Raw genomic sequence first — 144179 nt, 5'->3', positions numbered from 1 at the left:
CCACGTTAATGACTGCTGTAGATATTCTGTACACAGATATGGAGTGCTGTGAGTGTCAGTGAGGAAAACAAATGCTCAGAGCCTTGGCCTCATTTCAGATTTTGCTACAAGCATGAAGCACAGACCTACTTCACTCAAAGGTGGACAGAAGATTAGTATGTCAAGAGAATTTGTTCCAATTTTTAAATAAAATGAAGGTGTAATAATAGCTTTGCAGCAAACCATTTTCTCACAGATAAAACCAGGTGAAACCCAGATTTTTTTTTCCTGAGCTGTCACGTTCATTTTTGGAAACAATCTGTTCAAAAATAGAGGACAAACCTAGATAACAAAGAGCTGCAACTCAGAAACATCCCTGCCTGGATTACCTTTAAGCTGTCAGAGGTGCCCTTTCAGCACATAAACCCCTGGAGCAGCTCACACACACACACATTGCAGCTACTGCAGTCAGAACCCTGAGCACAGCCCTGCCCAGCCAGCCTCACCAGGAGCTGCCCCCACACAGCCCAGGTGTACCTGCTCCCCCAAGGGGCTGCTGCTGCTGCTGAGATTTCTCATCCTAACCAGCTGCAGCTTTATTGCACTGACCATGGCCAGACTGCTGCTGTCATTCCTCTGCTCTGCTCCTCCAGCTCAGAGCAACAATGCAGGTCCCAATTTGAGCTCAGAAGCCTCATGGATGCCCAAGGGAGGGCTGGAGGTCTCAGGCTACCCTGGTCTGGAGAATTAAGGCTGATTGGTACACTCAGGACATATAAAAACCTGTAAAGGCTTAGAGGGGAAAATAAAAACCAAAACACAAACAAACAAAATACGGCCAAACAAACAACAACGTGACAGATATCACTCGTAGTCTTTCAAAAGAAGGTATTCCAAAATTCCAACCTCTAGTCCAGTGAAAACAGAAAACAGCAAACAGACACTGTGTGGGGACCAGGAATTTACTATTCCTTCTGAAAAAAAGGTTTTCATTTCCAACAACAGTCAGGTGAGACATGCTAGCACAATGCTTCTGACTCAGCAACAGGTAGACAACCTGATACATCCAAAGGATGTGCAATGATGGAGTTATATTTTCTCTGCAAAGGTGGAGTTATATTTTCAACTCACAGGTAATATCAAAACAGACACTATTTCATCCCAAAGTGGGAGGTGTGTGGAGGCCGTCCCATCCTGGCTGGACATGGCATCTCCAATAGATCTATCACATAGAAGAAACAAATGAAATTTAGGTTGACAGCTATGCTTTGTGGGATGAAAGTAATTCTGAAGGACAACAATTGGTCACACCAAGGTCTGGCATTCGGGATTAGTAAATGAAGAGATATCATTTGAATAAAATACCAGATGGGAAACACACTTGTCATGAAGGTCCCCTTAATTGGCTCCAGCTTGAGGCTGATCTGAAAAAATGGGTTTGGACACAGCAGCAACCTGAGCAACAAGAATAAATATCAGAGACTCAGATAACAGCCCAGGAAACAGCTAAATTAATGTGATGCAGGATTATAAGGGTGTCTGATGTCATAAAATTATAATGGAGAAATTATTGACCTTGTATAATTTCTGCCTGAAGTGCTCATAAAATTCTTATCATTTGTCACAGCACAGGAGCAAAATTAAAACAATGTGAGAATACAAACTGTCTGAGAAGATTTGTGTTACTATGAAAGTGCATTGCCTTGCTATTAAAGACATCTACCTCCCACTGTAAATATTTTTATAGAATCATGCTCTCCTTTGTCAAGATACAAACTAGGAATGTGTCTTACCTCATTTTCAATATCCTTACACTGATGTCAACATTTTAATGTCAGTGTAAATACTTCTCATTCACTGCTTAACCAGAAGAAAATCTGGTGCTTTAACTCTCCAGGAATGATAGCTAAACATTTCCAACATGGGCAAATAGGCAAGTTGTTTCCACCATTACATGAACAAATAACCAATTTTATGTTCTTCTTCCAGCTGCCACAACTTGCTCCCAAAAGACTGATGGACAAACTTCTTACACACTACCTGAAATTCTCTTGAGAGAACCACTTTTTTCAATCCTAGCATCACATCACTGTGTTTCAAAGAGAACATTGTTCATAGAACACTCTTTTTCTGTTAAAAAAAAATCTCAAGAACCTGAAACCCCACCTTCTGCCTGAAATATTCCCCCAAATATTTATAGTCCCTCCTGCATAATAGGTTTTCTATAAGAGACCCATGTTATGCACAAAAAACCCTACACTAATTGGTTTTTATTATCTTAATAATCTTAACATTTCCTCATCTAATAATGGTTAATTTAATGTGCTCCTATAATGTACTCCTAAATTACTAGTTTATAAAACAAACAAACAAAAAACCAGTGCTGATTTCAGGTTTCCACACATTGCATTAATTACCTGAAAATGTCTCCAGGACTTCCTAGAGCAGATTTTCACAATCTCCCCATTATCCCTGTACAGACATTTTAAATTTACTGTAGCTACTCTGAGTTCATCATGCTTGTAATTTACACAAACCTTGTAATTGATATTTGGAAGCAGAGCAAATCTGGAAGTGAAAATATTAGATGGCCTCCTGCTTTTAGCTCACAGGTCTTCCACATGAACAAATGTACTGAGAAGTGGTGCTATAAAGAGATGCAGACCTGCTCTAGCTTGAATCAGGAGAAGGAAATAAGTAATCCAAATAATTTTCTTCTTTGTGCACAGGTTACCTTCAGGTTCTTGTTTGCTGGTTTGGCCAGCAGCAAGCAAAAAAAAAAAGGAAAAAATAAATAAGATGGGAGAATAAAAAATCCTAAAAATGCCTTCCTATCAGAGCAGAAAGATTATTGTAATCATTAGCAAGAGAGTATGGAAAGAAAAGAGTAAAACCACAACCCAAAAGGTATAACTAGAAAGTTCAGATGTTATAAATGCATTCTTTCCTCTCTGTCCCAATACTAGGGAGATAGAAGAAGGCTAGAATCCTAATCTTGAGTTTTCTAAATAAAAGCACACAGAAAATCACACAGCTCAATCTAGTCTGGACATGGACACTACCTATTAGGAAGCATAATACAATGGGCAGGGTAATTGCAATATATCACAGTGTAGCAGAGGGCTGAGGCCCTTCCACATCCCATTTCTCTGGTGGGGCCAGAGTCCAGCATGCTCTGACCTGGTTCTTTTAGCTACTCCATACTTAGAGGGTGGAACATTTCATATCAAATTTCCTTATTTAAGGATAGCTGATGTAGCAGAGGATTTCTTATTTAGCACACTGGTCTGGCTAATTCAGGGAGTCATTTTTTTAAAGAACTTAGGGTGTTTAGCTAAAACAGAGACACCCTCTGGACTCTTGGTGCTGAGGTAAACTCAGCTCATTACAGCAGCTGGGGTCAATCACGTCCTGTGTTATTCCTGAGTTTCACATCACCCTGGCCACTCTCCTCTGAGCTTTCTTTCATTTCCAGGGTGTACCAGCAGCCCCACCAGGTACACACGCTGTACCACTGCCTTCTGGGCAAGTCAAAAAGGGAACAGAGGCTGGACAGCTTCCACCCTCTCTCTCATGAAAGGAACTAAATTCTCTTGCTTGAAAAGCCACCTCTGTCTGCTTCACTAAAGGCAGGTCCACAATTTCCAACACTGCTGAGAGTTTATCACCCATTACAGTGAATAGTTCATACAACCAAAACTCGGTGAGTGCCTATTGTATTTGCTGGGAATGTCCCGACGACAGCAGGAATGATAAAATCTGACTCCATGTTCTCAGAAAGCTAATTTATTATTTTATGATACTATATTATGTTAAAGAATACTAAACTATACTAAAGAATACCAAAAGGATACTTACAGAAGGTTAAAAAGATAATAATGAAAACTCGTGACTCTCTCCAGAATCCCGACACAGCTTGGCACTGATTGGCCAATGAGTGAAAACAACTCACAGCAGAATCCAATGAAGCAATTACCTGTGGGTAAACAATGTCCAAACACATTCCACATGTGAGCACAACACAGGAGAAGTAAATGAGATAAGAATTGTTTTCCTTTTCTCTGAGGCTCCTCAGCTTCCCAGGAGAAAAATCCTGGGCAAAGGGATTTTTTCAGAGAATGTGAATGACACAAGCGCCCACTGCAGACCCAGAAAGATGCTCCTGGACATCAGGTATCCTTCAGTCATACTGTGCCTTGGGTCAGAAATATTTTTTCACAACCATGAAGAATCAGCCTTGGTGAAGTAACTTTTTCAGGGCTATGGCTAATAGTTTGAGTCTTAATCTAGCAGTGTTACCTACAAAGATGTGGATTTAAGAGCAGCAGAAATAGACTGCTGAATGAACAAGTTATGCACCACCAGAGAATATGAAGAATATGACCTGCAGTGGCCAAAGCTTTTGTGCATGCCTGACTGTCACCAGCAAAACCCTTCCAGGTAAAAGCACCTCTGTGCAAGAGCAGAAAGCTGCAGGGGCTTTCTCTACCACACCTTTCCCGGTGTCATTCCTGCTTGTCTCCAGCTGCCCCCAGAGGTTGCTGACAGCCACTCACTCTGTTCCAAGGTGAAAACACATTGATGAAGGCAGGCAAGGCTGCCAGATACCCCAGAATTCGAACGGGGAATGTGATTCATGACCCTAGGAGCATTAATGCAGGTGTTCTCTGAGGGGCGCTCCTGCAGACAACAGGTCTGCTCAACAGAGTAAGAGACTCAGCTGCAAATTTCAACAAATATCTATTTACACTTGAAAGTCAGTAACAGAACAGTTAGGAGAAAGTTCAGTAAACAATTTATTTTGTATCTCAAGCTAAAACACTCAGCAGGTCGGGTTTACCAATGTCAGAGGCAGGGTCTGCCCTGTAGCAGCTCCAATTCAGGTGGGAATGCTCTAATTGTCTTCACCCAGGTCTTGAGCAGTGCCAGACTCTAAAAAACGCTTCTCTTTGTCATTAGCAGTTCCTTGGACTATGACCCCAGAAGAATCCTGACAAAGCTTAAATTGTACCACTTACAAGGTAGAATGCAAGACGTAGCTCCTTGTTTCCCCTAATTTTATAAGCTAGAATAATGTCATAGTCTCTTGGTTTGATGACCTCTCAGAACAAGCCTGATTTAGGAAACTGTACTAATCTGCATAAAGGAAAAGAGACTATGTTTCTTCTTAGAAAATGTGCAGGGATGACAGGAAGAAAAAAAAACAATAAAGACAAAATAGATCCATTTAGAGCAGAATGAAATAAATGTGTGCACATTAACAAGGCCTGAACATTCTTGATCAGCAGTATACAAACACTTGAGCACAGGGATGCTATATTGATAAAAATAAATACTGAAATGAAGTTAATTTCTATTTCTAGTATATTCCAATTCTTCAATCAACCACCGGTTTGAGGCTCTTTACCCCAGAATGCAAGAAAAAAATGAAGAAATTACTGAATCACAGGAGTCTTAGAAAGCAGCAACTGCACACTGGTGATTCTGTGCCAGCTAAGGCACATAAATACTAGCAGTTGTTCTTTTCCCACCTGCTGGATTGGTTTCCACACGCTGGATTTCCTTCTCATTCCCTCCCTCCTTCATATTTCTTTATGCTATTGTTATTATTCTCTTAACTATTGAGGCCTTTGTCCAACTTCTTTGAAAAAGCCACCTCTCTGTATCTCCTACCTTTGTGTGTGTCTCACTTTAACTCTTCCTACCTTTGTGACTTGCATGTACTTGGGTTAAGTCCCCTTTTTTCAGAAAATTTGATTCCACAATCACCCTTTTCTGTGGAAAAGCTTCCTAGAGTTTATCAGCCATGATATTGCATGAAACCAGTTATCTGTAGGACCACAGAATTTAATAAGAGAAACTGAGTTCTGCTTTTTATGTGGTTGGATTATTTTGGTATGATCCTGTTGTTTTGTTGAGTTTTTTTAATTACAGCCTCATGAGGACACAGCAGCCTATTAAATGCTACAGAATGACCTGGAAAACCTGTTAAACCATTCGCACTGTCTACTAAATCATATAAAGCTGCTTACAGCACCTCCTTTCCTATAATATTTGTGCATCTTATAATCAATATTATGGCTGTACTTGCAGCATGGCATAGAGCAAGCAAATATCCCTGCTTACACCTGGAGAGATACAGCTCTCCATGCATTAAAGAGGATGCAGCTGCTCTTAAGAATGCAGGGCAGGCTCTTTCTTGCTCTGGGGTTTGTGGCAGTGGATCAGTGACCCTAATTCCAGGTCTGGGTCCCCCTGGCAGTCAGCCTCTCTTCTCCTTGGGCTCCCAGGGCACTGGGACAGGCCCTTGCAGAGCAGCATCCAGGGAAGCTGCCCCCTGAGCAGCCCTCACCTGGTTTGGTGGGGAGAAAAAAGTTACAGCTGGGAACAGAATAGAGCCAGCAAGTTCCTGTAGCCCTTATAAACATCTCATTTCAACTATATTTGTTATCACAGAAACATAACCCCAAAGAGCATTTCCTTCAGGTTTTGATAGAGTTGAGAAAAGAAGGATGTCATGAGACCTGATTCTGAGAAGGGCTACATCATGGTATCTCCTTATTAGAATACATTCTGTGTTTGCACAGGACCTTTATAAATGCCCAGCTATAAGATGGATTCACACCTCTCAGACATCACAACATATTTGTGCAGGAAAATGTTGGATCATACTCCCTATGGAATGAGGCTTTACTGATGTCAGTAGTCAAATAATTGCATGATTGCTATTGCTGCCTGAACAAGCAAAGCCTAAAAAATATTAATTCAAAATAATTCAAAATTAAAATTCTAGCTAAAGAGAATCTCATAAAATAAAAAGTTTTGTTTAGGGTCAAAGTATTTTGTGTCAAGCTGAAAATAAATTTTCTTTATTTTAACACATTTAAGAGAGCACACTTTCTTGTTCATATTTAAATTCACAACAAAAGTGGCATTTTGAAATTGCCTGAAACCATTTGCCTATTTTGACCTCAACTCAGTAACTATTCTCCTTGAACTCCCTTTATCAGCAAAATCCCACTGGTCCTTATTTTTCATACAGCTCTATTTCACAGCATTTGAAAAACATCAGTTCTGAAAAGTGCATTCTCTTGCACCTCACTGGTCATTGTATCCTATAGACGGAGACAAAAAATATTCCCAGAACAAAGTATGTGGGGAGAAAAATTTCCCAGTTCAACCTTCTCAATTACCAAACAGGAAAACAGAATGATATCTTAGGATGAGCTTTTCAGTGTGCATTCTTCATCTACTGCTACCAGTGAGGCTTTTGATCACACAGAGGCAGGCTTTAAAGCCTGCAAAATCTCTCATCTTTATCTCCTGCCTTGTTTTTCTTCCCTCTGTTCACAATAGCAGCCTCCCCAGCGTGGGATAATTCCTCATAAAGATCTGTCCTGCTCTCTGGGTCCTAGGTTGTTTCTCTCTCTTTTCACACCACAAGCATCCCTTGAGTGGAATAATGTCCTGTAAAAGCTTAATAGTGCAGGGGCTACATGTTGTCTATTTGTGTTTTAAATGCCTCCCCTAGTGTGGTAAAATAGCCAGTAAAAATCTGTCCTGACTTTATGTTCCGCGTTGTTTTCTGAAACCAGTGGATTCTGCCACTGAGTAGTATCAGATCCTTGTAAATGTCAGTGTCAGACAAACAGCTACTGATACCATGAAAACAAATTCCATTCTGAAATGTTTCTCCTTTATTTTTAGGATAAGAATAGATGGTATTCTGCATAAACCAGAATCACCATATTAGTGATAAATACCTGAACTGGTAGGGGATTAAGAGACAGGTGCACAGATACTTTGGGGATGTACTTTGAAACAGTGTACATATCCAAAGCTCACACCTACTCTCATCTCAGTTTCTGAGAATAATGATAAGCAAAAATTAAACACCCAGTTGTGCTCAGTCCACCCAGGGAGCAGGGGACAAAGGCAGAGGGTTTGATCTGTGATTTCCATTGCTATCTCCCCCAGCCTGCTGTTCAGGGAACAGGAGCAGTGAGTGGTAGGTCTGTACACAGATGGCTCTCCCTAATCCAGGGCAGCAGGGAGCCTGGGAAAGGTAGATAATGCCAAAGCATGAGCAATATTGGTGCTGCATTCTGCAGAACGTGGTACTGAGACCCCACACAAGCCAGGGTCCACCAAAGCTGCTTAGCCCCTGCTCAGCCACCTCTCCTATCATGTCCGTTCTGCTTTGCCTTTGCCCATTCTCTCTATCAGCACTATGCATGCTTATTTTCTTTTTAGCTAAAAACCTTTCATCACCCACAAGCATAAAAAACAAGTCCCAACAACACTGGAGCTTGAGGATCATTTTCAGTTACACATTACTGCTTTATGTATTTTCTGTGGCAAATCAGCATTTATTCAGAAGTAATTTTCTGGTCTAAACTAACAAGCAATGAGTGTGACAAATACTGCTGCTAGTGATTGTGCATTTTAAGGTAATTTTAGAGTGCATGATCTCTGTGGGAATTGCCAACCACATTTTGCTTCTCACATATATATAACTTCAAGTCTCAGTGATAAAGTCCCATTAAAGATATCCTACCCTCTTGACTGGGGTTTTTATCTTTGCTAATGTATTGCTAGTGGCTCTGATGCAACGTGGATGTCCTTGGATGGATTTAATTGGGCAGAAACCTTTGAAATATGCCATAGGCTAATTCACTTTGAGGGTTAAAACAATGAATCTGTGCAGAAAATAACATATCAGTGGGTAAAAAGATGAATTAATGGCAATATTGGAATAACATCTCTACAGCAACCAGAATGGCTGAATTAATGACATACTGGGTTTTTTATAGCTTAAGAATTACAGCTGTGATGACACCATGAGCAACTCGGCCTCCCCCTTTATTGTACCTTTGCAGACACAGTAATCCTTTGGCCCCTGGAGAATTTGTTCTCTTGTGATGATCCGGCAAGGTTATTCCATTTCCATGATCATCTCCTCCCTTAACCCTTTCTCTCCCTCCTTCCTGTCTGTCTCTCAGGTTCACACACAGGTCATTCACCAAAGTTATACCTAGACACATGCAAGTCAGCAATCAAGGGGGAAAAAGCTCTCATTCTTACAAAAAAAAAATTCTTCCAATAAATATATTGGCATAAAAAATTCTTTCTAAGAAACGAGGAACAGAACTCTCCTGTCATGAGCTTGGTAAAAAGCTGGAATTGCTCTCTTTGCAACCAAGTGAAGAATATCAGAATTACGCTGGAGTAACAGTGGAAAGACAGCACCATGTGTTTTTATTTCTTTTATCTACTGACATTGTTCAACAAAAAGGGCTCCTTGTGTGCATCTGACACTGGGATATTTATCTTAATGTACTTTTTTTCTGCAGCAAGAATTGCAGGGAAAAAATCCTTCAGCTACAACATTATCTTCAGTTTCCTAAGTGCTTCCTTGATTGATACAAGTGCCATCCTATATCACAGAACCAGGGAGACATTTCTACCAATATGTCTAGTTCTTGAAAGTGTAGGATGAGGCTGTTGAAGACTAGAGACATCTGCTAATGTTATCTGCCATTTCAGTGAGGAACTTTAGATTGTTTGTTCTATGAATATTGGTTCAAATGCTGCAAAAAGCCCAAACAAAGCTCAGAATCTAAAAGGATGAGACTACCTTGAGGGATCAAATGGGTAAATGTTCATTTACCATACTTTTTAAATCTATTTTTTCAGTCTGTTGGAGAAGGCAAGGGCTTTGCATGAGAGCAACAGGACATGAGATTCTAAGCTAGTTTTGTTCTGGGGGGTATTTTTCCAATTAGAAAAGGAAATCCATAACGTACTCAGAAATTTGTACAACTACTTTTGACCAGCGCAGGATCACAATCTGAGCTGAACAGAGATTCAGACAGAATCACCATTCAGCTGCCAGTCCCTGGAAGAAGCTAACAAGGAGGAAAAAGACATGAAAAAGGTAGCAGAGGTAATGGTGAAACGAAATGAAAAGAGAGGTACCTTCACCTTTAAAGCTAAATTAGTTTCTACTACATTCAAACCCTTTCTACCACACATATAATGATGACTTGGCTGTGGATATTTCTATTTCATACACATTTCCTGTAAATGAGAATTAGGCCATTGCAATCATAATCTGCTCACATAACAACTACTCAGGCAAAAGAGCTATTAAAATCAATGGGAGATTTTGGACCACTTAGAGAATGCAGAACAAAATCTATTATTGTTAGCATTTTCCTAAACTTATGCTGTTACCAGTACTGAAAGGAGTCTTTTACACTGCAGGGTTTCACAGGGGATAATCTCACCTGTAAAGGGCTGCTATGTTTGGAACAGAGCAAAATGAGAGGCAAAAGAAATAAATACCCAGAGCTGTCAGGGTGGGAGCACAGAGCTTGGTCTGGCTGCAGGGTTTTTCAGGTACATTTGTGCCATTACCAACCTCTCTGCACCTGGATCCTCCTCTGCTTTAGGCTGGGTTTGCCTTCTTCAGAGTGGAAACAGTATTTGTCTACCCTACAAACAGACATGAGTTTGGAGCAGGCACAGACATACCTGAGGCAGCACCTACAGGAAAAGAAGATCTAGTGCTAATAACAGCAAAAGAGCCATAGAGAAATGCAACATCTAGACACTAGTAATTCAGTCACTTCAAATTAGAACTAAAACACCTATTTTTTAAATAGAGAAGGTAATTAAGTCATTGCAAGACATTACCAGAGGCATGGTTTTGTTTCTCAGTCACTCAGGTCTTTGTTTCCAGGACTAATCATCATGTACAAATCTTTTCAGATGCAATATCACTCAGACTCAAGCGGCAATCTTGATGCCAAAATTCCAAGTTCTGGTATCCTGACTTACGTGTCACATTACTGGGTCCATATTAAAGAAAATTTTCTCATACTGCAGAAACTAGGAATTTCCTAATTAATTCCTGAGTGAAGTTTCAGAAACTAAGTAAATCAACGTTGTGGGTTGATGGTGCCTGATGTTTTGTATAACTGTTTGAACTCAGGGTGTTTACACTGAAAACCACCTTAGTAAATCCTCTCATCAGTTGCCTACATCCATACAAGGAAATTTCTCATTTACCTTTGCAAATAGATATATGCAAGATTGCAAATCACATTAGAATTGAGAGCAACAAGGCTCAACAGAAAGAGAATATGAGAATTGTCACTCATTTGAGATAGGGGGAAAAAACACCATTCCCTGCTATTATAAATCCTGCCTGTGTCAAAGCAATGAAATTATATACCCTGAGCAGAAATGTGAGTTGTGCCCCAGGTCAGCAGGCCATGAACAGCTCATTGTGAGGGCTGGGAGTGGGGCAGTAGCTGGTAATGTGCAGAGATTGCAGGTGGGGAGCAGCCCTGGCACCGCCAGCTCACACAGTGTGTGAGGGACAGCCCTTGCACCGCCAGCTCACAGGGCCTGTGAGGGGCAGCCCTGGCACCCTCAGCTCATACAGTGCTGTGAGGGGCAGGCCTGGCACCCCCAGCTCATACAGTGTGTGAGGGGCAGGCCTGGCACCCCCAGCTCATACAGTGTGTGAGGGGCAGCCCTGGCACCTCCAGCTCACAGGGCCCGTGTGAGGGGCAGCCCTGGCACCCCCAGCTCACAGGGCCTGTGAGGGGCAGCCCTGGCACCCTCAGTTCACAGGGCCTGTGAGGGGCAGCCCTGGCAGGCCCAGCAACTCCAGCTCACACAGTGTGTGAGGGGCAGCCCTGGCACCTCCAGCTCACAGGGGCTGTGTGAGGGGCAGCCCTGGCACCCTCAGCTCACACAGTGTGTGAGGGGCAGCCCTGGCACCCCCAGCTCACAGGGGCTGTGAGGGGCAGCCCTGGCACCCCCAGCTCACAGGGGCTGTGTGAAGGGGCAGCCCTGGCAGGCCCAGCAACTCCAGCTCATACAGTGTGTGAGGGGCAGGCCTGGCACCCCCAGCTCACAGCAGCTGTGAGGGGCAGCCCTGGCACCCCCAGCTCACACAGTGTGTGAGGGGCAGCCCTGGCACCCCCAGCTCACAGGGGCTGTGAGGGGCAGGCCTGGCACCCCCAGCTCACAAGGGCTGTGAGGGGCAGCCCTGGCACCCTCAGCTCACACAGTGTGTGAGGGGCAGGCCTGGCACCCCCAGCTCACAGCAGCTGTGAGGGGCAGCCCTGGCACCCTCAGCTCACACAGTGTGTGAGGGGCAGCCCTGGCACCCCCAGCTCACAGGGGCTGTGTGAGGGGCAGGCCTGGCACCCCCAGCTCACAGAGGCTGTGTGAGGGGCAGCCCTGGCACCCCCAGCTCACAGGGGCTGTGTGAGGGGCAGCCCTGGCACCCCCAGCTCACCAGGCCTGTGCTGCTTTGGCTCCCAGCTCCTCACAAACGCTGCCCCGCATTCATTCTCGAGCCGTCGGAAATTGGACCCTCCAAACTAGGTTTTCTCTGAGGTCTAAAAGTTGAGTTATTGGCACTCCTTGGGGAACAGGCTGCTAAGTTTTTGCATCAGAGTAATCCAGAACATTTTGCATGCTGCTTTCAGAGCAGCTAGTTTGTCTAATGAATGAGATGTGACGTGAGTTCCTAGGGCTCGGGAGAAAGCTGAGGGAGGATTTCTCCATCTCTCTGAAGACTTGACCCTGCCCAGGCTATTGCACATCAGTGTGTAACAAACACCCAGACACACCAATCCATCACCAAACCTTCTGCAAAGCATTAGGAGCCAAAAGCAAGGCAAAGGGTGGGATGACTCGATTTTGAATTCCAAGAATTTTTAAAGAAAATAAAGGTTGACACTCAAAGCTTTTTGCCAGCATAACAGTGTCTGCTGGGGTTCCAAGTGTCTGTGCTGAGAAAAGCCCCCATGCAAACACAATGCAAGATGTCCCCAGGGCTATGGCTTGTTTCAATTTCAGAACTATACACAAAATAAACTGGCAAATGCACTTTTTTGCTGGTATAAGAAATGGCCAGACTATGTCTGTTTGCCTGTGCAGGCATGCCAGTATTACTAAAAACCATTGAAGGTGTTTGAAATTATTTTCAAATACCACAGTGTGAACCTTTGCCACAGCCAGGTCATTGCAGGGACTGAATGAGGACTCAGATTAAAGAAAAAAAAATACATTCTCAGTTGCAAACTGCTAATGCTTTGTCACTTATTTGCATACATAAACGTAGAGCAGAACATGTGGGTGCCATCCTAATATAAATGTTTCTTATGAGCTATAATAACATCATAATTTCCATATGTAATGCCCTATGCATAAGTACTGAAGAATTTCTCCACAATTTCCCAGGCCTGCCCCTGCCAGCTAAGCAGGGATCTGTGCTTCTCATGCAAATTCTGTACAGAAAGGGTGTGAGCAGAGCAGGGAGCTGCAGGAGAGAGATTCCCCAGGCCAAACTGGAGCTTCAGGAACATCTGTGACAAGGCTGGCTTGATGCCTGCAGAGTCATCCTCTCTGCTATTCAGCTGGAGACATGCACCGTGCAAGAGAATGCAGGACCTGCTGTTGGTGCTCTCTCTGGAGCAATTACAATTGACAAGGATGAAGAGTTCAGAGGATTCATGGATAACTCAAATGAGGGAAGTCATCAGATGTGGGAAAAGGCTTATTTTTCTAGTAGTACAGAGAGAAAGCAGGCTGTTAAAATCAGAGTGGTGTAAGCTTTTTGAAGAGAAAGGAGGGAGCCAAAGCTGGCATTGCTGCTGCCTCAGGTATTGCACTTCTCTCTAATTACCAGAGAAATTGTTGTAATCAAATGCCATCAGTCACATTTATGCATTAGTTATTTCTAGAGGAGCGAGATGCCCCCCTTTCCAAACAGTATAAAATCAGATTGTATCTTCATTATAAGAGAAATGTCTAAGATCTCTCCCAAACAGCAGATGGACAACTAAAAACTAAGAAAATCATTTATTAAAACAAAGCTCCATCAAAAGCATAGTGTTCAGAGCCAAGAGTGATCAGCGCTTTAAAAAACCATAAGCAACATTGACTGCATGTGCTCAGAAAGTTCCCAGTACCTCAGATTCACCCAAGTTTCATGTTAGAGATTTTACTGTGGCTAATAGTTTTAGGATTTAGCAAGCTGCATTCTGGTACAGAGCTCAAAAAGTAACAAATCACATCACTGTGTGAACTACTGAAACTAAATCCTTTGAGTATTGACCATCATTTGAACTCATTCACCACACAGTTCTTCAGTGAGTAGCCTTTGTTACTAAAGTCACAGTTAAATATTGTTCCTATTTGTCATCTACACTTCATAGATACAGATGAATATAGATAAAAATCTTTTAGTACTGTATGGCACCCAACCACCCTTCCCTGGCAGTAATTAAATCCTTCTGTAAAAGTGCTACAAATGTTTCCCAAAAGCAGGAACAGATGTTTTTTTGCAACCAAGCATGGACGAAAATCTAACAAGCTCCATAAACCAAAGGCATGGGCACTTCAGAGAAATCCTCTTCTATGATTTTGCTACCATGCTGTCTCAATTTGCCAGCAATATTACAGAGATAAAACATGACCATTTTCTAGTATTATTATTCTTGTCTTTTAGTAACACAATAAGTGTCAAGGGAACTGTGGATTAAAAAAAATAATAATCATAATAATGAGGCACAATGCTTACAAATTTAAAGTTCTATTTCCAAAGCATAATAAATTAGCACAATCCCTGAGCCTTAGTTACGATTCACAAATCACATCCTCATGTGGCTTTTATAAACTATGATTGTCTAATTAATATTGCTACTTATAAACATCTCCTGGTTAGTCAGGACCCTTTTTTTTTGTAGGTATTGAAATTCAATTACAGCACAAGTTTCTCTAAGCAGGGCCCAAGATGTGAGATAACCTATTTGAGAGGCAACATTTTGCATTTTCCTGGATTGGGCCTGCTGCAAAGACAACCTTAACTTTTCCTTCAAAATGCCTCACTCAGCCACCCTGAAGAGCTGCTTTGCAATGAAGCAAACTTCCTCTCCAGTTCCAGAGTGTGTATATCCACACAGTTGTCATGACAAGCTGTCAGTGGGGTGGGATGAAGAGAGCTGTTTGATCTGCAAGGACATAAATTGATGGCAGAGATGCTGGGCTCTATCAAGAGTCACTGCAGCAACTGGAGAGCCAGATCCTCAATGGAGCTGGCTTTAATCCAGTGAAATGCAGTTTAAGCAAAAAGAGAGAATACACAGACTGGATTTCTAAGAAAGCTCAGTCCCCCACCCCCAACTGGGACAATATTTTTAAAGAACAGCTCAGATCAGAGATAGACACCTGTAAAAACAAAGGGTTCTGCTTGGTGTCAAGAATTTATGAAAACTGGGCCACTTGGACTAAATGTCTTAACAGCAACTAGGCTGCCTACAAAACCTGGCACATAAATTACCCAGAAAATATAGTGCCTGCATAGGTTCTTTACTGAAAAGCATGATGACACCAGTTACCACTTATTTAAACTAGTGAATTTCATTATGTCAGGGCAATTGCCACCCTGGTACATATCTTATTAGTGCTTATTTATTATCAGTGTTAAAGAGGTTAACTGCACTGTTATTTCCTCTGCTACTGGGCTTTATTGCATGTCTGAGGCACAGGGTTCTCACTGAGCTCAGGCAGCAAAAGGAAATAACAGAGGCTGTGGCTTAAAAACAAATATCCTCTAAAGACTATAGCAATCAGGTAGGGAAAAACAAAGCAAATTTCTTCTGAGGAGTATCAAGACAAGAAACCTAGAGCACCCACTCTGATGAGATCTAGATTAATAACCAACAAGGCCATTAATCTGAGAACTTGAACCTTCTTTTTTTCTGTTGCAGGGTATCAGTGATTTTTACTTGCTTGGCAAATTGCCAGTATTCTTTGATTTAACATTATGGGTTGATTTCTATCAGCTGCCATGGAAAGTCATTTCTCATGGCACAAGTAACATTAATTAGTTGCTGCCTGGTCAGAAAAGTTACCTTGTACTAGAGCTGATCTGTCATTGCATGACCTCAAAAGCACTTCCACTACTGATACTCACAGGCAATTGGAGCACACACATGTTTAAAAGCTTTCCCATCACACCTTCAAACAATTGCCAATGTGATTACAAGGGAAAGTGATATCCATAGAAGAAAATTAGACAGAAAAAAAGTGTTGCACTACTGTTAGCATTTTTCATTACCTACCTACTTAACAGGAGTTCTGTTACAAGAAATCAGCATAACAATTAAGTTACCTACACACAAGTAAAGATACATTAAATAGACCAAAAACATTTGGAAAATAAGGAGAACAACTACAATGTTAACCAAGCAGCAAACCAACAGCTGCAGTTTTCTTTGCATTTCCAAATAGTTAATGACAAGTGCTACATTTTTTAATTCCTCTTTATGTTGGTGAAATTAGATTAAATCACATAGATTTTTGCAAAAATGCAATCTTGACCAGATAGCACAGTCTCAGCCTTCCACAAAATAAACCACGTGTTAGAGTGGTTGCTCTTTATGATGCTTTACCCTCTCACACTCTCAAACTAATCACCTGAGCAGGCTCATGTGCACACAAAACCAAGCAGAAATCCCTTCCCCGGGAGCTAGAGTTCCCACAATGTGTGAGAGAACTCAAACCTGGTGTTTCTTAAGGAAGAGAAAAAATCCCAGTTCTAGACAGGAAAAAATTTTGCTGCCTGTTATGAGACAGAGACCTTCCAGATTTCTGTGTTTGCTGAGACATGAGACACTCAAAGAGGGAGCAGCCAGGCTGCTTGTGGCTCCTGGCTACACAAATAATTTCCTCTACAGTGAGACTGGGAAGCCCAAGGTGCAGAACAGCCAGCAGCTGATACAATGACTACTTCAGCTGTTGACTTTCACCTAACACATTTGGGAATATATTATTGGATTTACTGCTACACACTCAGAAAACACTTTTTAGCTTCACCCCTCTCAGCTTGATTCCCTCAAATACATGAAAACATATACCCATGGATACATGTTGTATGCCTGTCTGTAAAATAGCTCTTCACTTTCAACAGTGCTCTCATCAAATCCTGGGAGGGATAAAATCTGGATCAGGTCTCCCCAGGCTGAGGGAGAGGGTACACTGCTGGGACAGACCCAGAGAGGGGAGGGAGCTCCAGAGGTGTCAGGGGGTCCAGTGTTCCTCCATAGCCGTCCATGGACCCACTCAGCAAAAAGAGCTAAAACCAGGGAAGGAAAGCACCCCCTTGACCTTCAGGCAGCACCCTAGCACTTTGCTGAACCATTTGACCCTGAGCACTGAGTGTTGTTTTGCTGCAGAGCTGCCATTGCATCTCTGGGTTCAGCCATAGGAGCACACATTTGTCCTCCAAGAAGAATTTTGTTCCTTTCCTCTCTGAAGGCCCTGTTGCACTTTGCTTTCCCCTGCCTTGATGCAACTCTCAGCAGGGTACTGCATTTGTGCCTGCTGCTCATCCCCCTCCAGGTGCCTCCTTTCTTTGCCCTTTTCCATTTGGCATTGCAGGCTTGGTGGACTCAATGTTCCATCAACAGCCAGATCACCACCTGTGCTGAAGACACCACTACAGCTTTTCTCTTTCATCTGCATAAGCCAGAGGAGACGCAGACAAAAAATATTTCACAGATCATCTGGGCAATCCCTCCAGGAGAAATAAGATTGCTCTCGATTGCAGGTTTATTGGCTCTTTAATTAATACCTATAGGATCAATTTTCAAGAATCCCCCACAGCCTCACTTGGGATGTTATTTGAAAGGCTAAAGGCAGTACAGAATATTTTTCTTAATATTCAAATTACTTTTTTTCCTTTTTATGTTCATTCTACTGCTCCTAATTATATCGTAGCTTCTGTGGTGTGACTGAATCCTTGTTTTCCTTCTATATATATCAATTACATTATTTTGCATTAATTTGCAACTTAGCTGCTTTCCTGCTAAGCATATAATTTTACCAGAACACCTTATGTTTACCTCTATACAGCAGTCCTTCCAGACCAATTTATTTCTCTGCAATCAGTATTTTTGGGCCACTGATATCTTTACAAGACATCCCAAACACAAGAACACGAGGATGGACGCAGAGTAACCGAGGCCCCAGGGCAGCACTGAGAAAGACTGAGGGCTGCTAGTCTAGGAAAAATCCACAGCATTAAAACCCCAAGGAGTTAAAACAAGACCCAGTCTCTGGTTTATTTGCTCCACGACATGTTCCAATCAATGCAGCCCCAAACTGTGCTAGCCTTTCTTCCGGTTATATCACGTTGCAGATCAAAGCTAATTTTATGGAAGCAATCAATCCCAAGTCTTTTTACTACATCATTTCTTGCTCTATCCCTGCCAATTTGGAGCATGCTGTAGAAAGGTTTTGTTCTCATATGTCTTAGTTTGCATTTTCCCATAGTATGTTACATTTTATTTTCAGCTCAAGAGTTACATCTACCTGTGGAAATAATAGCTTTATCTTGATAAATCAGATTTTGACCATAGACAAAAGTGAAGTGGCTGAATTACATAAAACCACTCAAGAAATAAAGAAATCTCATAATAATATGAGACAAACACAAAGATGCTCCATGGATATGAGTATCTGCGATACCTTTGCTTTCTACAATTACTATGGAAATTGAGTTTTATAACATTTTCTCTCAATGCATGGGAAAGCAAATCTTCACTTTCTATACATGAAATATCCCATAGGAATGTGATTAGGAGGGTTATGCTCATCTAGTTAAAAAGCAAAAATAATGCCATACACTCTCTGGCAAACTGTGCCACAGAGCCTTGCACAGCAGTTGGAAGTCAATTCCTTTGAATGCAGGACTGAATTTGAAGTTAATAAACAACCTAAGAGAGACTGCTAGGTATAGCAATAGTTAACTAAAGTGTAAGCAAAATTGTTGAAACATTTAATCAAATAATTTTAAAATATGAATGACATTTAAAAATCATCAGAGGCTCTGTATAAACACTGTGAAAAGCAAGAAAATACATAGGAAATACACTTTTCCTGTAGTTTTACATATTTGATTTTGTGGGAGGTTTAGTTGGGTTTCACAAAGTTAAACAACAATCAAGTGAGAAGACTTGTGAGGAGTGAAAGGATAAGACTAGGGGATAATAATTTGATCTACTTGATTTGGATGAGAAGAACAAGGTGAAACAGATGAAGGGAAAATCCTGCTGAAAAGCCTGGACAGCCCCAGAAGGATATTTCTAAGCACAGGGAATGCCCAGCCTGGTGCTCTCATGCCGAGGAGCACAGGGATGCTCAGCAGCTGGTGTCACATCCCTGACATTGCAGGGAGCTTTCAACTCTCTCCCTTTGACTTTGCCTCCTACCTGGGATAGAGGAGCAGGGCTGGACCCACCCTGGGTGAAGGAGCTCAAACTTGTGTCACAGTTGAGAGGGCCACCATACACAGAGCTTCACCACACGATTTCAGAAAGCTTCAACCCATCCAGAGTAACACCATACCTCATCAGAAGGCTTCAGGCCTCTGCCCATACACAGCAACACCATGTCATTTCAGAAGGCTGCAAGCATCTGCCCTTCTTGTTTAGCCCAACCTTTTATCCCCTCCTGTTGATGCACTGCACCTGTGTGCCCTCTGTTCCCTTTGGTGGTTGGTCAGTGCCCCTGGGCATTCCATGGCTCATTGCTGTCAATGCTGCTCACCTGCTGCTCACAGCTGTGCCCATTAGGGATCAGACTGAGCCCAGCCCCACTCCCAATTACCACAAACTGTGTGCCTACAAACTTATATCTAAATACAAGGCCCGGGTTCCAGACTTTTTCCTTTCAGAGTGCCTGTGCTCTGCTCACTGAACAAGCTGGTGGACTTCATTGGTTGCTTGCTGCAGACATCTGCTCTGCAGCAGCTGAAATCCTCTTTCATACCATAAACCACTCCCCCAACCCCCCTCCCCAACAAATCTGGAATAATGCAATAGAAAAACAGATTTGGAAGTAAATTGTTCTGCTGTATTCAAGCCTTTTTTTCAGCAGAAGCAACCCAGCTGTATCCCAAATCCCAGGCTATGGACAGTGTGATCATGTTACCATTTTTCTCCTTCCCTGTTCAAAATGGACACTGGATACAATGAATGTATCACTCAAGCCATTATGGATACTATATGCTGTAATGGAATACTATTCCTGTAACATCTCAAAGGGAACATGAGATACTCCCTTGCTTGCCATTCCTAGGTGACCACTGTTAAATAATGTATGTACAAATGGGTGGGTTACCACACAACAGGGAAAATATCCTTTTCTAGGACTTCCAGTGTTACCTCAGTGAAATGCTCATAGACTTTGTTTATTCAGGTGCCTTTAGAAGGTGTCTGAACTCTCCTGTCTAGAAAAGAATGCACCAGTATCCTCTGGAATAGAAGCTCCCAAACTGGGGTAATCTAGTCCTTAAAGGACTGGTGCCTATGTTCAGGACGTACCCTGCAGGTTTGTGTCCTGCCAGCCTCATAGGAGCACTTTGCATTGCCATACTGGTGATTCCAGGCTTGATTTTCATTTCCCCTTCCCCATGTGAGATGAAGGTGCCAAATCTGCTCAGAGATAAGAATCAAAACCACATTCTCAGCTCATTCAGCCTTCAAAGACAAGTGTACCCCACTGTGAGGCCAAATTGGCAGGGGCTGTAGGAAAAGGCCTGGCAGGATGAGAAACACCCTGCTCATAACAATCCAGGCTCTGCCTGCTGCTGCAGCACAAAGAACAGCCCAGGAAAACCGAAGCAGCTCGCTCTCATTTCATGCCGTGCCTGGCTCTGTGCAATCCAGAGCTGAGGAAATCATTGTTTGGGAGAGCAGCTGATAGCACACAGATTAATCACATGGGTGTGCAAGAAAATAAATAGGTGCATAAATACTTCAGCTATGCTGTGCATTTCCCAATGAGGACTTCCCTCACTTTAATGCTGACAAGCTCCTGATTTTTTTATTTTTAATTACGAACTGAAATCCCTTTTGCTATCAGTTATAAATATAACAAACAGTCTGCTGTTTAACTTCAAATTCCATATCACTCATGCAAGTTGTAACTTCAGTCAGCTTAGTATCTCTGAAATGAAATATTTGCCGGCAGGAAAATGAAAGGTTATATCATATTAAATAAACACATAGTGATATGACTTGTTAGGGAAAATTCCAGCCAGATGACTACTGTTAATCTTGTAATACCATTAAACAAATCTACAGTCAGGAAGAGCTTCTCAGCCTATTCCAAACACTAAAAATGCAGAAGGAAAATATCCTTGCCATTGAAGAACAGGTTTGTTGTCCTGAAGATCTGATTTCTGTTCCTGCCTTTGTCACATACTTGTCTGGGTGACCTTTAATAAAATAACTCCCTCTCAGTGAGTCACAATTCCTACTTTGTAAACTGGAAGTAACAAAACATTTCCTTTTTTTTCTAAATCGATGAGGGTTTCTTTGGTAGACAAACTGTAACTGACATGTTAAATAACACAAGGGGAGCCTCAAAGACTGAGATCTTCCAACATCTTATCAGAACTAAGCTATAAAATAGTAAGAAAATTATCACTGTTTCCATCTGGGGTGGAGGGGTTGTTAATTGTGGAAGTTAGTAAGCTGCTAAATGACCCTTTTCTCATTTGGTGCACTCCCAAATGTCAGTGTCCCAGACAGACCCATCCATTCAGCTGCTGGGGTGTTTACTTCTGCCCTGCTCTGAGAACCAGCCTTCCTCCTCCTCCTCCCTTCCCTGCCCTCAGGTCCTTTACCTCTGTCTCCTTCACTCTATTCTCAAATTGTCAAGGCTACAACAGATTCACCTTTGAGAACCTCTGACACACTCAAGCTATGAAAAGAGGATGTCTGCCTTCTGCAGAGAAGCAGATAATCTATCATTTTTCTTAGGACAGCAGTTTTATAAGAACTTGCTTTAACACACCTTGTCAGCTACTGGGATCAACAAATCTGTGTGAGGGAAATTCTGTTACCAAAAATATCTTAGAAAATCTGACTGGCATCATTTTTTTTTTTTAATAAATTTAAGGAGGGGGAACAGAAAACCTAGCCAAACCCTTTGCTTACTTGACAGACATACTGAAGGAAAGAAAAAATGTCTCCAAAAATGAAGTTCTGTTGAAAGGCAGTACAACACCTCACAGCCACAGAGAGTGGCAATAGGCAGCGTGCAGGAAAACAAGCTTGTCTTGAATTCATGAATTGACAAACTGGTTTCTTATAATAATTATGAATCATCATAAACTTTAAACTTCTAACTCATTATATGTTATTAACTGCTTATTCAGCTCTTTCTCTTTCTTGTCTTTTGTCTCTTGGGAGAAATGGGAAGGTGTTTCAGAGTTTCCTTGGAATCTCTGCCTTATGGTTGATTACTCCAGTGCTATTCCCAGGAGCATCTAGTTACCATCTTAAACAGAGCTATTACTCTAATTTAGAAGAGTATTAACAATTCTGGTAATCTGTCTATGCTGAAAAAAAAAGTGTCCAGATAGCAACTGCACACACTGATAAGGAAGTTTTTATAGCAGAAATCTGCTTTCATATCTGTTATTCTATTCTGAGCTTTTGAGGGCAGGGCAAACCATGGCTTCCTTATAGTCTTGAAATAGGAAATATAATATTTACTAAGCAAAGGTAAGCCTTCCTGGGACTACATATTGTTAATCATCAAACCTCACCCTTATTCCAGAGAACCAATGTCACAGAGCAGTTTAGGCTCTGTTTTAGTGACCGCAAGGCATGGTCAGGGTCAGGAAGCTTCCCAGGGCCTCAGCCACATCCACGATCTAAGCCCCACCTAAGCCAGTAAAGTGCACAAACACAAGAAACAAAAGCTATTATTTTTACTACAAGTGAATGTATTTTCTTATAACTACTTATAAGATGAAGGTTAGAGAATAACTGCTTACAAGCTGAAGTTAGAGTCTGTAATTTTTGCATTTTAAAGAAACTTGTCACAACAGGTACGCTCACAAAAGAACATTTCCTGCCAGTGAAGTCAAGCAAGTAAAGAAATATTTTTCAGTAATTTCAGAGAAGACAAGCTAGTCCTAAGACCCTGATGTTACATAAGTTTAGGCATCTAGCTCCAAAAGGGTTGAAATTTGAGTGAGGATCCTAAAAAACACAGAGGCACCCAATGGAAAGGGTTGACAGATCTAGAGAAAGATGGTTGTGACGAAAGAAACCAGTCCGGTTTTTTCACTACCAATATTGTCTTGTCATGTGTCAATAGCATTAATTTACCTTGCTGCAAACCTGGTTGGAAGTCCCTTGGAGGATCTGGAAAGAAGTTCATCAACTTGATTTCTTTGGATCCTGATTGAAGGAATACAACTCTTGCAAACTGCCTGTTTTTAAAAAGTTACAAAACCTGATTACAAGTGCTTGTCCTGTTCTGTTAAAATGACCAGCTGCATTAAGTGCTCAATCTACCAACCAAAAAACAAAATCAAAAAAAGCCACAAAACCTCTTTAGTTCCTGAGGGCCATTTTTCAAAATAGCACATGAAAATGTAAAGATTTATTTGGAGTAGAGAAAATAATAAACGTTTAAATTACAATTGGGGCAGTGTTGTCTGGGCCAATGGCATGAGCATGACCACCTACCTACAGATCAAGGAAGGAAAAGGTGTTTTAAAGGCCCCATGACAGGTAATCTCTATTACACCAAGATGAAGATCAATCTCTTTCATACTGTGTCCATTAGTCTCTTCAAATTATCCATAACATGAAAAAGATTAGCTTCAAGAAAGCATTACTTGTTTGAAAGTGTTAACACAATTAGTCAAACACTTTTATTTCAAGACCTGTAAGTATTTATCTCAATCTAAATATATCCCTGAGACAAGGCAGCTCCAATGGCATGCAATGACATGTGAAAGCCAGGTGAAACAGAGTGGGCATGAAGCTGCTTTATCTCATTATCAGCCTGTGCTTCAGCTGTATCCTGCCACAGCCTTGCCCACCTGTACCAACACTTCTGCAAGTGATTCCTAAAAGTCCTCCTGGGCTATGGCTTCCCCTTCCTTTTAAATGCAGATGTGAACTAATGGAGGGGCTGCACATTTCTGAACCAAACTCAGGGAACATATTACTTGCCTATTCAGTGATTTGAATGCTTTTATTCTTTTCCTTAACAGCCTTTATTTTGTTGTGTGTATTTTTTTTTTTAATTTAAACAACATGGGCTTTTTCCACACTCTGTTAAAAGAGGAAGGGGGAAAAGAGCTAATTATATCTGAAGTGTAACCATGGCCCTATTAAATAGGTAGCAGTTATGGGCTATTGATTGTAGTTCACAGGAAAAGCTTGTCATGTAGTGTCAAGAGGTTAATGTAATTACAAGAGTGGGCAGCAGGATCAGCTGTGTCCTCCAATAGGCGAATAACTAAAAGCTGCTTTAGAGACACATAATATTGTCAAAGCATAAATAATTCATCCCAGCATTCGAGAAGAAATTACTGCTCTGTTCCAGCATATTATTCAGCCATTAAAATCCTGCCCTTGTAAAGTCTTTTGATGTAGTCATATTTTCAGTTCTAAGAGCAGTTTTGGAGCATTCAGCTTTTATTAAGCTTTATATTGTGCAGTTTTCAAAGTAGTAAAAAGGATATGAAATAGACTTACAATTTGTTTAATAACTGCATTGCGATTCAGATAAGAGCGAGAGAACCGTGTGGATTTATGGAGTGCCTGTGCAGCACGAAGAGGAAGCTGTGGTGTGATGTGATGGAATTTTTAAGTCTCCTAAGCTGGGCAGAATTAAAGGGCTTTAGCTATTTACCAGCATTGATAGCTGCAGCAGTGTCCAGGGTTTGGTGATCCATTTCTCCAGAGCCAGCTCAGTAGGAGCCAGGCTAATCTTGACTCCAGCTCTCTGCTTGTCCTTGGTAAAGTTGTGGCAATTGGATGGTGAGTAGCTTCCAGTTTACACCTGCATTCTGAACTTTTTGCTGGATTGAAGCTGCTCAGGTTGACTGTTAGGGCTATGGTGCTGACCCGTGCTGAATTACAAGACTGTTCCACCAGGCTCTAGCAGCCCCAAGCACAGGAGTAGCTGGTGAAACAACAGAAGAGACACAGGAAGGACAGGGTGTCACAAGGGGCCTCTGCTCTCCTCAACTCTCCTGTCCTCATACAAGGTAATCTGATGCCTGGACAGTGTTGGTATGCAGGCAAATCCCCCAAAGTGCCCTTCGCTAATAACTCCCAAATGAAATCTCTAGATACAATTTGCAAGTAAAACACCTTTGGGGTCTCAGCCCATCTATTCACAAACTCAGGCTTGTTGTGACCATGCATGCAAAGGAAAAAAAAAAGTGGAATCTAAATATATAATTATATATAATTCTGATCTCTCTGATTATTTTTTATTTCCTCTTCCTATTCTTCCCCTGCCCACAAAGGTGTCTAGAGCTGGAAAGCTACAGCTTGGAGGCAGAGCCTTACCCTCACCTCTGCTTACAGCACTTCTGCAAGAATGCTGCCAATATCAGGAAGTCTACAGTGAGCTCCCAGGTAATGATGGCTGTGCACCACTCTTCACTCCTCATCAAACACAACAGCAGCCTGTATTTGGTACACAATTACAGAAAACAATCGTGGGATGAAATACTGCAGCTCACAGACACTACAGGGATCAGCGGCAATCTGAGCAAGGGAGGAATTGAAAATCTAGCTACAAAGTGAGTACAGGAACAAAGGGGAAATATAAACTAAAGGTAATGCTGAGAAGACCACAACTGCATGGAGTAAAAGCTGAGAAACTATTTCAGGGAAATGGTTCACCAAAGAAAAAAAAGAAAATACAAAGAAAACACCAAGAGGACAAAAAATAATCTCTTATCTTTTGCCTTAAGAAAGTCCGTAGAACACCACTATTCTGGCATAGCATTTACTACTCTGGCTTATTTTCAACACATAAAAACCAAGTGAATTCCTGCCAAAAACTTGAATCTACTTTTGAATCTACTTTTACCAGAACATCCCCAAACAGTAGATATTTTGTCAATGCCACCTTAAGAGACCGTATTTCTATGACAAAGGAGAGTTTGCTCTTTATCCAGTAATTTCTTTTCAACAACAAAAAAAGAAACAAATTTTCAGGAAAAAGACTCAGAGCAAGCAAGCCAGTCCTCCCCAGGAGTATCCTCATCTCTGAGCCATGTATAAACTGCTTTTCTGTGCCTGTTTCCCATGCAGTCGTGTGCGGATGTGTGCTGGGCTCTGAGGGGAGTTTGTCTTGGCTTTGTGTGGATCTCTGTGGTGTTGACAGTGGGATTTTGATGTTCCTTGCACTGTTTCAGCCAGAGCCTGAGGAACAGAGCCAAGTTTAATCCTAGGGGAAGTTGAATTTAGTATCTTAAATTCCTCATACATGAGTAAGATAATTAGGAATGTGTCAATATTCTGCATACACAGGTTGCAACTCCACGTAGTTAATTAGGAGGCTAAGCTTGAAACTGCCAAACCAAGTCTGAATAGCAACCTAAAAGCAGCTTTCTGATGGTTCAGTAGTTACAAGGCATGGGAAAAAACCCACAAAATATGCAAAATAGGAGCTTTATGCTGGTTTTCTGTCCCTTAGGGTTTGTGTGGCCTCTGGCACCTCTGAAATCTCAGCAGTGGTGCTTAGAGACAGCCAAAGGCCAATCCCACATTAAGTCCATCAGGTAGATTTTACCAAGCCAAGGACTGTACTTTTTGTCATTAAATCTCTTCATTCCCCATCACCTGGCCTGGTTTACACTTTAGAGTTTGTATTCCTTGAATTTAGCCTCTGATAAGCCAGGATCAACAACTGCTTCCCATGCACACCACGTAGTGCAAATGAGCTCTGTGCCTTGCTCCTGTGTCTGTGAGCAGGAGCTCAGCTGTCTGCCATGGCCCTGTGCAAACGCAGCATCCATTGCTGGAGGTTGGACACAGACCCAAACTCGTCTCAGGAAACGAGCCAAGAGCTGAAGTTTTCACCTGGCTTGGATTAGAAAATTTTGCAGTTCAGCAGTTTTGAATGGTAGCTGTGAAAAAGCATCAACTACTAAGATGAGACAAAGGCTTGTTTGGAAGGTTTTTTACAATTTTTGCAGAGAGCTAGTTCCACATTTCTAGTTCCTAAAGCACTCTGACCCCCACTCCTCCCCCAGGGAAGAGCTGGCTGAGCCCAGTTCTTTTTGCTGTGAGGAGATTCACTGGCTAAATGAATAAAATAACACACAGGTTACAATCTTTCTTCTTTTGAAGACAATGATAAAACTCCCAGTGGGGCTGGGATTTAACTCGAGGATTACAACTGCTGTGAATCAATCCTCTACCAACTTTAGAGGAGTTGGACCAATTAACACCAGCCAAGGGCTCAGTCCTTTCATTCTACCCATATCCATTATTGTTTTCCCCAGCCAGACTCTGTCATTCTTTTTCATCACAATTTTCCCTCTATCTCCCTCCTTTTCTCATTTCAAGTTCTGACACTTGACTTGCAGAGCCCTATGAATTCTTAAAAATATTTGTTCTCTAAAAAGCAACAGAAAGAAAAATGTTTGGATTTTTGCTTTGTCAGGAATCTGCTTTACTTGTATCCAATTAAAACAAATATAAAAAAATAATCTCCTCATCTTCAGTGAGGAAGGAGCTGGGGCTTTTAAAATATACAAATCAAGTGAAATAACAGCCCAGACTGCCAGCCCCAGATCAGATGTGCATGGAGGGACATATGCAATGCATTACAAACATGCACTCCTCAGGCCATATCCAGAGATGTCTTGGGTTTATTGTCTGTGTTCTGAAATCTTTAACACACAACAAACTTTATGTTCTTAGAGTATCTTTTCTTTTGGCACTTAGTAAACATAGTTATATGATTTTAATTCATCAGAGAAAAGAGAATACTGTTCATTTGTGACTCAATTTTTCATTGCGACAGCTCTAAAAATGAGCAAATTCTCCACTTTGAAAAAGTCTGTAACATGGTTTTTTTTCATGTTTTTGTGTTAGAAGTTTTTCCTCTGCCTTTTTTCTCCTCCTCTTTCTTGGCCTCCCTTTTGTTTCTCAGCCTGGCTGCAGCCCTGTCCCGGCTGCCTCCTCATTTCAGACCAACTTTTCACAGCCTGGAGACCAGACTGAAGCAGAGACAACCTCCTCACTCATCAGGGCTGCTCAGATTTATACCTGCTTACAATGCTGGGACTGAACTAAAGTGATGTAAGACAAACTGCACTAACTCTGTGCTATTTCATGCCAGGAAAACTCCAGCTGACTTCTTAAGTCTTCTTTAATGCTCTTTGCACTCTTAAAAATCCAGGCCTTAGAATATAAATAGGGTTTTTCAGTTTTGTGTGTTTTTCTTTTAAATTACAGTTTCTCACTGAGAAAGTTTGATTGATTCAGGCAACATAAAGAAAAAAAATTCTATGCAACCCAGTTGATCAGTCACACACTGAATTTCAAATAGCAATGAATCAAAGAGGACAGTTCATGAGCTGAATGCTTGGCGGTGCTCTTCAGCAAATCCATTAAAACAATACCTTTTAGTTTACAAAACGATACATAAACAGCAAGAGCAGCACCATCGATATCAGATATCATCTACGAGGCAGCACACAGCTGAAAGGCAGCTGCTTTAGCTGCGTTCCACTTGAACCAAAGCCCCAGGACACAGCACTGACTCCAAAGAGGAGAGAAAAAGCTGCAAAATGAAACAAATGAAGCAGGGCAGCTCCAATCCCACCAGTCTGACATTGCCCTTGGTAAACACTGCACTGCAAGCCATTGCATCTGCAGGATGAATGCAGTTCATGCAGTTACCTATGCGAGAGGCACAGGGGATCTTCTGCACAGATTCAGACCTTACAATGAACACAATTTGTTCACAACCAAGACCTTCAGTTGCTCAATTTAAGATTCCATATGCTGTTCCTGCTGGTAATGAGATATTAAAGATTATGAGATAAACCAACATGGCGTTCTGATTCAAAAAGGCAAGCTTATAAGCCCATGGAAATCCCTTTTTTAATACAAGCAGAAAGGGCTTAGGATTAGTACAAGTTTGTTCAACAATCAATAAAATTAGACCCAATAAGGAAAAGGATGAGTGAACAAAAAGATTTCTATTCCAGCAAGAAAATAAGAGTTAGAATTACAAAAATCATCGGGTGTCCTTTCTTGTGCTGGGGAGCAGTTTGGGTTATGTGAGCACTTGGAAGTGCCTGGGCAGCCCTGTGTGTGTTGACAATACCACATAATGCTCCTCAGTCACATATGGGGGGCAAATTCCTCCTCAGGACATGAACCACACACAGCAGAACGTGCTGGGTTTGACAAATGCTTTGTTAGAGAGCAAAGGGAGGAAGCATTCCAGTGCCCAGCAGCACATTGTCCTTATTTCCTCAGCAATTTAAGGAGAGCTGCTTTCCTTTTTTCCTTGAAATGTGTCTGTATGTGCAGGAGGTGCTGTAGTGATGCCACTGCACGTGTCATTGTGACAAGCACAAACCTCTCCAGCCCTGAGACTGCTGTGGTGGGGCCAGCCAGGAACTCACAGTGCTTTGGGAATAGGGAAACTCCTCACCAGTGGGGATTCAAGAGTGGGGGATGAAGGAGGTTTAATGATGGAAAAGAAAAAAAAAACAACCAGACATAAATGGCAGCTGAAGAACAGGGAGTATGATTAATTTGGGATGAATGAAGCAATGAAAAAATCAGCAAACCAATAAACCAGGACTTCATCAGACAGAGCTTGACTTGAGGCTGTCTGCATGGAGGGAATGGAGACCCAAGCACTGGTGCAGAAACCCAGCACTGGCACTGCTGGTAACAGTGTGGGGAGCAATGAACAGTTAATGCAATGAAAACATGCAGGTTTCTGGAGAGAGGAGAATGTCAGGTAAAACCTGCCAAGGGCATCTCCTGCCTCTGCTGCCAGCCCAGCCCAGGCCCTGCTTTGTCTGCTGCTCTATCTGGTGTCTTTGATCAAGGCAACACAAACCAGAGCTCAGGCCCAGAACTGGCTGTGTGTGCTTTCAGAACATAAACAGATCCTGCTCAGCTTTTCTTCTCCACTGTGAGAAACAAAAGCTTATTTCAGTTGGCTCAGGGTTTGACAACAATTAACTTTGCAAGGAGGGAATGGAGACCATGTAATTTTTCAACAAACTGCAAAAGTCTAAGCCAAGAAAAAATTTGCCCCCACTTTCATTTAAAACACACACACAAACCCTGCATAATTTTGCAGGTGTTTCTGATTTAAGCCACACTTGTTTGTTGCTTGTTGCTTGCTGCTTTCCTCAAGCAAATGCCAAACTAGAGATTTGCTATGATACAAAACATATCTACCACAAAAGCACCAGGACTGCTGTTCCCCAGCATCTGAGCTCAGGAACATCATCCCTTGGGATGTCCCAGGACACAGAGGGCTCAGGTGCATCCCTGGCTGAGCCTGGGAGCACAGTGAGGCCAGCAGGGACTTGAGTCAGTTCAGCTATTTAATTCTCATGGAAACAGCATTTGCATGTCCTGATACCATAACAGCTCCCAGACCTGCTACCCAGCCCAAAAAGGGGAAAATCACCTTTTATCCTCAGGGAACTGCTCCTTGTGAGTTCTTTCTCCCCTTCCAAGCAGCTGCTGGCTGGGGAACCAAGAGCAGGGGAGCAGTGTAATTGTGGCTTGCAATTAAAAGATGCCCAGCAGCTGTGATACAACTTGGATAATTTCCACAGCTGGCAAAGGCTAGATAGACATTGACCACTGCTGATTTTATACACCTTGAAAAGGGAATGTTGAAGAAAACCTGTTGTATTATCCACAGATGGAAGAAAAATAATGCAGCTGAAAGTCAGGGTAGCAAAAAGATGCAATGTCAGGACTGTATTTGTCTTTTTCCTGAACCAAAGTACCCCTATTCACAGGTAAAAAGTGGCCCCAGAGAAAGAATTTTGCCAACTGAATTTCTTTCATTTTAATACATCAACAGTCCCACCCCAACTCTCATGCCAAGGTCAGGAACAGATTGATGTGACTTGTTTGTTTTATGACAAGAAGACTTTTAAAATTTGTATTAAAATACTCCCAAGGAATTTCTTCCTGTTATTAGTAAAATGAGGCTGACCCAGGAATAAATCTGTGCTTTACAGGGAAGGTGATTGCTCCCAGGGATTCTGATTGTTAAACTACAGAATTCCCAGGTTCAAAAGCGTTTTTAAAAAAGTTCTCAATCAGCCCACAAGAGCTTTGGTCCCAAGCCATCAGCAGACAGGTCTGAGACTGAGGGTGATGACTGAGCCCTGTTCAATGAAGGCTGGTACCTTTATTTGGGTCTGAGTCACCTTCTGACAGGCTGCTCTGTAGCATACCAAAGGCATCCCTGTGTATTATGCACATTCATTGCCAGCTGGAGTTGTCTCACTGTGTTGAAAACAAAAGAATAATGACATTAATGATTTGCCCTAGAACACATTGCTGGGAAAGTCACACTTCAGGACTTGACAGGTTCCTTCTCAGTTCTGTGAGTACAAGTAGCTGTCAGTGAGGTAAAATACCAGGAAAAATCTGACACTGGTGTTACAAAGCCTGCCTGAATTGTGTCCTAAGGGCAGCCCTGGGACAGATAAGCCCATGCACAGTGAGCTCAGGCCCCATCCTCCAGAGCAGTGCCCACTCTGTGTGTCAGTGCAGAGTCCAGCCTGTCCTCAGCAGGGCAGCTCTGCCCCAGGGACACCGAGGAGCTGAGCAGCAGTGCTCAGAGCTGCACCACCCCAGCCAGCCTGAACACAGCTCTTCTCCTGCACATGTGTGTGTAAAAGGCAATTTCACTTACACACTGACAGATGCAGGTAGATTTTGTGCTTCTTTGCTGTGGTGAAAGGAGCCTCTGTTTGAAAATCCCATTGCTAGATGCTACTAGGCATCTCCTAGGAGCTTTAACTGGGAAAAACTCCTCAAACCTTTTTCAAAGAATCCATAAACCTATGCCTTCCACCATTTAACTTGTTACTAAGCAAGAGGAAAAACCAACCCATTATTCCAGCAGAGCTCTTGCACAACCATCTGTATATTTGGCTCATAACACACAGTGCTGTTGAAGACAAACACAGGTTTAACACATCACTTACAAGTTATTCCAAGAATTGAAACACTTGTGTGGATTTCCTTGGGTTTCAGAATAGCTCCTTCTTAGAACTGCCACAGTCAATCAATTAAGAAAGCTAAAAGTAATCAGTCACCCACGGTTGATTGGATTTAGTACTTGGTGAATGCTTTTTTGTTCTTGGATCAACTACACCCACTTTCAAAGCTGATTAAAAATTGTTGATGATCTCTTCCACCTGTTCAGGGTGATAAACTGGCTCCAAAACCAATAATTTCCAAAACTCTGCCTAAGTCAAAAGTGGCTCCTAACAGGGTGCAGCCTGGTATGAAGACAAAGGCAGGTGAAATGTGAAGCAGCATCTGTGGAAGCAAAGCTGACAGACATCACTTTTTGAACCCACACTAAAGAGAGCAGTGTCTCTGGGCACAGGAAAAGTGGAGTTGCTGCCTGCAAATGCTCAGCAGCTGCCACTGCTCGGGCTCTCCTACCTGCCTTCCCCAGAGCCACCCTGCAGGGATACGGTGTGGGACAGCATCAGCGTGGGTGAACCTCCAACACTTGAACCAGCCCTGCCCTGCTGGTGCTGCTGAGAACACAACAGGCAGCTTATTGAGGGCTGCTAATCCTGGCTCTGCCATTCCCAGGGCTCCTGCAGGCACATGGATGTCCTGCCTCTTCAGCAGCCACAGTGGAACACTGGGATAGTCTGCAAAAATGACAAAAATGGTCTCTGAGGATGTCATGCTGCAATGCAAACCATTTGGGCAAATAAAACCTTCTGCCATCGAACCTGAAAACAGACGCTGACAAAGCCAGGAGCTGCAGGACTCCACGGAAACCCTCCTGTCTGTTGTTGGATACCATTATTTTGTATTGTTCAACAAGTACTTCAAATATTTGTATGAGTAATGGCAACATAAAAAAAATCAACAGACAAAAAGACCAGCTTAAATGTGCTATCACTGCTCGAGTCATTGCCAAACCACAATTGAAAATATATTTTCTGGTGAAATATACAAACAGAATTACCCAAGTTTCATGTGGCATGTAGATAAGGACTAGATCTTTAAGATGATGCAAGTCAGGGCACTCCCAGTGAAATCAGTTCATACCACCTGCAGGCTCAGATCAACTCATTTATCCTTATTTCCTTAATTGTCAGTGTCACCTTTCCTAGGCCATTCATTTCTGCTGCTTCAATCAACCCAGCAGCCTCTGTAATTGTGAAAGAATATCAACATTCAATTTTAACCCTTTTTATAGAAGCATTTTTTTTCAAACAGAATTTTAACAATTTTCCAAAAAGGTGGAAGTAAATGGTCATTTATGCTTGTTACCCATTGTGAATGGGCTGGCTGGGTAAGGTCTCAGACACAGGTTAATGCGCTCAGCAGATGAACCAGGCACTCCCCGGGGACTCCTGTGCTGAATTCTCACATGTTCAGTTTGCAGGAGGCTCCACTGGCACATGGCATCAAGAGGGCACAGGCCTCCACAGCACTGAAAACTTGAGGCCAGAATCCTTAAAGGGCTTTTGGATTTAAACCTGCTGAAAACTGGCCCCTCCAATGCCCACTCCCCTCCTGCTATCTGCATTTCCAGAGCATGAGAGATTAGTCCAGCCTCAGGTGCTGAGCAGCCCAACCTCTGATGATGTTCCTGAGTGAGGGATCTCATCCCAGCCCTGCAGTGAGCTCAGAGCCACCTCCTGGGGTCCCTGTGGCACGTTGGACCTGCTCAGGCCCTGTCAGACCTTGGTGCCTGGGGAGAGGAGGCAGGACACAGCTTCATCATCCCAGGGACATTGTCATGTGGGGAAGGGCTGACTCAGAGCAGGGGAGGCAGGAGGGAAGAGGCAGCTCTCTTCAAGGCTAACCCAAAGCATGGATTGCAGCAGGCTCCAGGGCATGAGAGGCACCAGGGCAGCTCAGCAGGCTCCCCCCACAGCTCTCCAGCCCCTCTGAACTCATGTGGCTTCTTGTTGTGATGGTTGGCTTCTGAAAAGTCTCTCCCCAAGGTGATTAGAGCGCAGTTTAGGTAATTTCACCAGCAGGATGCTTAGTGCAAGGCTGAAAATCCAAGTGGGAAGTAGGAGTTCATTACCTGAGCTGCTGCACCCCTCTGCCAAGCAGCATCATTAAAAATTGGCAGTAGGCACCTACCCACACCTATAAATGCTTATTGACCTTGGGGGAGGCTGGTTACCTCGTCAGAAACTGGAGGGGAGCTGGGTTCCTCATGATGGCTTTGTTCTGCTGATCAGTGGGGTTTTTTCATTTCAAAAATAGTCTTCAAAAAGTGAATGTCTCAAAATGCCTCAGCCCATTTCATTAATTACAAGATTTTATAGAAGAGAGTAATGAGTAAGTTCAAGAGAACTATAAAAACAAGGATTTATATCATTTTTTCTTGGTCTGGTTAAAGGCTAGTAATCCACAGCAGATTACTGGGATATAATTGACCCATATATATATAAATACATGTATATGTATGAAAGCAAGTTAATGTAGCTTATTCCTGTGGCTACTCTCTCCATCCACCCATGGAGAATACATTTTACTAAACTGGTTGGAATGAAATGCTTTAGGTTTTAATTTTACTTCTAAAAGTCTACATATTCATATAACTTTCTTGGAGGCTCCTATAAACAAAGAATTATGTTCAGGGCCACTGCCAGAAATAAGGTATGTCAGGGGTCTGTAACCCATTCAATAGAGGATCAGCCAATGGCCCAAGGGTACTTCCCTTCAAGGGAAAGGGTAAAATAACTGAGGTCAAGGCCTCAAACCCAGCTCTAGTTTTAATCATGTTGCTGATTTAGAGCATAAAAAGCCTTTTTTTTTTTGCTTTGCAATTGTCAGAAAACATTTTGTTTTTCCTGACATGTCTGCAGTGGCCCCCACATCTGTTTTTTGCACTAGTCCATGCTCAGCTCAAGGACAGGGACGTTCACCATGAATGAAATGCAAATATATAGGCTTTATGTGGAAATAGATTCACTTGCCTCATGCTACTGTATAAATATGTGGAAAGAATGAGTGACAGGGAGAGAAAAAATGTCTTTTTGGCAAGGAAATCTTTCAGTAAAATCCATATACTTGGAAGTAAATTAAACAATGGAGTAAAAAGTTTCTAGAGGATGATTTCTTAGATTTGGGAACTAAAAGGGGAAAAGAGCAGAGAATCAGCAACAGGAGGGTAAGGACCCAAGTGTTCAACCCTCAATGGACATTTTGAAACAGTTGTTTCTTAAAAAAGACTTAAAGGTTCTTCTTTCATTTCACAATGAAGCTAAACAATTTGTAAAACACCTTTGTGTGTGTGAACTGGAATCTGTTTCTCCAGCCATGACACATCTCCCTCAGTACTCAATTGCTGAATCCTCAGAGGCACCTCAGAGACACCCAGCTGGCTGCCCTCCTCACCCAGCTACTGGAGGTGAACTTGCTTTTAAATCACAACCACCCACTGCTGGCAGCAGGGCTTTTGGGCACCAGCACTGCACAATGCTGTTCTGCTGATATCACTGGATTTTGATTAACAAATCATTTGGTTTGTTAATTATTCATTAACAAACAAAAGGAATTCCCAATTCGTTTGGTTCAAAATCTCCTTCAAATAGCTCAAAATCTTAAGGAAAATTCTACAAGAGCCACCATTGTTTCTTTGCCTGCCAGGAATGGTGTACATGTGCAATTTGGGTAGTTAAAGGCCTGTGCATCCCAAACTAAGCAGCAGTCCTGCTGTTGAGGTGGTGGCTGAGGCCACTGCACCCTTGGCACCCACAGCCATGAGCCATCACACAGCAACATCCTTTGCACAGCATCCATGCTCTCAGTTCCTGGCTTGGAGGGAAACTCCTCAGGGAAGCTGTCCCTCTGCATTTTCTGCTGCTCCTGACACCTTTCCATGAGTGCCCAACACAAGCCCACTGGCACAGGCAAAGGCAGCCCCTGAGCAGAGCACTGCGGGCAGTAACTCAGCAGCAAGGCCATGGCTGCACAGGAGGGATGACAGCCTGGCCCAAAGGACACGGGGATAACTGCAGGAGTTCTACCAAGGACACCTGACCTTAGGCAAGGTCCAGCTGGGGAGCACGGGGGGGACACAATCCCTAGCCAATCCCAGTCGTGAACAGGAAAAATTATGGCCCTGTAGGTTTTTCTCAGGCACAGTACCCATGGATTGCACCTGGTCTCCAAGGAAGGATCACTGATATTATTTCCAAGCAGCCTGGCTGCAGCACCCCTCCCACATCACAAACACCACAGCTCAGGACAGCAGCAAGGAAATCTGAAATCTGCTGAAGAGAATATAAATCCCTTTGGGGTAAACATCAGGATTGTTACTCTGAATTCTCCATCTGTATCTGTTGTGGATAAAACTCTAAATTAAATGCAACATGCAATAATTAGAAATAGTCCATTTCAGGTTTGTACAGCAACTACTTTATTATTTTCAAATGCAAATGTTTGCATTGTTTGCTATTTTACAATTTTACAAACTAGGTATAAAAGACCATAAATAAATGACATAAGTTATGTGTACCTAAAATTCACGGAGGGAGAAAAAAATTACAAATTAAAACAAAATAGAAAAATCTATATATCTAACCCAGAGATCGTTCAAATGCACGAACCAAGAAATGCTGTTAGATTTTTTCAGTATGAACTAAATTATAATATGCCTCATACATTCTAATTTACACAGTCCTTGCATATTCCAACATACTTGCAGTGATACAAAAAAATAAATGCACTCTCTTTTTATTTGTCTGATTAGTATTTCAGATTTTTTTTTCTGGTTATGAAAATGTCACATAAAAGAAAAATACTGCTTTTTAAGTCCTGTTTACTGGTTACTTACCAGCTTTTTTTTTTTTTTTGTATTTTATACATATATATTTTTAATACATAAGATCCATCACAAAATTAGCACAGCAAGAAACCCGGACAAACATCAACCATTGGTGTGTGAGCAGGACAATTGAACACACTCGTCGTGGGGGACAAGCTGGCTTGTCCCCGAGGGCAGCAGTGTCTGGAGCAGCCTGTGGTGGCCCGGCCTCTCTGTGGTGGCCACCTCTGCCAGGCACAGCTGGCACGTCCTGGTGCCCACCATGCCCAGCTGCCCTCACTCCCCTGCCAGCCCTGCTCTTCCTCCTCCTCCAGAGCAGGAATACCATGGAGGGTCAGCGAGGGGGGAAAGAGGGAACAGGAGCAGCCTTGGGCATCAGGTCACAGCTCTGGGCAGGGCTGCGTGTCCACACTGCCCCATATGTGCCCGAGAGCCCCTGGCCCAGGTGGGCAGCACGGCCACCTGTCCCCTGCCTGCTGCTGGTGGCCTTGTGTCCCTGGGTGCAGGCACTCAGCTCCTCTCCAGCTGCCCCACAGCACAGCAGGGTGAACTCCCCAAACACAGCAAGCTCTCCTAGGCAGTGCCAGCACGCTGCAGCACTGCTCCCTGGGCCATGGAGTGGCTTCTGCTGCCCTTCAACTGCCCTTCAACTGCACGAGGAACAGGACACACTGAACAACTCTTGCTGTTAACTTTACAGGTCTTGTTGCATTTTTGTTCCTTATCTGTGCTGGAAACCAGGGAAGTGTTCTGATTATTACGTTGCACACAGAGCAAGGTGCTTCTGTGAATGGAAGAACTGCATATATTTGCTAGCATTCAACAAGTCTTTAAAATCCTATTTTTGCAGTTAAAAAAGGCTACGTAAGAATTCAGTTCAGGATTACCAGTGGATGGAGATGCAGGTGCTGCCTCCACCACCTTGCCACTGAGAAACTGGCTGTTCTTGGTCATGAGCAGGGCACTAGTACAAATAAACAACACTTGAGATCCTGCATCCATTACTCCAAAACTAACTTGAAATTGCCCCTGTTTCAGGCTGCTGAACTACTCAACAACGTTAGTGTGGCAGCTAAAAAATACAATTACAGATACAGAAATTTCAACACTTTCTTAATGTGTGTGTTCTTGCTATCATTTCAGACATGAGCTATCAGCCTGGTCTCACAGGACAGAGGTGTTTGGGGCATGTTCACAGGCAGTTCTACACAGGAGGTGACTTGCACGCCGACACACGCACACAAGCACACGTACGCACCTTTCGGAGGAGATAATAATCCATTATCCATTCAAGGAAAAAATACATTTATATCACTGCAATGGCACCTTTAGTGTAAAATGTCACTTCAGCAATGTACACAGGCAGCTCACAGGAACTGGGTTCTTTGCTGTGGCACCTGGCCTGGCGTCCATGGTAAGATGTGGAGTGCTCTGTCACCTTCATTCGTCCGGGATGTAGCGGTGACAGCCAGGGGAATGAGGAGAGACAACAAAATATATAAATAAAACCAAAGGTAAGCAGAGAAAGCAGAAGAGGAGGAAAAACAAAATCCAGAAGTCTGCAGGGCTTTGACACAGTACATTCCTCAAGTGACAACTGGGTGCTGAGTCTTAACGAGTTAGTTATCGCTCAGTGGAGAAAAACAACGGAGTGGGTGGCCCAGGAAAAAAAAAAATAGAAAGTAAAAGTCACACTCTCTTCAGGGACTGATGACTGTTCAGCATGTGTTTTCCAGAATCAGTGCTATGGAAGACGCATCTGTGGGTCCAGAAGGCTTCATGTCTGCTCTGTGTTCCTCCTTGGTCAATGTGATCAACAGGACGGGCTACGAGGCTGTGAAAGCAAAATCCATTTCCCTGCATGAAAAGAGAACCCAAATTAAATGTATTAAACCACGTGCTCCAAGACAGACACCCAAACCTGCCCAAATGGCAATGCTCAAAGGGTGGGAACCCTTTGCCTTCCCTGTCCTTCTTCCTTCCCTCACACTATTCCAAGGTCATGCTTCCATGGCATACCTTACATTCAGATATGTAATCAACCAATCTATTTTTCTATCTATATTTACAATGGCCACCTTTTTTCCCCTCCATCTGCTCTCTTAAAGCTAAAATCACATTCCAGTGGACGCCCCTCCTTGGCCATATTTTATCTCACAGGAAACACAACCACCAGTGGCAGTGCTGAAAACCCAGCATCTGAGCTGCCTTCACAGTTTTCATTCTATAGGGACACAGTTTTCCATTTTGTGTGGAAAATATTGCACTGTTTTGAATTACCACTACTAGACTCCAAGACAGCAATTTAACAAACTGGCCAGAAAATTGGGTGTATTTTGGTTTTAGATAAAAAAGATGATCTCAACAGAACGCAACAGATTTACAGCAAGGAAACTTCAAGTATCTCTGCACTTGAGAGGCAGAAGAATTTTTCCTGCTGAAAGTACAAATGTCAGGTCTTTAAGATGAGTAACTACTTCTTATGTTGCCTGGCAAAGTGACATTAAAACATGCTGATTTAAATAGATTTTTTGAAAGAAATCTTAAATTTCTTGAAATGGAAAAGCTTTTAAAAGTAATACTGCAGAACAGTTTATACTGAGCTGTCATGACTTGACAGGATCCAAATTTAGCATCTCATATTCAGAACAAGTTGTTCTCTGAGAGAGTTGGGAGTGAGGGAGAGTTAGTGGTTAAAATCAGCAAGTTATTGTTAAAAGTGACAAAAAAAAGTGATGTGAGTGACAACACAGTATGTGTGATTTGTCCAACTGAGTGAACTGTTTTGGATTTAGGATAAACTCAATTATTAAGAAAGTTTGACCTATAAAGCCACTAAATCATTTTTGAATTTGCTGTCAGGTATGGAATAGGACCAAAATATTATAGACTAAAGAACCAGTCTTAGTGCCATTAAACGATAAATCTCACCTTTCTGACATTGTGCCTGGCACAGCTGAAATGCAATGTCAGTTCTAAAGGACATGTCATGAAAATCCTCCTCCATGAAAATTCTCCTCAGCACAGAATAAGTGGCCTGTCTTTTTTCTAAGGTCATCTCATCACTTTGGTCCTCAGAAGGACTTTAAAGAATCTAACTTACATACTCTGTTCAAAAAGAGTAATAAAAGCTTCATGACAAATAAATTCAAGCCTCAGTGTGTCCAGAGCTTTACTGGATAAAGCTTTATTCTGTGTGACCTGCTGAGGACAGCCATATTGCCATAGCAGTCTCCTCCACCCAGCAAGCCAGCACATGCTTTCAGTCACCCAACTTCCATCTATTCCCTGAAGGAGGCAGAGGGCAGCTTTTCCACACTCCCTCTTGCTGGCCATACCTGCAGAGGGGTGTCAGGCCCCAGCTGTGCAGTCTGCACCTGGCATTCACACACCCACAGCTGCCCTGATAATCCCAGATACCCACCCTACAGGGCTGGTTTTCAAAGTGGAGTTTGGTTCCCACAACTGATCCAACAGGATCATGGTGCACGAGCTGTTACCCTGCCTGACACCCAAACTGCACAAAACCTGCAAGGCTGCATGTTCTATCCCATTTTTATCTGCTCCCTTCCCCATAAAACCACTGACACCACAACTGAAACACATCTTTCTAAAACCCAAATACTGCTTTTACTGCTGTTCATGAGAATGCAGGAAAAGTCTTTGTTTCTTCTCAGTGCCTTTATGAGTACTTGTACTTTACACTGTGGCATCCATTCATGTTGAGCTTTTCCAACCACAGCATAAGGGCTCTCAGTGTGAATTGAGGTCAAACTTTCAGCACTGAGCTGAGCCCCAAGACACGCCTACACCTTGTCTGCACACCCTACCAGGCAACAGCTTGAGAGCAATTTGAGATAGTGCAATTTTCACTGCCATCAAATAGAGCAAACAATGGGAAGGGCTCAGCAATTAGTCTGGGAAACCAGCACAGATTCTTACAAACCAGTTAGGAACCCCAAACAACACATACCACAGCAGTTTTTATTTTCCCCCAACAGTGATGAAATCCTAGCACAGCTTACAAAATAAAGCATCAGGGATATGTTGGACACAGTACTTCCACTGACCTTCTGTGAGGCAAAGGGAGTAAGTTTCTTGAAAGAGAAAAGAAGTCTGAAAGCTCCACAGCCACGATTGTCACAGCTGACTACTGGCAAGATGGTCACAAAAGTCTTTCAATGGCAGGCTTCAGTATGGCACAATAGCCAAGAACCTCCCCAGAAGTCCAGTTTGGCCCAGTAATCCACAAGGTGGGTCACTTCACGTCTGAAGCCCATAAACGGGTAGATCACTAATTGGCAGGCACTGATTAGCCGCATGATATTCTCACTGAGGTTTTTGCAAGGTGTTAGTGATGCCTCAAGTCTGCAAAGAATATCCTAGGGCAGATTCTTCATTCCAGTGAAAGATACACAACGGTGGTTTCACCCACAAATAAAACACTATGGTTGTAATCCTACAGGTCACAGGGAGAAGTAATGCTGTTGTTTTTTAAGCACAGTATCTGGCAGCAAACATAGCATCAAAACTTGAATGTGACTTTATATTTATATAGATACATGTATTTTACATATCATTGATCAACAGAGAAGTATGTTCCAAGAAACCATTTGTTCCAGGTCTGGTTTCAAACGACGGCTCGTCATTTCTGGAGGCCCTCTCCCAACACACACGCTTGGCTTCCACAATCTGTACATCAAGCAACGCTGCAGATCTTGATTTCAACGGGCGAGGAGACGAAGTAAAAAAAGTGCAGTTCTTCAATTAAAGTGCATGGATGAGGTAAACTAATTTCAAGAGTTTTGAGTTTATTCAGTGCTGGCTCAGACGGGAACCATCCTGCCGTGCATCTGTTGCATTTGGGTGCGCATCGCTTGGACGCTGCTCAGGATCTTGTTTTGGTGCGCCAGAGCCGTGATCCCGATCCTGGCCAGGTCCCTGTGGAAGGCAAGAGAACAGCAAGGGGCTCAGAGTGGTGGATCAGATGCTGAGACGTAGAGAAAAATATTAAGAGTCAACCACAAGCAGCATTAGCAAAAGCAGATGTACAGAAATGTTTAATTAAATAAGTGGAGGCATTATGGAGGCATTTTAAAGTTATCCTCCATCCAAATGAAAGGCATTCCATTCCTTTAATGAGTGTAATGATATGCAGCACAAAGCAAGAGAGGCTGATTAAATCCAGATTTACCAGTTTTTTTGTTATATCTCTGAGTACTTACTCCTGGTTCATATGCACCACAGCCTCTAGGGTGGTATAGCCAGCAGCTGTGAAGTTATCCTTGTATCGCTCCATTTTCATGGCTTGGAGCCAGTCACTGACAGAAACAACCGCCGAGAACTCGGGGGAGCTGGGATCCAGCAAGGCTGTGCTAGGTCTGGATGCCAAACAGTGAAAGGACAGAGAAATGGTGTCAGCTGGATCACAAACCACAAACCCAAGTTTGGTCTCTGCAACAATTAACCTCAATGATGAGGGAAAGCAAGTGCAAGAGGCTGTGCCCAAAGAAACTCTGCAAATCAACTCAGATCAAAACTGAACAAGATGCAAAAGAATGGGCCAACTTTTGCTAAGAATGAATTTCACCTGAAGTTTCTATTTTTGGTTTGAGATCTAATTTGAACCACAATGCAGCTTATGATTTCCATCCCAGATATAACCAAGTTCACAGAAAATGCTTTTACTCCCCAAAACAAAGAAGAGGCAATGCTGGAAGGCATTTGGCTTGCTGGGTCTGTATCTCATGGGCAGCAATGCCAGACCTTGCCAGCCCTGCATGTGTCAGACTTCAGCTCAGCAGCTATAGAAACACTGCTGAAGTATATGCAAAGAACTGGGAGCTCACACCCTGCCAGACTGGTTTGGAGGGTAAAACTCTGGGCAGGTTCAGATAACTCCTGTTTCTAGCCAGGTCTGCTCAGTGCATTCAATCAAACTCAGGACAGCAGGAGTTAATCCCCTCTTTAATCAATCCATTCCTGACCAAGTGTGTGCCAGGAGTGGCGGGAATCACACCAGCTTTGATCTTTCTTTGCACTGTGGAATGTGCTTCTCATTTTGCCTTGCACACTTTTGCCAATAATTATTTTTACAACATTTTCTTCTCTTATTAATATTGCATTTACTATTTCATGTATATCATAAGTCACAGTTTCATTAAAGCACTATAAATTAGTGTTATCTATCTCATCAAAACAATTATCATTTAGCAATTTATTTGAAAATGCACATCATCAAAGACTAGGTGTGCAATAGCATGGTTAGGTCTTGCCTGAGGCATTGAGTACACTCTGGCAATACTTGGTTCAACTCTTTACTGCATTATCTAACACAAGACCAATGATGATAACCTATTTATATATAATTATACTTTATGTATGAAGTCATATATTAATAATGTTATACGCATATTTGAAATTCCTACTCTGAAGACAAAAAAATATTTATAAACAGCCATGAATGTGAAATGACCTTGAACAGGCTGTTAACTTACATACACAGAGAATGACCTTGAACAGGTTATTAACTATTGGAAAACCTATATATTTTCAAAGACCACCTGTAAATTGAAAAGAAAGCAAAAATGGAGGAGCTCATACTGTGATTCCTCAACCAAATTATCACAGCAGATCATACTGTGATTCTCACCACGTAAATTATTTAAACCTCGAGGGAAGATACATTTTTGCCAGGCTCCCAGTGCGATTAGGGCAATCTGGAAGAGGTGGTGATAGTGGCCTCACAGTGTTAATGATCCTTCTTCTGGTGACATACATTGTAAGCAAGACTCACAAAGGGACATACAAGCTTAAAAAAGGATGTTGTTCTGTTGGAGGCTGTGACAGAATCTCTGTTACTCCCCCACTGATTCAAGAAACTTAATTTTGCATTGGCTAATGCATATTTTTGGACCTTTTCTCCTACTAAAAAACATTTTCCTAGTATCTTCCTTGTTTCTTTTAAACTTTTTTCCCATATTTGCTGTAAACAAATCTACCTGACAAAGCAGAGACATTTGGAAAAAATGGACCAAAGCTGGTAGAGATCAGTAAAGCTTCTATTACTTCAGCAGTGTTTCACCAGCTTACACAAACTGCTGATCTGTCCCAACAAAGCTATTTTGGTTTTACCCTACAACTCTGGGAGTTTTCCTTCCTGCTGCACTTCTCTTGCACATACCAGGTACACCATGCTCAGCAAACAAAACAAATGTAATGCGGGATCGGTGGAGACATGAAACCGGCTTTCCACAAAATTAAATTCAAATTCACATAAAAATTAATCCACACCTTCCCAATGCCCGCGAGGCGTTGGCTGTAATGCTGCAACGCTCATTTGCAAATCCTACACAAATCTTAGGGTTTATAAAACTTGATGATGTGCTTTTCCTGCAGAAAACCACATCACTCCTGTTAGCTGCACTGATTGAGGTGACCCTACCCACTCAAGCCCTTTCACCGGGGGGAGAAGGGGAAAGAGAAGCAGCAAACTTTGCTTTTCAGCAGAGCTTGCCTGCATCAAGACGTGCTTAAGGCTGTGCTGGGAACTCAGCCTTGGTGTGATCCACCACAGCTCTGCTCACTCCCCTTTCCTGCTGGCAGGGCTGAGCCTGAGTGCCCTGGAGGCCACACGGAGCCAGCAGAGCCCTGTGCTCACCCACGCAGAGCAGCAGCTGCTGTGCAGGCTGGCCCTGGGAGCTGTGTGCCACCTGCACCCCGTGTGTGCCACCTGCACCCCGTGTGTGCCACTCTGTGTCACCTGCACTGTGTGTGCCACCTGCACTCTGTGTGTGCCACCTGCACCCCGTGTGTGCCACTCTGTGTCACCTGCACTCCGTGTGTCACCTGCACTCCGTGTGTGTCACCTGCACTCCGTGTGTCACTTACACTCTGCCTGTCACCCGCACTCCGCGTGTCACCTGCACTCCCTGTGCCACCTGCACTCCGTGTGTGCCACTCTGTGTCACCTGCACTCCGTGTGTGTCACCTGTACCCCGTGTGTGTCACCTGCGCCCCGTGTGTGTCACCTGCGCCCCGTGTGTGTCACCTGCGCCCCGTGTGTGCCACCTGCACTCTGCCTGTCACCTGCACTCCCTGTGCCACCTGCACTCCGTGTGTGTCCCCTGCACTCCGTGTGTGTCCCCTGCACTCCCTGTGCCACCTGCACTCCCTGTGCCACCTGCACTCCGTGTGTGTCCCCTCCCCTGTGCTCGCTGGTCCGTCCCAGAGCAGGGCTGACCTGGAGCTCTCGCTGCCTGTCCTCTTGAGGCTGTTGGGGTTGCGGATGAGCTTGTCCAGCATGTTGACGATCTGCCCGAACTTGGGCCGGTCGCTGCGCTCCTTCTGCCAGCAGTCCAGCATCAGCTGGTGCAGCGCGATGGGGCAGTCCATGGGCGGGGGCAGCCGGTACCCTTCCTCGATGGCCTTGATCACCTGCAAACAGCACAATTAGGGAGACACTGGACAACATCACACCCTGCTCAGTCCACCAGCCGAGTAGGTTTATGCTAGGGCTGTCCAGACTACAGTGACAAATCCCCAGTTAAGTGATACAATGTGGAAAATTGCACTCGGACTCAGACAGCTGGTGGTCTCAGAACTGTCATTTCTCCTCAGCAACTCGAAACTGAAAGTGTACCCAGAGCAGACATCAGATACAGCAGGGCAATTTGTCACAAAAAAGCACATGGGATACAGGGATGACAGAAGAGCCCTGGTTAGAAATAAGCAACCAGCCTCATTGGACAGAAGGCTGGAGAAGCAACAGCTCTACAGTAAGTCTTAATTATCAGCCAGTTTCGGGTGCAGTATGTTGAGACTGTATTTTCCCCATCATTTTTAAGGCACAGCAGATCACTCCCTCCCCCTGTCCTCCCGGCTAGCTCATTTCTGTCAGTAAGAGAGGCCTTGCAGAGAACCTGCTCCCTCACTGCTGTATGCTCTGAGCCAAGAAATGCAGAGATGGGAACCCTTTTGTGCAGCTTTACAAAAGTCCAACACATCTTAAGTATGTATTTCATATTTAACAGAACCCAGAGAAAGTCAGACTAAAATCACTTCAAACCCTCTAAAAAGCACTCCAGAGGCTCTAATGGCTTCTTAGCTCTCTGAGGAGAATGGGACACAACCAGAACTCAATTCTGACATGACAGGGACATGACCCAGGAGCCTTCAGATCTGAATTAATCAATATGACACTGCTGGCAGGACTCACCATGAGACTAGAGACCAGGAGTGCTCAGAGACTGAGTTGCACTAAATTCTCTCCTTCTGGACTTGTCCAATTAGTGGCTAAAATCCACTGGGAGGACAAGGTGAGGGATATGCTGCATTATTAGCAGCTATTCAGTGACCACAAATAAAGTGGCTCTCACTCCTCCAGGAAGTATGAAGATCATTTTGATTTCTCTTGATTCAACACCCATGGAGTATCATTTGAAATCCCCTTCTGCTTTGTTGTGAGAGGAACTGCTCTTGCCATCATTAAGGAAGAAAAAAGGAAGAAAAAAGGCATCTATGCTATGGACTGTAAAGAGTGTGCACAGACATTAATATTGGCTTTCCCTGTCTTGTTCAAGCCAGCTTTTCAACGTGGTCTAGCAGTGCACAGTCTCAGTGAACACCAGCCTAACATAAACAGCTCTAATAAAAGCAGCTGTTTGTTGCAGGGAGCTCCACTGTGCTGTGCAGACATGCCTGATATAACTGAGACACATCTGGTGTTTTATTTTCTTGCTAAGTCTTGATGACTTCCTGTTAGCAAAAGGAAGGCAAGATTGGGTGCCAGAAGAGACATTTCACATCAGAAGGAAATTAAAATTATATCTCCCATTTAGATTAAATGCCATCCACATCTAGACACTCTTTGAAAACGTTCAGTTCTACAGAAGAAAGCAGATGACTTGTAAAATGCCTTAACCACTCCCATGGCTGTATATTCAGATTACCATTTTCTTCTTTCCTTACTTGCTTGTAAATCCCTTGGGAAAAGATTTATGGATAATCTAGGCCTCATTTTCAGTGGGATTTTTTTTCCATTTAATAAAAATTCTATTAGCAAAAGCTCTTATTAGCATTATTATTAAATACTCTACTGGAACAGCAGCCATTGTGCACAGTCCCTCTTGGACCACACTGAAGTAGTCCAGATGGTATGGTTAAACAGGACATGCATAATTTAAGAATGGTCATTTACAAAAGCTGCTTTTTAATGCCCTCAGGGGACAGCTATGCCATTGTCACAAAGATGCTCTGACTGATAATCAGAACTGGATTTCCTATGTGTTGATTTAGATATCCTACAAGAAATAAAATCACCTGGAAGAGTTATAAGCATAGTGGAACTTCAAGAATTAACTACCAATAGGAAGCCAAATCAAATTCAAGTGTTTTTCTCTTAAAAACATTCCGTAAACTCAAGATATAATATGAACATTCAAATCTTCCTTCTCTTGACAGTATTATGATTTGACAGTTTAAATATATTAGTTTCCTTTTCTTTATTCAAGAAAATTATTCCAATTTTTCTTTAATTGCTATTTTTTTTTACATTTAAAAGATCAAACCAAATAAACCTTTGTGTATAGACCCTAACTTGAGAATCGTCTATTCTGTGAGCTTAGACAAAGCTTGAAATACTCAAGGAACTTTAGTTCCAGAGAGGTTCCCTGAGAAAACAGGAGTCTACCACCCATGATGCCCTTTTAAAAACCTGGAATAACCATCTTATAGCTACATAGCAACTGCCACAGAAACACATCAGCAGACACCTAAGGACAAAGATGAAGGCACGATGAGGGGAAAGGCAAGGGCAGCTCAGCAGGACACTCACATCTTGGTTGGACATGTCCCAGTAGGGCCTCTCCCCGTAGGACATCACCTCCCACATGACGATGCCGTAGCTCCAGACGTCGCTGGCCGAGGTGAACTTGCGGTAGGCGATGGCCTCGGGAGCTGTCCACCTGATGGGGATCTTGCCCCCCTGCCACCAGGGAAAGAACCACAGGCTGGTGAGTCAATGCAGTGCTGTGTGTGGCTGACACTGTTCTGTGTATTCCGAGTACAAAATGGTTTTTTGTGCACAGCTCCAGAGCCCTTCTGAAAAACGCAGCCACTTTGTCTCGTGCTCGCCATAAAGCTGTCAGATCCAACCAGGAGGCAAGGCTGCCCATCTGCTTGCTTCAGTCACCAGGAGGAGAACCGGTAAATTGTTAAATGTATTTTTATCAGCCCTCCAAGAGATCTCTGCTCAGGGCTATGCTGAAGCCTGAGAACAAGCCAGGGGTTTTACAGAGTACATATTAGAGATTTAGTTGACAAAACAAATAACTACACGCTGTTAATTACTATTTCCTTGCTTGCCTGTCTGACCTGTTTGGCCTGTTTCAGAAAAATGGGATTATAAACATTTTGCTTTTTAAAAAGGTAAAATAAAGAGAGGATAAACTGGGAAGATTTATGAATACAGTGGTGTTTCCCATGGGCAATATCCCAACTCCAACCAGAGATGTGAGAAGGCAAGCAAGCCTCTGGGCTCTCCCAGACCCTGGAGTACAAGTTCAACACCAAACCAGGGTACAAGGCTGCTTTTAATACCTGTTGGAGAAATCTGCCTCTTCTTACAACACTTTTCTTTTAAACAACACTTGGCCATTTGATTTGGGCCACTGAGGTCCTACACTGTTTAAAAAGGAACTCACTCCATCCTGTTTATCTGATTTTGCCTTAGCTGAGTGATCCCAGGCCAGAGATTTCTCCTTTTGTTTATGCTAATATGCAAGGTGTTTTTAATTGAGCTTTTGGTTTCCTGCAGTTCCATCTGGGGAATGACTTAAGCTGAACAAAGGTTTTTGGATTTTTTTTCATTTGCTTTTATGCTTCTTTGATTAAGTTTATTTTGGTCGGGTTTTTTTCCCAGCCATCTCCTAGATAGCTTTTATCCATAACCGAGTGCAGTGTGTGCATACTTATGAGTATATTGTTCTACTATATCTCTCAAGTGTTTAATATGGACTGGTTCCAAGCCAAGGCAAATCAAAAGGGGTCCTTCCCCTGGCTGCTTCAGCCTTTGCATCAGGCCCTTTGTGAATCAGGTTGTGGCAATATGTGCCTTGGTGACTACAAGATGCTCTCACTTTAATGAGTTACTAACAGGAGCAGAACACATCATTTTCTTCAAAAATGTTGCTTTAAAAAATTGCATTCTATCACAGCCTCTCTGGTTATGCAAAAGCTTTATTCCTCCTTTCAGACACAGATGCACTGACATTGTTTATACATGGTTGTCACTCTAAAAATTGTCAATAAGCTCTTTATATTTAGCTGCTTGAGCACAGTGGAGTTAATCCAAATATCCCTGATCCTTCATTACTGATACCAAATGAAGACAATGACTGTAAAGCAAATGTCATTGACTCTCTCTAGTTTACTCCTGAGAGCCAACAATACCATATCTTCAATTGCTAAATTCAAAGAGAAGCTTTTCAGTCATTTCTGTCTTGCCCTTGTGTGCTTATCTAAACTCTGATTTCCCTGAACACAGCTTTTCAGACCTCTGCTTCTGCTTCTTCCACTTGCCACCCTTATGAGTGAGAGAGACCAAGGCTGGCCAGCATTTAATACTACAGGAGTCTATCCTTCCCTGTAATGAGCTGAGAATCCATTAAAGGATGAGTGTTGGGATTAAACAGCAAGATCTGAGCGCTGCAAACAAACTCAGCACTAGGGAGAACAGATGGAGAATGGCAGATATTTAAAAACGAAGAAAAGAAGCAATAAAAAAAGGAGACTTTATAAACCAAATTTTTCTCTTTAGGTGCATGTTGATATCAGAGGTATTGGTACAAAGGCTGGTAATGGCTGGGATGTTGTTTTGTGGCCAGAATACCTGCATTAGCCCTATTCTTTGTGTAGCATATTAAAATGGCTTTAGCAAAATTACCTAACAGTGGGATGCTGAAATATAGATAAAATGGAAAAGAAACAAAAAATGGGAATCCAGACCTAATACTTTTCCAGGTCCAAATAATTTAGGTCAAATTTATGACTGGCTTTGTGATTGGCAAAAGTGGATGCATATTTTTAATTTTTTTGTGGCATGTCTACACCTTCTATATCAAACATGAGTATGAGCAGCCATGTGGAAACCCTGTTTGTAGATATGAGAAGGAACAGAAGTCCAGGCTCTAATTTCTGGCACCAGATTCCTGTCACATGCTGTGTCATGATGAAGGAACAAGAGGAATACAAGGGTCACATCCTCAGAAAAGAAATACTGCTGTGGCCACTGCTGTAGCAGCAACACCACATCAATTTATAGGAGCTGTGGAGCCTAGGCCAATGTTTACTTTTAGGCTTGATTTAGGTTTTCACTTGTGACTGAGACTATTTTAAAACAAACCACTGACACCTCCCACACAGTCAGACAAAACCAACATGCAGGCACGGCAACATGGCCATTTTCCTTCCCTCCTTACCCGCGTGGTGTAAGCTGCCTCAGGGTCATCCTCCAGCACGCGGGACATGCCGAAGTCAGAGACTTTGCAGACCAGGTTGCTGTTGACCAGGATGTTGCGAGCGGCGAGATCGCGGTGCACGTAGCTCATGTCAGACAGGTACTTCATCCCTGAGCCAATGCCACGCAGCATCCCCACCAACTGGATGACTGTGAATCTGCCATCATTCTTCTGCATATGGGGAAAGGAGCAAAATCACAGAGCATTAAGCTAAAAGCTACATTATTGCCACCTCTGAAATTGGCAAAGAGCAGAGCTGCGGATTCCCATCTTCTCTCCAATAAAATGCAATGTTATTTCCTCGCTCTCCTCACCAGGGTCTATAATTCACCAGTAAAGCAAAAACCCAGAGGTTCTGTCACAGCTTTCAGTGATGCAGTATCCTGTTTGCAATGAATCTGATTTTAATGAGTCTACAGCACTGCAATGCCTTCAAAAATGGAGCAAGTCAGAACTGTTCACATTAAACATGGATTATTTAAAATCCTGCTATTCTAAAAATTAATTTATTTTATATTCTTCCACTTTATATTAATTCTGGTTTTCAATAAAAGCAACACCAGAAAACAGAATTTCCCAAGTACAAACATAATTTCTTTAAAACTGCGCAAATTTCAGTATGAAAAAGAAAAAGAAAAAGAAAAAAAAAAAAAGAAAAAGAAAAAAAAAAGAAAAAGGAAAAGGAAAAGGAAAAGGAAAAGGAAAAGGAAAAGGAAAAGGAAAAGGAAAAGGAAAAGGAAAAGGAAAAGGAAAAGGAAAAGGAAAAGGAAAAGGAAAAGGAAAAGGAAAAGGAAAAGGAAAAGGAAAAGGAAAAGGAAAAGGAAAAGGAAAAGGAAAAAGAAAAAGAAAAAGAAAAAGAAAAAGAAAAAGAAAAAGTTTCCCCATATAAAATCTCCTTAGCTTTTGAAGAAATCACCTACCCTGAGGAAGGCATCCAAGGAGCCATTCTCCATGTACTCAGTGATGATCATTACTGGCTTACCTAGAGTGTGCAGAAAGAAAAACACAATTCCTTGATGAACACCAATGTTAATGGGATAAAAATGGCTTGCACATGATTTTACTGCCAAGACACCTGGCTTACACAATCTAATTTAATTTGAAACGCACCAAGCTTATGCCTCAGCTGTGGGAAGCAAGAGATGAAATATTACAGGACAGAAACATTTAATGGGCCCATTTGGAAGGTTAACCCTTTGGTTGACTCTTTGACAAGGTCTTTAACTAAAGTGGCTCCTGTTCCCTAAGGAATATGTGAATTGATAATTGAGAACAAGAAACAGATTTGTCCAAACCTGACAAAAATCTTTAGTATTATATATTGTTCACAGAGCAGAAAATGGAATTCGTGAATGCTTTGGTCTTTCTGTCTTTTTTGAAAGATCAATGCTTTAGGCAAGTTGGAAACTGCCAGAAGCTACAAGGTATTCCAAGACAACTGGATTCAAGAATGAAAAATGTAGGCTGTTCCTTTCAACCTTCATGGTCCTGAATTTGTATTCTGTGTTTCTCTCGTTATTTATAAATGAGCCAAAGCCATTTGCCTCCTGAAGTCAGCCAGGGGCAAAATGATTCAGAGCCCTGTGTCACACAGGGGGCACAGAGCTCAGCAGCACCCAGCTCCTCATGCTGCAACAAGGGCCAAGCTGGGTAACCTGAGGAGAAATGCAATGCTACTGACAGGGGGATGCTTTCTAGGCACTCTCCTGCCTAAAACAACAGCATACACACCAATAATGCTTGATGTTGCTTTTCAGAGTTTTATAAAGATCACACAGTGCTGAAACTGAGAACACTTAGGTGCATGCAAGGAACATTAAATATTTCGTGGAGTTAGATCCTACTGCATATTTGACATACAGACTTTTGTAGAAATTGGTCTGATAAGGTCTCAAAAGAGCTATGGCAGAAGTACAGAAGTAACTCATCAAAGGTTGAATGGCAAAAGCCCAGTCACAAGATGAGCACTTTTAAGGTGAGCACCTGACAATCAGTGCTGTCTGGCATGGCAAACTTTCCTCTCTCTTATGCTTTACCTACAGGAACTATAGTTTTCTTCCTAAATAAAAGATGGTGTCCCAGAGAAACTCAGCTTTTACTTCCTGGAGCAGGTCTGAATAAGGGAACATCATAGGGAAAGAAGGCTTCAAAGGCCAGGTCATCCAGACTGTAGATAGCTTAACTGCATCTTGGCATGGGAGGTATCAGAACTACTTAATTTTTCCTTGCTTCTGTCACCGGCAAGGATCTGCTCCAGAACAACCATCTCCAAAAATTACCCTACCGTGAAATGTTGCAGCATTTAACATTCCCCTAATAGTTTCTACCTCAGTGCATCTTTCACCAAGATTCTTTTCTCTTCATTTGTCAGGGATTTCTGGTTCTGAAGTAACCTTTTTTTAATTAGAAAACCATATACTATAGGGACTAACTGTAGGAACATTTTACCACATTTCACTTAGGCCAACATGCACGTGCGATATGTAACTTATTTCACTCATCATTACTTATTTCACCTTTCCGGTCCCAACCTACCCTTTACAGGCCTTTTACTACTCCTGCTTTTACTTCCCTTCCCTGCTGGTATCCAAATTATCACTGGTTTGGTCCCAAGCAAGCTAGCATGACTGGGAAATGCCATTACTGAATGTTGCAGAGAAGCAATGGTATTGCATAAAGCAAACTGCTCTGGATGAAGGGCTGAGCGACCTTGGCTGAGCACATCCTTAAGTAAAAGGATGTGATTAAACATCATCCTCCCTGCAATTCACCTTTGAAAGCATTCTTTGGTAGAAAGAGGAAAAACTTCAACCAAATCTGCATATGGCAGTGTTTCATTTATGCTTTGCAACAGCGACGGCCACCCTTCCACTGAACAAATACAGCTAAATGAGTATTAATTAACCTTCTTCAATCAAAAGATACTATGTCAACGTAGAAGGGAAAAAAGGAAGACTCTTTCAGTGCATTAACATGTAATTTCATTACTCAGACACTTCTTTAGCAGGGGAGGGGGGATAGAGAGAGGAGGGAGAAGTTACCATCAGCGAGTCAATTATTAAAGTACTTGACTAGCAGCCAATAATTTATTCATGGTTTTTTGCTGCCTCTCTCAACCCCCATCTATACTACTATTTATCTCACATTTTAATTTTCAGTTTATTAAATGCATCCATTTATCACAGCATTCAGCAAACCTATGGAGAAATGGAGATAAATGTGCTCTTAAGTGGCCCTGTTTCCCCAGGAGTGCAGCTGGCAGTAACGGAGCCGTGTTACTGCTGGAGCATCACTTACTGGGAGCCAGGAACGGGGCACTGCCAGGTCACACTGCCACCTCCTCCCTGGGTGAAAATTCCCAATCATTTGAATTCACTGACAACTGCATTATGCAAATGCCTACGGCCATTTATAAGTGCTGGAGCTGTAGCAGCTCAGGGGCTTCCAGCCTCAGTGGGATTGCAACACAAAGATTCCCCTGTTGTCTTTCTTTTACTGAGGTGCTAAAACAATCACTGTCTGAGGCAAACACTGTGGCCTGATCACAGCCCCTTTGTTATAACAATCACACAGAGAGACACTCAGACCTTCCAAATTTAAACAGAGTACTGTATTTTAATTTTAGTTTTGAGCGAGGCTCTCAGTAAAGGATGGCCAAAATTAGTCCAAACTGCTCTTTGCCTTTAAAAGCAAACTGCCACACGCTGTATGAGCCATTTTCTACTGTTGAGAGAAGGCAGACCAGGAGACAGCAACAGAAATGAGCAGGGGTAAGATTTCCAGAAACTAAAGTGGCAGAGTAAGTATCAGCTCTCACTGACATTCAAGAGGGACAGAGTTTTACAGTGGAACGGATGGTTTTGATAACCTTTTATGGGAGGTACTTTGTTCATCTAGTGATTATTTTACTTTTCACCTTTTCATCCATCTCAAATTTTAATTGCTCCCACTATTAATACCCTGCATTCATGTTCCTCATGCTGCAGAAGGTGAGCTTCACAAAGTCCACTCTGACAGCAGCTCACAACATCACTGCCTGCTTTCTATGCCACCCTGAGCATGAGCCCCAGGACCCAGAGAGTCTTTTAGGATTAGCAATGAGAGCCAGGCTTTGCCACCATGCTCCCCAGGGCAGCTGGGCAGAGACAATATCTGCACCATGGCAGTGGCACCTTTTCAGCTGAGCCCTAAGCACTGGTGTCTCACAGGTGCATTTTCAGCTCTAGCCTACAGACAGCACCCAGCAAGCACTGTCACTCTCTAAAGCACTGTCAGACTTAAAAAACCCCAAACAAAGCAAACAAAAAGATCATCCAGGTAAATTCTGCACAGTGAAATTAGCACACCTGTAAATCAGAGAAAACAAATAAGCAAATTTCACACTAAAATCATTTGCTTCATTTCAAAGGCTTGCTCCTTACATCTGTGCTTTGTACTTCAAACATATGACTGTGTAGTTTTGTTTTGGTATTTTTCCCCCATCATTTTGAATTCTTCGCTCACCATCTGCTTTTGCCTATCCTGTAACAATCATCTCAGTCTAGCAAAGATGTGAAAGATGCCTGCTTGGCATAGCAAGAAGGGATAAAAAAAAAAAGCCAACCCCTGCAGTATTAATTCCCTCTACAAAATCTTGTACAAGCTGCCTACAGATAGAATATCAGTCGAAACCGTAAACCCATTTATAGCTGACAACAAGATTAATGACTTGTCCTGCACTGATTTCCTCCTATTAGCTATCAGTGAATCTGCTCCATCTGTCATTTTACAGGAAAGAGGGTAAGAAGGGAAAAAAAAAAGCCAGCACACACCATACAGACTTAATTTCTCAGTGACTTCTAAATTGGACTTGTCATGAAAATGACCTACTTACATTTAGTAACTACACCTTCCAAGTGGATGATATTGGGGTGGTCAAATTGTCCCATGATACTGGCCTCACTCAGAAAGTCTCTCCTTTGTTTATCAGTGTAACCAGCTTTTAGAGTCTTGATAGCAACACAGATCTCTCTTTTTCCTGGCACTTTGAGACGTCCACTGCACACTTCACCAAACTCCCCTTGAAGAAAAAGGCACAAGAATCCATGGTCAGGAGCCTGAAGCATGCACTTGTGTTGTCAAACTGTTATGTCAGTACATTTGGGAGAACTGTCATACAAAAATCATAGGATCACACATTCCCTAAAAGCAAATTTAAAAGTGTATTTATGGAAAAAAAATGCAAAAGTTCTGGCACTTACCCACACCAATAACTTTTTCAATCTTTATGCAGGAGGCATCAATTTCTTTGGCAAATTCCCTCACAGCTTGGTTTGGATCCTCATATGTAAAAGGATCCACATATGTTCTAACACCTGCAAGGCAGAAATGTTTTATTTGAAGTCACTGATCTACATGCTGCTGAACACAGAACATATGAGACTGAAGCCTTAATGATATACAACAGCAAAGAGAGTGTACAATAAAAATGTACTGTAAGCCAGGAATGACTGATAAGGAAGAAAGGACTTAAGTATTTTTCCCCCCAGTACAATATTTTTAAGTGTAAACATTTAGTATTTCCCATTATTGATGTAAGGAATCAGGCTTTTGCCAATTAATGAGCTTCACAAATCACTGCCATCACTAGCATAACCTGTCAGGGACCTGTGAGACTAAAACACCAAATCCCTTTTTCCTATAGGAGCCAGGAAACTCTGAGCCCAGGTCCTGGGTTTGGTACATGGAAGTAACAACAGGATTCAGTGCTGGAAAAAGGCAGCCAAGTTCACACCCCCTCTCCTGCAGGATTGCCTCTGGCCCATTCAGAAACTGCTTTAGCAGTGTGTTGTGGGGAAAAACCTTGCCTAGAAATCAAGTGGCTAAGAACAGGTATCTTTCAATGGCAAGGAACAATGGAAAAACATGATAAACCCTTCTCCTCTCTGTACCCTCAAAACATTTTACCCAGACACTTCTATTTTCCCTGTTACTAGAGTAAATAAATTTTGAAGCAGGAGGAGAAAACAGAAACGTGTTCTCCTCAAGAGGAATGCAATCCCTTATTTCCTGAGCACCAGAACATGAGCCATGTTTCACAACCCAAACCAAAACCCCCAAGCACCAGGGCCTTTTACCTTGGTTCAAGTGTTTCTCCTCGTCTGCCTCTTGCTTGGCCTTGCTGTACTTGCTGCGCCTGTCAGAACAAAGCACAGCAAGTGAGTGCAAAGGAGGATCCCGCTCTGCAAGCAGCTCAGCTGTCCTGACCTGCAGAGACTCGAGCTGCTGGCACCTGCCACAGCCATGACACAACACACAACCAGGGCAGGAGGATCCTCACACTCCCCTAAGTGTTACTGGCATCAACAGAGCATCCAAGGAAGCACAAATCTATTTGTATCTCAGCGTTTAAAGAAAGAAAAAAAAAAGTTTGTGCTTCAGTCACTTTTTCTTCAAACTTACTTTTGCAACTGAGGGCCCAAATTGCTTTTTATCCCTACCACGCAGGGATGGAAATGCTACAAGGAGGTGTTTTGGTAGATTGACTTTCAAACATCATTAGGCAAATGCCAACATCAATACACTTATTTAACTGCAAATTTAAAACTGGAAACATGTCTCTTAACACAGAAATTGGGATCTCAGCAGAAAAAAAGGAAGAACCACCAACCCTGACCATCAAAAATTAAGATCCCAAGGATTTTGCTTATTCTTTTAATCACTGCTTAATTGAAGGGGCTGAAGAACTCCTGATGGCAGAACTCCTCTACTGACTCTCTGAGCAGGAGGCAATAGCATAGCAGAGTATGTTAATTCTATAGATTACTACTTCTACACCTACACCTGTGATACTGTAATCTACTTATGCATTTAATTAGTTCAGCTTTCAGCTCCAATGGACAAGGAGCATTACAAAAAGCTAATACAAGAAGTTAGTCCATTAGGGAGGATATTTAGGAGTCTGTTCAGCCAAATGTGTAGGAATTTGAAGTTGCCCAGCATCCAGTGGTATGTAGGATGCAGAGAAATGATTTGGGCTTTTACCCACCCATCCTTGAGTGCTCAGAACCAAGCACAGAGCAGATCCTGATGGAGAGAAGGGTTTACTGTTGCTTACTCTCAGTTTGCCTGTTCCCAGGAAATCCAAATTTCCCAGGCAGACCCAGGAGAGCTGACTGGCAAGAGGCTGGGGTGGAGAGAAGAGGGAAGGCAGAAGGAGAAACCAAGCCTGGAGAACAGGAGGGGAGAGTGGCACTGCCAGCAATGTCCAGCTGCTGCCTGGAGTGGGGCAGGGGACAACCAGGCCTGCCAGGGACACCAGAGTGACACTGGGTTAATTAACAGGCTGAAAATGGTGAATAAGGAGAAGAGGAAATTGGGAGCAGATACAACAAAAACCTGTAAGATGTGACTTAAAAAGGGGTCAAAAAACTCACAGGTAACAGGAAGAAAAGACATAACTGAGAGCCCCTCACTTGCAGCAAATCTCCCTGAGTCTTACCATACCTCTCCTGTCAGCAAAACCCCTCTGCCCCTTAGCAAAAAGCATCTCACTTCCCACTCTGCAGCTGCCCTGTGGGGAATGGCAGCTTCCCACTGCTGTCAGCTGGGAGCCCATTCCCAGTCTTTCCCTTTGCAGTCCTCGGGCTGGGTCATACAACACACTGTGCCAAGAATAAAAAAATACAAATGAACCATTAAACAGAAGGAAAAAAGTCCTGTTTGACATGTGAAGACAACCTGATCTGAACCAAGGGTCACAGTTCCCAACATTGACAGGACTTGTGTTCAGACAGAAAAAGTAGGTACACATCCAACCACAAACCAGTGGGAGCTTCTTCTCTTGAAACACAAATGGCTCCAATCACAAGAAGAGCATTATTAAAACCCACACTGGATCCAAACATCTACTTAAACAGTTTATTTACCCCACAACTTACAGCACTGGTATAACAGAGCTGAGTGAAATAATGGGAGGATGTTCTGCCCCCAGCTACTGAACTGAGTAAGAAGGAAGGGGCAGCACAAATCTCACCCAAGGCCACAAAAGACCAGGCCAGCTAAGGGGACTGCAGAGATGGTTTTAGGTACTGTACAACTTCTCTCAGAAGAAAGGAAAAAAAAGGGAAAAAGAAGATTCTGCATTTTAATCAGGATCCTTCAAATTAATTTTATTAATGTTCAGGCACAGATGGGAAATACAAAATGCAAACAGACTTTGTGCATGAAAGCATTTTAAGTATGAAAAAATTCTCTTTATCTTATTTTTAAAAAGTACAAGCACCCTCACAACAGATTAAAAAATAACCTTCCCCCACTAAAACTCGAAGGCAGCAAAAAGCAAAGGAAACAAAGGGATTACTATTCAAGCAATGTAATTGTAGCTTATTAAGTTTAAATAATATCTTCTAAACTAACTACCTACTTCCACCTCTCGCCGTGTCACCTGTTGACCTCTCCTGCCTGGCTTTGGGCAGGACACTGCTGTGTGCCATTGTCCTGAGAGCAGCCCAGGAGCCCCACACCTCTGGGGCAGCTCACCTGAGTGGCAGAAGGGAGCCTTTGTCACAGAGCTGAACCCCCTAATTACGGGGATTTGGGCAGTGCTGATTAAGTCGCCGGCATTCAGGAAAAGAACATAGGAGCTTTCAGGAACTGCAGGGGTCAGAGACAGGCAGAGCTACAGGTGGGGCTGGTGATGAAGAGGAGTTAACAGCGGGGGGGAATTAGCAGGCACTGAGGTGAAACAGCAGGACCTGGTTGCCATGACCCTGCTCCCACCTCCTTCTTCCCACACAAAGAGGGGAGGGGGGGTTCAGGCACCAGGCTGGCAGAGCACCTGCTCCAACACCACCGGGAAAAGGTGGGCAAATGTGTCAGCAGAGCAAAGATAAATCCATCTATCAGTTGGAAGAATTTCAGACAGAAACTTCCAGATGACCAGAGGATTTGGTCAGACCATCTTACTACACACAAGCCCTTTTAGAAGGTGTCTCTCTCTGTTTTACACTTCCCCAAATCCTTTACAACTCATTTTGAGATGCTGCAATTTCCCTCAGCATTCCTTCAGAGCGGGGTTTAGGACCACCCACACCATGTCCTGCTGGTGCTCCATGGCTGTCCCCATCCAAACCTCGGGAAGTTTACAGGAACATTAGGCAGATTGCTTCTCGCATAGCAGGACAGAGCCAAACAGCCTGAGCTGCCTGAAGGCAAAGTCCTTGGACTAATTCTGCTGGAAAGATGAATTTTGGGATTTGAACAATGTCTTGAAAAAAGCATGAGGCTAAATTATCAGTAATAACCCAGTGTTCAAAAGTGGGCACCCACAGCATATGCCCTGTTCCCACACTGGCTCGTGGATGCACACAGGCCATGTCTGCAGGCCAAAGCCAAGCAGGCTTGATTGTACAAATATGACTTCTAGGTCATGGTTAGATTACAAAACCTTCTCATGGGGACTCTCTGGACAGAAAAGCTTATTCTCATCTGAAGTAATTTTGTAACAAAGTATAATTATTTTGCTATTAACTTCTGCTGGCGTAGGAACATCATGAAATATCCCCAAAGTCCACACCTCTAAATGACATTGTGATGGTGGTTAAAATCATTAGAGTAACAGTGAAAGTTAAAGTAGTTTCTGTTTATTGAGAGCTACTTCCAGCTACTGGAGAGCTCTGTATTAAGGGCTATTAACTAGCAAGGCACCATTATTATGCACAGAGTAGTTTCACTGCCCTAGTATTTCATTCATCTTGCTCTGTCTTTCCCCTTCCATGGCCCCTCTGAGAGGGACCAGTGCAGAGCCAGGGGACATCCCCGAGCCCATGGCCACCAGGATGTTTTATCTCCATTGCCACCAGTGCCTGGACCAGGCAGAGCCAGGGGACATCCCCGAGCCCATGGCCACCAGGATGTTTTATCTCCATTGCCACCAGTGCCTGGACTGGCTGTTGTCCCTGCTGCCACCTGCTCTGAGGTGCCTTTGTGCGACTGCACACTCTGGGCAGAGATAAGTGAGCAGACAGCCCTGGGCAGAGCTGTCTGAGCCCAGCAGGTCTGTCAGCACCTGGCTCCAGGCAGCCTCTCCTCTGACAGCTTTATGGCCGATCCTAACGAGAATCAATACCAGGGCAAGGGGTTGACAGTTCATTTTCTAAAGAGTGATCCATTGAGGGCCAATCACCAAGCAGTGTTTATCAGCCTTGGGAAGAGACATTTTTTTATAGGGGGAGAAGGGGAAGGAATCATCTCAAAGCAGCTCGACAGGCTCAATTCTCCAAGGTGGCGACTCATAATTAGAAATCCAATGTATCCTGCTATCAATCCTACCTTAAATAATAAAGTGATCAATAAAAGCAAGAGGAGATTAAGTCATCAAGCTCAGTGATGCTATTTTCTGTTGCAATGGCTTTTAATAAACCTGTCTCTCCACACCACATTTTCATGTTCTGCTCTTCTTTCCTCTTGCCAGCATGGAGGCTCTGAGCTGAACACCCACAGAAAGCGATCACAATGCATGTCTACTTTCCAGATATTACAATCATAGTCACTTAACTGCTCCCCAGGACAATTTAAAGAGAGCAAATGAAGGGGAGTTTGAGTGCATTTACAGCTGCTGCCATTAAACTGACCAACAGAGATTGACAAAATGTGCATCACTCAGATCCCAGGCTTCAGATGCAGTAATGATACAAGCAGTTTTATCTCAAAATTACACTGAAGCAAGATCATGCTGATCTTTTTAAATGAGATTGAACACAAAGATGAAGACAGAAACACTCACACTCTGTTTCTGTTACACTGTCCTCCCACTCACAGGATTGTTCCTGATGCCTGGGTTGAATTTGGGAGAATGAACAAGCACTTGGTGAAGATTATGGTGCTGCATTAATGAAATACCCATCGATCCAGTTCTGCTGTGTTACTGCATCTGATGCTGACTGACTGTGGCTTCCATTTTACACTCATACCCCCTCACACAGGAAGGACTAGTACAGACTCATAGACTAACACAAAAATCACCAGCATAGCAGTCTGATGGTTACTTAACAAAACTGCCGTTGTTTATTCCCTGTCTGTCAGGAGTCAGTCCAAGAAAATCTACTGTACCCATACCCATTAAACTTAACTTCAAATTACACTAACCACAAATCTCTAGTTGGCGTGCTTCTCAATGCCAGTTATTGGAATCAGCTTTGCATTTGAAGGGCAAATAGAGCTGGAACTATTGCCATTACATCACATGCTGCTTGGTACCAATGTCGAGAAGATCAAAGCTACACGGGAGAAGGCTTGTAATGCAAATGTACTGTTTATGATGCTAATCAAAGAATTTAGCTTTGTTTGGAGGAGACAAAAAGCTGCCTGATGAAAGAGAGAGAGGGAGAGAGAAGCTTAAGTTCTTACCTCCTGCTGATGACAAAGGCTGCAATGAGAATGACCACAAGAACAACACTGCCAGCCACTGAAACAAGAAGCACTGTGGGATTGGTACCATCGCCAATGATGGGGGAAGGAACTGAAAACAGAAAAGGGAGCATTTGTGTCAGACAACCTCAAAAAATCAACCTAGGTAGCACTCAATCAGCTCAATGAGCTTTCTGGCCTATGAAGGCAGTTTAGAGTAGCACTCACATCTACTTTCAGGCCTTTATTATACAGTCATTTGACACATTTTTTCCAACTGCTAATGAGTTGAAGACATGATGTTTGATAATTATTTGGGGAACTTCAGCTCTCAGCTCTCCAGGAACAAGGACTCCCTCTCCTTCTCCCCTCCAGTGCTGCTCAGAGGGTATAATGACTAATTTTTTGCCTTTCTAATTGCTTTCCACTCTTCTTTCCCCCTCCTTTTTCTTTCAGGGGGGCCAGATGATCACTCCAGAGTAGGAGAGTAATTTTAAAACGTCTACTCTCTTCCTGATGGATTGTTTCCAGTTGTTAACATCCTGAATGATATTGCCACTAACTGGCATGACCTTAGCTTGATTTAAGGAGACCTCTATGTCCGAAATAAAATAGGTTTGGTCACAGTGCCTTTCTGCCACTGAAAAGCAAACATTTTGGGGACTAAATCTGCATGTTTCCTTGAGCAAAGTGAAAAGCCTTACTGACAACATAGTTTGAACATTCTTGTCTTTATGTAACTGTCTAAAGAAAAGTGCAAGTATGGGAGCTGATGCAGGACACCTAACTGATCTGTGTCAATAGCTTGTAGAGGGGAGCAACAGGGTTCTATTCTCCTTGAAATAAGATATTCCAGAAACGTGCAAATGTCTACTTTTCAGAAAACAAAATCTCTCAAGCATCAATGGCTTCCAAGTGTTTATGGAATGCCTGTTTCCCTATACCACAGTGAAGCACTGTCACTGCTAGAATCTACAATACAGTGTGGCATTCACATTCTCTGGAAAAATCCCTTTCCCCACTATTTTTCTCCTGGGAAGCTGAGAAGCCTCAGAGAAAAAGGAAACAGTTATTATCTCATTTGCTTCTCCTGTGTTGTGCTCACATGTGGAATGTGTTTGAAGATTGTTTACCCACAGGTGATTGTTTCATTGGATTCTAGTGTGGATTATTTTCACTCATTGGTCAATCAGGGTCAAGCTGTAGGAATTCTGGAGAGAGTCATGAGTTTTCATTATTATCTTTTTAGCATTCTGTAAATATCCTTTCTGTGTTCTTTAGTATAATTTAGTATCCTTTAATATAATATAGTGTCATAAAATAATACATGAACCTTCTGGGAACATGGAGTCAGAGGAGGAGCAGCAGGGGATAGGGTGGAGATGCCTTTACCTGTGTTGGTGGTGAACTCGAAGGGCCCACTGAAGTCTCCATAGCCTGCTGCTGTCCTGGCCCTCACGTGGAAGACGTAGGAGGTCAGGGGGTTGAGCCCTTTGATGTCGGTGTTCCTGGAGGCCGTTTTCACAATGCGATAGCTGCGCTCGTTCTGGTCCTGCCAAGGCAGAGCACGGTGTGATGGAGTGAAGCTGTGAACCTCGAACCCCGCTGCCTTGCCAAAACTGTCTGATCAAAGATGAGTAACAGCAATGGAATTCTCAAAATACACCCTGAGGGCTCCGGCTGCTAGCCTTGCTCAATCCCCCTAGCACCCTGTGCTGCACGGGGCTCTGAGCAAGCCAAAAAAGGAGGATGAGGCAGTACGTATGATGCTCATATATCACTGATTATTTAAGAAGTCACACAGTGAAAACATTTGGAAAACAGCCAAACATTCAAATAGGATCCTCTTGACGAACAAGCACGTTTTACTCACACATGCTGGCACTTTCCTTTTCTTCCTACCAGCCAGAAGCCATATAAAAAAGGATAAAAATATTTTAAAAAAGAAAAGACTTAGAAAATATCTTCCAGAAAGTCCATTATTAAAAATCATTCTATTTTTGTCTGGAAAATCTATCAGAAAATGTAATAATCTAGCTTCCCTGCAAAGCAGGTGCCTTTTAATGTATGTGGAAAGCAAGTAAGTGAATTTTTTTAATAAAAAAATTAGAAGTATTCGTGTGCATGTGAGAGACAGCACGCACAAGCAAGAGCAGGTAATTGTTCATTTTTGCAGAGACCCTTCAAAGAAAATAGCTCTTTTCATAATTCCCTACTTGGGAAGTTATTTGAAGGAATAACATCTCCCTCTAACTTGGAAAGTATGAAGAATCTAATTTTCTCTCCTTATTCTCTATTAAAAGGCAGCCAGTCCACGCTATCACTCTAAGCAGAAGCTGTCGGCAAACACATCTTATTATTATGACTCTGTTATATACTTCATTATTATACTTCTGTCTATGAAGTAAAGCTAATGTCTCACTTCTGCCCAACACTATTGACTCTCATTATAAATGTGATTGCTATAAAAGCTCAGTTTCTAGGTAGGAAAGAAATAACAAAATAAATTCATACTGTACAGCAGGAACAGCCTATGAATCTTACTCTTTCAAGCAACCATTCAAGTGCATGAAATCCTTAATTGGATTTTATTAAACTGAATCTATTTCGTTTCAAATGATGGAATCCTATCTGGAAATAAACCACAGTGGAATGAAATAAAAAAAGCTGTGCCCAAGCCCAAAGGAAACTCCTGGCTTGTCCATTTTTTAGCAGTACCTTTTCATAGTATTTGACCTCATACTCCAGGATGACTCCATTTGGCCTGTCAGGTTCCAGCCAAGCCAAGGCAACACTGTGCCTTGTTATCTCCTTAGCCTGGATCAATGCAATCGGGGATGGAGCTGCCAGGAGAAAACAAAACAAAAAACAAAGAAACATTATAAACATCATTTAGTTTTAATGAGGAACATGTATTTTTAGTTGTAACTTTCACAACATGAGCACTTTCAGAAACCGTGTTTTTCTTGGGGCGTGGGGGTGAGGGGAAATTAGAAACATTCAAGATTTTTCCTGTTTTCTCTACCAAAATGACATTTAATCATCTCTAAGAAGGATTGGGTTTGGATGCTGGACAGTACTAGATAGGTGGATTTTGAAGTAACAACACAGTTGTCTAAGCACTGCAATGTTCATGCTGCCCAGGTAAAAACCTTCATAAGAGATCATGGTAAAAGGATCTCTTATTTTTGTCCTGTGTCATTTTGGTCCACAGTCGCTCTCTTTTTCCAACTCCTAAAATAACTGCTGTTATTCCATTAGCTACTTATTTTAAGGTAAAAACTAACTATGAAGTTCCTGAGGTTCCAATCTTGTTTTCTCTAAAGCTGAGAAAATATCGCCACTGAATTTAGTAAGGCTAGAGTAAAGTTGAATACATATGAATTTGGGCCCTCCCATTAAAACCAGGAAACTTGTATTTCAACAGCCTGAGCCAATTTGTGTCTCATAACTTGTCCTGCTTACATCCAAATCTGTGAGCAGACCCTGGCAAATGGCCAAGGGCCAGATTCTGGCTTTGGTAGCTCCTTCCCAGCCTAAAGATATGAGAGACTGGTCCAGTGTGTGCCAAAATGGCATCCCCTGACCCTGTCTCACGTGGTGCTGCATTGATCCCATGAACAGAAAGAGCAGGATTGCACCACCATGGGTAAGGGCTGCAGCATTTTTGGAAAAACTCTACCTAGCAACAAGCTAAACTCCAAGACCCTTTAAACTGTATCTGTGTCAGTAATAAAGGCTGCAATGAAGAAGATAATGGAAAACATCTCTTTGTGCACCGTGCACTGCCTAAAGAGCCCCTGCTAATGCTGAAGTTCAGGTTTCTGACTGGCTGGAGGACAATGCCTTCTCCCTTTGCCTGTGCTAGCAGCAGATTCATGGCTGTGCTGGGGAACGGGCTTTCTGAAGATTTATGAACCCGGCTGCCCCTTTCTTGCTGTTGTGTTGCTGTGTGGTCACATCTCTAGCCAGCTGTTATCAAGCTCTTTTGATGCTGACAATAGCTGGTATAAATGGTGGAGTCTCCAGGGATAAAAAGGGACATTCATGAAATTTTTAATCTTATCTAACAAAGCTGTCCTGTATAACCAGAGATTAGAGGTCTTCCTAAATTGAATATATTTCTTCTTTTGTCCCCTGATGCTGTAGCTGCTCTTTTCCCCCCACTTCCTTTTCTTTTTGTTTCTTTTTCTACCTTTAACTTGGGAATGACGATCCATGAAAATGTTATAAAGTTAAAAGTATCCTCGAAAGAGATATCCTTGAAAACTACCAAGAAAGGCAAATAAATAAAACAGTCACTATAAATGAAAGGAAAATTGAATGTTGAAAGCCTCAAACCTACTTGACCATATCAGACAGTTCTGATGGAAGTGAAAATAACCAGTAGATGCTGCAGTCACAAAAGGGTGTCTCCTCTTGATGTGAAACCATCAGGGAGCTGCTTCCCGATTTACTATTTGACAGTTTGGCATCTCTGTTAGAAATGCCTCCAAAACCTTTATCTCTTTTTTCCTTGTGTGTCTCTCACAGGCAAAGGCAAATACTGAATGACAGAGGAGACTATAAACACACAGCCAACAGGGAGGATCCAGGTGTGCTCCATCAAATTATATCTGTGGCACGACTGCAAACCTGCTTAATAACCTCACACTTCCTCAAGAGAGAATCAAACCTTTTTTTAATTCCCCTCTGCAATAAGAATACTGCTCAGCTAATAAATTAGAAATCAGATTTGTTACCCTAAAACACACACGCACACGCCATTACTGATAAACCAAGCGGAGAGAAATCTGCTTAGTTAATCGCTGCCTCATGCAGGGCAGACAAGCAATTCTTTTTACTGAGAATCCATCACTTATGCTGCTCTGACCTCAAGAACTGTAGAAAGAAAGTTCCCTTTCTTTCCTTTATCCTCTCTTCAACCTCCTTGGTTTGCCATTTCATTTCAGCAGGCATCTATATTGGAATTTAGTGAGTCCTTCAATATTGGGCTGGTAAGTGCTGTATGAAAACACATTTCTTCTCTGTAAAATGGCTATTTGCAGCAGAAGAATTTATATTAACTAAGCCTTCTAGTGAAAGACTCTCAGCTTTATACAGCTTAACAAGTGCTTTCTCACTTCTCACAAAAAATGGACAGCTGATCTTAGGCACTACACCATACTGGAATAAGCAACATGCTCCTGGCTTCCAGGACACAAAAAGGACTTGTACATAAATTCCTTCGTTACTCCTTACACTTTTAAGAATGGCCATATTTTTTCCTTCCTGCCCTTTACATGCAAATTCATCCTCCTTAAATTTTAGTATCTTCTTTTGTCCTGGATTCTGCAGATGAGCCATTTGTTCCTGACTTTGTTTTGCCTGCACACCCTGCCTCTCCATACTCTATACAGAAACCCTAAGAATGCCAAAGTCCAACTACAGAACTGCAAGAAGCTCTTCAGGAGTGACATCCATCCCTGCAGCACAGACCTACAGTGGTCTGTGCAATAGGATGGTGAGCTGAAACTCTTGAGGACCTTGAGGAGCTGGACCCAGTGCCCAGAAGGTACTACAGTTATCCCACTGCATATAATCCTCAGTTCCCAATTCCCTTTTATTTCTGCACATAGCCCTACAAATCAGGTTTATTTTTAACCCTTGTTTTTCAGGATCCACCATCTGACCTGAAAGACTGGACTCCAGGAAGAACACCGGTTTCTCCTTGCCCATGTATTACCAAAGGACATAAGATTCTGGTCAATATTGTCCAGGATAAAGACGGTGTCAGCACTGCCAGCTCAACATGGCACTCCAGGCAGCAGACACAGCCTTCTGAGTAAGCTTGTGCAAAATATTAACATTCTTTGTTCTTCTGCCTTTTGCCTTTAAATTGCCTCTCGGGGATGATGTGAAGATAAACATGCAACAGGTTGTAAAATGATGCTTTCATCACAAGCAGAATAAAAGACAAAATACTCTCTTCTATATGCGTGGGCTAACTGTTCATTAGATGCATACATTCCTACATAAAACACATTGAGGACAGCTTGACCAAAAAGAATAATGTTCACAATTGAGGTGTCCATGAAACTTATGGAAGGGAGTGGGAGATCACTTTTTCCTTCACCTTTTGCACTTTCCTCCACCCTGCTACTTTATGTTTGGAAAGGAGCAGTAAGCAATGACTTGTTTCTCAATCATCACTGCTTACAACAGCCAGCTTTCTGCCACACGTGCACAGACTGCACATACCAAGCACCAATTCTACCAGAACAGCCCATTTCACAAAATGAGGCATTTTGGTGTCTAAAAAGGGGTCTCCCCTCGAACAAAAGCACCAAGTGTAACTTTCCTGAGTTCAAAGCTCAGCAGTTCCTCTCCCTTAAAAACCCCACTCCCTACTGATGTGAATGTTGCAATTTTCTTTCATCTACTTCCTCAATAACCTGCCATTAAACACCTACTAGTAGTTTTATTACCTCAGTTCTGAGCTTGCGGCCTACAGAGAGAGAAACAGCACAGATGTACTACAAAAACTTCACCCAAATGCCATAAAGCCATGTCCCAAGGCTAGCCAGTGCTGAATTGTAGCACTTTTGAGGCACTTTAAAGGATGGCAGAGGCAGAGTGTCAGTTTTTCATTACTGGTTCAAATTAGGAGGGGTGGGGGGAAATGGAAAGAGGAAAAAAACAGGAAATAAATAGATGCAATAAAGTCTCTGGCATGTAGGCATCCATGAGTGAAAACAGCCCTTTATAAAACTACAGCACATGAGTACTCAGATATCAAAGATACACAATGCCCAGTGTTTTATTGAAGATGCCTTCTTACCCACAGCGGGGTTTACTTTCCACTCCCCATGATTTGAATTTAAATGGATCATGTTTACTCAAGGGGTCTTTCACTGACTGAAAAATATACCCACAGTTTGTACATTATCTCAGCTAAATTCAAATAACATATTTAAATTTAATTACTTGAAGCTTAGGGGTTTTCATGCTTTTCTTTATTCCCTCAATTGCACACAACACTTATTTGTTCTTATCAATGGCTATGCGCTTTGTCAAGCAGCAAAATTAAATGCTTGAAAGCACTAATGATGTTACTGTGATTAAGGGTTTTTACCTTCCAGGGTAGATACTAAAAGCCTGCTCCATTATTAATTACTTAAAAAAAAAGAGAAAAAAAAAAGAAAATATTTCTGAGAATCTAACACTGAAGAAAAGTCCTCTTAGAAATCAAAGCATGAAAATAAAAGGTCTTTCATTAAAAAAAATCTTCTCTTGATTAGGACACAACATACTTAAGGGAACCTGGCACATTTCAGGTTTTCTCTTTGACTATTTACCTTGTAACACTGTGGGTATTTACATGAAATTTTGTAAATTATATTAGTAAATAATCTCACAGCAGGAAAATTATATACAGCACAAAGAATCAAATACAGCTTTAATAATTTCTAAAGGCCCATGCTCTGGACCAGATTCTGATTATTTTATTCATGTAAGAGGGCATCTTATTTGACTAGCTGTCACACTGACTTCAAATCTAGGGAAGAGAGAAATGTCCAACCCTCTTTAGTTACATAAAATTATTTACATAGTTTTACATAAAACTAAAACATATTTACCAGAATAAATTAAAAAGAAGGCAGTTCTCTTCCACAGAATCACAGCATTGTTAGGGTTGGAAGGGACCTCTGGAGATCATCCAGTCCAATCCCCTGCCAAGGCAGGGTCACCTGGGCAGGGTACACAGAAATTAATCCAAATGGGTTTGGAATGTCCCCAGAAGGGGAGACTCCGTGACCTCCCTGGGTGGCTGTTTCAGTGCTGTTCTTCCTCATGCTGAGGAACTGCTTATGTTTTAGTTTATGGCTTTTGCTCCTTGTGCCATCACTGGGCACCACTGAAAAGAGCCTGGCACCATCCTCTTGGCACCCCTTTGAGATCTCATTATTGCATTAATGAGATCTCAGTCTCCTCCAGACTAACCAGGCCCAGACCCCACAGTCTCTCCTCATAAGAGAGATGCTCCAGACCCCTCATCATCTTTGTGGCATCCACTGCACTCTCTCCAGTCACTCTTTTTAATTTTTGTACTGAGGATCCCAGAACTGGACACAGCACTCCAGATGTGGCCTCACTGGGACCAGAAAATATTTTAGCATGACCACAGCCCCAAACATATGCAAAGCATACGTACGAGGCATGTATGCTCATCAGGATAAGCACAGCAGAGGCTCCTGCACATGTGTGAGGCGATGTGCACTCCCAGATTAGATGTCTGTGCACGTCTGAGGAGCCAAGCTGGAGTCTGGCATTCCCATTCCTCACTGTCAGCATGACAGCTACGCCTTCTCCCAGGGACCTGCCAGAGTCTGTGGGCTGCCTCTGCGCTTCAAAAACTAACCACATGCATATTTGGGGCTTTTTTCATTATTCCCTCTGTAAAAGTGGAGCAAACATTTGTACTAGCGATGATTGGGCCAGGTTAGGACTTGGACAAGGATCTAGAGGCCTGATTGCTCAACCAAGCCACTGGAAGCTTCCCAAGACATTCCCGAGTCCTGTGTCTTCCCACCGTCTGCCTCTCCTTCCCCCAGGAATGACGACTGGCGAGGAACACCTCCCAGCCTGGGGAGTGAGACAGCCAAGATTCAGGGCAGCATTTTCACGCTTTTAGTGTTTAAAGCAAAGGCTTTAAATCTCCTCCTGGGGAGTAAAGTGCCCCAGGTTATCCACCCACACACCAAAATCCCAGCCAGTGAAGGGAGAAGCAGTGTGACAGCTGAGCTCGGCCTCCTTCTCCCAATCCCTTTAACCAGCCCCAATGCTGCTGAGCTGAACTTTCCCTCCTTCTTGCTAGAAATTACACTGCTGAGAGAAAGCACCAGCTTGGCCACAGGATATTCTCACAGGACACCTTCATCCCAAAATAACAGGCACAAGGGATCTTCCCCTGCTTGCCATGCTCTGTAACCCAGTCACAGACCTCTGAGGAAAACAAGTGACAGGTTCTCAAACCTAGGGACCAGCTCACATCAGTTGTTTCTAATGATGTGTTCATAAAGAAAGGGGCTAGAAAATGAGATTTTAAAGACTGTTAACACAGTATTATTATGTTTTAAACATTTCCTCTGTTTTAAAGTTTTCATTTCTTGCCTCTCCCAAAAGAACCTGTGCTGCAAGTCTTGCCAAACCACAAAAGCTGGCTCTGACTTGCATCAAATCAAAAGCTTGAAGGAAAACCCAGGCTCTCAGCAGCAACAAATAGTAGTAGTTGAGGATTATTAGAGTGCTGTACTTTTACTACCTAAGTCCAGCTTCATTTCTTGGCGACTAGCAGTGGCTGCTGAGCACCCACAAAGAGCCTGGGGATTTTCTGGGCTGCACATCCAGTTCTGTGTCACTTTTAGCACAGTCTACTGCAACATACCAGAACCCCTCTAATTTAGCTGAAAACTATTACAGGAATTGAGATGTGACCAGAGTTCCCTGTGGTTTACATCAGAAATGAAGGGAGGATGAAGAAGATTTTTGCATGATTTTGTTCTGGGGATCAAAGAGGGCCAGCTCTTGACAGCAATACATTATTTTCAGGTACTGGCTCCTCCAATTTTGAAGGCCAAATAATGATGTCAGCTTATGCAATGCAGGTCTGGAATTACTCCAAAGATCTGAATCTGCAACCTACAATCTCAAAGATTGCCTTAAACCAAAAGATTATAGAATCTACATAGCATTTAGCAAGAGATTTGTATTACAACTCAAGCATGGGGTCTGTTTCATCTGAAAACTGCTTGTTTTCTTTCTGCTCGCTTGCTAAGAAATCTTGTTGGCATGTTCTGACAAGGATAACTTAATAGTTGCCAACAGAAACATGGCAGAATACTGTGTATTTCCTGTATGTACCAATGCCAGTTTAAAACAAACAGGAAAACAAGCCTTTCAGTTGGAAGGCAATTTATAAAAATCTATCTGAACATCACAACCACTTAAAAACCCCAGCACCAAAACATTTCTAAATGCTAGAATGATTAACATGGAAGGGTGAACATACTTTGAGCTGTGAGTTGCTCTAGAAACTCTAGAGCCATAAGTAATTTGTTAAGATGGATAATTAGTCAGCAGCTGTCTGACCTGAGCAGGTTTGGAGCCGCTGGTCACAAAGCAAGTCACGCTGCACTTACTCTTCCCTCTGGTTGAGCTTGGAATCTGACCCAGTATAAACAGCAATAAATTTTGTAGCCTAAAGAAGCCAACACTGATGCTCCACTGCATTATATTGGCTTGAGAGAAGCAGAAAAAATGGGCCAGGCAGTCCAGACAAAGAGAGACTGCTGTGGGCCAGAGCTGTCACACTTAGAGGTGGGAGCCCAGGTCCCGAGTTTGGGTGGGACACTTGTGGGAAGGACAGGCTGTAATCATCCTCCTGCTTCTCAGATGCTGGTCCAAGCAAGCACAGACCACCAGAAACCCCTGATGGTGTGACACAATGTACAGCACCCCTGAGGACATTAGCTCTGGGGGAGCTGAAAGGAGGAATTAGAGACCATAACCCCTAGCTATTAAAGCAGACAGTAATGTTGGAAATGGAGCATTCCCCAACAGTTCAAAATAAGTAGTCTGGAGCAAAATGCTCCACTTAGCATCTTTCCCTCAGGGCAGCTCTGCCTCACCCACATGCCCTGCTGTTCCTCCCAGGAAGCCAGAAGCAGCCACCAGAGTTAATTCCTGCCCAGAAATAGCGTGTCTTTCACCCTTGCACTGCTGCACAAGAGGAGGATCTGCTGAGCTGCCTTTTCTAAACAAACTCCACTCCCCCTCAGCCCCTTCCACCAGGAAATCAAAGCTACCCTTAAAGAAACACCAGTCACCCTCAAATGAGACCCCTATCCCATTCTCTAAGCCTTTCCTCAAGTCAAACAACCATCCAGCTGCTCCTCCTTCACTGTGCCATCCTCCTGCCCACAGTTAAGATATGTTTGCACACACATCATGAGTCAACACACAAGAAGGGAAGAGCTGTTCCTAAATTGCACAGAACCAATGAAATAACTGACTGCATCTGTGCCCTGCAAACCACTTGTTGTGCACAGCTTTCAAACCTCTCACAACAGTGTTTCAGTAATCCATAAAACAACATAAAAAATACTGACCCTGCTGTTGTAATAGCCCAAAGGGGGAACCCTTTTTCTCACAGGACATAGGACAGCTCTCACCTGATGCCCTATGTCTGTACCTGTTAACAGAAAGCCTCATTTCTGCTCCCTGGTCCTGTCTTATATTTGTCATCAAGTCACTTGAGCATGTGGTTACCCCAACAGTTATGGCATAAAGCTTAATCCATTATGGGGCAAATGTGTGATTTAGCACCCAAGGCAGCACATCTCCTATCACTGCTCTCCCTGGTTCTCACACAATTACTTCTTATTTACTTGAAACAAGGATGTCTAGATGATGTATATACATGTGCTAAGTAACGTCCTTTGTCACTTACCTTCAGCATTAAGAATATTAGATTTTGTAAAAAGTGCTGCTTAAAAGGCTTTTTAAAATCCAGACAAACAGAAGCCTCTGCCCTATTTGCCACTTAGATGCTTTGGAAATACTGAAGTATCTTCTAAACAAAATAAATAAATAAATAAATGGCATGACTCATTCTGCTAAAGCAGCATTCACTATTTTAATAAATAGATTTGGCCACATTGCCTCATCTTGGGTTCTGAAGTGCTGCAGTAATAGCAGAGACTTAGACTTTGCCATTTGGGTTTCTCAGATCAATCATCTAAAGTCAGAAATGGCAAGATTCTTGGGGAAAGAAAAAGTAATAAAATTATAAACATTTTACTTCCACTGTGATCCACAGCTCCAACAGCCACTGCAGGCTGGGCCTGAGCCATGCCCTCCTGAGCCTGCAGCACCCAGCAGAACCCAAACCCAGGATTCACTCAACAATAAAAATCACAATTCAAATCTTATAACTTGAGTGCATAAATTGTTTCAAAGCCACCAAAGGTAAGGAACGTCAGCCATATTTAGTTTCAGTTCCGTCACACAGAAGAGGCTGGTGCAGAAGGTTTGCATTTATGTATTTACATTTCAGCTGAACAAGCTATCCGTTTTAATTATAGCTGATAGTCAGAGCGTTCTGCTGGAACTCCAGTGAAGTACCTTCTGTACCAAGGTTAGATGGATTTGACATGATACCATCTCGGTGCTGTTGAGAAATGCTTGTGATTGAATCAAGGTTTGGGTTTTCTGGGCTCAGGTTAGTAGCACTTTGTGAAGAACACTGCTCTGACAGCACTTGAGATCCTCATTCTTGCAGGATGCTGCAAAACACTCTGCCATACTCCCCCACCAAAGTGGCTCTTCTCCAGGGAACAAAGATAATCTGTGCTGTTGGAAAGTACCACAGAGAATCAGACTACAGCACACTTAACTCACACTTGGAGCTCTCCCACCAGGTCCTTTCACTGGAACTGAATTAAACCCCCTTTCCTTCACCCACAACGAGATTTGTTCAGGAAATTAAAAATCATTAATAGACCCAATGAGAGAGAAAAAACTCTACACACAGTGTTGCTACAAAAAGCAAAATTACCTATGTTTGCCATTCATTAAAAATAAAAAAAGTGATGAGGTACAAACTGGGGAAGAGTCCTAAGCTTCCTGAAACACATAAACCTTAAAATTAAAATCTTAGTTCATGATGTCAGTAGCCAATTACATCATAGGTGGCACATAATTAAACTCATAAAGGGGTTTCATTATTTTGGTTTTATGCTGGATACTGAAAACCAGTGCATTATTTGTTTTAAAATTGTGTCAATTGGAAAAACCCCAAGTGGAATCAGCAATTAAATATTAAAGGTGGTTGCCTCAGTGTAAAACACTCCAAAGAATAATTGGTTTCCTGTGCAACGCAAGTGCAATTACAAAGTCTGAAAAATTTCAATCCTAAAAATAAATAAATAAAAATTTGCAAAAAAATTAACCTTGTGAGGTTATGAGGATGTTGACCTGTACAAAGACCAGCCAGATTTATGTCCTGGAAGAGTACTGAGCTACAGTCTGGGCAAATAAAAGCCCATGGAAGCAATAAGCTGTGCAGCAGTCAAACAGCCTGGTGTATATCCCGAGTTTGGACCTTCATTTCCAGTCCCATATTCCAGCAGACAGGATGACACTGACTGACCTCTTGCAAAGGCGCCACTGGGCCTGCACGCCCTGTCTGGAGAGCCACAAACCCCTGCAGCTTCTCCAGGACTCCCTTGGCTGCTCCATCCCTGAGTGCCCAGGGAGCTTGAGAAACATGGGATTTAACACCCAGCCACTTACATATTCCAGTCACTTTCTGCCTTATTTATGTGCATGCACAATATCCTGATAAACTATAAGGGAGGCTGTGGCTACTCCATCTGCATTCCCTTTTATGCTGGGAAGATAAATTGGGGCTGATTCAGAGGACAGATTTAAAGAACGCAGTCTGTTACCGAGACAAGCACAATCTTCCCAGGGAGCCCTTGTAGCAGGTTGTCTCCAGATCACGCCTTGATTTGTTTGCTAAAATAAATGGGACAGCACACAAAACTCAATTCATATACCAGACACTTCTTCCAGCCCACTATACTTTCCTATTTTGCTCAGTCAAAACTGTCTTGTTCTATTATCTCTCGATAAGACCACTTAACGAAAACATAGAAAATTAAAAATAATGAAAAGCTAATTAAAAATTTCAGTGCTTTCCTTTCAGCCTTTGGTAATCTGTGGAATTGGAAGACTTTTATATCCAAAGCACATTACAGTTTAAGGGTTTTTCTGACTGTAATAATCCATGGATACTTTCAATGGATTTTAATACAGACAAAACCAAAGATATTTTATGGAGCAGTAGAAGAATTTAATAAAAAAAATCAGCATCAGTCAATTGTCTTTTTAAGACTAGGTGATAGAATTTGATAGCAGGGATAAAAGTCCTAATAAACTCTGCAGGAACAGTTCAGAAGGCTGAGACAAAAGCTATCATTTCCTTTCAAATTAACAGTAGGATTTTTCCATAAGGGATGGTTTGAAATACAAATGACCACAGGAATAAAATATAAATGATTGAGCTTCCTACACCTCTTTTGACTGCATTTTAAAAGGTAAATACAAAACCACAGTCAACTTTTGTTATCACCAGTTTCCAAACCACAATTTTCAGAGACCCTGAATCCATTCTCAGAGTGCACTCCAAGTTCTGGGGCTCTGGTTCTTGAATTTAGTAATGAAGACAGATTACCTTAATCTAAGGAGATGCCATGAAATCCTTCAAGTGGATGCAGAGAGAGGCTCCCACTTTGTTTGGGAGGGGAAGCCCACTGGAGCCCTGCCACGATAATAAAGCGCTGCCTGCACACCAGTTCACACGTGGGGCTAAATCTGAAGTGACATTTCTCAATGAAAGAAGCAGTATTCACTCGTGTGCTCAGCATTTTGATGTCCACCAGAAGCTGGCAAACATGATTATAGGGAGCCAGCAGGCATGCCACAGCTCTATTTAGCCCTCACGGTTTAGCACAGCGCTATGCAACACATAAATAAAATATAACGGGCTGCCTTGGGATGGCATTCTGGGAGTGGGATTTCATGCATATGGATGGACTTGACACACATTTCACAAGGACAGAATATCTGAACCAGAATGGGCTGCTTCACCCACCCTTTGGGGTCAGTTCAGCATCCTGCCCTCCAAACTACGAGCCAATGCAGAAACTTTTGGGCATCAGGGACTACTGATGTTTATTTGTGCTACTCTGCATGGCATTTTAATTAGTAACTGTGTGGATTTAAAAACTGTGAATGGACACACAGGGGCAGTTGTGCAGCCTAGCTTTTGTGTTTCTACTCTCTCAAAAAAATCCTGTTTGAGGACATCAGCAGGGGGTTAATGGAAGCTTTGATAAAGTTCTCCGAAGCCTTTTATTGTTGCTGAACTACCGACTGGACTCTGCTGTCTCTCTGGCTGCTTTCCAATTTATTTTGTCAGCTGCAAAAACAACTAGAGAATTTAGAAGCCCATCTAAACATTTAGTAGCCACAAATATTCTTGGGCAAATTCTCCTTCCACATGAAAATATTTCTGTGCCAGCTGTTTAAGGGAAGCGCTCACACCGATTGTCAAGCTCCATGAATGGGAAATGTCAGTTTGCTGCCAGGGAAAGCGAGCGCACAGTTAAATAGTCCAGGGCAAATAAAAGCTGCAGGACCACATCTCCATCTCTGTCAGTTTGCTAACTATTCATCTGTACCAACATCACTGAGACCAGAATTTTATTCCTCTTTAAAGTAAATTTCTATGACTTAAATAGGATCAACACTACCCAATGCTGAAATTAAGCATCTCTTTCCCTAAGAGGGTGTGTAACTAACTTCCATTTTCCATAGCAAACCACAAGATCTTTTAAAAAATGTGACTAAACTTTTATTTAAATGCTGCAATTACATCTTGGCTCTATCTGACATGCAGCTTGTCTAAGCTGTTCACTGAACCCTGAAGCTGGTTATTTACTAAGGATCTTTAGAAAGCACTTTTTTTTTTCCTTCCGACCAAGACTTGTATCCCCCACCTTGAATACAAATTCATGGAAATGGGTGGTGCAGACAGCTTTGCCAGAAAGCAGGCAGTTGTTATTTTCATTATTATTTCTTTGTGGAATGCTGCAGTTACCTTAAAATAATAATTTAATCCTTCTCAACAATAGTTTTCCCAGTTTTGTTTTTAAAACGGGAGCACGTATGCCTATAACTACACATTTATTACAGACCATCAGTTAAAGCCTCTGCAAGAACACAGAGTTGTTAAGAAGAAACTCCCACTTGCATCTGCCAGCTTGGAGAAGCTCCTTACTCAGACACTTAAACTTACACACGTAATTAAACGTGCAGCAGAAGAACCCTGAAGCAGTCAACACATGACATCTTCAAGTCCCTGAGAAATCTCATGCTCAGTGCTGAAATTTGCCCATTCAAAAGTATTCCCCCTCACTGTTCAGTTCCACACAATTCCCAAATTTCTAGCACTAGGATCACTTTTCTTTCTGGATCTCCCACTGCATTAATATTTGAAAGATCTGTGGCTTCCCAAAATACACCATTGAGTTTGCTGCAGGAGTCTTCACAGTAACTCATTCAATGCAAATCTTCAGATGTCCAAAGCCAAAACACAAGTCCCTTTGAAAGCCAAAACAGGGGAAGAAAGGGCAGGTGAAGAAAAGGCTGTCCTGCACGTGCTGGCAGGTCATCTCACTGATCAGGGCAGATAAAACCCAACAACAGCAGGCAGCTTGTCCCAACCCTCCTGCTTGAACAATGTGCAGGGGGGATCACTGCTCACGTCTAGCAGAAAAACATGAAGCCTTCGAAACCCCACTGATCTAGATTTGAAATGAGAAAGTTGCATATAATTACCCTGGAATTCTGCAAGATGCTGCAAGAAATCACTCAGAATGTCATGCTCATGGATCACCCCTTTTCCAAGTCCATGCTTACTAGTTTTGATTTTCTTTCCTACTGAATTCAAGCTTGACACAGCTCCATTTGGAGAATAATTTGCTGGTCTATCATCCTTAGTACAAACACCTTAAAGCAAAGTAAGAACACCCCTTTGCAGCTCCCTTTTCCCACTACCCTGATATTGTACAGAAAACAGAATGCAGCCAGTAGTATCACACACACACTTCCCATGCTCTGGACAGCTGGCACACATCCAGATGTTTGCCAAGAGATTATTTTAAATCAGGTTTGTTGGGAACTGGGTGGCCAGGGTGCTGTGACTGTTTATACACACCCAGATACGTGCATGAGTTTCCTCACGGGTTTGTGTGCCTGAAAAAGGACTACTGGAACAGGCTATTTGTATCCTTTGGCTGCAGGGAACAAGTAACTGGAAAGGGTGGGACTGTGCTGGTAGCAAGTACTTAGAATAAAAATAAAGAACTAAATTGACTCTTGGATGCCTGTGAAGGCTATAGGCAGACCAGCTGTGCCCAGCATCTGGAGTGCCACTCCTCTGTTGGGCAGTGACACAAACTCACTCACCCTCCTGCATCTCTCCCAGGTGGGCCATCGAGCTGGATGCCACCCCGACACCCTCCAAAGGTCCAGAGACTCCTAAGGAACAGCCTGGCCCAGCACCTCAGTCCTTTCCTCCACAAAACCCCACAGCACAGCCGTGTCCCCACATCACCCCAGGAACTCAGCAGGGGCCAGGCTGGAGAGATGATGTGCACGAGCATCCCCACAGCCTCACCAGGCTCCAGGGAAGGGGGATGCCAGCACAGAAAATGACTGATTTTGCCAGCTTACACTATTTCATAGGGTCTGTGAAACTGTGACACGAGTGCTTGATGAATTCTGTCTTCACATTCACACAGCTCCTTTGCCGGCTATTTGGAGATGAAGTCTTCCTTGGGGTTATACAGCCCTTCAAAAATTATGTTTCAACACAACAATAAACAGCTCTTCACCAGACTGCATTAAAAAAGGAACATTTTTTGCAAGAGCTGAGCATAAAACTAGCAGTCTGAATGACTACAGACCTTGCAATTTTTTAAATCAAAATTAACTTTCCTTCAGCACCTCCCTATCCATAAGATTCTTAATATGCACATAAATATCACCACACACAAAATCAAAAAATGTTATGTTCACTCTCAGCAAACAAAAATGATTTACTATTACTTGCATTGAAACCAGGATTATACTCAAAGAACATGATGGAGCACAGAGAATCAGATGGATTGATCAACCAACAGAGTAACAGTTAATTTTATTTTCCAGAAGTAGTTTAAGGGTGTTCATGCAGTCACCTGAAGAAAGCTCTGTGACTGAAATCTACTTAACAATGTCTTTTGATGTTTCACTACAGAGCAATTCTTTATAGGTAAGTTATAAATACCCAGGAAAATAGTGCATTGAAAAGAAAATACTAAAATCCTTAGCTATGCTGGCCTTGGCATGCATTGCTTTTGATCTGCCTGAGCAACTATTATTTTTTTGACATGAGGAGTGCACACTGACCAAGGGCAATGTATGTCCATGAATTTTTACTGACTGCAAATGTAGCTCAGCACAGGCTAAACCACACTGGCATAATGTAAGACCTTATATGCATTTTCTGTGCTGCTCTGTACAACACGTGAGGAATGCTGATCAGCATTTGAAAGGAAACGTGGGCTTTCAAAGAAGACCCACCAAAATGTAAAATGGGAATATATATTCCCCAACCAAAAAGTCCAGTGGAACTTATGAGTCATAACTCCCCATTCTTTCCTCCTTACCCCTGCCATTTCTGACTTAAAATACCATCATCCTCAAAGGATTGGGATTTTTCAGGTTTGGGGTTTTTTTCCTTTTAATTTTTCCTTTTTTCCTTTTAATTTTTTCCTTTTTTTTTTCTTTAAAAGGAATTAAGAACATAAGCAACAAACAAACAAACCTAAAGGCTAAATAAAACTGAGTAACAGCTGACATTTCCCTTCCCTGCACTGGAAGTCAGTATTTTGGGCTCATCACAACTGCAGCCTGTCCCAGAAGAATACCCAATTCCCATGGATCTTTTCGGGGCTGCTGAGATCCTGGTGGCACCATGACCCATTTTAGCTCCTGCCTGGAAAGGACTGCACACACAGAGGGGCTGGGCAGAGCACTGACAACAGCAGCAGCAAAACCAGGACAGAGAGCCCGAGATATTCTCCAGAAAGATCATTTCTTGATCCTGAGCGCAGGCAGCTTGAAAACATCCAGGGTGACGCAAGGGGAGAAGAAGTGAGTTTATTTATATACACTGTATTTTCATCCTAATTGGCACATCTTGCATCCATCCAGCTCTGCTGATCCACTTAAGGAAACACAGAGCCCAAGGTAACCTAACAAGGTAACAAATCACCAGGCAGTTTGTTTATTCAGAAATATCAACTGCTTCAACTCCTACAAGCAAAGGAGCAAGCAGGACACCCATCCCTCATAAAATGCAAACAAAACAAAGGGAGCCAAGCGAGCAGGAAAATAAGTTTGGATTTTAAATCTCATTTAAGCCTGTGTAGGCTCTGTCCCCCACACCACTCCCCTGCCTTATGAATGCCTTCAGCATCCATGCAAAAACCTTGTCCCTGTGGCACTGCTCCCGCAGGGGGACTGAGCAGGGAACCTGCCTCTCAGGCTGGAGACACAAACAGCTCAGCTCTTTAAGCCTTAATAAAAATTATAAACTGTTCAGCGCATCTTCAAAAGAAAACCACACAAGCTTCCTGCATGCTGTGAAAAAGATCTCTTTATTGAGAGCTTTTCTTTTAATTTTGAACAGCTTCGCAGCATTAACCTTAGCAGGAAAAAAAAAAAACAAAACTAAAGCCAAGAAGCCCAGAAACTTCTGAGCTACTCAGTCAACAGCCTGATAGAGTTCCTCATTGAAATTAGCTTCTCCTAGCAGCATACATGAGAATTGCTGGCCTGCATCTCTTCCACAAATAATTTCACAAATTTTTAAAGATGGGCAAAGTGCTGATTTCATTTCTTTGAAAGCTGAAAGCCCAAAAGCCACCACTGCCAGTGGTGAGACCCCCAATATCAGCCCTTGCATTGTGCTAAGGACATTGGCTTCAAGTTTCAGCCACTCAGGGTTCCATTTTTGCTTTTTCTATTTTTTTAATCTCATAGGGGAAAAGAGTAATAGTTCCCAACTCAAAAAACAAACAAAAAAATATACTAAACATGCAGAACAATGAGCTGAATTAATTCAAAATTCTTAAAAAGTACAACACTGAAGTATTTAACTAGGAGATAGAAATTTTTACTTGCTTCAAAGCCTGAAATTTAGCCTTTGTTTTGGAAAAATAAGCAAGCTATAATAATCAATACCTTTTCCAAAGAAGCAGAAAAATCCTTTTGCAAACTATTTTTGATCCTACTGTGAATGGCAAATCTTACTCTCATTTAAACACTTTTCTACAGTATCGGAAACTGAAAAGAGTTTCTAAGAGTGGAAAGCAAACTGCCTCATTTCATTATCTCAGGAGTAAAACCACAAAAGCAAACAAAAACCCACCTGTGCTTTTCAACTGCACCTTTTATGTCACTGCAATGCATTCCATCAATTTTGTGCTGAATATACCACAAGTGATTTCTCATTGCTTTCTGCCTGCCTCCAAATGTACACCTTCCACAGGGGCTGGCACCACGCCGAGCAAACACACAGACACTCAGATTCCTGATCCTCACTGATCAAAAACTGCTTGGAAAATTCCTGCCTATTTTCTTCAGATTATACTGAAGAAAATTTGGAAGGTGAAGTTGTTATGAGGAAGAATTCCCTGGTCTCTTGTATACTCATCATTTTTACTGAATTTAACTCAGAGATGCACCTCTTGCAAAGAGTTCTAGCAAATTCTCCAGAAGACAACCCAAAAGCACTGCTCATATGTAAAGAATTATTAAAAACTCCCCATACTGACAACATTATTTTTTCCTATCAAGCACAAGCATAGAGAGCACAACAAATGAAGAAATTTTAAAATTTTCAGTGTTGGTGGTTTCATTTTTATTAGTAAAACAGCATTTTATTAGAAATGCTACTAAGGGAGGAGCTTGGCTCTAATCTGAATTTAGAATTGCCTTAAAGAAACCAAGGCAGCTTTGCATTAGTGTAAGAAAGGTGCAAGATGAAAACCAAGCCTGTGGCAGTGCACCATCATGACATGATTTCTTTATAATGAAATATAGTGAAAGAAAATTAGTGGCACAAGGATTTTAATGCACCCCAGACACACATTTACAATGATTAAACAGATGAGTACTTGTAAAACCCAAGGGTCTAACTTTACAAACCTTTACTCAAGCAAGCAGTTTCACCAAAATCAATGGGACAATTTGCATATGTAAGGCTATTTATCTCAGCCGGGATCTGTAGGTTTAGGCCACACATTTCTATTTAGATCTTCTATGCAGCAGAAACCACAAAGTTGTATGAAGAACGGGAGAACAGTGCACCTTGGAGTTAATTTTCATTTATACCAGTATAATTTTCTCCGTCCCTCTGACGCATTTGATAAACTGGGCATGTTTCAAAATTGGAAACGTTGGCAAAAATACAAATTTCCTGATGGGAAGAATACTACTCATGGATAATAAACAAAATCAATTCTTATTTGCATATTCAATCAGATTTTGGTTTGCATATAAAAGCATAAGATGGTAGAATTTTCACACGGTAGATGGATCCCACTCACTTATTCATGCATATATGCATCCACTAATCCTTACACATGCCAAAATCAGTCAGAAATACTCTCTTTGCTAGGCATTCACAGCACAAAAACACTGTCCCTGCTGCTGTTCTCAACCTTCTCTTTTCGCAGAGCGTATGACAGCACTCTCCCACGGCTTTCTCCCAAGACTCCCTAATAGCCCCTGCTCTCTATTAGTCTTCTTTTCACTAGGCAAAGTGGTGGTTTGAATTTTTGAATCATAATTTAAAAGGGATGCTGTCAACTGTATATGAAGAACAAAAAACACTGGACCAGTTTTTCAAAGGCGCTTCAGCACGGACTTGACAATTTCGCTTGTAACTGTCACTGCAAAATTGAATGTATCTCTCACTGGTAATACTGACATGTCCTGGACTACAGCTAAAATCTGCAGATTCAGACTATGCCTACCTATTTTTCACACACACCTAACTAGGAAACAGAATTCAAAATATTTATATGGTCTGGTCCTATCAAAATATGCAATATTAATATTTTCTCATACACCGTAGGCCTGGTAATAAATGATACCCTGTGAGCTATGCTCCGAGGTGCTGAATGCCTGCAACATCTGTGGGACCTGAAGGCAATCAGCACTCTGAGCCATCAGATAACAGGTTTGACGGTCTTGTAGCCAGTCTGACAGTCTGGAGATCTCATTTGCATTTAGAAGAGTGTCATATTCAAATGTATATAATTTTGTGCATTAAATTAAAAATTCAACTGGAACTCTGTGCATTAAACCCGAGCTGGCTGCAAACTAACAAATGTTTTCATGGAATTAAGGAAAAAGATCAAACAAATTAGCATCAAAACGAAATGGCAATCTGCTGCTGCAGCCTTTGCCCTTACTAGGTCAAGCATGGGGTACTAAAAAGCAGAGCTGCCCAGGGCATCTGAAATAATCTTGTATACACAGAAATAGTATTTCGCTCTCCCAGATGAATGAAAGGCAAAAATCAGTCAGCATGAAGTTGAAAGCTCATATAGGATTTCTACAGCAATGCCAGCTCTGATCAATCGAAACATTGTCAGCAGCAGGTTAAGGAGGTATTTATTTAACAAGGGAACAGAATCTAATTGACTTTCCAGGAGAGGAGAGCGAGCAGGCAGGAGAGCGGGCGCCCACTCGTTCCGCTCGTTGAATCTTACACAGCCCTTTTTCACGGGGAGCAGGAGCGTAACCCTGTGCTCCCCAGGCACAGGGTTACGCTCCTGCAGACACCAAGGACATCCTTGTGTCCCTGTACAGGATGTGACACCTGAGCTGCTGGGGGGCCAGGGGGGATCAGGGCAGTTTTGCTGTTGTGCTTCTGCAGAATGCCTCCCAGTGTCCTGCCCGAGTGCTGCAGCACAGACACAGCACCCAAACCCTCCTCTCTCCCTGCCTCTGAAGCATTTAAAGTATCCATATAAATCACCAGAAAATAAGGGTTTGACCCAGTTACACATCTTAGGGCTCCTCTCATTCATTTGCTAATGCTAAATGTAATGGAAATCACAGCTTTCTTAAAAAACAGGCAGCAGAGACCGAAGGGAACTGCTGTTTATGTTCCTACCTGCTTGGTTAGTTGTCACAGTGACTGACACAGCCTGGTCCTGGCTGGGGTTTTGCTTGGACACTCCATTCACTGCCCAGACTTCAAAGGTGTAGTTGGTGTGCGCCAGGAGGTCGGTGATGGAGACTTTGGTGGTTTTCAGGCCGTTCTGCTGGGGGCTGAAGTGCACCCCACTGCCGCAGGAGCGGCAGCGGCTCAGCTCGCCCGCCCCGCAGCGCTTGCACACCACGTTGTAGGAGATGTCCTCCCGGCCACCCTTGTTCTGGGGGGGACTCCACTCCAGGTTCACTGAGGTCTCGTTGACATTGGAAATCAGGTGCTGGGGAGCAGATGGAGGGCCTAAAAACAAAAAGTGCATGTGTTTTTAGTTAAGGGAAAAAAACCAAAGCCTACATAGTGACATCAGAGTTGCACATCCCAGATGCTGTGCAACTCCCATTCAAGTTAAGGATTGTAGAGACCAAGCAGAATTTTACTTCTCTATGTTCATAAAGAAGGCAAAAAAATTAGCTGGTAAGTCAAACTCTGATCTCTTTATCTGATGAACTAACAGTATTTTCCAGCTCTAAATAAGCCTGAAAGCTCAGTATTGCAATTAAACAGGAGTGGGACTTTTTCCTTTTCACTGTTTATACTTGTTATGAAAAATGTTAAATTTACATATCTTACACTCATTTTTTCCACGATTTCCTAAGCAAAGCATCAAATGCACAAACTTCTGCTTCACTTGAGATTTTCAAAGTCCCTCATTACCTACAGGCAGACTCTCATTGAAATTATTATAGAAATATCTCAAGGTATCTTTTTCTGAAAAATATAAGTGCAATATTTTCCAGACAAGTTGATGTCGAATCACATTCAGTGAACACCAAAGCCCATCAAGCAGGGACCTGAACATGACACTTCAGCATGCAGGACGGAGATTTGAGTAGGAAGCCAGACACAGAACTAAGGCTTTGAAGGATGGAAAATAAAGTTTACAACAGGGGAGTGCTGGAGAAAGTGAAAGAACTGAAGAGGAAAATATGGCGAGCATCTGAAGGAAGGGCTGATAAAAGAAAGCTGGTCAGAAACAAGAGACCAGACAGAAAGCTTGGCAATGAGGCTGGATTTGAGACACAAGGTCAGCTTTTCCACCACAGGGATGGGAGACTTCATAAACACGCTGCCAGAGAGCTCCCAGCAGATTCCAACACAGGGACTATGGGATCAGAGCACAGAGCCCAAGGCAGGCTGGGCAGGACCTCCCTGGGCAGGCTGGCAGAGCCCAGAGGCAGAGTCCCTCCTGCACCTGCAGCACCTCCTCCTGCCCTGCCCCGTGCCGACCAACGCACGGGCACAAATCCTACTGATGTGCTTAAATCCCCACAGGCCTCAAACCCACAGGCAAATTGAAAATGCAGAAGAGCTAATCCTGCAACTCTTAATCTAATTTTAATACAGTTGAGACACACTTTTTGTACGCTTAAATTTAAGGCGGATGATTCAGAGTGAAGCCATGAAAGAGATGGGTATTTCATCCATCCCAAAAAGCTTCTCTGACCATCACCAGGCAGCCTGCTCTGGGGCAGGGCACACAGGGACTCTGACACACACAGGGCTTTGGGACAGGGCTGCAGGTAAGCACTGCACCAAATGGAAATGAGACAGAATGAGAATGAAGATTGCAAAATGTATCAATCCAAACCAGAACACAGTAAAAATAGCTCTGCTTACTAACTACTGATAGTCACAGCTTTACGTACAAATATTATTAGCAGAAAAATACTGGAAATAATTTTGTAAAGTCACAAATTCAAGACACGGGAAAGCTCATGAAACTTCCTAGATTTCATCAAGATACATTTGATGGTTGCGATTCAAAAGAAGTTCAACTAGATCTCCTTGCAGAAAAGGGACGAAAGGAGAAAGTTCTGGCAAATTTGTCAAACATTATGAAACTATGAACCTGGCAAAAAAGAATCAGCCAGAACCAACAGTTTCATTAAGTGTATAAATAAATAAGTCCTAATAACTCATATGCCAAAGGTACAAAAACAGTCATCGTGGTAAGACAGGAACCAAATACAGTGAAAATGTGAAATTCTACTGAAATTACCAAGTGACTCATCAAGTGTAACAGCAAAAAGGTTAAGCTGTTAAGGGATGACTATGGGGAAGATTAATTGTGGCTCCCTCCTCAATTTATCAGGTTCATCTCAAAGGAATCCCGAGGCCTGAACAAGCTGCATAGGACAAGGTTTTGAAGGCTGCATCACCTCCTCAGGTCTGTGCTCAAAGCCACCTGATGCAACACATGCTCAACAGGAGACAGGACTTTTATATTGAGAGAGGTTAAGAAAAGATTCTTAAATGACATAGAGCTCAAATGAGTCTTTGGTACCCAAATGAAAGGTCTCTGTTGCAGGAGTAGCTAAACAGGGATTGTTTGTCTGTGTTTACTTCAAAAATACAAAATTAATATATTTATTTTGAATGGTGGGAAATCCTCCCTTCTTGCCAAACCTTTGAAACAGTCTCTGAGTTAATCGGGGTTGACAGGTAGAATTGCTGCAAGAAGAGAGAGCTGAGTCCAGCCCCTGAGCCAGGGAGCCCTCCTGCCTGCTGCACCACCAGGCTGCCATTCATGGCTTTTATTTATGTACTGGCAGCATTTTGGACTCCTAAGGACAAAACCCTTTTACTCCAAGATCAGTTACTGAACACAGTAAGAGACGTTTCCTGATCCAAAAACCAGACGAGAAAGAAAAAGGAAAGAAACTGGTTTTAATCTCTATTCACCACGTGGAAATGGAGGCAGAGAGAGATGTGGTGAGACAAGGACACACAAGACATGTTTTGCACATCTGGGCAGTGGTCAAAACTGTCCCAAGTCCCAGCCCAATGCCTCTGTCCCATAACCAGCTCCTCTTCCCCCAAAAGCTGGCTTTGCCAGCTCCCCTGGGTACGAGAAAGTGGTCTCTGCTTAGCCTGCAAATACACAAGCTTCCTTTTCAAAAATAAACTCTGAGTGCAATGAGGTGGAAGACCCTCCTGAAATCGTGAACTCAAGCAGCAGCACAGGAACTGCTGAGCAGGGACTGAACCAAACTCTCTCCAGCCTGGACTTCCCCAAACTGCCTCACACCTGGGCTCTCTTCAGGGCAGGCAGGTGCACAAGGTAACAACACCTGTGCCTCTGCGCTGTCAAGGGAACGGGAAAACCAGCACAAGCCTCTGGGGGGAACAGCAGCCTCAGCAGGCTGCAAGCCCAGGTGCACGTTGTACGGTGAAGATCTGCCCTGCACGGAGCAGCAGCCAGAGGCTCTGGGAGCTGAGGCTGTGTGTCCTCCCAGAGATTGCTCAGGACCTGGCAGCAGCAAGCCCTGAACAGAAACTGCTCCTGTGGGAAACACCAAGAGCCTGACAGCCAGGAACAGCAAAAGGCATTTTCTTACAGAGCGTTCACTCGCTGCAGCCACACACAGGAGAGCATCCACACAGAGCACGGCCAGGAGAGCTGAGATGAGGTGGTGCCAGAGCAAACACCTCCTTCCCCAGGCAGCACTGGCTCTGCCAGGGCCAAGAATATCCCAGTTTCATGAGGGTACTCCTGAAGCAAAGACCCCCGTGGGGGGAGGGTTCACACTACCACTATCTGAGCTAAGAGGCACAGAAAGATGTGCCTCTTAGCTCAGATACAGCAGCCAGTTTGGGGTTAAACTGAGACTTAGTCTGGTGTCCATTAAGATATTTTCCAAGGCTCTAAGTCCAGTTTCACATGGGAAAATGTGCCAGAATGAATCAAGCTCCTCAGAAGCAAAAAGTCAGTAATTAGTATGTGGGACAGGGTACTGCAGTGTCTAAACAGAGATGCAGTGAAGTGGAAAACCAGGGAAGCAGATGCTTGTAGGTCACAGAGATGAGTGCACCACCTCCAGCATGAAAAGGAAGATGTGGGGGAGTCTCCAAATGGTGGGCTGACATTACAGTGAGGGGAAAAGCAATTTCTTTTCTTCCTGGAGTATAGTCATCAATGGAGCTGTTGGCACAGGGAGCAGGAATAGCTTCAGATTGATGGGCCTGGTTTCAGATGTTGAAACACAGGGCGGATCCGCTCCTTCAATGGTGATCAAGATTTGCTTTGTTTCTGACAACAGAGCCTCTGCCCATAGATGAGACAAACCCTTTCAGGGCCAGGGCAGGCTGCAAGGGCAGGATAGTACCTGGATGAACCCAGCTGGAAGGATCCCACAGGGAACAGCATCCTGACAGCCAGACCATCACCCTCACACAAACCTGTGTCCTCTGGCAGAAAAATCTAGCTACCGGGCAGATGAGAGAGGAGACAAGGACCTGTGCTTCTGAATCACCACCACCATCTGTAATTTTGTCACAAGTCCCACGATCTACAGCATTTTTCATCAGTCTCCTGCCAGTGGAAGCTTGCTATTGGATGGGCTATTTGGCACTGTGGAAGAGTGGAGCTAATACTGCTACACTGCCTGGAACAGTTTGAAAATGCGACAGTTCCTACAGGAAATCAAAATTAAATCTAAACATTTTAATTCTGAAAAACGATTAATTTTAAAATTCATTTTATGATGTTAGGAAGGCAGGTGCTGTTATTTCCCCTGCACAGGACAACAGAATCTGAGGGTGGACCTGCAGAGCCATTCAGTCTTCTCACACCAGTGACTGCAAAGGGTTTGATCATGGGGCCTGAAAGCCGGATCCCTCTCCAGCCCCTTTAACCAGCACCCTGAACGGACAGGGGGCTCCTCTGTGGGAACACAGAGAACGGAAGTTTTCAATTTTATTCCTTCCTGGGGCTCCATAAATCCTGCTTCACAATAAAACCATCAAAATCAAGTGAGCCATGAAGCAAATGGGAAGGCCCTGGGTGGAGCAGTTCATTTTGTGTGTCAGGGCTGAGGGAAACACTGCAGAGTCTGTTTAGCAACAAATAATCTTCATCAAGCTAATCTTGCCATCTTCCTCAACCCTCCTATTCGATTTCCTTAAATATATTGGGCAATGCAGATTGTTTGGCTTTCTCTTGCTGCAATAGGCTATAGCCATTCCAGCTATCTGTCTTTCATCCACAGATAAAGAGATCTGTCTGTCTTAGGACAACACACCCTATGTCAGACAAACATTCAGCAAAACAGGAGTTTTTAAGGCGTTAATAGCATAAGCACTACTTGTATTAAAAGGACTGATGTATTTTAGCACTCTTTCTACAACTTCAGGCAGCATTTTAACTTTTCATTTATCAACGTTTCTCTCCCTCCCTTCCTTCACTCAAGTCTCTCTCCAGTCAGAAGCCTCCCACACACGCCTGTACAAATGACAAGGACCTGGTGAAAACCATGACAAGGGCACATACCAACACCTGAGTGTCTCTCTCCTTCCTTCCTTCCAGACCACAGGAGATCCCTGGGTGCCAGCTGTCTGTGGATTACACGTCTCTGTGGGCACACTTAAGGAGCTTTGATGATGCATACCAGGGATCAAGCCTGGTCCAAGCTCTGCAGTGACTCACAGAGAGCTCCCACAGTGAAGACCCAGTAATGAACTTGCTCTCCAGGACTGAAGCAGCATCTGTGGGGTGCAGATGGCAAGGGGACACAGCTGGGAAGCAAACCAGACTGCAGACTAACACTGGGCATAATAACACCTCAGTAAACTGTTTATTTGCAAGCAGTACAGTATTTTCCATTTAAATCAGCTGCCCTAAAGACTAAGGGGAATCAGAGATAGTTGAGTCAAACATCACCAGGTTGTTTGACTGTTGTTTGGATGCCATCCAGTTGAGAACGTTATCCCAAAGCCCTTTTCTTCCTGTCCCCAAAGGACAGCAGCACAAATGTAGGAGGCTCAACCTCACAAATCTGGCAAAGCCATTCTGCCAAGGAGAAAGAATGTCTACCCCAATGCAATGAATGATTTCAAAGAAAGATAGCACAAAGGGGATTAGCTACAACTGAGTGAATATTCCTGCTGCCCTGAGGGATCAGCGTGCCCAGCCCTTCATGCACACCACAGGGAAAGCACAGACCCCAGGGCTGCAGTGTGCCCAAGGACAGGGTCTAACCAGGGCAGGCCAGGACTGCAAGTGCAGCACCACCACAGAGGCACAGGTGGGGAGGAGAGAGCCCCTCCCCTGACAAATGCCATACACCACAAAGCCATCCAAAGCCATGGCAGAGGACATGCTGTAGCTGGGCTCAAGAAGCTGGAGGGGCTCCAGGGACACAGGCAGGCAGGTTGGTTGGTTGTGCAGGGAGACTCCAGCCAAGTCTGTTCTCCCTTCCTCCCTACAGCTGCAAACCTGACAGATCCACACAACCAAAAAATATCCCTGAAAACTAACCCTGGGATCTGAAGGTAGACTTGTAAGGGCACTGTGCTAGGGAACTGTATTTAAATGGTTATGACAGAGGTTTTAATATCCCTGGTTTTACATCTTCCTTTTTTATTACTGATCTGCCCAGCAAGGTGTTTCTCTAAAAGTCTCTGTGGGTGTATGCGGTAAATTCAATTACAGTTTTCTACAAGGAGACCAGACAGACTTGTTTGACATCAAGAATACTGTCTTCACTAAACCAGTTAATTTAGTTCAGCAACAGTGTATGGTTAGAAGGCGTGGATTAAAGCACAGAGAACGGAGATGAGAAAGAAATGATTCCCAGCACAACAGCTCCTGAGTGACCTTGTTGTCCCATAAAATGAGAAGAAATAAGAAAGACCTTTCAGCTTGGTTCTCTGCTGCCCCAGGTTGACAGGACTCCAGAATTCCACTCTAGACAACTAGCAGCTCCAAATTTCAGGCAAACAATTTTAGTTCACCAAAGACAGACACGAATTAAAAAAACTCCTCTTTCCTTCTCTCAGAGGTCCCACGGCCACAGGACTGAAGATAAAGTTGAGGGCTTTGGTTTAGACAATTTTATCACACACAAGTAGCCTTTATATACTATTTTCTTGTGTTGGGAAACAAAAACATCACAAAATAAACCAAAAGGCACTTCAGCACAGGGTTCTGACAATTAATTCTTTTAAAGTGAATTTAGCCCTTCCAAGAAACCCACTCTGGTGGCACCCAAAATAAAGCTCCCTTGGCCACAAATAGCTGCCTGTCTGCACGTTTCTGTCACAGCCTGGCAGAGGGCTCCTTCAGGAGCTCCTTTTTGTATGCCAGCTTAGTCTTCAGCCATTAACAGTGGTAGAGAATTATTCTGGCAACGACATTACCCATTAAGGACTGAACTGATATTATCAGTATTAGAACTGTAACCACATCTATTTACTACTAGCTTCTGCTATAGTTAAGATTTATTACCTTGAAAGATCTGGCTGTGGGAGGAGATCTATTAAAAATGCAAACTGAAACCCACACTCTCCATGGAAGTGCTAATGGAGATATTTCAAACATATACCCTCAAGAAGGCAAGCCTTTGTTAGGAGCATCCTGTCAGTCACCAGATCAGTGCATTTAAAATGTACCTCCTTTAAAACAGAAATGCTTTCTAAAGGTATGTATGTGACTAAGTAACTAGCATGATGAAACTTTTGAGCCCTGGAAGGAGAAAATGATTAAAAAAATAATTTACTCCATCTGCTTGGGCACGTGTGTAAAAGCACATTTCTGCAGCAGGTAACGGATGTCTCTGCAGCCAGGGCAGTGGATAATTATTTTCAAGTGGGTTGTCACACTGCATTCAGCCTGCGTTCGCCTGACAGTGTGAAATCAGAAGGAAGCTTCATTGGCAATTCCCACCAGACATCAGAAAACCTCAAGCATGTAGAAAAGACTTTAATCTTCTTTAACCATTCCTGCACTCTCCTTGAAGAAAATAACACTTCTTTTTTGAGGCAGAAAAAGCAGACCTTAGCTTGATACGGGTTCAAAATTATTTTAACAAACAAAAAAATATTAAAAATAAAACAATAATCTGCTACAGTTTGAAGCTTTCTAGCTTCACTCTAAAACTGTGAAAGCCCTGCAAAACCACTGTTCAATGCAGCTGTGTGCCAGCCATGGGTGTTTGCTAATCAAAGTCAATCAGGCAGACCAGCAGGCCTCAATGGGCTTTGGCCCAGGACTGACAAAAGGATCCTCTTTATGAGCCTGCTCCAGGGACGCTGACCCTCTTCATCTGCCCTGATTTCAAAGGCAACTCGGGGCATTCAGAAATCTTGAGCTAATTTGCTACATAATAAACAAGATTCATACAACAGGGAAGGTTGCTATGACACACCGTGGTTTAAAAGGAGCCCAGGACGAACTGGCCTGTTTTGAATCGGCAGCTTGGCCTTGGCTGCACTACAGAGGAGCAGCAAAGTCTTTGATAAGTTAAAGGAGCAGCAGGCACCTGGGAGCAAGCATCCGACTGCCTAATAGCAAGAAAACCTGACTAGAAATGCTCTATCAGAAGCAGGGAAAAGTTTAGCACATCTGCTGTACAAGATCTGAGAGGCAGCTTTTGTGTGTTACACAGCAAGAATAAGAGACCAAATAAAGAGGTGTACAAAAAAATAAAAAGGATCCATACAATGAATGCTTCCATAGATCTTTGGAGCATATCTGGAAGTACATCAGGTACCTTTGAAAGGGCTGGCTCAGGCACAGAGAGGCAGCATAGGGCTCTGCTAAGGCTGTTGGTCGTGTTGGCAGCCTCACCTTCGAGGTCATACTGCTGTGCTCTCAGCAAGGCCTCAACCCACTGGTACTGTATGGATGACCTTTAACAACTCTAATCAGTGCTCTTTAATTTGATCATGATCCTAGAATCATCTCACTGGGGACAGGGCTGAGCGTGAAAGAGAGTATTTCAGAGAGCGTGAAAGAGAGAGTATTTCTCTATTATTTGTAGAGAGGATGCAAAGAAAGTAATTATTAAATAATCAATGTCTTTAAACACCTTAAGTTCACTGACTAAAACGTCTGGCAAAGCCGTGCCAGGCACAGTGTTCAAGAGGAAGCACTTTGGCCTCCTCTTTCCATCTCATAAGGCTTTATTGAACCTGTACAGCAGTGGGACTGTCACTGATGTTTCAGCATGAGAGCTGTGGTGCCCTTCAGATATGCCTTTGTTGTTGATCTCTAACCATCTGAAAGAAAAGTTCTAACACAGAGTAAATACCTGGGTCCTGTACCTTTAAGCTTGCAAATAAAGCCCACACTTTCCCGAGACAGTTGTGTATGTTGCTGCCACTAATTGCTCCTTCAGCAGTTGTGGACAGGCCCCTGTTGTTGTGGGCTAATTCACACAAGCAAAGGCAGCTCGGACAGCCCTCAATTCTTGCCTGCTTGGCTATTCCTGACCATTTATCATCATAGATTATGTGTTTTACAACTGGTGAGACCAAAGCCAACAGGCCACAAGATGCAGCAGTCACTTAAAATACCAGTAATCTGCTCCATTTCCACCCTCTCTTCTCTCTGCATAGTCAGCTTTACAACTGGGTTATAATAAGGCAAATGATTTGGTAAACAATTCTTCATTTATTTACTTGGGCAAGATTCCTTTGACTTCAGTGGGAGTCCTGCCAAGCCAAGGATGCTGGAGCAGTGCCAGCGACAAAATGCCCATTTCACTGGAATGTACGATTTCCTATTTACTTGCCAGAAGTAACCCAGTTACCAGCTTCACAATAGGCTTTGTTCCTTTCACCCAGAGAACAATCCAATTAATAGCTCCTCTCCTAAAAAGGCTAAAGAAGTTAAGCAAAGAGGTCCAGTTACCACTGGCAGAGGTGTGGGGAAACTGATGCTCGCAGGTACCACTCCTTTGGGCTCAAGGCTTCCCTTCCAAGAGCTGCCATATAAGAACATTTTGCATTGTCACATGTGCTAAGCCATGTTATCACATCTACTCTAATGCACTGTGCTGCAGACAATACCACCTGTGTTCACTCACTCTTTCAAGATAAAAAGAATTCTTCTGCGGAAACCAGAAAGTTATCTGACAGTCTGACAGGAAAGAAATCCAACCAGAAAAATAAGTTGTTCTGTAATTGGCCCAACTGCTGAATTTCTTATGCTGTTTGCCCTCTAATTTACTTCAACAACTCTACAGAATTAGGTCCTGACTAACCAAATCAAAGCCCCCATTTAATTGAGTAAATGTCTCTGTTAATTTAAGGCTCTGGCCAGAAAATCAGAAGACAGCTAATAAACAGTTGCTGTATTTAAAGGAGTGATGATTTCAAGTCTACTGATTATAAACACACACTGTCAAATTACTCCTGTCTCTTCTCAAGCCATAACCACTCCCCTTCTTATTCAATTCCTTCAGCCCATCACCACACACAAGGGGAGACAGCTTTCTCCTTTGAGATTCCCATCACTCACAATCCCTTTCTCTCAGTCTGGCAGCGATGCAGCGATGGATGGTCCATTTTCCCAGCCTATGTGGAGAAGAAAAATCTTTCTCTCCTTACAGCCTACCCACTGTTCCCTCTGCTCTTGTAACTGCTGTGCTACAGCTTAAAAGACATTCTGATGTACTATTTACATAATGAACAGTATCACAGGATGTTTTAAGAACAAAATCATTTACTGAAGGTGCAGACATATATATAAAGATGTGGAAGAGTTATTATGTCATAAATTTAAATTCTAAAGATCAGAGGCTCTACTGGCATGTACCTCATACTACAGAGAACAGGCTCCAATAGCAGAGAACTGCAGTAGTGCCAGCACAAATGTGGAAGGGTGGCAAAGCCAGTGCAAAGCCACCTAAAATGCAGTAGCCAGCACAACTGTGCGGTGTATCCTGCTTCCCTTTTTCCTAGCAGTAACAGATAATCCATATCTGACTGGAAACTTAGAAAAGGAACAAGTTCAGTTGAAGGAAAAAGAGCACATTTGCTTATTTATATTGTTTATAGTTTAAGCAATCATTATAAACATGTGCTCAAATAATCAGCTCCTACGTAATTACTCATTTGCAGCCAGAGTTATTAGGTAGGTAAATTCACTCTTTTTTGAAAATGCAGGTCAAATATTTATCTCTGAGATATGTTAAATGTAACATGAGATTGAGTTAAGGGTATATATGACACTGCAACATTAACAAAATTGAAGTGTTTAGACCTTTGAAACCTTTGTTAAAGCCTTGACCTTGGAAACAAATAAGGACAGTGTTATTTTAATGTGCATTCAAATTTTAACAACACAGTCACACAGCTCTAGTGGAATTCACATTGAGTTTCCACTGTAGATTGCTCATCATTTCATTATGGCTCATTATGCTGATAACTGTCAGAAAGCATTAGAAGCAGGAGCCTTGAGTAATAGCACTGAAATGGTAATTTAAAAACAATATACTTTCTGAAGGAAATACAGCAGTGCACTAAATTCAATTAGAAGAGGGGAATGTAAAGACAAGTAAGTGATGTTTGCTGTTTGAAGTCAGGCTATTCAGTTTCTTGATAACCTAGACTGGAGAAGGTCCATTTAAAGCAGGCACTCTTCTCTTGCATCTCACTACATCTGCTTTTATAATCCCCAAGCTTCTCTGGTAAAAACTGTCTTAAATGCAACCATTTTTGAAATATTTCAGGGCATGACAAAATATCAATCAATCCATCAGTCCCTGTTTGGGTGACACAACTGACTAAATTATTCAGGGTCATTTACTGAGGCAGATTTCAAGCTGGACAGTCCATGATGGTAATCTCTCTTTTGTAAATGGCTCCCAATTAAAAATCATTAATAATTTGAATTGAACAGACAACATAAACAATACCAAACCGTCCCATTCTGGCTCATAATGTGAGCATTGTTTGTTAAGAGTTAGAGAACCCAACTCATTAATGGTGGGGACGCAGGAGCAATGCCCATTAATTTGGGTGGGAACTGCACCTGCCTGCACCAGGCTGCAATTCACAGGGTATCTCCTTACAGAGCAGGGAATTCAGGGACAAGGGCCATGACTGAGACTGATTTGTTTTCCTGCCTCATGGATTCATGTATGGGTAAGGCAATTTATTCTCCATTACATTGCTAACCTTATGAAAGACCCTTGCTCTCTGCAAGTACTGAAATATAATGGAGGCCTGTAGAGTTGCCTGGACATTCCTTTTGCTTCCAAAAGGGAAAGGTGCTTCCCATGGTTTGGGCTCAGGTGTATTACAAGTCTATCATCCCATGCCCAAGCATACAGCTGACAAGCCCGCTGTGCTTCAGAGCTCAAAGTCTGAATTCAAAGTCTGAATTCCCAAGTTTGGCCAAAGCAGCAGATCCAGGCTGGCTCTGCCCCTCGGTGCTGACAGACACATTGATGATTATCCCCAGGAGGCAAGTTTGAGGGGGAAGATGCACCAGTAAACACGTGTGTGTCAGGGTCTGTGCCTGGCCTTTGACACAGCCCACTCTGCTCTCTCTACACCCACACTGCCACATTCTGCTCTTACTTGCACAAACTTTACACCAGACATAGTTACTCACTCTGGCAGAGCTGAAATAGAGCAGAATACTAAACCAGAGTTTGAGTAACTTGTTTAGGAGCCTGATGCCTGGCTTACCTGAGGTTAGACACAGTTTTTACAGCTCAACAAGAGATAGCAATGTCAGAGATCAGAGTGATGGAAGGGTAAAACTCTGGGGCACCTCTCCTGGCCAGCACACTAGGAAGGAGGTACTGCTTTTGTTACTTATCATGGGAATTGCAAGAAAGGAAAAGGAAGGGGAATTCTCTATTTCCCTTTCATCCACTAGCACAATCAGGCTAATGGAAAGTCTAACAGTCTTCCTCCCCCAACCTAGAAGGCAAGATAAATGACAAGGCCAGCCAGTTTACTACTAAAGGAAATCAATAGCCAAGGGTCAAAGCTTTACAAAAACACATCTTAAGAAGGCTGAAGTTCTTCATCTTAAAAAGTGTTTAGGAATAATAAAGAAGGGATCAATCCACAGTCCATTCCAGGTGTTCTTTCCAAATTATCCAATGTTACTTTTATTCACCTGGTCTAATAGTTCTCCAAGTGAACAGAAACCTGATTTTACAAGCCACTGGAGCAGAGTCTATCTTTTTGCTAGAAGAATGGATCTCAGATACTGTTTTATTTCTTCATTAGTGTGCCGTCACACTGAGCGATTACTAAATGCAGGCCTGAATGAGAATACCAGAGTTAAAGAGAGCATAATGAACAAAGAAGGTGCCTGATTATTATGGCTGTCAGCACAAGGGAATTGGGTTTGTCACCTGGCTTAACCAACTGGTAAGAACTGATTACAGTCTGAATCCACCTGAAAGCACCTTTGATGTTTATGCTCCCTTCTGTCTACACGTCTTGTCAGGAAAGTCAGACAAACAGGGACCTTCTTCTGAAGGGTCTTCCTTCAGCAGAGGCCCTCTGAATGCTGTCACTTGCCTTGGATGCATGGGCAGAAGCCGCTCAGAGGGGCAGCATGGCAAGGGAAGAGCCCCCAGAGCCCTGCACAGCACCACCCTCCCAGCACACCTAAGGCAGGGCTCAGAGAGGGGCACAGCAGGGCTGGGGGGCACAGCTGCCCCCAGGCCAGCTCAGAAACAGCTCCTGTGGCCTCCTTCACCTTGGATCACAGAAAAACAAGCCCTTCAGCTACAGGAGAATGCAAAGCTATGAAGCAAGACCTCCAGAGACAGGCCTGTTTTCCAAGAGCAGGTGTCCATAGGATTGTGGTGTTGGCTTGCCTCTGCCTGCAGAGCCCTCCTAGGCTGCTGCAGAGATGAAGACTGAGGCCAGCACCACCACAGCCTTTGCCTTTTCTCCTTTCCTCTCTGTATTTTTGGGGTAAAAGACCAAGATCAGGAACTTCAGCTTTGTCTGACCTGCCAGCACAGAGGAGGAGTGGCTGCAGCAGGCCCAAGACTTGACAAAAAAGGGCTAAGCTTGCAGGGGTACATTTTGCAATAATACCAGCAAACATACAAATCATTTGCTTACAATTTCCCCATCTGGAAATGTTTTGCTCTCTCCTCATACTTCCCTAACTGCACATGCCTATTTAAATTCAACCAGTTGATTACTAATTTGATTTCAATTTGGTTAAGATATCATTCACAAGGACCAGGGCTTTGAAAAACTTTTGTGGGTATAATGTTATTCAGGGTGTACATTTCACACAATAGTTTTGTTGTTGCAGAAAGACATTTTTCCTATCAAACTGTTCACATTTTAGATCTAGTAGTGTAAATTATATTATAGAAAGCATGTTCTTGCCCATTTAGACAAGGTTTCACAATACAGTTAGACTCCATTCCCAGTCAATACTTGGCAAGGGATACATTCACCACTCTGCTTCCTACTAAGCAAAAGCAGCTGCTCTTGGCTATGTCCTGGCCCCCTCAACCACCACCCAGCAGAACTCACTGCTGAAAAGAAGGAAATCACTGGAGAACAGCTGGAATCAAGGGGGTGTGGGGAAGGGATGAGTGCTAACTTAGTTATGCACATGCTCTGTTTCTGCCTTGTAAGGGAGAAATTAAGGTTTAAATAAATGTGAGTCATCTCTCACAAAATTAATTCTCAATATATTAAAATGTTACAAAAGAAATATCTTGGCCTTTCCTCACTCAGACACACACACACTCTCTCTACATAAATATACAGCTGAACTCCAAAAATCTGGAAACACTTCCAATAGTTTTCAGAGAAATGCCACACATGGATATCCCCCTGCTAAAATACAGCCCTTTCACTTATTGTTTTAAACTGCTCTGCTCCTAAGAAAGTGAAAACCAAGGAACTAGATGATCACAATTTAACACCAGGACATGCCTGGAATCCCAGGTCTTTGACTACATGAGCCATTAACCAACACATAGGACAAGGAGTTTATCTAGCAACCCTGTAACTGTGCTCAATGCACCTCTCCTTCTCCCTGATGAAGGCATTTTGGTGGAACTAAAGCAAATTCCATTTGCTGCACATGATGTATTTACCTACACAGGACAAAATAAACCATGCATTGGGGGTTTCATTAAAGTTTAAGATTTATTATTACCACCCCTTTCAGATGAACACTTGGGTTCCTAAGGGTCACCAGCTATATTTCAAGCAAATTAGAAATATAAGGAGATTATAAATATTACCTGTTTACATGAGGTCATACAGTTACAAGGAAAGCCTTCACAATTTCTACAAATATTCATATTTAAAGATATGAAAGGTGATGTGCTCCACTGGCCAGGTGCTCAGACTGGAACTGAGGCCTGTATTTTACTTCTAGATGTGCTACTAAGGTGTGCAAGTCCCTCTTTTGTAACTGTGTCTCCTGATTTATTTATACTACAACCTCACAAGGGTCAGCACAACCATGCCACCATTAGGAGCTGAGGGCTGAGAACTAACACTGTCACTCAGAAGTGTGAGCAAAATGCAAAGTGCATCAGCAAAGGGCCACGAGAGCCACTGAATGCTGCTGTCAGAAGCAGAGCACGTTTTAGAGACACAGAGAATAGGTGATAAAAGGGGCAGGAGATTGCTGAAAGGCCAACTCACGGGTGCAGGGCATGGAGGCAGCGTCGTTTTCGGCTCGGAAGAAGCCGCGATCGCAGGTGCAGGACGTGGAGCCTTCCCAGATGGAGTAGCTGTGGGGAGGGCACTTGGCACAGGCAGCGTCAGTCGAGAGAGCCTTGTAGTATCCGATTTTGCAAGCTAGATGGAGGAACAGGAAGGGAGAGTGTTACTGGCCCGGGCTGTGATCATAAATTGCCAGCTTACTCATTCAAAATCAAGGCAGGAGACGTTTCAAAGAGATCTGATGATGTCCTCTTAGCCCCAGGTGAAGAATTAACAATCATCACACTCTTAATGAGTAGTCCTACGTCAGGGGATACTGATTTCTAATTCCAACAAGAAGCCATTTTAAAAGCTGGCTTAGAGATGGCAAAAAAAAAAAAATTGTACTCTTCTGTTGACACTGACAGAAAATCAGCTGCCTCTTTGTGCTTACTGTGGAGTTGCATGTGGCTTAACCCATGTCCACCTGCACCCCACACACGCAGAGTGTGACAAAAGGGGTGCAATTGGTTTATTCTATGACCACTTAAGGAATGGCAGCTGACAGTCAGACACTGCCAATTTTTAAGAGGGAGTGGGATAGGAACCCAACATGCCCGGAAATGGCACATGTCCCTCCTGGCAAGGCAGAATTCATTTGGCTCTTTCTCCCCAAGGGAGGAGATCAGCAATGCTCTCCCCTGCTCAAAGCTGGGGCACAGCAGTAACTGCACCGCTGCCACCCGGGCCCACATGCAGCTGGCAAGCTTTTGGTGACTTCAGCTTCATAAAAGCTACTTTTACATCACTTGGAAAAAACTCATTAGCATCATTAATAACACATTTTCATGGTGGCTAACAGGTATGTCATCCTAGAAATGTCTCCCTTGGCTAGAGAAAAAAGCCCACCATCACCACCACTGGCTTTTAGCACTGCAGAGAAGAGAGAAAATCCCCAGGCACACAAACCAGTAAAAAAGAAAGGCTGTTCCCAGTATTTACTGTGTGACTCACTCCCACATCTTGTCATTTATCACCTACACTACCTTTAGGGTTCCCCTGCTACACACAGGCTCCTGTTGGGAGGGCATAAGCCCACTCACAGCCAGGGCTAACTCTTGCTGTTTCAAACCTTCCCTTAGTCCCCCTCACTCTTTCCCTGCTTCTCTTATGAAGCCCTCCAGTGGGAAATAGAGAGGGATATTAGTAACACATTTATAAAAGAGCAAGTTACTTCATTCTTATTAGCCAAAGCCATTTATGAAATGTCCTTAACAAGTCCTGACTTTACGATGTGCCACATGCCGTGTGTGAGAGCACTGGGAGATCAGCCTGGTGACACTGACTGGGGCTGCCACAGGACCAGAGGAGCCTGGGAAAACACATTGCTCAAGTGACTGAGATTTACAGAGCTCACATGCATCGTGGTATTAGATAAGGCTCGACCTGCAAGGTGTGTTTTGGCCATGCTTCAAACAGCCTTGGGGTTTCCATTAAAAGCAGCAGCTACAGCTCTGGCAGGGAGAACTGCAGGGGTTAAATCCAGCCTGCCCCATGTCAGGAACGATTTTGGTCCCTGAACACAAATTCAAACCCACCACCTCTGCCAGGCACCGTCAGAATGCAAAGGCAACACCTGAAAACAGTTTATTCTGCCTGGCATGAGAATTGCCCAGCAAAACAAATGAACAAACAAACAAAATAACCCTTCTTTTTTAATATATATAATTTGCACTATCTGGTGAGCAAGTTGCTGTATCACTACATGTCCTGGGTTTAACAACAGCAGCAGTCAAGAGGCAGATGCTTGTCTTAGATATTACTCCTGGTTTTCACTGTCACAGCTCAGATGAGAAATATGCCTAAGTCTGTGTATGACCAGGAGAGACACCCACAGGAAGGATCTTGCTGCCACATATAAAGACAGGGCATTGAAAAACAGAATACAAGAGAAAACCAAGCTGACTGCCTTTATCCACAAAATTCTTTCTATCATTCACAGTTTTAACACTAAACATGTAAACTAATATTACTCTTAATATGAACATCACAAACCACAGAAATAATTAAACAGTGAACTATCTTTAGCATATTTGGGGTATTAAAATACTTCAACAATTCAAGAATTCAACTTCAACAATTTAGCTCAAGGCTGAAAATCCTATTTGGGCTATAACATGCTTCTATAAAGACAAGAAAACATCACAGGTAAAGATTTTTGTGATCATTCCTCCTTATCTTTTCATACTCCATGGTCCAAAAGGGAACAAATTTATTCACTGGGTACTGCAAGGTCAAGAGTCTGTAATTCAAGGATTTTTTTCCCCCTTGTTTCATGCACTGTATTTTGTTTTCTACTATATTAAGCCAACTCATTAATATTTCAAGACCTGAAGAAAGCTCTCCAAACACACTGGCTGCTCCTAAAGCACACACAGCCATTTTGCTTCAAAAATCAACTACTCCTGAAGACAGCTTTCTTCATTTTACCACGCTCAGAGATTCACCACATTTCACAACAGACATAAAAGGGCATTAGAGAATGTGCTGCATTAAACCAGGAGTTCTTTACCCCCAAGAGCTCCATGGTAGCGCCACTTAAAAACTCAAACCTAATCCTGTAAAAGCTGTTCTTAGCATGAAGTGCTGCTGACACACCTATTACAACTACAGATGGACTTTTTTTTGAAGGGTAATGATTTAGTAGGCAAACAAGAAGCCTGTACAGAACTCATTCCCTGGAAGTCTTTATTGCTTGCTCATGACAAATCTTCACGCAGCTGCTTTTCTAGGAAGGATTTGCTGGGTGAGACCCAGCATGAATGGGGTTCTTACACAGTTTTCGAAAGATGCCTTTGTAAAAAGATTAGTTCACATGTGCAATGCAAACTTTGGGTTCAATTTCTTAGCTTTGCCTTAATGAGTTCTTTCTGTGAGGTTTCTTTTTGTTTTTTGAAGAAGAAAAAAAAAAATTCTCACATTCAGGTCACCCCCAAGTGTAACACGGTTACAATCGGCTGCACCACATTCAAGGGAAATTCTCAAACAAAAATATTTTCACTTCACAGGTTTTCCTCAGAACAAGTCACATTAATTTAAATGGACATCAGCTTGAAATAATCATGCTGATGTCTTTGAGTTATAATACTAACATCTATTTGATTTCTATTTCTTTTAAAGCAAGACAAGATCTGGCAAACATTGCTGGTCATCATTACATGCCTTTTTCCTTCTTTTTTCCAAATATATCAGAGTGATGCATGTCAAAACTTCAAAAATTGCTCTGAAGAATTATGGAACTTCAGTCAAATCTAGCTGTAAATTTTCTCAAGCTGTTTTTCCAACTCTGTTTTCACATTAAAACCTGATTTTCAGACTTAAAGATTCCTCAAAAAAAGAGAAAGAATATGTGTGTGGGCTGCAAAGTCTGCTTGCTTGGTTTCTCCAAATGCTCAATTTTTGACTAGAAAATTTCAGGCAGCAATTTCAGAATTTAAAAATTCATCTCATAGTGCATAGGGCTCCAATCACATTCTTTTTAAACACCGCTACAACAAAATACTTGTATTAAATTGGTTTTAACTATTTTAAAATAAGCTATGTTGTTGGGTTTTTTTATTGAGGGCAGGGGAAACATTTAAGAAAATTATTCTTTCAAATTTAGAGTTGTTCAAAAAAATATTCCCCAATACTTGCTCTTAAATTGTTCCTTTATCCTTGTGGAAATGTCAATAATTCCTTCCGAGTTAGGAAAAGGCTTGGCACACCTAATAGTCCTTTAAAAAAAAATTAAATTGTGTAATGTTCGCAGAGGGTTGGATAAAGAAATAATCCCAACCTCTTTGCTGACAAATTCCTAAACCATTAAAAAATGTAGTGCACATCTTAAAAACATCTCAGGGAGCTCCAGGCAGAGGCTCTGGCAGTGCCTGGAGGCTGAGCAGGACTGAGGCAGGGATGGGAGATGCCTCTGAGCCTGGCTGGGATCTGAGCAGTGATGGGATGGGGAAGGCCCAAGAGGGCCAGCCCCGAGCTGAAAACCGCTGGGCAGGAGCTCTGGCACAGCCCTGGACACCAAGGAGCAAGGGCAGCAGAAATCAGAAATCCTGCTTGAAGCCTCAGCCTCTGGTGAAGAGGATGGCAACCAAGAAAATACTGATTTCTGATTAGGACCTAATAAAGTGACTAGAGAGAAAAACAAGCACAGAAACGTGGTTTTATTCAAGTAAATCTAGTTAAGTCAATAAACTGATATTAGAAGCAAATGTGACAGAGATGTTGTGAAGTGCTCATCACAGTAGCCCTGTGGGATGCAGTCCTGCACAGGCCAGCAGCACTGGCTGCAGAGCCATGGCCATGAGATCCCTGTGCCAAAGGCTGAGCCCTCCACACAAGGAAAGGGCTCTCAAACAGGACAGGACCACAACCAAACCATGCTCCTGCTGCACCTTCCTGCACAAAAGGAACCCTCTGTAGCCCCAAGAACATTTATTATCACAGGAAAGTGAGAAGGCTGCTAAAACCTGTGCAGTCAGCTCAGTTGTCTGAAGCTATGCATTCCAGTTCCCACTTCTTGAAGCAGAAAAATATGTTAGCTACATACCCAAGAAAACTTCAAAACTCCTTGAGAAGCAATTTTGAATCAAATCTCTCTCTGCACACAACAGAAGAGGGAAAAGTACTTTTAAGTCAATGATTGTAGCCAACTTTAAAGAAAGGCTCCAAAATAGTACTCTTGGTGAAATGAAGGACAAGGAATATAAATCAATAAGAGATATTTCAATGCCATGCTTATACATTTCAGTGAGAAAAGAAATTTGTGTTTAAAGACTTGAAAAAATACTTTGATAGCACATTTGATGCGTTTCATCACTGGTTACTTTTTCTACAGCTCTTCTCCCTGGAAATATTTTGAGCTCACGTTTTAACTGCACCCTCAAGAACAAAAAGTTACTTTTACTTTTCCCCTTGAATGTTGTTCTTAGACTTTAAGAGGATGGATTTTCTCTCTCTCATCATAACAAAACTACATCTGCCACATAAGAAGGCAGCATCTTCTAAGTTTACTTTTACTGTTATTACCATTTCTGAACAGATTTTTGTGTGTTAATTATAGAACTCAATTGTTTGGATAGTCTCTTTTGATGAGCTTTCTGCCCCGCACCATGAACCCCTCTGTTATTGTACAGCTGTTTTTCTTCCAAATGCTCATCAGGGTTTTCTAATTGTCAAGCTGTCCCAGCAACCAGGTCTTTTGACCTAAAAGTCAAAGAAAGGGAGTCACCCTTGTCTCCCCGACATGAATACCCCAGCAGTCCCAGTGGGCCCCTGATACCTACGAGACAATGCTTTTCCAGATCATTGCCACTACAAGCATAATTGGGTTTGGGGTGAAATGAGAAGATTTAAAATAGGATGAATTAATGAGTTTCTTGTAAAATTAAGTCATTCTCCTGGTCCAATCTAATTACTCACTGTAATGCCCCTGAGGGTGATAAATAAAGATCCTTAGAAGCCAAGTGGGGGAAGCTTTCTCTTGAGCATTTCTTAAAAGTCAAGTTGTAGAATGTGATGTGATATACCAAATGCTCTTTCCAAATAACGTCAGATTCCTTTGATGTTCACACTGTAAGATCTTTGCCTCCTGTTAATAATGACTGTACTATTGCTACACATAAAAAGGAGCTCCCCATCTTTAGCTGGTATCTCTGATGAGAAAACCAGTATTTCTACACACTAAGCATGTATTTTCAATGCATGAGTGGCACAAGGAAACACAAAAATCCCACTGGGGAAGAGTCTAGACTGTTTGACTGCAGAGCACTTTTACTCCATGATTGGGTAAAAACTCAGGAAGTTCAAAGCAGAAATAAAGGGACCTTGGAACATTAATGTAGTATGATTTGAAATCCAAACTCTGAGTGTCCAAGCCACTGGACCTGTACATGCAGATACCCTAGGAAGTTAAGCACTCACACCTCCTTTGCAAAGCTGCAGCATAAACCAAGTGGAGGAGTTTTTCACACACCCAACCTGAACAATCATTTAAAAAAAGTTTAAATCTCTTTGGTTATTTTTTTCCCCAGTATAGCTTCCTCAGCTGCAGGTCTGTTGCTAGCACTGTGGTTTGCTGATTTAAAGCTGGGGACTGATCCCATGATGCCAGTCACAGCAAGACTCAAACACCTCTGGCAAATCTTAAGAGTACCTTGCCTGATTGTGCATCCATGGAGACATGATGATCACCTCACTGACAGGTGGCCAGATTTTTATTTGGCTCATGGGAGATTAGAAAGTCAGCTGCCTACCTCAGTTTAAGAAGTGAGGAGCTCGAGTGCTCTTTGGTGGGGACATAAACCACCATCACCATCCAAGGTCTCTCACTGAATCCTCAGAGGGAAAGGGGTGAGGCACTCACTGCTAACTGCAAGGTGCCCATTCCATTGCCACAGCCTGTGAAAGACAGCAGGGAATGGCAGTGCACTGACCTCAGCCAAACCCTGCTGCACCATCAGGCACATCCCATCAGGTCCACTTCGCTTAAATTCCTCTGTGCTCAGTCCTCTCCTGTAACACTTGTCTTTGACAGCCTCTGGTAGACCTGCAGGGCCAGCAGCCAACACTGCCAGTGAAAGCCAAGGCAAAAAGGCATTCAGTACCTCTGCCATGTCCCTGGTCACTAGGTCTCCTCCCCACTGAGCCCTGGGACCGTGTCTTCCTCAGCCTTCCTTATTGTGCCTGCAGGAGCAGGTGTCCTTGGTGTCCTTCATATCCCACACCAGACAAACTCCAGCCAAGCTTTGGCTTTCCCAACACCTCCTCTGCATCCTCAGGCAATGGCTAGACTCCATAATCCTCCTGGGTGCTTTTCCTGTGTGTCTGAGCTGTGCCAAGGGCTCTCTGCCCATCCACCTTGGCCTTCTGCAGCTGCTGTGCATTGCTTGCAGCAGCTTGTCCTTTAAAACCCACCAGCCCATGTGGGCTTCTTCACTGCCCTCCTGATAAAATTCCTGAGCAAGCCAAAATCTTCTAACCTGATTTCCCAGAGCTTTATTTTTTTTTTTAAATATACCTGAAATCCAGGGAAACAAACCACAAAAAATTAAGTCTCCAGCTGAGCAAGGGCAGAAGCACAACAGGACTGGACATCTGACACGGCAATCTGTTCAAGAGAGAGCTACAGGCACTAACAAAACTCCCAGGTGTATGACACAAGAACCAGAATGGCCTATTAATCCCTGCCAAGGAGGTCCTGTTCACCTGGGTATCATTTTCTTTGCACAGCCTTCAGAGCCAATTGCCAGATGTTTTTGCCATGCACTTGGGCACTGCACAATCCTCTCTGCAGGGATAGGGTTTGCAGGTTTGGAGTGCCACTCCTAAGCAGCATCACTTCTCCTGTGTTTCACACAGAGAAATATATTGCTTGTCTTCTACAGAAATATTACAAATCAACTTGTACCTCATGCAAAAGAAATATAATTATGCTGAAAATGCAATCATTTGAAAAGCTTAAAACTGCTTCATTGGTCCCCTTTTTCTAAAGAAACTAGATAGTCAAAATCATAAACAAAAAAATTAAATATATATGCAATTAATATATTATGTTAAATAGGTACATTCATTGAAAAGTTAAAAATTAAAAATTAGCATTAATTCTTAAAAATTATTAAGAATTATTCTGAACTTTGCTACATAGCTGATAGTCACAACTGCTAAAAAAACTCTTCTTAAAATATACGAATTTGAAAAATCTCACATTTCTATGTATTAATAATAATAGCTTATCTCTGCAACCCTTTTCTCTGCTACAGCTGTGGTAGGTGGGGGAGTAGATGGGGATAAGCTTGACATTTCTCGCATCATGCTCACTCCTGGTCTTTGACAGCACCCTGATCTCACGTCAGCTCTGTCAACCCCACCAGCACACAGAGCTCCCAGCCCTGCACCAGAGGGGGGAACAGCTGGAAAATCTCATCAAGGAAAATCAGCCCCTGGACAGAACACTTGCTGCATTGGGCTTTTGTCTGAAATAAAAATAAAAATAGAAAGCTAAAAATTCATGGACTAGGTGAAAAAATCTATGACTGAAAATAACCACAAAAAAAAAAAAAAAACAAGAAGCCTTTCTCAGCGAGGAGTCAGCACTTTCCAGGAGAAGTGAAAATCCCAACCAGCTCTGCTCTCTACAGGAAGATATTTGCTAGCACTGGCAGTGGCAAGCGAAGCGGCCGACGGCCACCAGCAGGAAGCACTGGGGACACTGCTGTGCCTACACAGTGGCACAGGGACCTGGCCCCCTGTCCCTTCCTTGCAGGCAGCAGAGCACCGAAAGCACACACAGCTTCACATTTAAGTGCTTTAAGGAAGCAGAATGTGCGGCTGAACTGGGGACTTGGCAGGGCACTGTTTGCATTTTTACTTTTAAAAAGTATTTAAACACTGAACAGATGCCCTGGCAGGATAAAGCGTCTCTGCTCAGGAGCAGCACTGGAGCAGCCGTGTCCTTTTTGGGAGCAGAGAGCACCAGCACTGACCCAAGTGCTAAGGGCATCTAAAACACTGCTCTGAGCCAAGCGCTCTGATGTTCTGCTCTTCAGGGTGCTCACGCTGTCACTCTGCTCTATCACAGACTTCATCTAACTTTGAACGTTTAATCACCTTTCTACAAGCTGTGAGATTTAAGGGATGAGTCAACTAATCAGTTTCAAATAATTACTCAATTAGAAAAACAAGTGGATGGATTCCCTTGAACAGAAGCAGCACAAGGAAAATCATGAAACTGACAGATTTTCAAGCAAACCTAGGATAATAAGGTGGGGTTTTTTATTAAAAAAAAAAAAAAACAAAACAGAAAATAGCGATTTTTGTTCTTTAGCAACTACATTTTACACCGGAAAAAAAAATCCCTACTGAAGTTTTATGATATACTCCAGTGAAAGCTGATTAATTGGCCTGAATCTCCACATTAACAAGCCCTAATCCTCTTGTCAGGAGACCTGCTTACAAGCTTCTCTCCCCAATGGTGTAAAAGCACTGATGAGAACAGAGATCTGTATCTCAAAAGCACTGTCCAGCCAGCCTGGGATTATCTCTCATCTCCTAAATCTTAACAGCTCCATAGAAAGGCAATTAAACCTCCAAAGTTAGATAAGCCTGTGATAGAGCACAGCATCAGCTTGAGCACTTTAAAGACAGAAAGGCCCACCACAGAGCTCTGACATTCCTGTTTAAAATGTCTGTTTGCTCCTAACACAAGCATCAGCTCAGGGTCCTGGACTTTGCAAAGATTGTACTTGTAATGTATTATAGAGCACCTAACACGTTATTCCCCGTTATTTTAAAGGTGCTTGTATTTTATACAGGTTATTGAGGCATTGCAAGTTGGCTGAAATAATTATTACATTAATACCCCTTAACAAATTGTCTGTTGTGAAGAATTTGAGGATTGATGCTGCCCTTCAATCCCTTAATGCTGTCTCTTTTGTGCAAGTGGAATTTCACTCCGCAGCAGAACCCGGCATAGCTGCAATGTTTTCTGCTACTGTTTGAACTTGTATCATGAGTGTGATGGAGCCACGTCATGGCAGCAAACTAAAAACTACCGTGTTTTTCTGGGCTTTTTTTATTCTGGCTTTAACTGTGAGCAGCCTGGAACACAATTAAACCTCCTATCTCCAGCACTATAGCAAGATGTCTTAATATGGTTTAATCATCACATCCTCTCTAGATGGCTGTACAACATTATGTATAAACAACAAAAAAAGCTATTTTGGTCTCCCCAGAGAATTGCTTGACACAAAGGTTTTGGAAGATGCCTAAATATAGACAGTTCTGGTGAGATCAGGGTCTATGCAAGATAACAACTCTGCACTATTTTTGACTGTTTAACAAAGATGCTGGGAACACAATGACTTCAAAAAACCACTGCTTTGGCTCTCCTCAGGCCTAAAGAAAAAAGACAAGGTGCTTACAGAGTCATTTAGTTGGGGAAAAAACCGAGTCCAACTGCTAACTCTGCACTGCCAAGTCCACCACGAAGCCATGTCCCTAGGTGCCACATCTACACATCTTTTAAATACCTTTGCTTCTGAGAGACTCCCATCAACACCACTGTAAAAAACTATCAAACCTCTACTAAGTAGTACATCAATCAAAATAGTGGCATGCAAATCATGATCCATTAAGTACTTCACACTTGATTACCCACGACACTTTAGAGAGGGTCATACATTGATGAGTTGCTTCTCTCTTCTTTGCCCTTCGCTGTTTGGAGCACATGAGCACTTTTAGTTCATTACCAATGCAAAATGCAGCACAAAGCTCAACTTCAGCAAGAGGAAAACAGCAGCCCAATTGTTCGTCCTTTTCTCCCTAAATCTGCTCAAGCTGTGTGTTTGTCTGTTCTACACAGATCCCACCTTTTCAGAAGTGTTGGACTTGAGGCACATGCAGCTGCACCCTTGCTTAAACGTGGCACTTGCTACCAAAGAAGTTCTGGAAGAGGAAGACTCAAACCACCCAGGATTTCCCTAGATGCCTTTTTTTTCTCCCAACTCTCTCCTAGATGTGAAAATCAAGCTGAAGTTTCACATAATGGGCAAGGTTGGTGGAGGTTCTCCACTCCGACCTCTCTGCTCAAGCAGGGTTCTGTAGAGCACATTACTCAAGATTGTGTCCAGACCACTTCTGAGTATCTCCAGGGCAGGAGATTTGCCTCTCACTGGGCTAACCTACAAACCCCCGAACATGCCAGGAGCCATCTGGAAGCTATTCACCCACACTTGTTCTCCCTCACAGCCTGAAGCTCCTCAAAGAGCGGCAATCTCACAGTAACATGGGAGACCAAGACAGGTCTAACTCCTGGCTCTGCCAGAGGCTGAGAACAGTCTGCCTGGCCTGCCTCTGGCATTCATGGACACAACACTGTGTATCACTGTCTTAGAGAGGAAATATCATTCTTTTTCCTCCCAGCTGGTCTGGCCTCACCTTCTGCTCACTAACTTCCAGCTCGCCTCTCTACAGATCATGGGAGATTGCTATTTTATGGATAACCCTCTCACAGGAGTTAATGGCATGAACAAAGCAGCGAGCAGAGGAAGCAGGGCTGCTCCTTTGGGCCCCCTAAATTGAAAAGTGTAACTACACAGACACCCAAAGTTCATGCTTCAATATCCCTGCCTCAGTTTATCCGCTTAGGAAATGGTGATAAGATTCACAATCCATACACCTAAAAGCTGTTGTGAGGTTTAATTAAGCAATAGAGCACTTGAGATCTCCAGATAACAAGATGCCCATAAAACAAGAGGAGGTGATTATTTCTGATGAAACAAATCATGGCAACAGCCTTACTCAGCAGGGAATACCCAGGGCTGTCTCAGCTCTCCTTTTACAGCCTTGATGGAGGAAGCTTGTAGAGATTGTTTAGCTGCTCTTTTGCATCTCAGGCTTTGGTAGGACATTCAAGAGGATGCAGCAAAATGCCTGCATGGGCCACAGTGTCAGAGATGTGAAATACAGCCCCGATTTAAAAATCAAAGAGCTGGGAATCTTCTCCTGTCAACAAGCCTTCCAACAGAGAAGAATAATTTAGCAAGAACAGCTGAAATCTCCCACCTTAGGGTGATTGGGTGGCTGTGAGGAGAAACGCGTTTTGGCAGTTCCCACATTCTTTTGTCAAACTTCTGTTGTCTGGGAAAGAGCAGAGTGCCAGAAGCCCTTGCAGGTGAATACCTTGGCTGTTTCATGCTCATTTGATTCAGAGCAATAGCGTGTTTATCTAGATGTTTGGAAAGTTATTAATGAGATCAGCAAATCCTTTCTATGTATATATTGTAAATCACCTTCAGCAATGCCGTGTAAGTTATCGAGTCAAGTGAGAACATGCCTATTTATCTGTGATAGTCTTTTATCACCAATAAATAAAAGCAAGACAGGGAATTACCTCAGGAGAAAATAGCTCTGAAGCGGAGTCTGTTAGGTCACCAACAGAAACACCAGCACAGCAGAAGCCCTGTGAAGTTGTGTATCATGACATTCTGAAGGACATGCCCAGGAGTGGCACTGCACCAACCCAGAAGGAGAAGGAGAGCAGCTCTCACTGCTGACCCCATTCAGGTGCATTCAGAATGCTTTCCACCACTCTGGTTCACCAGCACTTGCTCTGCAGAGAGCAGATGTCTCCCCCAAGCCTGCACAGAGTGCCTCTTTTCATCCTCACACATCCCTGCAGAGTGAGGGGAAGGCACTTGATGTACAGAGGCTGGTTTGGAGGACCTGCTGTCACAGCCCCAGCAAGCAAGAGGTTCAGAAAAAGAACAGCCAAAGAGAGACCAGCTTTATGAGTGGCTGCTGGGGGTTCTGGACAAGACAACTCACAATTTGAGCTCGACTCAGTTTTTAAATCCTCTACGAGCCTGAATTCATAAGATGTATGGTATCTTTAAATCAGAGCTCTGCCCATCCATCTTCCAGGTCTCGGCAACCCAGAGATTTACAGCACAGCTGCTGCTCCAGGAGCACAGGATTTGGCCCAGTTTTGCAATAGACATATCACCTGGTAAAACTTTAAAGTAGGGGCTTTTATGGAGGCAGACATTTCATGAATGCTTTAAGAACTCTTCAAGGGTCCTGCAGAAAGTCTCCCTTTTGATGAGAGGGTAAATTAAATAAAGTCCTGGGGGAAAGAAGCCAGTGTCAGGCATGACCAAAAATAGCTGCGATAGGTCTCTCCTGTCCCAGCTTAGCATTTGCCAGGCAGCTCCAGGGAGGCTCTCAGCAGACACACCAGTGAGCAGCAGAAATGATGAATTACAAGAGGATGGCAGGGCCCTCTGACTTGCTCCAGGGGAAGCATCTGGAGTGTGAATCCACCTGTACCAGAGCAAAGCCACCGTGGCTGGAAGCCTGCACGGTGGAGGTGCCTGTTGCTCCTGTGGGAATGGAGCTCACACTCTGGGCACACAGGAGCCACAAACCATGGCATGATAACACAGTCTCAAGACCAGCTCCAGCATGAGGAATGAGCCCACAGCTGAGCCAACTGCTAAAGCAAATGAAGACTTCTCAGGTGACTGGGTTAATGTCAGCTAGTGCTCATGAGGAGTTTTATTCCCTCTCTCCATACAGATCCCAGGATGCCAACCCCATCCCCAGTGTGGCTTTGTCAGGTTGCCCTGAGCCTCCTGCAGCCCTGGTCACCAGAGCAGGCTCCCAGAGGGCACACACACTCCCCAGGCTGGGATCCAGGTCAGGACACAGCCCAGCCCACAGAGCCTTCATGCCAGCAATGGTGACACACAAGAAGGAAAACTTCCCTTCAAATTCCTGCTGGATGTCATACAGCTGCTAATTAGGAGAAAGTGACAAAACAAACACAGTTTTGCTTCTTAATCTGGAAAAGCATCTGTCTCCAGCAAAACTACTGGCAAATAAACTCCACAATAACATTCCATTTCGGCTTGCAGGCCCCCATGGTTGACACGATAGAGCTATTTATTCAAATATCTACACAAAAATTAATGCAAGATAATAAAGAAAGTAATTGTGGTAACCATGGATCTATTTAGAAATGGCCAAAAGCACCATTGACTTCAGTCCAGGCCACAAAAATTTACTGCAGCCAAGAGAAGTGGTGGCAAGGCTGGCGCGTGACTCACGCCCGGCCCGATCAGCCCGCGCTCTTCCTGCTGCGATAAGCTATCAGCTCCTATGAGCACCACCTTATCTACTCTCACTAAACCATATCAACGCTTAATTTTGCCTCAACAATTAACAAAATGCTATCACCGACATCCCAACTGTATCTAAGATAGCTTAGGAGAGCGAGGTTTCAAAATGCTCTTGACATGGTGATCTTACAGAAATTGAGTAAATTTGCTTGGGTATGCAGGACAATCTGTTTTCAGAATATATTTCTCATTTTTCAGGAGATACCAAAGTCACACAGAGTAACTTCCACTCCCACCTTCAGCCAAGACAGAAGACCTGAGGCAGAAATGGATATTTTTTTCCCTTTTTGTCTCTGCCTCCGCCATCTACCAGTAGGGTCTTCCCAAAATAGAAATACCTTAGAAAATTTCATTGTCTTCCTGGCGTTCCTCTGACTATCAAGTTTCATACAGAGAGGCACCTTACACCTACAGATAGACAATCCTCTAGAGCAGCCCCAGCATCCACCTATGGCCACCACAGCCTTTTTCCCTCTGCCCACCCCACAGAAGGGTTACTTGCACTCTGCTTTTAACCACCAAAACAGAGTTCCCAGAAGATTTGTTAGGTTGCTCCAGCAAGGAGTCCTCCACGGACCACCATCTGCTTGAATTTGCAAGCACTTCGTCACTCGTTTACCAAAATTTTTATTAGACTATTAAAAAAGGAGAGCCTTTACCTTCAAAAACTAATGCTCAGCTCAGCATAGCAGTTTTCCATGTTCCTCACTTGTAATTACTTAGCGCTTTCTCTTGCATGCATTCATTAAGAAATATAAATTTAAATAAACAAACCCCAGATTTTCTAGCAGAACCAAACCATTAAATTTGTACATAATCAAAACTCGAGGCAGTTAAGCAGAACAGGAGGAAATGTGCTGGCTGCAATGATTTAGTTATGGCGTGTCTGATGTGCCAAGTTTATTTTCTAGACATAATTTTCCTATGTGGAGGTGCAGCCAAACAGCAGCCACTAATGGATCAGTAAATCTGCACTGTGCCAGGCAGAGCCCCAAATACATGAGATCAGCAACCAACTGGGGGAAGAGAGGATTTTTGCTATGTTTTATTCTAATGCATTTGCTTAGGTTTTGTGAATGAGACACTTAGGGCTATTTTGGCAGTTGTACCCACCCCATCATGGGAGATAAGCAATCTTTTATAAGATCCCTATGAATCACTTTTTCCAACATTAAGTGGATTTTGGTATTGCAAACACTTAGTGACTTTATTCAGGCATGCACCAAAGAAGCCAAGGCCAAAAGGTAGAGCAGCTGCTCTGGGATATTAAAAGGTTTCCCAGAAATGCTGTCAAGGAGCAGCCTCAGCATCCAGACACCTCAGTGGTTACCTGAACACTCACAGAGAGCTGCTGCTGACTCATAACCCAATTGCACTGGAAATTCTGCAATTGGGGAGCACAGGGCTGCCTCACAGCTCCTCCGCCTTGTTACGCACACAGAGCCCATGACAAAGAGCATTTGCAATTCAGAGCACTCACAGATTCAAGGGCAAAGTTTCCAAGTTTCAGGAATTCACCCTAAGTGCAAAGTCTAAAGCGCGGGTACCAACAGATTGATTTTTTAGCGTCTACCTGAAGAAAGCAAAGATGAAGGCTATCATTAATTCAGCTTCTTGAGGGGGACTTCCCTGTCAGTGTGTGTTAGAGACTCGTTAAACAAACTGTTCTGCAGTAAATCACATGGAAACGTGAACTCAGCAAATGCCAGAGGCAATGGCAGGCGGATATGAATGACAATCAGAAAGGTGTGTCCGGATGCTTGAGGTATGAGCCATGATGAAGTGCTCGTGAAATTTCACCTGCCCACACTGGGACAAGAGGTTGTGGCCTTCAAAAAAGGAAAAAGAAAAAAAACGAGGGGAAAAAAAAAAAGCACTTGATGCGCTAATTAGAAAGTAACTCTGTGTCTGAACAGACATCCAAATATTCCAGCCTCAGCAGGGAATAAAACCTAGAGATTGTGGGAATAAGTCTGAATCAGACCTCACTAAATGGTCATGGAAAGGTTGGAGGAAGACAGTGCAAGCCAACAGTTACTGCAAGCACCTCTTTAGAGGGAAGAATGAATTTTTTTCACATAATCATTCATTTGTACTCATGGGCTTCTAAACTAGATTTAGCAGACCTCTGTTCATCTTCTCTGAGCTGCTTTTGATTCTTAGAAAACACACGGAGCTGATAACAATCCTTACAGATTTTGAGAAAGAAAAGCAGACAGACACACACCTTAGCTGATTAAATGTTGAACATTAACATCCATTACCATCACCAGCAGCTAGAGATAACTAACAAAGAGGAACATGAAATCACATTACTGCATTCAGCAAACCTTCAGAAAATGCTACTTTTCACAGTCAAAAATAGCATACCTTACCAGCCCAGATTTCATCAGCCCATTCTGTCAGCAGTAAAAGCTGTTTTCTAGGCCAGGCATTTTCCATTAATGCAATCTGATTTGCCATTGCATTTTGAGAAAGCTAAGGTGAACGTGTGATACTGAGAGAGGATGGTCGGTAATCCTGAAATGAAAGCCTGAAACTCCTCATGTAAGGCAAGGTCAAAGAACAGCTGCCCATGGAAACCCCTGCACAGAGAGACTTGCAAACCACATTCTCACTGGTATTCCCAGGAGCTCTGTACTATGGGTATTTTAAATAAACAGCAACATACATCTCAACAAATGATTTAAAAAATGTGAAGGTAATGACTTCTCATATGGCTTTACTACCGCTTGCACTTAGAAATATGTCACGTGGGTAGTTTTATCTCCCCCATTAGTTGATATTTAAGAAGTTCTGATTATTACTCACACTGTTCGGAGTGTTATATCTGTTCCTAGCAACTGAGAGAGGAAAACAAGCCAAAATAAAACACAGTGGTATTTTTGAAGCCACAATGTAATAGCCACATGGGATAAAATCCTGCCTGCATGTTTCTAAGAACTGTGGTACCATGGAGAATTAGTGATGAAAGAGCTGGTGGAAGTTTGTGATAAAGACATCTACCTCTCATAAGCTACAAGTAAACTAAACAAAAATTAACAAGCTCCATAAAGCAATTAAAATCCAAAGTGTAAAGTAGATGTAATGACTCAACAGCCTGATCACTGCTCTCATAAAACCGCCCTCATAATGCATGGCCTGAGTCTCCTCACCCTGATATCACCATAAAATTAAACAGCAAATTGAAATTCTCATCCCCTGTCAGTGGGGTTTCACAGATAGAAAAGTTGTAAGGCAGGAGAAGCAGGGCCAAGGGCCATGCACAGAGAAGCCTCACAAGAAAGCAGATCTGTGCACCACAGGATGCCTGAGTTTGGCTTGCCAGAGGCCAGCTATCAGCACTGCACTCCCTGCATGCTGTGTGCTGCTCTATCAGTCCCACCCTCCCCAGACAATTAAGTGGGCACTGTCACTCATCCTAGAGGCAAAGCACATCCCTCCTGGCAGTGAGAAAAAGCCTGGAATGATTCTTCAGTGGGTTAAAAAAAAAAATAAATTAAACTAACCAAGCAATTCCCACCCCAAACTGCAGAAGGGAACAAACATCATGTAAACCCCTAATTTCTGCATTTTAAACCTATCTCATTACTGGGTGGACAACCTTCCTCTTTGCATCCTGCCCTCTGCACTGCCAATAGAATACTGCTTACAACTTGATGTGATTCAGCCTTAAGAGAGCACTCTCATTCTAGACTTGCACCCAGCTGAAAAGTTTCAAACATGCTGTAAGACTCAATACAATAAAACAACTGTCCTTGGTTCCCCAGATAACAAGGCTTTTTTAGTGTTTCAAATAACCAATACACATTCCATGCATATTTAAACACATCTTTGTATTATTTCTTTATAAAGACAACTTTGGTCCTCACAAAAGAGGCTGTTCATGGTCTTAGGTAATGCAGAGTACATTAATTGGGCAATACCTCACACTTATTTTGGAATGCTAATTCGGACAGAGCCCAGCTCTCACTGCACCCACTGTCACTTGCTGACTCTTTAGAGGGGTGGCAGTGAATCAGGAACACAACAGCACATTTGTGAGGTGAATTTCAAGCATGCTTGGGCATCACAGTATGGCTTGAGCAGTGCCCCTGAACCACCAAAGCTGATGGCTTGAGATTTAACCACCCAGTTTTAGATGGTAGATGCCATCAGCAGTTTGGGATCAGCTTTTAACTTTGGATGGAGTAAGAGAGTTCAAAAATTAACTAGATAGCCCCTGCCACTATCTCTCACCAAGGCTCTGCCAGGAATGAAGCAACTCTCAGTCCCTGCTTATGCAGCTCATATCAAAGTTAACCCTCAAATTCATGACATTAAAGAATCCATGCTACATAATAATTTGGGGCACCACCTGCCTGCAGAAAATACAAGCAGCATGTTTAAGCAAATGGAACAGCCCATGAAGCACAAACCTCCCCAGCTTGGGATGGAGCCGAGGAGCTCCAAGCAATGAGGATTTGCATAGATGCCACTGCACCCCTCCCTCCTGAAGCCATTCCTGAGGCTGTGCCCTGAGGAAGGCTGAGGAGGGAAAGTGGAGCCTGGCTGGGGCACCACCCTGCAGCACAGGGAACTGGAGGCATCAGAGCGGTGCCCTCTGAAGCTGGGGATTGCTCAAGGAGCTCCAGGATGGAATGGGGCAGCCCCAGGCTGCTTCTGCAGTGAGCAGGCTGGTCCTGGCTCCCCAGGGCCACAGAGCTGCTGAGCCCTCCGTGCCTGCCCTGGGGACTGCAGGGGCTGACTCAGCAAGGCTTGGGTGCTTCGGGCTGAGAGCAGCCCGTGGGAAAGGCTTGGCTTAAAGCACCTCCAGATCTACTCTTTAGCAAAGCCTGGTCCATAGCCCCACTCCTTCCCATCAGTATTACTGCACCAGAACCAGTGTTAGTCAAACCCTTGCTATCCTCAGCAGTTTCAGTACATCAGTTTGCCACAGTTACTTTGTCCCATCAAAGCCACCAGTGACATACTGTGACTTGTAATGCTGCCTCCCTTGATGCTTCCTTAGGGCACCCTTATATGGCCTTTCCTCTTTCTCAAAATGAGACTTGGCTAAATCCATGCAAAATTAAACACAGAGGACCAGAAAGACCCTTCTTTCCTTTAAAGACTTTCCACTAAGAAGTATTTTTGGCAACTGGTGTTTTTTATGAGCTGGGTAATCACCTACAATTCTACAAAAGACCCCGTGTAGGTTTTGATTGTTTATGTGCTTCTTTCTTACACAAAAAGATGCAGTGAAACAGAGAGAAGGTCCCACAGCCAAGCCCTGCTGTGAGCACCATCCCTGCAGCTCAGGTGAGGGCTCTGGGCACTGCTCAGCTGACACATCCTTTCTCTCTGCCAGGCAAACATCACTGTTGACCCCAGCCCTTAATTTCCTGCTACTCCCTCCCTGTTGCAATGGCATTCCCAGCAAGAGCTTTAAACAACAGCCTGGGGTACAAAGAGAGTGACTAACTCTCCACATTTCCAGTCACACACGGTCATCTCCCAACAGCAACAGCACTGACAAGCCCTTCCTGCAATACCCTACTTAGCAGACTTTTTTTTTTATCTGTGGAAAGATGCTGGTAATCATATCTTAGAGCAATTAGAAACACAAATTGTTTTTGCCCTTTCTCCTGGCAGGCTCTGGCTGGCGGTGCCCTTGAAGAGCAGCCAGGACAGGTAGGGCCAGCTGCTGCAGGGAGCAGGAGGGGCTGAGCCCCGGGGCCAGAGCTCAGCTCAGCCTGCTGGGCTTAAGCAGGACTGCTCTGCAAAGCAGGGCTCAGGCACAAAGGGCTGGCCCAGGACCAGATGAAACCAAGCAAGAAAGGATGACTTTGAAATGGGGAAGAGCATCCCAGTGGCCAGGGCAGGTGACAAGCCACAATGAGAAGATGCTGCCCTCATTAGGGCTCAGTGTTTTTCAGACAAGGTTCACTGGACAGCAAAGCACCCACCTCACATGAGAAAGTGAGCTCCTGATAAAAGGTAAACAGGGGCACTCTAAACTTGTCATATTTTATTGCATTGGTATTGCACTCACCCATGAGAACACTACAATGGTCTTTATGACTCTAAGACACTTCAGAATGTTTACACTAAAATCAGCATGAGCCCTCAGCTAGAAAATACACTTCCAATTTTATTAAAAACTAGAAACCCAGTGATTTGCTCACATTCACATAATTCAAAGGAACAGGCCTTCTCTGGCACTTTCCTAAGCTCAGGAGTTTATACTAGCAAACAAAATTAGTGTTGTAGGTTGAAGCTACTCTTTGATCTGCTAAATAAATCCATAGTAAATTCAGGTTCAATTACAGTATTCAAATTTATGACATCCACAGTGCTTTGTGAAGTTAGTGACAAATGCCAGTTTCATATAGAAAACATGTATTAACATGCACAAGCCACAAAAAAAGGAAAAATCAATTGGCTCTATACAGATGTATCAAAATGTACTTTGACAGTTTTATACAGTCTTTTACATGCATTTGTCAATACCTTTGACTGCAGCTGTAGATACTGTGAACAACTCACTGTTACAAAGAAATTTTTAGTTTGATACACAGAAAAGTAAAATTTGCTTTACTGATACACCTACATGCATATTCACCAATGCAGTCATTGTTACTGCCAAAATTTCATTTGCATGCAAAATACCTCTGGTGCAAATTACCAATAACATAAGGGAGCCCATGAAATGTTAAAGACTTCAAAGGATGAGAGAAAAACTATTTGCATTTTGGGCCTGATCCAAAGCACATAAAAGTCAAGAGGAATCTTTCCATTGGCCGCAACAGATGTTCTGACTTGAGGAAGTTTTGATGCAAGTCATTGACATAACAGCAGACCAGCAGGACCACAAAATCCACCTTCTAAAGAAACCGAAAGCTAACTTTGCTAAATACTGGTTTACTGCATGGCAGTTGTCCCTCAGTTTCTCCCAGGACAATCTCTGCTGCCTCTCCTGCTGTCCACAGCGCATCTTTGTTTGATTGCACTTTCATTCAGCTTTTACACCTACACTTTTCTCTCTCTTGTTCATGGCTTTTTATTTCTTTCTTTCTTTCTCTGTAGATACATAACTTCATAATAGTGTTGTTTAATTCCACAGAAGTGACTTATGAAACAAGTATCTAGGCAGGACAATACAAAAACTGTCAAAATATGTTGTGATAGATCACTGCCTATAGAGCATCAACTGCCATCAGTCCTTGAAAAACAGCTAGTGGGTCTCATAAAAGAGGTAAGCTGCTAGCTGCTCTCATCTCTTTGGGGATAATCAGCTTAATCAATGTTGCTTCAGCAACCTCTGTTCTATTCCATCAATGTTTTAGGTGCAACTTTTCATATGGCATGAATGTCATAATGGCTCCTACTCCAGGGCAGGAAAAAACCTGCTCACAGAAAGGACAGGAAACACAGCATGGAAAATGAAAACAAGAGATTGGACTTGCAACAGTGCAAGTACCAGGTAGATAAATAATAGCATGTTTATTTACATAAACTTGAATGATTTATTCCTTTTAGGAAGAAACATTTTTCCTAGCATAACCCAAAAAAGAAATTAACTAGTAAAAAGAGCGTTTCTCTACCACAAACATTAGCAAATGCTATATCTATTCTATGTGTGTCACCAGTAAGCAAAAACAAACCCCTACAATAAAACAAAACAAACAAAACCAAAACAAAATCAACAAAACCAAAACAACCACCAAAAAGCCCAAACAAAGAAAAGTACTAGGACATAATGCACATTTTTCTGCCTCTCTATACTTCAAAATCATAAGCACTCCTCACATTTCACCGTAAAAGGTTTTATTTCTTGGTTCCTGCAGCTCAGGTAATGATATCGTAACTCAAAGCTGGTGCAAGGCTCACTATAGCTCTGACCTCGTAAACAATTTTAATATCCCTTCTCCACATCCTAACAGATATAGGACTGCACTGAGCAGACAATATCTCCTCAGCAGTTACTTGTTTATTCAACTTGTAAGTGAGCACATGTGCTGCACATTAAAACCAACCTGGATGCAAAGAGAAGGCTTCCTTTGCCAGAAGGGGAGCATCCTTCAACAGGCCGAGATACATCTGCCAAGTATCCCACAGGAGGGAATGCAAAATTAAGCCAAAATCCAGGACAGAGCCACAAAGCAAGGAGTGTAGCAGCATTTCTGCTGCGCACATCTACTCTGGGCTCTTCTGAGTGCCCAGGAGGCTCCAGAGTGAGGAGAGCAGAGCAAGGAGCCAGGCAGCAGCAGCACCTCTGCTCCTCTTTCCAGGTGAGCCAGGCAGAGCTCTTCATGGCTACTCCACCGCATCCCTGATATTCTCTATCATGACTACAGCTCAGATGCTCAGAGGGGATAGTAAGGCCAGGAAAATGAAGCTGTGAATCTCTTATGTAGGGCCATGATTCACTGGAAAACCTAGGGCTTGTCCAGGATCCCTCTGGCTCCATGAAGGACTGGAACAAACAGAGAGGGTTATCCAAGACACCTCAAGAAGGTTCTGTTTAGCTGGAAGCAGCTGGTTAAACTGGAAAGCTGAACAGCAGAGCAAGAGCTCTAGTAGCCAAGAGACCTCTTCAGACTGAAAAAGTTTCTCTTGAAGGAAAGAAGGAAGGAGACAGTACGATCAAATCTCTCTTTCTAGGTCAGACCTCAAGAGCTGCTTTTCACCTGTAAGACAGTGGTGACCCCATAACAACTGTACAAGAGCACTTTCCACAAGAGACACAGGTAGAGGTGATCCCAGTCAGCCTACTCCCAGACCCACAGAGGATAAGATGTAGCTAAACCATGCTACTGGACGGCTAACTTACTCTGAAAATCCTCAGATACTGAGATTCCCCCACATTCCTGGACAATCTGCACTGGCACTACAGATCTCAGTAATTTAATTTTTTCCCCCTTTTGTCTAGCCTAATCTTTTGGCTTTGCAATTTAAACCCATTTTTTCTTGCCCTGTTTATCAGCTCCATCTTTACAGCCAAATTCTGTGCACCTCTGGTTAAAGAATAAAGGCAAGAGACATTCCGAGATATCTTCAATTTTAAGCAATTCCAACCTTTGAACTACTAAAAGTGAACTGGACAGTAAGCCCTACCATAGGCAGAAGGGATGCCTTAGTCTCTTAAGCCTGCTTAAGAGCTACAAATCCATCAATCAAGCTCTGGACTACTTAGAAAGCCAATGCGTAGTGTTTCAATTATTTCCTTCTGGAGTAAGGCCAAAATAAGCTTGTTGATGTGAATAGGTAAAACAGAATCTATTACTTTCTGAAAAATCTCTTTGAGAAGTGCTCTCAAAAATTTATCTCCCCTTACCTTACCAGGAGGACTTATTTGCTATTGAAAACCTGCCTGTAAGCCTTATGATGCTGAACTCAGTGCAATAAACATTTGATTTTGAGAAACCACAGACAGACTGATTGAAGATATAGAAACTGGGACCTAATACAGAAAGAAGGCACATGTCAAATCAGCACTGGGCCATCTCAATAGGACCTCTATAAAGCATCAGTAATGATTTATAAACTTGAATTTATGCCATACTTGTGGCTCTTCTGAAGGTTTCTACATTAAAAAACAGAAAGAAGAAAATACCTGGCAGAGGACAGGGGCTATTTTCCAAAAATAGTAATGAGGTCTAACTTTCTATTTCATTGGCACAACTCATCCATAGCCTCACTATCTGGCTGACAACTTCCCTGGACTAAATCAATCAGAGCAGTGGCACCAAGCAGGGCCAAGTCCCCACACTGTGGAAATATTCCTTGGAAACATTAAGAGCCTTTTTCAAATTCCTGCCAACACTCTGGCAGGGGAGAGGAGGAGCTTTCATCCTTTTAATCATAAAGAGTTGTAGGTAAATTGTCAGAGTAGCACACCTCCACATACACTTAATATTTTTTTATAATGGGCAAATTCTGCCCTCTTCTATACTCTGACAACCCCTACTAGCTCTGAGTGACATAGATATAGTATTTGACCTAATTGCATTTTAAAGCCCAACTAAGGTTCTTGCACTCTAAGCTGAGACAGACAACTTTTTTCCTCCCCACAAGTCCCTGTGACACAATACTTCTGACACATTGCAAATTTCTGAAGCATTATTCCTTGCAAACAAGTATCTTCCTTGTTATTTAGCCAGGCTGAAGGGCAGTTCACTGTCATTTATGGCACAGGCACAGAAAGGAGTGAATAGCAATTACTCAGCATTTGTTAAAGGGAAGGCCTCACCTTTAATAATTGCACAGTCACATTTCTTTCCACAGGGTCAACCAGAACTCCGGAAAGGAGACTTGCTGATTGACACAAATATGTTTGTATTTCAAAGGGCAAACTACAAAGTCAAATAAAAGGCAATGTTTGCACAAGAGTTAACTTTGTCATTCGGCATTCTCAAAGAGCTCAACAATCCCACGGAAAAATGTCTCTCCTTTGCTACACTACATTTTTGACTCAAACTTTAATACAGGTGTATAGAGAGGTCAAATTAGCATTACTGCAAAAGGCTGGCTAAACACACAGCCACAATAAAGAGGAGTTAGTGGCACCCTTTAAAGAAGCAGAGGAATATAGTAGGCAGAACTTCTTCCCCCATATCCCCACGGTGAGCTGGGAGCTGCTAAAAGCTCAGCACAAGTTAGAGCAGCAGGGTCCTCTGATTGCACAAATGGACAAACCAATGCCCAACCAAACAGGAAAGAGGGTGGAGATCTCCATTTGCACGCTCTCATACCCCAATTACAAATCATCTTGAATAAAAACACTGCACAGTCACCGCCTCAGAGCAGCCTAATGGGAAGGAGATGAGATAATAAGGCCACATACTGCTCTCAGGACTGCTCCACTCCTGTTCAGACAAGGGCAGGTCCCTGCAGTGCTGGACCAGCCCACAGTGCATCTCCACCAGTCTCTGTCCCAGCCAGGGCTGCTCCTCCAAGGTGGACAAGGGCTCCTGCCCCTCTCTGGAGCCGGCCAGCCGCCCTCCTTGGCAGAGCTGTGGCCACGCTCCTTCCCCTTCTGCTGCTGTGACTGGAGGTGGATTTTGCTCTCTCTTCTCTCTCAAATTAAAGAATTTAAAGCTACAAATGGGTGCTTTCACAGTGCCCACAACCCTTTGAGCTCACTTTCCCAAGCTATTGGGTGTGTTGAATTCAAGGTTACCAAGTGCATTAATTCTGGGCACATTAAAACTGGGCACCAAGAGCACGTCTTCAAAGAGCCACTGAGAACCTTAAGGTGAACCAACTAAATGGATAAAGGATCTGCACTGGGGTAGATTCAGATGAAAAGGATGGAAACAGTCTTGCAGGTAATTAGTGATGCACCTTCAGTTATATACGCTGACTTCACCCCTTCAGCTGATTGCTTTCAACTTTCTTCCCCACGTAGAGAGGCCTTTGAACCTCAAAGCATGACAAAACTCTACATTATCAGCCACATCTGTAGGCATGTGTGCTGCACTAGCACCCATTGAAACGTCATGTCCAGCCTAAATACTTGGATCCAGTATTTTCACCTTGCATGGATTTTTGGAAGTAGTCCAAATTTGGGCCAGCCTGACAGAACAGCACCTGGGAGTAGCAGAGGGAATGGGAACGTGCCATGGGAATGACTTCAGCAACAAACCACAAAAAAAGTTCTTTCACATTAAGTGTAACTATTGCTACTCTAAGATTAAATATTACCTGGAAATTACACTCATTAACTGCAGAGTCCTTGATTAATGAGCAGGTAGAGTGCACACAGGGACCTGGTCCTGATTTCAGCTGTCTTATTAGCTCTGCCCTGGACACTACTGATCACCACAAAAATAAATGAGGACATCCAAGAACTAATTATGAGTGGACAAAATGTGTCAACCTAATAACTGTGCTAGGGTACTTCAGAGATTAAGGGAAGGCTGGCAGATGTGCAAGAAGCAAATACTGAAGCCACTAAAAAGAAACAGCAAGAGAACTCCGCTGTCTTCTGGTACCTCTGGTGAGTGAAACCGCAGGACGCCTCTCAAGAAATAGTCTCCATTTCAGAACAGCTCCAGAGCCATTTGGATTACTGCAACAATCTGTTTGTTGTTTTCACAGTGGTGGACAGAGAAGGAGCCCCTAGTGCTGCCCCACTCCCAGGGCATGGGGCTGTGTCTCCTCAAGGAACAGGCCCGCACTCTGCCAAGGCCCAGGGAGGGAGGTGAGCAGGAGTCTGGGAGAGAAAGCCAAGGGCAGAAGGGAGCAGCCCACACCAGCTCCAGAGGGTGCCCTGCAGGTGTGAGGGCTGCACACAGGCTGGGGCTCACACGGGGAAGCCAGAACCACCTTCTGCAGCTTGTTGGCAAACACAGCTGCATCTGAGCATCTCCTGCTACACTTCTCCAGCAGCCACGGCCTCCAAGCATTGCTGTGAAACAGTAGGGACTGCCCACACTCCCTCTTTTTAATTGGTGTTTACTTGTCTCTTCAAAAAGCCCAAAGAAATCTTCTACACACAGCAGCTAAGTACAACAAAACGCAAGCATCAGGAGTTCAGCCAACTTGTGCCCCACGATTGATCTCCTATTTCTCCCTCCTATTTCTCCCTCCACTTTCCTTCTAATCCTGTTTATAATTACACAATCTGTCTGATCTTCCCAAAGCTATCAATTCCCTCAAATCCATTTTCAAATCACCATCCTTGAAAGAGCCTGGGCACCAGATCAAGCAGTCTGAGCCTGACACAACCCACGCCGCTATTGACGGCTCCCCTGAAATGCCGGGGTGCAGCTGGCCAGACCCCGAGCCGGGGTTGCCAAGACCCAGCCCCAGCAGAGATCAGGAGGAGAGAAAGTATTGATCCCCTCCTTTTAACATGCTAATTTGCCCAGTGGCTGCTTAGTCATTGCCAGGCTGGACACTTCAAAAGGAAACTGTTTTCAAAGCAGCGATGTCTTTTTCAGCAGCAGAAAAACTTAAACTGAAAACAAATGAATTCAAGTCCCAAATTCACAGAAGCACTCGCAGGTATTCTTCAGCTCCCCAGACAGAGATGTTTGATGTATGGAAAGACAGACTTGTTAATTAGGGTTATTAAAATGTGGCCTGGCAAAAACCCTCTGGGATTTAAAATAAGAAAATTCACGCCCTCTAAGTGCACACTTTAATACAAAGATAGCCTGTATTTGTATCAAAAATATTCAGCCATAACCTCTGGAAGTGTTCCATTAATTCCCCCACACACGCACTTCTTAGCAAAAGAATAAAATGTATTTAAAATTAAATTCCTGTAATTCAATTTCTGTAATTCAGCATCAACACTGGAGAACATTTTGGCCTTTCTTAGCATTGATAATGGGGAGAATAAAGGCAATTGTTCATTCCCTTCAGGCCGCTGAGAACACACAGGGAAGGCCAGACAAAACCCTCGGTGTGCCAGAGACATTATTGAAGTATTTCGGGAAGCAGCAGCGTTATTGACTGACGCCTTTGCTACCAACACTCGCCCTTCAATCACGGGCTAAATACAAAGTGAGGAATGGAAAAAATGGCAGGTTTAATTAAAGATCTGGGCAAATATTGAAATATGTTACATTGCACAAGTTTTGCAGGCAGAACAGAATCAATTCAGTGTTTTGTATCAATGTTTGTGGCTTGCATCATGCTCCTAAGAAAACCTGATATGAGCTATGAAAACCAGGGGTGCTCTCCAAGCTAAGGGAGATAACGAGCTGTAGTTCTGACACACAGTGTATTACTCTGCTGGCAAAGATTGAAGAGCCAAGAACTTGAATTTCCCTTGAAATACGTCTTAATTTCCAAATGCAGGAAGAGCTGTATTCACCAAGCTCAGCGTGCTCCCTCTCCTCTGGACCCTGCCCAGGACAGCCCCAACCCACTGAGCCCAGTGCCAGCTACACCAGCAGCACCAGCTGTGCCCCTCCACACTCACATGCCGTGGCAAAGGAGGGAATTCGGGATGCTGCTGACCTCTAACCCCCGGCTGCAGGAGACAAAAAGCTGCAGAGAGAACAGGCAAATGGGGAGAACTGACTATCAGCCTGACCTTTGCTCTGGAGCAGGCAGCAGCATCACAGCAAACTCATTCACAGAAACAAGGCATGAGGAGATAACACCAGAAAATACAAGCAAAATGGAACTTGCTTCCTTGCCACTAAATTGTCAGCTTTATGGGACTTCATGCTGAACAGTATGAAAAAAAAATCCAATTTGCTTTGAAGCACATTAGTCTAACATCCTAATTATTGTTTACATTGCCATTTGCCTTCTATTAAGAATTGAATAATTACCCAGCGCTCCATAGTTTAAAAATACAAGCAAACAGGATTATCTGGGTAATTAAGACACTGTACTGCAGCTTTGTAGTGTGGCTGTACAAAGCTTTCACATATACAAGCAGAAGTAATAGGTATTGATTGCCTTAGCTCAAATGATGTTTTAAGGATGTGTAAGATGGGTCCCTCATTAGGAAAAGGTGAGCAAAAACTTTTGACAAGTGAGGAGGGGCAGAAGCTATCTGCACATTCATCTACATTCAGCCCTCACTCGGGTCTTATCACAGTCACAGACATCCTGTGTGCCTCTGGCAAAGTTATCCAGGCTTCATCCCTCCATCCTCTGCCTGCTGCACCTCGGGAGCGTCCTTCATCCTCCTCCTCCTGCCCAGGACCTGCCTTTGCCCAGGCTGCTGAACTGCTGCCTGTCCCAGCCTGAGCTGGCCCCTGGTGAATACAAAGCCTGTTTCCCAGCACACCTCTTTCAGTGGATTTGTACAGATCCACTCAACGTTAGTGAGGTTTAAACACACCCATCTAAGGGAAGTATAAAAAGCAGACCAGCAAATGGGGCTTTTTCTAGGCATCCATGATTAAATGAGCCAAAGCAAATACCAAAATACCAACTGTATAGTATAGCTTTTTTTTTTTTGTTTTTTTTTCCCCTCCAAACCTTAATAGCCCATCCATATTGTACTTTGAACAGCGTGACCTCCCTTCTGGGTGACTGTTAGGACAAAAGCAAAGTTTTTGCACGTTCCTTTGTTGTTTTAAAGAGCCTTTCCTCCATTTAATTATGCCACCAGGTTTCACACTGCGCAGTTTACTACCCCTGTGAAATTACCTTCAAGTTAAACACTAATTGGACATCCAACAAAAATGAAAACCCCCCACAACCATGTTTTTCCTTCTGGTTTCTTATAGGATGTAGCTCCAATACAATCGGGGTCCCAATTTCATAGCACTGATTTATAAAGACACAAAATGAAAACCAGTCCTTTAAAGAAATACAGTACATTCGTGCAGCATGTGTTCTAACTTATATCAATAAACCTTTCAACAAATCCATTCTGAACAAGCCTGTGTTTTGGGAGCATTTAATGAGCCTCAGCTTTATTTCAAGCCAAGGGCAATTTTAAGTAAAGTTGAAATAAAGAAAAGTTAAAAAGAAAAGAAAGCCACTAAAACCAAAAATAAAATAAAATATGGGTTCTCGTATAATCATAAGGCTTAAGAAAGCAGAACTTTTCTCACAGATTATTTTCATTCAATAAATAAAGACAGCAGAGCATTTGTGCATGTTTACTTACCCGAGTGCTGGGAGCCCCTTTTCACCACGCTATAACCATGGGCCAAGGCCAGCCCAGCAAAGGGAAGAGCACTAGCCCAGGCCTGAGCAGGTACTTGGCCCAAAGCATAGGAAATGTCAAATGTGATGCTGTTTTTTCATGCCCTAAGTGCTCACTTACAGCCCAGAGGGGAATCCCACCTCCTGAACCTCATTACCCCCCAGGTGAGGCTGCAGCTACAGGAGAGCTTGGTGACCGCTGGTGAACATCTGGAGGAGACAGAGGACACCCAAGGGCCTGCAGCCCCTCCAGGCATGGGGACTGGCTCCTCCACACCCAGCCATGGCTTTGGAGGTGGTCAGGGTGTGAGCACAGCACTGTCACACACACCAGCTGCAAGGGAGCTGCACAGGGGGTAAGAGGGACAACCAGCCATGGTCAAGACATGAGGAGCACACTGAGCAAATACCGCACTGTCTCTGAAACAAAGAGATCAAAAAAAAAAAAAATCAAACCAGAATTCATTTGCATAAAATCCAAATCTTTTGAGCTCTGCATAAACAGAAGAAGATTCTGGCTGGCGTTTCCAAAGGAAGCTCTTATCTCCTTTGTGAAATGGGGAAATGGGTGTGCTGCTTTGCATGAGGGTGTATACAAATGATGGAAATGAGGAATTTGCTGCATGCAAAAGGCAAAGGGGCCGACAGCTGCCAATCCCCATTCACAGGGAGAGCTTCCCTAGTCTCTAGCAGGAGGAAGGAGAAGGGAACCAACATGTTTGCTTCCCAGGGAGGTGAAGCAGGCTCTGAATATTCATAAAATGGCCGTTTAGTCATGGGAGTGTTAATTGTCTCTGATTCACAAAACTCTGTGACCTCACCTGCTCCCTGCAACATATGAAAAGGATGTCACATAATGGGAGGAAACCAGATAAGATATTTATCTCACAAGTTTGGGGGGCTTTTTGATGCAGTCTCAAAAGACCTTAGAGTACTGCTGAGCATTTCTTTAATCACTACTCACAAGCACAATAAAGACCAAGCTCAGTGGAGCATATTATTAGACAGATAATAACCCTTACCCAGCCAAGATCTAAATACTGAACTCATCACACACTGGATGAGTTGTCTGGAAAGTTTTGGGTTGCCTTTTTTTTTTATCCTAAAAGAACACACAAACCAGAAGATGGGCTCAAAGTGCCACAAAACACTACCCAGACCTACCATGAAATTCATTACCACCACAAAGCTCATCTGGCTTTGGTTGTGAGGATTGAGCTTTTCACCAGTAACACACAGAATAAGGACCAGATATTGCTCCCCTGTGCAACGCTAGCAGAAATCTTGTCAGAAATTCAAAAGGAAGGAATCACAGCCTTTCTCCAAGCAATACATGAAGGGACAATTGTTTGACAACTGTAACTTGACTTCAGAGGAGGCTGGGCAGGAGAAAAGCAGTAGAGCTCCTGCAATAACATTTAAATGCTGATTTTGAAATGCACCAGGTGGTACAAGAAAATCACAGAGGGAGTAACCCTTGGAAGATCTATTGAGCTACATGAGAACATAACATAACTAAATCAGCAGAGGAGAGAACCAACTAAATTTGGTTCAGACAGACTGTGTTTCAGTATCGCTCCCAGGCCCCGCCTGTAGCTTCCGTCTTCTCGGCTCCTTTTAAAACCTAACATGTTGAGTCTGTGCATTTTCTCCCCTGCCAAAAATAATCAACCTGAAAAAAAATCCTCCTGAAATCTCAAATCTGCACAGTCTTAGTCACCCTTCTGATCACCCTTTTATGCAGACAGACTGTACATCAGTGCTATTTTGACAAAAAGAGTTATCTATGACTAAAATGGGAAAGCACGCACAAATTACATTGCTTCCCCACCCTTAAAAAACCCACCATCCAAGAATCTTATCACAGAAAAACATATAATTAGACTGTACACTTCTGATGCAAACTGAACTGCTGCTTTCAATGATCACAGCCACTCTTCAAAGCCTCCAAGATTAAAAGAATCTTATCATTCAAATTATTACTTCTTAGGGATGCTCTTATCAAAGTTCGAAGGAAAATTCTAAAAACAGCAGTGATATGAAACCAGGACTGAGCCATATTTTAAATGACACTGGATTTTCTGCCAATTGGCCAATTCACAACTCAGAAAAAGCAAGTGTAGATGAAGACAAAGCTGTTGGCTCTCATAACCTTTACAATATCACAGTAAAAATCTCAACTGTCTCACATATTTATACTAAATGGCAGGTCTAAAATTGAGATTTGTAATTTCACAGCATCAAAATCATCACAGATGGCTACAGTCTATTGCTTCTTTAATCTGTCTTTTCTCCCTTCCTGCTTGTTTTCCCCCTCCTCCTTTGAGTTAGAAAGATACGTGTTTTATCATAAGGAAATCGTAACTAAATCCAAACCACATTTTATTAATGTGTAACAAAACAATTTACATAACAATGATGTCTACAAGTGAAGTTTAAAATTACTTCATGTCTCAGCTTTGCCCTAAAGCACTAATTGCCTTAGCCTTGAGATGTGCCACTATTTGGGATAGTCATCTTCCATCAACAATATTCCACATTCATATTCTCCTAAATGGATAGCCACTAACACAGAACATTTGAGAGAGAATAAACAGTAGTAAAAAAAGCAAATTGGGGTTTTTTTGGCATCTAATTCACAGCTACAAGTTCATTTGCAAGCAAAGAATCAGATCTCACCTAAAACTTTTACACATCAGAACTACTGCCACGACACACCTGTGAAGCTTCCCAAATAAATATGGATTTAGTACTTAGCTCCTTTTCCTTCCTGTCCCAGGTTTTTGCATATACACATACACACACACACTTATGGATGTTCAGAAAGACAATCATCATCAATAAAGTCAACTTTAAAAAGCAGTCAGAGAAAGGACAGCTTTTTGTCATCATATTCAAACACCTCCATACCACCAACATAAATTTTTTAAAATCCCATTTGAGGTCAGAAAGTCATTAACTCCCACTACAAGAACTTTAGATGTGAAAAGGCTTTCCATTATGCTTCCCACACACACATCAGAAATTAGGCAAAAGAATCTCAAGGAAAATGTATTATTTAAAAATTGGGAGGGCGAGTGAACTTGAAGCAGCTTGCAGGACAACCCAAGGGCCAGCTGGTCTGTCCCAGCCCTGTGTGGCAGGGAGCAGGTCCCAGGAGAGGACAAGTAGCTCCAGCACAGACTGGGCATCTCCCAACAAGTGCAAAGCCCCAGTCCACTGGCCAAACTATTCCTGCCCACTGAGCTTTTGTTAAACATTTAAGAACTTAATCAATCCTCACTCTGACCCTAGGATCACAGGGGAAGATGGATGAGGAAATGGACAACCTCTGACCTTTCCTTGTATTTGTCCTGCCACAGTCAACCTATTGAAAAACAATTGAGGTGGAACCTGCTCACCAGCTCCTGTCCCAGACCAGCGCCCTTTCACAGCCTTTCCCAAACTCAAAGTCTCTTCCCCTGCCCCCAGTCCTCTATATCAAAACCACAGGAATCCTCCTCACTTCATCCTCCTCCTCCCCTCCAAAAACCTGTCAGAGCAGAACATTAGCTAAACGATTAAGTTAAGGGTGGAAAGAAAAGGGGAAACCTCATTCAGTAGTGTCAAAGGCCAAACTGCTTTAACAGCCTCACTGGAAACTGGAGAGAAGCCGCACAGTTCTGGTGAGCTTCATGAATTCATCAGGAGGAGCTTCCCAGTTAACTGTTCTGGCTGGAAGAATGGCAAGTGTGAGAAAAGGAAACCACAAGTAACAGCTGATGAAATGGGTTTAGCGCTTTCAATTATGTGCTGGCTGGAACGCTCTCAAAATGACGAGCACAGGCCAACTTCACTCTGGAGAGCCCAAGAGACAGAACATTTCTAGCACCTTTGTCAATATGGCATCACCTGATTTCCCTTTTAATTGAGAAATGAAGAATTGGGTTTCCTGAGTCCAAACATCTGCAGATGCAGCCGAGAGCCTTTAGGTAAGCTGGCAGTCATCCCCAAGGTCTAGTCCAACACTACAAGCATGCCACTATAACCACTGCCCATCAGCAAAACCTCAAGATATTTCCCCCAAACAGCACAAGATTTGTTGGACAATTAGCTCACCACATCTGGGCTACTGACACTGAAAAGTGGATGATCTGTGTCAGTCAGAACAACCCCGTACTGACCTAATAGGCTTTGGGAGAAGGTGGAAGCATCTCTGTGCAATAAACCAATAAATGCCTCCCCACTTCACTTCCTCCTCTCACAAGCCAGGCTGGTAAGGTGTCAGGAAGCTTTGCTCAGAAGTTATTGAGCTGTGAGAGATTAACAGCATCTCCCCAGACACCAATGGCTCCCCCAGCAGCACCCAGGCAGTGCCACAGCCACACGTTCACACACTTGGTGACAAACTTTTGAGTTTCCATCTCAGAGGATGGAAAAACCAACAAGAAAAACCAGCATTTTACCCCAGACAGGATGGCCTGTCATTGTGCAGTTCATCTTTCAGTCCTCGGTAATTTCAGCCATGGCAGTTTTGTTGCCACTATGCCACATTAGGCTTCTCTCATAGAGCAAAAACTCAGGAAATTAAGGCTGAAGTTCACACATAGCAGTTCTTTGCTACCAAAATATAATTTCAATGCATAATAACGAACTTGATATTGACTGTAAATTACCGTTTAAAAGAAATCAAGCAGGACATTCAAAAGACACCATTCTCAGGGATCCATCACAAAAACAGCCAGTTACTTGCTTTGCTAACTTGTTCTCAGTCTCAAGATGATTAAAATGCTCTAGTAAAAAACATAACTGACTCCAAAGAACCTTTTCTAAAAACATGGCTCCAAATCCCTGAAGGAGCTAAGCACCTTCAATTCAGCACCCAGCAAAATTAAGCTCAATGACCTGTGCAAAAAACCATTTAAGTTTGATCTTAATTTATGCTTACATGAGCAAGACTTTCAAAGCAGAGGCTAAAGATATTTTATTTATAAACTGTCTTCTCTTCTTCTCTAACCTTCTACAGCTTCTTTATCCAGAAAAGGAAGGCAAAGAGAATATAGGTATTGAGGGTTTTTCTTTTAGGCGAATCTGTCTTTTATACAAACTTTAATCCCTAATTCTGCAGCACACAGGATAGTGTGTGTGTGTGGGAGGGTGGGGTGGAGACTTTTAGCATTTCTAAGAGTATCCTAGCACCTCTATTATTTAACTGACAATAGAGACTCTCTGAGAAATGAAAATATTTAACAAAGGCAGCAGTGTCAAATATCAAAGGGTATTTAGTGCTAAAAATTTGCGACAAGTAAAACACCAAAGATTTCCACATCCTAAAGTGGGAAAGTAATCCAGCTAAAACTCCTGTCCTGCCTCCCAGACTGATTCTTAACCTACTGCATTATCCAAAGTCAACTTTTCCAGAATTTCCCGTGTTTAACAGAGTTCCCTTGAAAGATTTATCTCTTCAAACAATGGTAGCTCAACTGCACTACTTTGCAGTCATCCACATTTTGGTGACTATCACGAGCCAAATCAAATTTAGGCGTCTGCTTGGAAATGTGTTTCACCTTCTGCCTATTACAGCAATATCATTTGTTTTGCATTATATAATTCTTAGCCTTGCCACCTGGAGCTGTTGGACTTCTTCATTAAACCCCTCTGTCCCACCACATCCCAGAGGGCTGCTAATCGCTGGCTTTAGTCCATTTACTCTCATCTCTGATTCAATTATGCATTCCACTAAGCCCTAATGAACAGTACAATATGGCTCATCCTACCTTGGCATTCTCCGTTGCGCTCCTCATAGCCAGCATTGCACAAGCAGTTGCCAATGGGCACCAGCCATTCGCCATCTGCCCCACAGTACATTTTTGGCACATCCTTCTCTTCCGAGTTGTTGACACAGGAGCCACGAACCTCCACCAGAGAGGAGGTGTCAGCCCCAGTAATGGTGTCTGGAAACTGCGCCAGGTTCCGAACTGTCAGCGGGCACTTCTTGTAGAACACGCGGACAGAGACCAAAGCAATGCAGGCACCGACGTCCTGGAAAGCCAAATAAAACCCCTTCTTGCTGAGCGGTCCCACATCCCTGATCTCTGTATTCAGCTTCATGATCCTGTCACCAATGTCCACCTGGGTGAAGCTCTCATCAGCAGCAATGGTGTCGATCTTGGCAAACTGGCTCTCGCGAATAAAACGCTCTTTATCGTTGTTTGATTCGTAGTAATAAAGGTTGAAAGTCTCCTTGCAAGTTCCCATGACACCTGGCAGGCTGTTGCAGTCTCTGAGCGTGAACTTGATTTCAATATAAACCCTCTGAGCCCCCTCTCGGGGAATCCAATCAGTTCGTAACCAATTATTCTGACTGGGCTCCATCACGTTGCAGACTTGGTAGGTGCGGATAGGAGTGTTCTTCTCATCCATGATGCTCACTTCCTCCCACTGCAGGGAGGAAAAGGGAGAGAAAAACACATCAGTGTTAAAAGGAACAACAGAGCTTCACAACAAACAAGAGGCACTTGTTCCATTATGGGGAAACAAACAAACAGACCAAAAAACAGCCCAGCAGACCAAGCCATAGCCAGGACTTCAACTACTTGGACATTAAAGGAAGCATCTGTTCAGGAGAAACAAATTCCAAATCCCTCACGCCTCGAGGAGCAAGCATGTGCTTTAAGGGCCCTCTGAACCAATCCAAGAATGCCACCTCAACTGACTAGGTTTATTTGCAGTACAGTTCAGTCTACAGACCACTGCCTGGAGCAGAGCTACACACAGAACTTCACAGACCCACAGAGCAGCACTGCCCTGCTGTGTTTTCTCTGTAGCAGATACCTCATAGACCCTGCCTTGCTCCTGGAAATATCCAGCAGGTGACACAGTGCAACTTAGTCACACTGAGAGGGTGACATCCACATTTCAGGCATCACTACCACTTATTTTCAAAACTCTCAAGCCACTCTCTTATTATTTCTCTAAGCTGCCAACCACTTTCCCCAGCTACCAATGTCCCAGACAGACTCAGTAAATTCTGCTTTGGAGCTGGGCAGAAATAGCTGTCTACAAAGAACTTGGGTAGCACTTATAGAAGGAAAAACAGGTAAAAAGACAATATCATCAGTCCACCAGCAACATCACCATAACTTTGTTATCCAAATAGAGTTTCTTACTAGTGGGAAGGCAAAAAAAGAAGAAATACTACATGTATTTCTTCTGGAGGAAATGTCAGAGAACAGCTAAATCCATACTATCAAAATCCCAAAAGGGTTAGCAGAGAGGGAAAGTGCTGAAAGATCAGAATAGCAGCATTCTTCAGAATTGTTACACCCCTCAGATCAAGTTCAGGCATCTTCAGAAGTGCCAACCAGGCAACATGATTATGAAACAACAACAACATGTGTAATCCAAGGTGGGTATGGAAGGAGGAGATACAGGAGTTCAGCATAAAGAATTCAGAAAAGGAAAGCACATACTCAACAGTTCAGAAAAAAATTGGTCAAAGTATTATCAGACACAGAAGAAAGTTTATCACAGTGCTCTACTGGCAGGGAGAGAAGGGAAAGTAAGGGCATTAGGAAAAGAAATCTCTCCAGGAAATAAAACCAGCAGAACCATAGCACTTCAATCTATATCATTCAATTTATCCTTCCCTATAACAATATTAGATAATGATATGCTGACTAGGTTTGTGAGCAATACAATGAAGCATATAAAATTATCCTTAGAAAACAGTAATAACTTTAAAGAGACTTCTCAGAAGTGCTTTTCAAAACTATTGAAGCCATAGCTTTGATAAACAGAAGCCTTCTTAAGATGAAGGGGCTTCTTGTATAATATCCTGCATTCTTCTCACAAGGATTGCTCTTATGCAAGTGATTTTTACTTAAAAAGCTTCCAGCTTAGCTGAATCCGTTTATAGAATGACAGCAGTTAGCACCATGAGTCACTAGGAGCAGAAAGAATAATATTTTATTTGCTGCCTAGAGATAACTGCAAATTAAAATGAAGGAGGGGGGAAATCAATACTCAGCATGTCACTCCTTTCCAGAGAAAGGGAAGAAATAAATCTTAAAAAGCCATCTATCAATGTAAAGTGTAACATGTTGTTAGTAAGAAGACAGACTTGTTTAATTTAGAGCACCACAGAGCTAGTGCACTGTTACAATGTTGTCTTTATGATCCATCACTTTCCATTCTGCTTATCTTCAGATCGCCTATGCTACCAATATTGTGTGTGGTACAAGAGAAAGGAAAAAGCAGAGGGAAATAATACTTGTTGATGGGATTTCCTTTAGTGCATTTACACAATGGAGGATGCTGCTGGAGGATTCAATAGCGAGACCGCTGAGGTCACAGACACAGCAACGGAATTCAGCAAGTTTTTGGATCCTGTTCTCAACACACCCATCTGCTGACCAACACACAAATGTACAGAGATGGGCTTCTCATTCCATTAGCACACAAATACGAAACTAACCCAAGTGCATCTTTCTGACAGAGCTGAAAATAACGACAGCCCAAAACGTCCAGCCCAAAATGTAAATGACTTGTGACTCTAAGTATGTGGTCAGCTGTAACTTTTTGCTTTCAAGCTGAAATTAAATTTTATAATTCAGCTCTTCCCACAGTTTAATGATGCAGATTAAAACATTCTGGGCACAAAACCTGCTTTTCAACTGTGAAATGCAAGAGTAAAATAATTAATTACATTTATAATGTAATTCATTAATTCCTATGGGGCTACTATATAGCTAGTCACTGCTAAACGACTAAATCTTTATCTCCAGCCCTTCTTGTCCACACAGCCCTCACACCCCAGGAACAGTGTGGTTCAGATCTAGAAAAATACCTTTTTTAACAGACAATAAAGTATACACAGTTAAAGAAAAACACTAAAGGACAAATTCTTCCCAGGAAGAAAAAGGAGTTTCTGCTGCTTGAAATAAATCTGCAGCATATGAAGTAAAGTAAATGCTTTCCAAGCACTGTATCTCAGAAACAGACCATGTACTCTTAAATTTTTCACTACAGGCTTAAAAATAGAACACACATATGTAGGTTTAGTGAAACAAGTCACGTCCACAATAAGAGCACACATTTCTCCTTCTCAAGCTTGCACGGCGCTTTCAGAAAAAGCATGTGGAGAAGGGGGGAATCCAACAGCCATTAATAATACACAGCTGTCCTCTGATCATTGATTCCACTGCTGACTTATTAAAACTTGTATTTTAGGTTCTGTTTGCATACACAGCGTAGATATCCCTTGGAGAGGCGTCCGAAAGACCCCGTCTCGTTAAGCGACATTTCCAGCGTGTGGGATGAACAGGGAAGCCCGACTCTGCCTGAGATAGAGCTGTACCTCTCCACGCTGTCAAAAGATGAGGGCAATTGCCTGCAATCAGCGCTGATTGTGCACTGTGGGTGCTGCCAGAGGCCTGCCAATCACATCCCCACTCTCTGAAAAAGCGAGTTTCGGGGACAGCACAGCGTGCTCAGGCGGAGCACAAGCCAGGACTGTAGTCAAGTTCACCCAGAACAACAATGGGGGAGCAAAACAATCCCCCATTCTCCCGTGTTATGGTTATTCAGAGCTTATGCATAATGCATCAGCAGCCAACGCAGCCTCGGATTCCTTCCGCTCACTGCTGTTTCCTTAGCTCTGCTTCTTCTAATTACGAGCGGGAACGCACACACAAAAAAAAGTAAATTTGTAGGTTCCTGAAGAATCCAGTGCTTTGTTGTGCACAGGTCCTGATCTTTCAGCATTTTCCTTTTTCAAACACTTTGACTTAGTTACTTCTGCTTAAGGATTCCAGGCTGCTTTTACTCCTTTAATATTAAAAGGATTTGGGATTTTTTTTTTTTACATTAGTGTTTAGTGCACATTGCTGGCATTTTTGTTTAAATTGTTCATATGAAGAAAGAAAAAGCCTTTCTAATTGCTTATTAAAAGAAAGTCCCATGAAGTACAGTCTCCTCCAGATCCCAGCAATTCCAGAGTCCATCATTCGAAGGAGTGTCCCAGAGAGGCACTGGGCACCCTGGAGATTGGGGCACAGATGAGGGAGTAGCAAGGAGCATCCAATAATATAAAGCTAAACCAAAAATTAAAGTTCTCTTAGCAAAGGGACTCTAAGCCCAGTAATGAACCTCTTAACATCATCAGATCAGCACTGGGCAGTGCATTCAAGCAGCCTTGTGTTCAATAAGATAATTGTAAAAGTACATAAAAAGAAACTCCAAGGAATCACAGTCCAGCACTGGGTGCTGCAGTTTATCTGTTCAGAAACCAAAACACGCGATGTTTACACCCTGAAACAGGACAACTGTCCCATCACAACAAAAGGTCTATCATGTATATTGATCCCTACTCCTTCATCCAGAAATAGAACAGCAATTGCCCTGAACATCTCCCAGCCAAGACAGTCCACAGATAAAATAATAGCAGTCAAGAATGCCAATTCAGTCGGCAGATCACATTTCTTGTTGGTATTTCAGTTTTAAATAGCCATCTAAGCCCATGCCTCAACCAATCTCTTAATTCTGAAACCTCTTTTCTGCCCTTTTGGTTTCCACTTATTCCATGACAGAACTATCCAAAGGGAGTATAGAGTTTCTCCAACAAAGAGTAATTCACTTGGTAAGCCAGGGAAGAAATCTGACCTCCTCACCACAATCAACAATAATCGAGCCATTAGGACTCTCTGAAAGTTACTAATCACCCCCTTTACCCTTTTGATCAGATAGCGGTTTAAAACTTACCCCTCCTTCCAGGGGACTTGCTATCCACCCCAGTTCTCCCTGAACTGATCTGGAATCCAGCAAGGTAACTGCAGAAAGGTACAAATAAAAGAGATTAAATTCCAGCTGCCAAAAGGCAATACTAAAATAAATGGTTTACCTGAACGTTTCCATATGTGCGGAGCACACCGCATCCACCTTCCACTTGAAACGAAATGTTATTTCCGAACGCATCAATATCAGAAACACTTCGAAACTCTCACTGAGGAAAAGCATGTTGGTTTCCCAGCGCACTGGAGCCGCTCAGGGGCGCGGCGGAGTCCCGGCACACCTGCGGGAGACACCGGAGCGCCTCTCGGAGCGCTCCCCGCCGCCGGGCACCGCACCTCCCGCCGGCAGGACAGCGCGCCCGCAGCCAGCGAAGGGCTCAAAGCGGGTACATTCCGAGACACCCCGGGAGCACGGCTGGGCACCGAGAGACCGGGCAGGGGCTCCCGGGGGGGCCGGCGCCGCACGCCCACAGCGCGGGACTGCCGCAGGCTTGTCCCGCGGAGCCGCCTCCGGACCGTCCCGCAGAACGGGCTGAACCGGGGCCCCGGGGAACGGCGCGGAGCCGCCGAGCGCTCCCGGGAGAACCGGTTCCATGAGCCGCCCTCCGATCCGGGGCCGCCCCGGCGCGGCTGGCGGGAGCGCTGAGCCTCGGCGGCCCGGCCCGGCCGGGGCAGCGGCGGCGCGGGGGACGCGCGGGGCAGGCGGCGGCCGCTCCGCCCCGCGACACCTGTGCCGGCACCGCGGGCAGCCCCGGCAGCGCCGCTCGGACAGGTCCGCGCCCGCCGGACGGGCAGCGAGTGGCTGGGGCAGCGCGGGGCAAGCGCCGTCCCGGCGGCGAGCGGAGCGGCGAGGCGGGGAGGGGACGGGACAGCACCGCTGCCCGCCCGGGGACACCGAACTTCGCCCCCGACGCCCCGCCGGAGAACGCGCAGCCCGGCCGCCGGCAAGGCTCACCTTCGTTGGCGGGATAGACCCGAGAGCCGGTGACGGCGCCGCAGACGCCGACGAGGAGCGGGAGGAGGGCGCAGATCGGGACCCCGGCCATGCCGCCGCCGCCGCGCTCCGGCCGCGCTATCCCAGCGGAATAACTGCCTACATGGGGCGCGCGGCGCGCGCTAGACAGTGCCAAGGGGGCGGGGCCGGCCCGTCCGTCAGGCGCCGCCGCCAATCGCCACCCGCTCCGCGCCGCGCGCCCCGCCCCGTCCGCCCCGCGGGAGCCGGGCCGGGCGCTGCGGGGCGCTCCGGCGGGGCCGTGAGGGGAGCGCTGCCCCGGGCGGCGGCGGCAGCGAGCGGCAGCGGCCGGTGAGCGCTCCGCGGGGCTCTGCGACCTTAACAGTGTCCGAACTCCGAAGATGACGGAAAAGGCGAAAAGACAAAGTTAGAGAGGCAGAGCAGCGGGAAAGCTGCGGCCGCGGCGCGCACACGCACCCGCCCCGCGCCGAGCCCGCGCCGGCCCCGCGTCCCGGGAGCTGCCGCCGCCCCGCCCGGCTCGGCCCGGCCCGGCGCCACTGTTGAGCAACAGCGCCACCTGGCGGGAGCAGCGGCGGTAGCGGCTCCCCGGGGCCGGGCAGGGACGGACCGGGACGGACTGGGGTGGACAGGGATGTGCAGGGACGGGCAGGGGCGGACAGAGATGGGCAGGGACGGGCAGTGCGGGCGGGCACTTCCCTTGTGAGCGGCAGAAGCCGGTCCCCGGCGCTCACCGCGAAGGTGCCAATCGTTCACGCTTTTATGCACCGGGGCAGCGGCTGGGCGGGGCGGGCTGGAGGGAAAGCCGGGCTCGGAGCGGTTCCCTGTGAACGCTAAGATCCATCGGGACGCACAAGCTCGTGCACATCCCCCTCGTACACGGGACGCGTCCCCCGAGCCGTGCCCGGGGACACCGGTGCTGGCTGATGTCCTCAGGCTGTCCCCGGGCTCCTGCGCTGTGCAGCCGCAGCCGCGCTTTGCTTTGGAACCTCCGAACACCTGACTTCTTCAATAATGCTCTCTGAACGCGCCTTGACAACAAAAGAGTAGTTTGTAGAAGCCCGCTAAGCCTTGGGTGGGTCAGGCAGCGTCAGTGGGCTGAGCACCGTCCTTGAACAGTCCGCACTCACAAAGCAGCCCCCGGACCTGTCCGTCTGTCCGGCCGCCCCAGCCGCCTGCCGGGACAGCGCTGCGGGACCGGGGGAAACCAAGCAGCTCCCCCGCTGCCCTCCCTGTGATGCTCCGTCCCTCCGCCGCTATCGGCGATGCCTGAGCCTCAGGAAGCTCCAGAGCCGGCGGTTCCGGCAGCGCATCCCTCTCCGGCCGCCGAGTCCCCCGCGCTCCCGCAGGCTCGGAGGCGGTAGCAGCAGCAGCTCCCCTTGTCCCGTGGGGCAGCCCCCTTGTCCCGTGGGGCAGCTCCGTTGTCCTGCGGCGCCCTCTCGGCCCGCCCGGCGCTCCCCTCGCTCCGTGCGGGACCCGGCTCCTTCCCCGGCTGTGTCCCAGCATCCCGCACTCGGGGAATCGCACCCAGACGCTCCGAGGATTTTTCCTTCGTCTGGGCTCAAACGAATCCTTGCCAGAGTTAGCTGTAGCTTCCGCACAGAAGCCCTTTACAGGCCCGATTAGCTAAAAAAATATTTTGAATGCGGCTTAAAGTCTGACTAACAATTCTGTGCATCGGGGAACGCGCCTGCTCAGAATCTGCTGTTTTCTCTTTAAATCACTCTACTTTTCCCCAAATCCAAATATCTCCGAAACACAATTCTTACAAACACGCCCTTACTGACACTTTTTGCTTAAAACATAAAGTATCTTTCACCTGGTTTAATTTCAGGTCAAGATCTTGGGAGGATGCATTTTTTGGCTCTTAAAACTGCTGTTAAGAAGGTTTGGTAACACAGTATTTACAATGAGGTTCCTGTTTCTGAGGCGCAGATTGTTTTCCTTAGCCTTGAACATTTCTTTTGGAGCTCCCACTGGCAGAACCTTCAAGATAACCCTGCAAAGACAGCTGGTGTGTTTTTCTCTTTCCGTAGAAATAAATCTTTTAAGCGGCTGCTTGGATAATGGGAGTTAGAAAAGAGTGTAGCACAGTCAATGCAACTGTTAAAACTTGTACTTCCTGACTTTAATTATCTACGAGAATTCTTGGCCTAATGAGAAGGAAGAAAAGGTTTAGTGCCTTTTTTATTATTTACACAGAAATATAGGCAGTCCTCAATTAAAACTATCTGAATGTTCTTTTCACATCTTTGACGCCTCTGACAGATCTACTACTAGTCAGGATAAACTTTATGGGAATGGTGAAGCATCAAGACGTCTTCTTTTTTTAATTAAAGTTATTTTTGTGGCAATGCCAGAAGAGTCAGTCGTCATTAAAAATATATAAAATGCTTTGAAACCTTAAAAAATTTTCTGTAATTTAACGCAACTTTAATTTGCTAAAAAAGTCACATAAAATAAACACAGACAATGTAAAAAAGGCCTGCAAATGTCACAAAATAAAATGTTTGCAATCCTACCAAAACTACTATATTTTGCCTCCAGTATGTGGGGCTTTTTTTAAGAAGTCTTGCCAAAATAATCACAATTTCCTTACTTTGTGTCATTTCAACGAATCCTAAAAGCCCAGCTTGGTTTTAACAGATGTCATTGATACTTGGACTAAATCCTGTTCTCGGCTTCAGCCAATAACTCCACCCTTCAACAAAGTATTTGACATCAAAATTTATTCCTTAAAATTTTGTTACAGCTGTTGGAGCTGTTACATTTGTCTTAAACGCCTATTACCTGAGCAGCTTGCTCTGCTGCCAACCTGACAACTTATGTTATTGTAACTCACTATCAGGAGTGATTTGGCTTTGATGGGAACTAATCATGTTTGCACCATCATCAAGTTTACACCATTTAAACGGTCAATTTAATGCAGCTCAATAAAGCACAGCCAGCATCTCTGGTATTTGTCTCAGAGCTTCTATTTGTCTC

General features: G+C 43.4%; 1 protein-coding gene across 1 annotated transcript; it reads right to left on the bottom strand.

The window, feature by feature from the left end:
- Positions 1–36828: 36828 nt before the first annotated feature.
- Positions 36829–141305, bottom strand: EPHA4 (EPH receptor A4). The gene is made up of 18 exons (XM_030954495.1): positions 141180–141305; positions 140196–140263; positions 135212–135875; positions 100117–100272; positions 84640–84978; positions 64518–64642; positions 63192–63351; positions 61800–61911; positions 56528–56586; positions 55652–55765; positions 55285–55470; positions 51332–51393; positions 50373–50582; positions 47729–47878; positions 45137–45330; positions 42120–42275; positions 40965–41835; positions 36829–38751 (listed from the first exon to the last, which is right to left on the bottom strand). Exons 1-17 carry the CDS (start codon positions 141268–141270, stop codon positions 41721–41723), a joined length of 2961 nt encoding a protein of 986 aa, XP_030810355.1. The 5' UTR covers positions 141271–141305; the 3' UTR covers positions 36829–38751; positions 40965–41720.
- Between the last annotated feature and the right edge of the window lie 2874 nt (positions 141306–144179).

The sequence above is a fragment of the Camarhynchus parvulus genome, chromosome 9, assembly GCF_901933205.1.
Source record: "Camarhynchus parvulus chromosome 9, STF_HiC, whole genome shotgun sequence".
Classification (NCBI taxonomy): domain Eukaryota; kingdom Metazoa; phylum Chordata; class Aves; order Passeriformes; family Thraupidae; genus Camarhynchus; species Camarhynchus parvulus.
This window is presented reverse-complemented; position numbering and strand designations above follow the sequence as displayed.

What these genes read in the sequence shown, in the direction of transcription:
- EPHA4 (XM_030954495.1), bottom strand. Translation starts at nt 141,270, where the DNA reads ATGGCCGGGGTCCCGATCTGCGCCCTCCTCCCGCTCCTCGTCGGCGTC. An exon ending in GCGCAACGGAGAATGCCAAG is followed by an intron (nt 100,273 to 135,211) that starts GTAGGATGAGCC and finishes TCCTCCATCTAG; the next exon opens with CTTGCAAAATCGGATACTAC. An exon ending in TGTGACAACTAACCAAGCAG is followed by an intron (nt 64,643 to 84,639) that starts GTAGGAACATAA and finishes TTCTCCTGGCAG; the next exon opens with CTCCATCCCCGATTGCATTG.